The sequence below is a fragment of the Dermacentor silvarum genome, chromosome 1, assembly GCF_013339745.2.
Source record: "Dermacentor silvarum isolate Dsil-2018 chromosome 1, BIME_Dsil_1.4, whole genome shotgun sequence".
Classification (NCBI taxonomy): Eukaryota; Metazoa; Arthropoda; class Arachnida; order Ixodida; family Ixodidae; genus Dermacentor; species Dermacentor silvarum.
In genome coordinates this window covers 315942993-316076023 of record NC_051154.1, presented here as the reverse complement: position 1 = coordinate 316076023, position 133031 = coordinate 315942993, and the positions used below count along the sequence as shown (strand labels likewise).

General features: G+C 46.3%; 2 protein-coding genes across 2 annotated transcripts; both read right to left on the bottom strand.

The window, feature by feature from the left end:
• Window positions 1-20882: 20882 nt before the first annotated feature.
• On the bottom strand, window positions 20883-94038 carry LOC119442469 (acetylcholinesterase-like). Its single transcript, XM_037707368.2, has 3 exons — window positions 94030-94038; window positions 34099-35600; window positions 20883-21306 (listed from the first exon to the last, which is right to left on the bottom strand). The coding sequence occupies exons 1-3, from the start codon at window positions 94036-94038 to the stop codon at window positions 21165-21167; spliced, it is 1653 nt and encodes a 550-aa protein (XP_037563296.1). The 3' UTR covers window positions 20883-21164.
• A 97-nt stretch (window positions 94039-94135) lies between these two features.
• Window positions 94136-123480, bottom strand: LOC119442458 (carboxypeptidase M-like). Its single transcript, XM_049661020.1, has 9 exons — window positions 123323-123480; window positions 117090-117323; window positions 110495-110592; window positions 108424-108603; window positions 104741-104933; window positions 102986-103156; window positions 100704-100856; window positions 96929-97071; window positions 94136-94291 (listed from the first exon to the last, which is right to left on the bottom strand). Exons 2-9 carry the CDS (start codon window positions 117298-117300, stop codon window positions 94136-94138), a joined length of 1305 nt encoding a protein of 434 aa, XP_049516977.1. The 5' UTR covers window positions 117301-117323; window positions 123323-123480.
• Between the last annotated feature and the right edge of the window lie 9551 nt (window positions 123481-133031).

Below are 133031 nucleotides of genomic sequence, written 5' to 3'. Positions count from 1 at the left end.
GAAAGGGTAGATGGCGGTACTGTTCTTATGTAGACCTACAACACGGCGCTACGTCACGAAAATGCGGTGGCGCTGTCGTCGGAATTTAGTTTCGCATGGTAGGCAGTCCGCCGCGGAGCCGCCGCCCGTGTCTCGCCTACCGCAGCAGCCGCTGGGTTTCGCGGGTCGTTGTGCGGCTCCATGTGTGAGGTCTTTATTCTATGATCTTACAATGAAGGAAATGCAGTATGTCGACGTACTGAGTTACGTCGAAATAGGCAAGAGGCTAAAGTTTTTATAGGTTTTCTGTTGATGGAAACCGTCACAAGCAATGAACCGCCACGGTAAAAAGCGAAAGTTGGATTCTCATACCAGATCATTCATTGCGCGCAAAACATTTCGTAACCGTTAAACTTCTCTTATTTTGAGTGGCGTGCATGAGCCCACCTATGATCTTAGGATCGTTATTAGCGCGTCATTACAATTTCTTGCCGCGTTGTGGGAAAGCTAGATTAGGATTGATTAGCCTTGAATGTAGGTTGAGCGAGCAGATGCCCCACAAAGCACGTCACATTCAAATTTATTTTCATCTCAAAGAAGTGCGCCACTTGCAGTCTAGATATCATATCACACATTCACATACGCAGGCAGCACAGTCACAGCTGCGTTAATTGCAGTGTGGATGTCATAAACGCGCCTAAACGTGTCAATTAAATTTCGAGCGCGAAATAAAATCTACAGGGTTAGTGCAGAGTTGGAGCGATCGGACGGCCGCGGCCTACAGGTCAGACTGCGCAGTCCTATATACATAGCCGGCGTCGCCGTCGGGACGGTACCTCGCCGGTCCCATCACCGAGGCGATTGCTTTTGTCGCCACTCAAGGTGACGTAGAAACGGCTACAGCCTGTTTTTAACATAAAATAGTTCTTAATAGAAAAAATGTCTTTAATTTGCGCGTGTTTCGTAAAGCAGCGCCCTGTACTAAACCACTGGCGCGATCGGGAGCAACGATCCCACGACATTTTGTCTCACGGACGGAAACCCAAGCACCGGCCGTCTCAGCGAGGCGGCACGGCTGGCTTGCAAGTATACTACGTTTCGTTTTTTAATCGCACCAAAGAGACCGTTTGCTATTCGCACCGATTCATTTAAGCGCATGTTAATCGTGTTGTCAAACATAATCCCACTATGATGAGCTGCAGATCGCAAGCGCTGTCCGCCGTCACTGCGGCGGAGGTCAGCGAGCTAGGCCTACCGTCTCGTTCGGCCGTATTCCGATGGGGGCGAAATGAAAGAAGGTTTCCCTAGGTGCACGTTAAAGAACCTCACGTGGTCAAAATTAATCCAGCGCCCCCACTAACGTGTACTTCCTAATGAAATGTGCTTTTGGCACCCTCCACCCCAATCCCATTAAAACAAAAACGCCATCCTCGCGTGCAAGCGGGGGCGGCGAAAGTGGGCAGAGCTTACGCGACGTCGCTACAGGGGATAAAATATATCGACGGTGCCTACCGTTGTTTACAAACATGGTGTAGGTAATAGGGACTTTAGAAAAAACTGTGTAGGAGAGAGGCGGTCCTAACCAACCGAAGCTACACTGTACCGAAGCAGCAGAGGCGCGCATAGGTCAAGCCAAAAAAAAAAAAAAAAGGTCGGGTCTGTCGGTCTTTTTCTCGTTGCTACAGTTGCCATAGCAACGGCGCCCGCCTGCCGGCCCGTTTGGTCGTCTGCTCCGCTCATGCCCGCATAGCGCGCCTAGCTGGCATAGCTCTTGTGGTTCACGGAGTGACGTTAACAGGAGAAACAAGTCATGTATCATTTTATTGCATTTATTTTATACAGGCCAAATGCAGGGCATTTGTCCGGTGGGCAACATGGAACTATACAAGGCACAGGCAGGCAGGCAGGCAGGCAGGCAACGAACTTTATTTTAGGTCAGGGACACGGCAGGGACGATTGAGCCCCTACTTAGCTTCTGTCCCGTCTACTTCTAAGAGAGAGCTTCTTGGTCCACGTCATCTCGATGCCTAGGCCTTCCGGTGGTTTCGGCGTCCCAATGGCTGTTCCCCGCTGGTGTAATTATCCGCTATAGCTTCTCTTCAAGGCGAAATTAGGTCCGCTTAACTAAAAAGTGGCAGTTTCACCCGATAGTAAATTCGTTGAGAGCTATACGAAGCAAGGGTAGTAGTTTATTGGGCCGTATACAACTATAAATATTCGGTTGCAGAATATGGTTGCAGAATTTTTTGGGGGCGCCGTTGTCTCTTTTGTGAATGTTTTGCACCCAACGTTCGCTTGTGCATTTAGTTTTGTCTTGCGCGAGCTCAGTCGCCACCCTTTTTTTTTCTCAGTATGTTTTCGATCTAAGGGGCACCTCTTCTTCGTGTAATCCCAACTTTTTGGCATCTCGATGAGCCCTAGATGCATCTTTGCGGTCTTCTAGAGCTTGATTTATTTCCTTGTTCCACCACTTACGTGGTTTCCTCTTTCCAATCCAACAATTGTTTTGCCGTGTCTGACATATCCTGCTGCACAACCCTATTGAAAAATTTGTGCGATAATTGTGCGAGAAATGTGCGAGATGTATGCATATTGCACAGATTTGACGAGAAGTGAACGATGTGCTACGCATATTCAACAAGATATCGTAGAAAATGTGGGAGATCTGCACGCATGAGCTGCGTAGACTTTACGAAGTGTACGAGATCAATGCGATGTGCTATGAGAATGCATGTGCGAGATGTACGCATGTGCGAGATGTGTGCGATGTGCTGTGCAAACCTAACGAGATTATGTACGAGGTGTGCGAGATAGCGTGTGATGTGTACGCACTGTAGTCATATGAGCAACGAGATCTGTGACGACGACGACGAATTGCATACAAAGTGCATGCACCTAAGTCGTAGTGCATACAAAAGCTCGTGAATGACAGAGACTTTATGATGAGTCGTTTGTAGCACATGCAAGGACATAATCAATGTGCTGTATGACGACGTCGAACCATTGTGCCACATATACCAGCATAAATTGCAGAGTGAATAAGAGCTCCAGTGTTTAATTTCTGCAACTTCATACAATGGACACACACATCCCCATAAAAGCTCATTTTAGTCCTTATGATACTATGATTTTCACTTGGGGACATATTCTCGGATAATCACTTACGGCAATGCTATTGCCTTCGTGTGACGCATTGCTCAACCAGCCAATAAGCGCACACTGACAGTGATATTGCCGAAAGCTGTTGTCCGAGAGCATGTCCCTTGTTCAGAGTAGATCCCCCGAAGCTTTTAATACAATATAAGGTTGGGTACCTTCACCGTTTCGGAAAAATTGCTATAGGTTAGTTTTTATGCAGAATAAAAGAACCTGGCAACGTGATTATAGCTCATTGAAAACACATCCAACAAAGATGAGTTGGCAAATGATTTGATTGCCTGCAGTTTGATCAGTAACAAAATATGCACGCACTTTGTCACATCCTAATCATATTGCTTGCGTCAGAGATGTCAGTCAGAGGTAGCAACGCACAAATTTCAAGCTGCAAGTTTTCCAAGCAGCTAAGTGTGCCTCCCACAAGACGAGTAATTAACGAAGAAAGTTGGGTTAGTTGGTATTGATGCAGTTGCTGTGACATAGTTACTAGTGCGAACAATGGAAGAAAAGGTGGGACAGGACAGACTCTGTCCTATCCCACCTTTTTTCCGTTAGTCTTGTTCGCATTATTATGTCACAGCCCCCTCAAGACTATCAAATCTGCTAGACAATTTTTATTGCCCATATTTTAAGAGGATGTTAGTGCCTGTTTATGTCAAACTGTAGCAGGCAGGCATGAACTGGCCATGCATGCCCACTTGCAAAAAATAAAAAAGAATGATAAACATTGTAAAAAATTGGAGAATAAACAGACAAAATAGCAGCCAAAATCTATGGCACTATGACAGAAAAAAATTAAAAATAACGAAATTACATAACCATCAATAACTAAAACTGTCATACGATCAGCACAATTGCTGCTTGAAAAATTATTTGCACTAAGTCTTTCACAACTTGTGCACTGTATACTGACAGAGCTTGACGTAGTAAAAAAACCTCATATATGCTCTACGCTTGAAAGCATCGGTAGTGTCACAGTGGGGCCTCGAGATACTTCGGCCAGCTTGGAAGAAATTACTGGCAGCAAGAGTTCAAGAATGCTGACATAAAATCAAGAGCTTGGAAACTCGAGCATTCTTCGTAAGGTGTGAACTAGAGCAGACCATTATTTGGGTCTTTTGGGACATACAGCTAAATGTCAACTTCACAGCGAGACTAATGGACCACCTGTGCGGGCAGTCACCAGAAAGCTTGAAGTATTATAACCAAAACAGCCTATGCAAACCAGGAAGTTATCTTGAGCTTGTCTTCCTACAAGCCCAATAAACCTGAAACTGCCATTCTGTGCAAAAGACTGAACTTCAACACTGGCACTTCACCCAACCCTGACGAAAGTAACCTGCATCGTGTAACGTGCCAGCAGTAAGCTCTTTCTGAAGCAGGAGAAAGGCCCACGAGCTTACCTTCCATGGTGTAATCCAGGAACCTGTCTCGGCTCCAGAAAAGAAGCTTTCTTGACTTGGATTGGGTCAATGAGCATAAAATTATCATTACCTAGCAGAATGCATTAACAGTTGCAGACTCAGGTTAATGCCTTTATCTGCTTGATTTTGTGGACAAAAACTCACGAAAGGTGCCCAATATGACTAGTTATCCTGTCCAGGAGTCCGTGATTTCAAGTTTGACAATCATTTCATTGGATAACAATCGCAAAGCAAACTTGTGCTGTCATTTTAAACAATACCATGCACTTTAAGGAGTGGTGCCAATTTTTTTAGGTGTGGTGAGCACCTGCACTGCATATATAATTTTTGTTAAAAAGAAAGTAAGGCAGAATGGGCCATATAAAATTAGTGGCAATAATTTTGGCATAAGTAGATTTTTGCTCAAACCATCTGAAAGTTTTTTTTTGTTTTAGAAAGTATTAAATTTTGTTAAAGGTAGCTGCTATCAGATGATTCTATATAAGTATTTGGCCTTATGCCATACTATTTGCTTTAAATAATATTTTGGGGGTTTATTTGTCAAACCCACAATATGATTGCTGAATGACCTATTATAGGGTAAAGCCTGTCCTTGTCGTGCGAGATTTCATGATGGGAAGATCCTGGGCAGAAATAAAGATAAAATCGCATGTGAGCTATTGAAAGCGTTTTACATAAAAAGGAGTGCTTGTGTAAGTCAGACATCTGTTGTTTTGTACGACGCGGAACTTGCTTTCTATAGATCGTAAAAATGATAGTGTTAGCCCTGATACTCGCCCTCTGTGGTCTGCCCGATGCGCCTGCGCGTTGTGAAGCGTAGATATACTGTATCTCAGTGTGCTTCAAATAAAGTTGCTAGTAGCGCCTGTTACGTGTGTCTGTGTATCTTCTGTGTATTTGTGCCTTTGCGCTACAGTATCTTGCTCAGCAAACACCAACTTGCCTAACACCAAGTCCTTCTGCACAATATGATTATGAGGGACACTGTAGTGGGGAACTTTGGATTACCTTGAACACACGGGGTATGTGCCCAATGCACTTTATGGGGGTGTTTTCGCACTTTGCTGCCATTGAAATGTGGCCGTTGTGCATGGGATTTTATCCTGCGCCATTCGGCGCCACTATGCCACCGCGATTTTTACTTTGCTGGCAGAATAGCAGTTTCCAAGTAATTTAATTAGCTCGACCTATTGATGCTGATTTCTAAAAGTAGATTTTATGCATGATATGTTGCTTGAGTACTAGTAATTATTGTTACTCAAATGTCATTTTTTTCCGGTGATAACACTTGTTTCAGTGAACTCCTAATGTGACAGGTTATTCTACCACACTAATGCACGTTTCCTTAGGAGTCATAAGCATTGCAGGAAACCACTTATATTTAATCAATTTTGTTCAGTATCGCATGTTCTGAATGCTGAAGCATTCTTACCTGTGTAAATGTAAGCCAAACTTATTTTGCCTGTGTGTTATCTTATTGCATGTGTGAAAAAAAAACTGTTGGCTTTTGTTTACTTTTTCAGGTGTGTTGGAAGCTGTCACTCAAGCAATACATTCCAGTGGTGTTCTGTCAACAGAATCGGTTATTGAAGTACCATTACAAGGTCTAATAAAGAATGCTTGCGAGATGTACGACGTGCTCTTCCTTAAAATCGGAGGACTTCACTATTAATGTAAGCTTGGATAGGTGTGCTGAAAAACGTGTGTAAAGTGTGCTTGTTTATTAAAAAGTACAAACCAATAGCTCACCTGACATTCTTTTCACCTCAACATAACTATTTACTGTAGATTTCTGAACAAGCCATTACCTCAACACAACACTGCAGTAAGGTCAGTACAAGTGTTCGTGCATGAACACTTGTATTTACAGAAATTGTATTTGCATTATTATACTAAATATGAATATGAAGTGCCGATCTTTTTCAGGGTGCATACTCTCGCAGGTCGTACAAGCTCGTCATCTTGTACGCACTCAGCTCGTAGAAACAAACTCGTTTATAGTGTACGAGAATCTCGTTCAGTGACAAGAACGAGATCTCGTACACTAGTGTAAGAGTTCTCGTAGAGTCAACGAGTTCTCGTACAGTCTACGGAGCAATAATCGTGTACAACTATTTCTCGTAAATTCTCGTTCACATTTTTTTTCAATAGGGAACGTCCACCAGTTCCGTATATTCACAGACTGCTGTATGAAAAGCCTCAATTTTCTTCTCTATGTTTCTTGCGGTCTGTGTTATTTGCTCTTCATTCATTTAAAAAAATTTTGAGGGTATTGGTTCGTGCTCTGCGTTGGTATATCTCCCAAAATTTAATGTTAAACGTCTATGATTGCCACCCAGGCAATTTTTTTCCATTTTATTATTTGGTCTAGTTGCTCGTAGACCATTTCTGAAACTAAGGCATAGTCGATACATGACTGCTTGTTTCTGCACTGCCACGTTACCTGTTCGTGACACTTATTATCCCTGTTAACTACAATAAGGTTGTGTTCATCACACAGATCCAGCACAAGAGAGCCGTGGTAATCAGTACATCCGTCTAAATCTTGCATGTGCGCGTTCATATCTCTCACTAGTATCACCTGGCCCGATTTACTACACTCATTATTATCGCTTCGAATGCAATCTACCAATTCCTTATTTTTTTCTTTGCTATCACTACCTGTCCATAGGTAAGCTACTCCCAGTCACGTCTTTTTGCCTTGCCATGTGCCGCTAATCCATAAATGCTCTTTACATGTCAATTTTACCCTTTTCCACTTCAGACCTCACCTAATTAGTATGCCAACGCCACCGCCTTTCCTTGACCCGGTCATTCTGTTGCACCCTTCGCATAGAAAATTGTCAATAACAGTCGGCTGCTCCAAATCTCGTAGATGCGTTTCGGTCAAGGCGTACTCACTAATCGCTTCATCATTCAGCGGCGTTTGAATTTCGAGCCATTTTTGCTGCTTCCGACCATCCTCCATGTTAATGTAGCAAATTTTACCTTCTCTATTTTGATCCTTTACGCGTGTTTTCGTAACTCCTGGTGGTCTACTTTTGCCCTTTACTGGTGTTTCGTTAGGTTCAATACTTGATCCAGCTTCCTGATTGCCTGGGGCCCGCCTAAAAAAGCTGCAGCTCACGCCGCGAATCGACGTCGAATCGGTGTTGCTACACTTTCGCTAAAATGTATCCCGTCATGCACAAAAGCGCCTTCGCGGCCTGTTCGGGACACTTCTTGGTTGATGTCAATGACCGTAAAATTCATTGCTTTAGCTAGAGTCCAAATATCCCGGTTTACTGCAAGAACTGCCCTTTCAATTTCATATCCCTGCCTTTCAACCTCTGGCACCGGGCACAGCGCGATTTGTACTTCCTTTAAAACATTCCGCAGGTCAGTGACCCCTTTGGCTATTTGCTTTGTGATCCCTGCCCCTCGTCCGTGCAGAGCTCGCTGTGAGAACGCCAGAGTGTTGTTGTTGTTGTTGTTGTTAGAACGTTTATTAAAATAATCATTAAAAAGTTTCCGCCTCCAGGAAGTGGATCCATCAGGGCGGGGGGAGGGATAATGGAGGAGGTTAGTTCAAATATTATTAATCATTTTTGACTCCTGCAGAAATTGAAGTAACGACTAGAATATGAGGCGCCGTCTCTCGGGGGGACCAATGGAAAGGCGCCAGGTGTCCAAATCCTGAGGCCTCAGAGTACGAGGGAGTGGTTGAGTGAGTGAGTGAAATAACTTTATTTCGGTTCAGAGAAGGCGCAGGGAGACCCCGCGCCACCCGGCTAATCCCACGTAGGGACCGCCAAGCCGAGCTTGACGGCCCGATCGCGGGCACTCTGGACGGCCAGGGTGTGGTCGTTGAGTTCGGGGCTGCCCAATAGCGCAGCCCACCTATCTTCGCTGAAGGCGGAGCCGATGGTTTCACACTCCCACAACACATGGTCCAATGTTGCAATTAGTTCACAGGCAGGGCAGTCCGAACTGGGATACCTTTCAGGGTATATAGCGTGAAGAACCGCGAGGTTAGGATACGCAGGGGCTTGTAAAAGTCGAAGGGTCACCGCCCGCGCCTTGCGCAAGGCAGGATGCGGGAAGGGGTATGCCCGTCTTGACAGATAGTAATGTTTGGTGGTCTCATTAGACGTGAGCAAGGGTTCCACATGAGCATTGCACGTGAGCAAGGGGGACTGCGGAGGCGGCGCGGTCAGTGAGTCCTCGCGCGGCCTAGTGCGCGCTCTCGTTAGGGTTAGAGGGAGAGCCCTCAGTCGATCCCAAGTGAGCGGGTAACCAAATGAGAGAATGGGGAGAGATACTTTTGACGCTTTGGCGAATGCGAAGGGCCTTAGGGGAGACCATCGCGATTTGGTAGGCATTAATGGCCGCCTTGGAATCGCTATATATTGCCTCTTGCGACCATCGAGCACAGCCAACGCGATTGCAACCTGTTCGGCTACCAAGGGCTTCGAAGTGCGTACCTTAGCGCAGCAAGTGATCCTGGAATTAAAGCCGACAATGGAGACGGCGAACGCCTCTTGTTGAACATATGCCGAGGCATCCACGAAGCTTGCCTCAATGTGGTTGTTACGGACATTCTCGAGTATAGAGCTCTACCCCTGGCCCGACGTCTACCGACGTTGTGTGCGGGGTGCATTTTGCTGGGAATGGGCGCGATTTGCACTTGAGATATGATGTCGCTGGGAATCCGCATGGCGTCGCGGCACTGGTCAACAGGGTAGAGGCCCATCTCGTGGAGTATCTTGCAGCCCGCCGGGGTGCCGGATAGCCTGAGCAGCTGTGAGCGCCCTTACGCCTCGATTATTTCTTCGAGCGTGTTGTGCACTCCGAGCTTCAACTGGTTTTCGGTGTGAGTGCTTACACGTAAGCCGAGGGCGAGCTTGAAGACCTTTCTGATGAGGGAACTGAGCTTGTTCCTGTCTGCAACATGCCAATTATGCATGGCTGCCGAGTATGAAAGGTGACAGAGCTCAAAAGCAAGTATAATGGGGATGAGATTGTCTTCCTTAATTCCGCGGTGCCAGTTGGCGATCCTCCGGATGAGGCCGAGCGCACTCTCCGTCTTGGCGATGATCTTTCTCAGTGCGGTGCCATTGGCACCGTTAGACTCGATACACATCCCCAATATTCGGAGCGAGTCCACGCTGGGCATCGGAGACCAGTCACCAGTGAAAAACCGTATTTTGATTTTGGACGCCAGTTTACAATAGCGATGGCCACCACCTCTGGGTCTTTCCTTGTAGAGAAGTAGTTCAGACTTCAATGGAGAACATCTGAGCTCAGTGTGGCGGAGGAAGCGCTCAGTCGCATGGATGGCGCTCTGCATGGCGTCCTCAACTTGGCCGTCGCTCCCACCGGCGCACCAGATGGTGATGTCATCTGCGTAGATGGTATGGTTGATTCCTTGAATCTTGGCGAGCTTCTTGGAAAGCCCGATCATTGCAATGTTTAATAGTGTTGGCGAGATGGCTGAGCGCTGAGGTGTGCGCGTGAACCGAGGGTGATCTCTTGCGAGAGGTATCATTAGATCTTGAGCTTGGCAGTTCTCTGGCTATGGAAGGATCGGACGAAGTGGTGGAGCCTCTTCCCAAGCCCGAGGCCGGCAATAGACTGGACAATGCTTTATCAGCTTCATCGCATCCTGTGTCGAGAAGCCGGCTCTGAAACCAATGATATTGAGGGTGTATATGTCATTGGTCTCGAGGTACAAAGTGAGCTGGCTGAGCAGGGCATGCTCTGCCACTTTACCGACACAGGACGTCAAAGAAATTTATCTTAGATTGTCGATTCCTGATGCTTTACCGGGTTTGGGGATGAGTACGTGCAGGCCGTCTTCCACTTTGTGGGGACATGTCCACTGCGCCAAACTTCATTAAACCTTTCGGTGAGGAAGTCGATCGACTCATCATCGAGATTCTTGAGCATCTTGTTAGTAACGCCATCTGGGCCAGGAGTGGATTTGCTGTTGAGGGAGAACAGTACCTGTAGGATCGAAACCACAGTAAAGTCCTTGCCCAACTCCGGCACCTCACACCCCGCGTAGTCCGGGAACTGGGTGGGGGCAGAACTATCCGCGATTGGCAGGTACTTGTTTGTCGATAATCAACTCATCCGGGGTAGAGTCAGAAACAAGGTGGATGGCTCGCGCGTGGGATCGTCTCTAACTGGGGCTGGTGCTGCCCTAATAGAGATTTTATTTGAACAGACCCCAGCTCTTGCCGGATCTCAGCTGGGCCTCGACGGATTCGCAGAGCTCCTCCCATTGCTGTTTACAGAGGATCTTTCAGTGCGCTTCGGTCTCCCTGTTAACCTCGGAAACCTTCTTGCGTAGCCTCCTGTTATGCTTCAGCCCCTTCCATCTCGTAAGGAGGGCTTGTTTGGCTTCCAGCAGTTGGGCCAACCTGCTATCCATCTTGTCAACTTCGAGGTCAGTGACGACCTCCTTGGTCGCCGCCGCGGCATCATCCCTGATCCCTTTGGACCTACTTTCAAAATCTGACTCAGCCGTCGGTGCGCGATCGGCTCTGATCTTGAGTAAAACGTCCCAGTCGATCTTCTTAAATTTTCTCACCCTACAGCGGGCAATCGTGAGGGAGACCTCGATGACGTAGTTGTCACTTCCGAGGTCCAGATCCGTGTTGACTCACTTGACCTCCCCGGCGTTCTTGACAAAAGAAAGGTCTGCGGTAGTGTCCCGGCATGTAGAGTTGCCTCTCCTAGTGGGGAAATCCTTATTGGTGATAAGGGTCAAGTCCGCTTCCATCGCAGTCTGCCACAGCTCGCGTCCCTTGGGCGTGTCATTGGTGTATCCCCACACCGTGTGTGGGGCGTTGAAATCCCCGACGACGACAAGGAGGTGCCCACCGGCCAGGCTGACGGCCCTCTTGAGAAGAAAGCCCGCTCTCGCTCTGCGGTAGCTGGGACTGCAGTATACGTTAAGGATAAAGAGCCTGTTTCTTCTGAGTACCCTTTTGAGTGGGTCCATGAGGATTTTTGTCATGACGTACTCGATGCCATCACCAACTGCACCAAGGTCGCGCGAGAAGCAAATGAACCTTTTGTTTACGAGGGTAGCAACTCCCCTACCTCCTGAATGTGATGATAATACCAGTTAACCCGTGAGTTTGATGGGTGTACTCGATGCAACTTCCTCAATAGCGATGATTTGGGGTTTAGCTGCGAGGGTTCCTAAATATTGCTGCAGAAGTGGCTTCTTGTTGGGAAACCCTCCGCAGTTTCATTGCCAGATGCTAAAGTTCTCGTCCGCACTATCCATGTATAGGCTGAGGGGAGTGTTGAGCAGATAAAGAGGCCCTCAGAATCGCGCCTTCCGTTGGTGGTGCTAGTACATTGCGTTGTTCTGCGACGTGCGAAGGAGCCGGCCTCGGTCCTCCAATTTGCTGATGCGCTCACTGAGTGCACCTAATCCCATTTTGGGTGCGCTATAGCTGCCTAGACTTTTACTACGCTAGCCTGCATGTTGGCGACGGCATTATCGAGTTCCGAGAGTAATTTTATAGTCTCGTCTTCCTGTATCTTCTTTACCGCTCGATGCTCGGGCGCGCTAGGCGGTTTGCGCCGGGGAGGGTGAAAGCGCGAGCTTCCTAATCTCCCCCATCTCCGCAGCTAGCCTGATCATTTCTTGCTTAACCCGCGTTTCTTTCCTCTACTGCTCGTTCACTCGGCGCAACTTCTCGAGCTCGTTCGTGAGGTGCGAATCGCGAAGTAGGTCGTCGCCTCGGGGGGCCTCACGTCGCCCTCGGGCCATGTCGGCCCAGGAGAGCATCGGCTTCTTGCTTCTACGGGCGGTGGGCGTGCGGGAGCGGGACCTGATCCAACCCGACGTGTCGTGCCCTGGCTTGGAGCTGGAGCAAGGCCGAGAACCGGAGCGTCCCCGGGAACAGACCCATCCCCTGGACTTGGAGCGGGAGCCAGAACGTCCCCTGGAGGCGGAGCGGCCCCCAAATCCGGAACGGCCTTTCGAGCGGCTCCTGGAATGGGAGCGTCCTCTCCGCTGAGCACTCAGGGTGAACGAAGCCTGGAACTCGTCCGCGGTGGCGGCACCGGCCATCTCGGCGCGCTCACTGCGACGACAACGCACGATGTATGGGATCTTGAACCTTTGAACACATTTCTTATGAACCGTGAGATGTTGGCCACCACTTGGGGGTACATTGATGTTGCTCATCGGGGCTAGGGGCACCACAGCCACGTCAAATCGCGTCACCGAGAGTGAGGCACACGTCGGCGCGACGGCCGAGGCGGCCGCGCGTATAGCACACGTCGATTTGCTTGCGGCAGAGCGAGCACTGCATGACCAATGGTCCATATCTGACAAAGTTCGGTACACGATGCCCGTCGAACGCGACGATGATCGTGCCGGTTTGGGCTCTTGGCTGCTAAGGCGAGTGGATTATTGGCGTTGAAAATCTTGGCATCGATGACGTCAGGCCCGTCTTGAAGGGGGATGTTACAGATCACCCCCTTGCACGTGGAGTGCGGGGCCGTTTCGCAGGCACTGAGCTCATGTACCTTTTCCGAGATGAGTATCTGCCTCATCCGGACGTAGCGGCTCGCATTCTCGTGCTAGGGAGTATTGGCAACCATAATATTTTTCTGTACATTCGGGCATAGAGTGTCTTGGCATATATCTTCCTGGCTATTGCCAGCGGCGGCGAGCATTGCGTCAGCCACCGTAACCGCGCCAATCTTGGAGATATCCAGTCCACCTCGCAGCCTAATCGCAATCTTGATATCATCTCAGGGAAGTGAGGGCATCCTTCACGCTCGTAGCACCTTGAATTTTAACGCAGCACTGCCTGATTCGCTGCGGCGCGCTCTCGGCTGTGGCGATGCTGCATTAGAGTCAGCCGTGCGCGTTTTGGCGCCAACTCTTCTGACCCCGGCGGACCGCCAACCTTGATCTAGAGTAACCTCTTCCGGGGAGATATCCTCCCCATCCACGTGATACAGTATCTTGAGTAAGAAATTAAGTGTACCGGGCCTCCAAAGGGCCGGCCGCAGGCAAAAGTAAGCCTAGCGTAAGCGCGGTCTCCCGAGCCGTTCGCTTTGGTTAGCGAGAGCACGGCCCCTCAGGAGAAGTAAATCACCATAAATTGGCGGGAAATCACTCACTGTGGTCAAATATGGTATCGATAGAATCCTGATGTTTTCCCTGATCCGAAGCGAACAACAGTTCGTGAGCACTCACTGAAAAAACACTAGCAAAATTGGCGCAAAGCGAGAGCCGATGCGAGCGGGACCATGGCTCGAGCGTCGTCTTCGTCTTTTCCCTAGTAGGGGGAGGGTGGCTATCGCTCTTCTCCGGTGCTCGGCTTTCGCCGAGCAACCTCAGAGTATATGATGCTTATCCAGCAACTGATTCCCTGGGCAGGAGCGCCAAGTGGCTGATTGCCAGGTCTGGAGGCGCACCATGGCGCGGCGGGCTGCAGGTGTCACTGCTGTCTCTGTGACGATGCGTCGCAGGCGTGTGGCTTCAGCATGATTAAACTTCCCCGGCAGAGGCGTATGATTTTCGGGGACGATGTTCCGGAGCGGGGACGATGTTCGGGGACGAAGCCACCTTCGCCTCTGCCAGGATTGTGTCCGGGTCGATGGGTATGGCATTGTGCATAACTTACAAACGCTAGAGTGAGAAAGCGCGCCAGCAGCAGCGGGCAAATTGACCTACGCGCTATCTTTCGTCTCGCTTCAACGCGAACTAAACGACGAAAGCAGAGCGCAATACAAAGCTGCGGGCACTCTGCGCATGCACTTTGTCCCCATCGCCGATCGCTTTGAAGATGAGGCCTGCGCGGGCGCGCACTTCGCCCACGTCGCAGATCGCTTTCAAAATACGGCGGTCGCAAAGTGAGCAGCAGCCGACATTGCAGAACGCACCCCCACCCCCTCCCTCTCCATCGCCTCGCCAGTTGCCTCGACATACGGAAGAAGACCTCGCGCCTCCGGCCTGCCTTCCTCCTTCGCGTGCGCTACATTGAGCCGCGATTGCCCGCTCAGCCTTGTAGCGCTTTCACTTGCACACACAGCGTATAGGGCGCGCGGCGACAATTTTTTCGCCGTTGGACTTTATACGGAACCTCACAGCGACGGCGATGGCAGAAATGCGCATGGAGTGTCCATATAATTGCTATCGCAATAAAATGGCGTGTAAATTGCACACTTTATGAACACTGGTGATCTTTGTCAAACGGTTAGCACCCCCAAACACTGCCATGCAAGTTCCTCTGTAGGGCACGGCGAATCGGCTCGGGCGTGCTCGCATCGCAGCTGACGGCGTCACGAATATCAGCCTATTTTCTTCGTAGTGCCAAATTATTGCGAAGGGAGGGCAAAGCATCAACAACGACAACAAAATATTGCACCTTGCGAGCGTAGGCGGTTCTGTCTGAAGCCCTACAGCGTCGAAGCGCACCAGAATAAGCCTAGCGACGCTATCGGCGAGTAGCGATCAGCGGCGCCGAGGCTGCCGGTGAAGCCACAGCATAGCCATGGCAACCACTGCAGCTCATTGGCCGTATCGTTATGCAGCTGCCGCAAAAATTGCTCCCGTGGTGAGAAGTTGATAAGCGCTCATGAGTGATCACAGAGCATAAGTGCTGACAGTGGCACGCATCCTAATTAACTAAATGAATTGTGGGGTTTTACGTGCCAAAACCACGGTCTGATTATGTGTCGATCACGGTGTAGTGTGGGACTCCGGAATAATTTTGACCACCTGAGTTTGTTTAACGTGCACCCAATGCGCAGTGCACGGGCATTTCTGCTTTCGCCCCATGGAAATGCCGACGCCGCAGCCGGGATTCGATCGCGCGACCCCGGGATTAGCTGCCCCCACAACGCTCTTGCCACTAAGCAACCACGGCGGCTGGCCCTCATCCTCTGTGCTCTGTTGTGCCACACCTTTTTCGAGCCTTCATCGCGGCGTCGTGCGCTTACCACCACGTTCATCTGAGCTACTGCCTCACGTGGGGCGATATGAGGGGCCCGGCGGGTGCCGAGCGCTAACCATCGAGGACTTTATTGTTCCTCCACGAGAAGGAATGCGACTTGAGTTACGTCACCGGTCGCCTCGCCTTGTACCGCATGACGTTCGACAAGCCTGGCTGCGCCATAAAGGGCATTTATGGCCTGGCCGGTCCATTGTTAGAAGACAGAATCACCACCAGCCGACCCCAATTGTCTTGTTGGGCTCTCCACTCCCCGCATATCGCTTGGAGTGGCGTTTAAGAACCCTTACTCCTATCTTATCGGAATGGCCGATAGCCCGGCCGGCGACTTTTGTGGGTGCAAGAAAATCATTGAGAACCTGTTGTCTGTCTGACCTCGCTACGACATCCAGCGCCTCTCTCGCTGGACATCTTAAAACCGGAAGCACTCGAAATTTTTACGAAATATATTAGGAACGTGGCCACATCCGTCGCTGCTGCGAAAGGCTATACGTGCACGGTTGCAGTTCTTGAAATGCACCACCTTGATAATCGTTTATGGTTTTCTTGTGCAGAGTGGCGTCGCCAGGAAGTTTTTTCGGGGGGGGGGGGGGGGGGTAGGGGGGAGGTTTGGCAACGTAGGAGCACGTGCCCGGTGAGCACCCTCGGCTTCGCCACTACCTGTGCATGCTCCCGCATATACGTAGTGTTCACTTCCTCCCTCTTTTCTCCTTCTCTTTCCATTTTCCGCTATCCCCAGTGAAGGGTGGCAAACCGGACGCTCGTCTGGTGGATCTACGTCCCTTTGCTCTGTTACTTTCTCTCTCGCACTCTGTTTGCTATAATATTTCTGATTTTTGTACACATTGTATAGTCTTCTTTGTTTCTTCGCCTACTCCAAGTATCTAGTCTATCGTCTCCCCAAGTCGCAACAGCGGCAGGGAGATGTCCCTGTTCGTGAGGCTACTGCGATTGGCCGACCGACGGCATGCGAACGGCAAACAGCGTGATGTGAGTTGCCGTACCACGAACGTGGGCGCGCCTTAAAGGTAAATTTGCCTAATGCTGGCATCGAATTCCGAGCCCCAGCACAACAACCCGATGCTCTAACGATTACGCCGCACTCGCACTCTTACGTACTTGGTGGGTGTAAGCCGACAACTATTCTCTAGTGCACTCGGATGAGTCCGTCGTCAAGGAATAATACCATACACCAATCTCTGGCTGTGCATTAACCACCACAGCAGGTCTGTCTTGCTCAAGTTACGCATCCAGTGCGTTCATGAAGTACATCGTTTTCAAGGAGGACGTGCGCTGAGCCACATAGCCTCGAGCTCGGCTTGTAAACACGACAGAGAACACTTGAACAGTTGCTGTTAGATTGCCTTACTTGCACCAGTTGTCGCTCCGTGTTGCTGAGCAAGTTTCCGCAACGCAATCTTTCTCCAACGGCTCTCAGTGATCTATTGTTTCCGAAAGATCGTGTTTCAACTCGATACAATGCTCACAAAGCTCTACTAGAATTGTCAACCACGCGACAAGAATAGTCTGTAATGTGGAACTCTTCGAGTGATGTGGGGTGCCTTCCTCATCTTTTTTTCCTTTAATTATGTCCTTCTGCTATTTCTCTTTTTTCACTCTCCTATTCAAGCAGATAGGCATGCTCGTTTCTCTAAGCTGTGTTTGTAGGCATCATATTTACGTTTATAATAATAATATAATAATGAAACCTAAACACCCCCGTTTTAAGGTGCTCTCCAATACAGTGCACGCATTTTTTTACATGCTTAGGAAAGCTACCTTCAAAATTAGGTGCTTCACGATCAAGACATGCCCTTCGTAGTGAGCAGCAAGTCACCGGGTTGATTACCAGCCAAGGTGGTCGCATTCCAATGGGAGCGGAATCAAGAGGGAAAAAAACGCTGGTTCATTTAGAGCACTGAGTGCTCTAAATGCTCTTACATTTAGATTTACGTTCATTGTGATGGACGCGGTCAAGTGGAAATTAAACCGGAGTACCCTCACTACGGCGTCTCTCACAGCCCATTTGTTGGTTTGATAGGTTCAAATCCACGATATTTTATTTCATTTTCTCGTGTAAAAATGCCTAATTAAGGATTCTGAAGTTGGAACTTGAAGGCTCTGCTTTTTGCGCTGTTGCCACATCATGCGTATACAGGGATTCACTTGCAGTGAATAAAAGTTCATCTAAAATTTTTATTGAATAACAACAATACAATTGAAGCAGCTGTTACTCCTTTGCCGAAATCAAAAAATCGCTCATTGGAGGAAGGGGTGGCTGCTTTCATCAATGTGAATGATCAACACATCATTGGTAGGACACTACACAAAAGTGGAGTGCGGCACACGCATCATGACACCTGCGGTAAATTGTCTTTTCTTTCAATATCATTTCCCTTTCTCCAAATCAGAATATGACGATTATCGAAAGCTAAATAATGATGCAAATTTCATTCAACAGTTCAGCACTAAGCAGTTGGCTTCAATCTCTGCTGCCTGCTAATAGGTTTTACTAGAAATCATCCTCCGCTGCTTTTTTTACGATTCCTGAACATCAGGTCGACCCTCAGTACATGTGTTATGGAAGTCACCTATACGGGGTGTTTTATTTTATAGTTAATATAATTTTTCGAAATGGCCTGTGACATTGTAGCAAAATTCTACTTCTTGAGCGAGATTATATTCTCAAACGCACACATTATTTGAATAAAAATGAGAGTGAAAATTTCACTGATTACCATAGTGTTGCTAATTAACTTGTATACTAAGTACTGCATGCCACATATTGCAATTTACGAATGGTAGCCGGTGACTTATAACGCCATGTCCACTATAGAACAAGTTCTCAGGATGCCACCAGTTTCGAGATATGCGTTCGCAATGTGTGCGACGAAATGCATGGGTGCTCCAGTAACTTTTGAGCTTCAATGCATAAAAATGCATCTTGGTAAAAAAGTAAATGATACAAAAGGCCATGTTTACGGCAAGTTTGACTGCGCTTATCTCAATATTGATGCTAGTTGCAATATCTGCGCTAAAGTACTAAGTTCCAAAGTTATTAGGTAAATTTTTTATTTAGCTAATTATGCGTATTGATCTCCAGTGTAAGTAATGTATACCTATTCGTGTATTGCAGCTCAATAGGGAAATATATTATGGTTTTCAAAAAATACGTTACCGTTAAGCTAAAACACCCGGTAAAATCCATTTACTCTTTTTAAGGCGACGTAAAAAGCAGCCTAAAATCACCATGTCGCCAGGTCATATTTCTTATAGGGTTGTAGGTGTATAGAAGTCTCCAATATGGGGAATCGTAGCCAATATATACTAGCATACTTTGTGGAGTACGAGCAGGACAGATCTCCAGCTATATATGCATGGGCGGATTGATATGCACTCTTAATCTCGCAACCATTAATAGAGGTCATATATTCAAGTTGTTGTGTACTTTAGAATAAAGGTGAACACGTCACCTTTACTTATTGTAACTTTTAGTAAAGGTTGAAGTGACTAGGCTTCTTGGTTGGGTTCGCTAGTGGTCCTCACCAAGTTCAGGCACTAGCAGGAGTCATTGAAGGAAAAAAAAACGAATATTGATGAGCACCTCAACCTTTCAAGAACACTAACTTCGTGATGTTATACAAGCTCCTCGAGAGTCTTTCAAACGAAATCGGGGAAGCGGCAGTTTCACTCAAGCACCGGACTACGACCCCGGCAGGGCATACGGCGCACACACGCGCCATGCTGGCCCGCAGCAGGTGATCCCCGGATCGTGACATCCGTCCACTTATGAATGCTTGGTGACGCATGCGTCAGGGAGCGCTGTGGCCAGTTCACCACCATCATAGCCGTAGTGTCATGAAGCGGTGGATGCTTATCGATTGTTGTGGCGAACAATCGACGGATCCCGTCAATTTCCACACTTTCCCCACTTCCCCCCAAAAATGGGCTTGTAGCTGACTTCCTCTGACTTGCCATGGAGACGGAAGTCCATCTACCTGGTTACAGTGAAGCCTGGTTGCCATATCAGCTTGAATCCAGCACCGTTTTCTTGATGGCCGGCGGTTTACATCTGAGAGGCTGCGTGCTTGTCGCTTCCATCGTTGTGTGCACACTAGGTAGCACCAGAATACGGTGGTTAGCACACCAGACAGCAGCAAACAACTCTAGTGTGCACACCAGGTAGCAATAAATCGCTGTTGTGTGCGTACACGACAGCACCAGATAACTCTGGTGTGCACACCAGGTAGCACCAGAGAGTTGGTGTTTACACAAGAAAATACCAGAATACACCAAACCGGCCTGGTGGGTTTTTCAACTGGATGCATCGATAAACAATGATACACACAAATGTTTCGTCCGGTTGGCCGAAATATTAAATGTATAGCCTAAAAATTCGACAATAAACTTCTTGCATAATCTGCAACTTATATATAAAACACTCCGGCAGAACCTATCTCACGATCAATGTTGACGTTTATGCGATTAGCATTGAAGAAATGTAGCGGCAGACCATACTGTCAACGCCGAAACGTGTATGCAGCCGGTACCCTATCTCGCGCTTCCCTCTCCCACGCTGCGCCATCTAGCATGCGGTGCCGCCTTGAAGCTTGTGCGTGGCCTGCGTTCGATCCCGCTGTGCACCGGATAAATTTTAAGGTATATTTCTGTCACTCAAGAGTGGCATATACGCAGTGGCACATACCTATTACTCAAGTTGACGTCGAAGATGTTCGTTGAATTGCGGCATATACCAAGTGCCAGATACGCATGTGCTACCTAGCCAGGGAACCAGTTTGACGGGGAAGCAGCTAATTGGTAAATTACCATAAGAATGCTAATTGTATAAAGAAATGCTTTCAGCCCAAGCGAAGTGAAATCTGTAATGCTCCACGTGAGGTCGTGTTCTAAAACGATGATGTTGCTTCCGATATGGGGCCGTAAGGCACACAGAAAACATTCGTGACCTTAAAATGTCATCTGCGGCCCGATCTGTCACGCTCTCATTTTAATGGTATGCGTATTCTCTGCCGATCGTTTTCGGCGGTTACACACCCCGGTAGTTTAGTCCCTAAGGCGTGGCGCTGCTGAGCTCGAGGTTGCGGGTTTGATCCCGGCAGCTGCGCGCGAATTTTCATGCCGGCGCAATTCAGAAACGTTCGGGGACCTGCATTAAATATGACTGAAAAAACAGTGCTTAAAATTATTCCGGACTCCCTCCCTACGGCATAACTCGTAATCATATTATAGCGTTCCACGTGAAACCCCAAATTTCTCTTTTTTTAGGCGGTACCTACGCTTCATCGGGGGGGGGGGGGGTGTAGTGGGGCGATATCAGTACGCAACGACCTTTTCTCAACATCAAACTTAGTCACGTTTTCTACCGTAGCCTAAGCAAACTACAAACACCGACAGTGTGACACACCCTTAAGTGCTTCAGCGATGACACGACTCCAGTGTCCTCCACTGTTGCAGTCGATGGTGGCCAGCAGTCTGCATTGTCTACTGTGGCAAGAAGTCTGTACTTCCGCTTAGCATTATTATGTGCACTCAGTAAAGGACACTGCACTAACGCCGCAACGGCCTCCCTCTCTGCGCACTCAATCTAGACGCAGTGCATATCGTCTTCAGCTCAGAGGTACTTCCTCCAGTAATCACATTCCCCGCCACGGTACTCCCATATGTCCGAATAGTTGCCAGGTGCGAGCACCACCGAAATTGGTTGGTCCTCGCTGTACTTGGGCCACTCTTCTGCACTGGGAAGCTCGGGAGTCCTGAAAATGAAAAGAAACGAGCATTTGAGACAGCCAGTGTAACGGGAGCATTTCACTTTTGCCGAAACTGCGTTAACAATTATGCTTTCTGATTTAAACAGCCTCAATTATGACTAGGGCACTAAGGAAATTCAATACACACGGCGCAGATTTCGAAAACATTTTTCGAATTCAGCACTTATGCGGGTGCTCATTTCACTTAGCTGTATAACTACGCGTGCACTTATATTTCAAAAAGAGCGAATGGTACAATGGAAACGATCACAATGAGTACAATGGAAGCACTTGTGAATGAACCGCGCAAGAATTCAATATGTTTTATGAATGTTTCCGACAAACATATGACCTGATTCCAACGAGCGCTAGTACATCCTGAGCCCAAATGCGCAAGCGCAGCACCATGTTGGTGACAACAGGCGAGTGAAATTTCTAATGCACATTGCACAACTTGAAAAAGAAAGAAAAAAAAGAAATATTGGGCCCACCAAATGTCTCATATTTCGTTTTATGGAGGCTCTGATAGTAGTTTATTTTATCGTAGCGCTAGATTTGCTCATTGTTTATACTAAGGAAAATAGCAACATTATTTTAAAGTCTACTAGAACTTCTGGTATGTGCTCGAATGCCTAGCGCTACAGTAAAATAAAATACTAGCAGAGCCTCCTTAAAACGAAATATGAGACATTTGGTACGCCCAATATTTCTTGTTTTTTCTTTATCAAGTTGTGCAACACGCATTTGAAGTTGCACTCGGCTGTTGTCACCTACACGGTGCTGCCCATGCGCATTTGGGCTCATGATATATATATATATATATATATATATATAGGAAAATCAGAAGCACAACTTCGCGGTTATCTTAGGTTTAATATTTTCCCAACAGTTTCGGTCGGTGGGCCGACCTTTTTCAAGGGATACAGGAAAATCCTGTATCCCTTGAAAAAGGTCGGCCCACCGACCGAAACTGTTGGGAAAATATTAAACCTAAGATAACCGCGAAGTTGTGCTTCTGATTTTCCTAACTACGCTTGGCCCATTGAAAAATCCAGTTACTACTAATATATATATATATATATATATATATATATATATATATATATTGTTACAAGCGTGAAAGTATAGTGTTATTTGGATGCGTTTCATTGGCTGTAGTAGGACACAGATAAGGGGGTCGAAGAAGAGGACGTTTTGCCAAGCGATCACGGAACCTAGGCTGGCGCTCACTACCATCGGTTACGTCGTGTCCCAATAAACCCTCTCTTAACAGAATAACCCGTAACAGAGTGGTGGAGGTGATGGGTACGCAGCCGGCGGTTGAACTGTGTGGTACATTAATTCATTGTGTCCCCGCAGTCCTTCGCGTACTATTTCCTGGATAGTAGAGGCAAGGTCGCTGGACGGGCTCGTGTCGACGCTGGCGACAGTAGTGACGTTTACCAGTCGTCCAAATTTCGGTGCGATACGACGGGTCCTCAACGTCTCAAATGTGCGGCAATGACGCAAAACATCTGAGACAGAGGTGAGGTCTTCTCTACATATCAGGAAATTGTAGTCGTCTTCTGCGAAACCCTTCAAAAGATGTCCAACTCGGTCTTCTTCAGAAATCCGCGGGTTTACGATCTTGCACAGCTTGAGCACCTCTTCTATATAAGTAGTACATGTCTCTCCATGACTTTGTGCTTTTTGGGCAAGCGTTCGCTCCGCACGTTTCTTTTTTGCATCAGAGTCGCCAAAACATTTTCCATTTCCTCAACAAGCCGTTCCCATGTTGTTAAAGACTCTTCATGGTTCTCGAACCACATCAGTGCGGTTTCTCTCATAAATAGGACGACGTTGTCAAGCCTGGTGACCGAGTTCCAGTTTTTATATCGGCTCAGCCGATTGTAGTGTGTAAGCCACTCGTCCACGTCTTCTCCCGCTCTTCCCGCGATCGAGCGTGGTTCCATGTAATGTCGTGTGGGTGCAGCTGCCGTTGACCCTTGCGCGATTGAAACTGGCGCTAGAGCTGGTCCTCCGTGTTGTGGCATGATGACAGTTGTTGTCGAGAGACCGGCAAGGCGGCGGCTCCGCCGAAATTCAAGCACTTGGGACTCCGTAGTACGTCGACGTCGTGTACCCCGCACCACCACCACTTTGTTACGGGTTATTCTGTTAAGAGAGGGTTTATTGAGACACGACGTAACCGATGGTCTTGAGCGCCAGCCTAGGTTCCGTGATCGCTTGGCAAAACGTCCTCTTCTTCGACCCCCTTATCTGTGTCCCACTACAGCCAATGGCACGCACTCAAATAACACTATACTTTCACGCTTGTAACAATATATATTGTTACGGTGAGGAGAACAGACAATGTCGACGAAGGAGAAGAGGACGACGTGGCAACAGCCTCTCTGTGTTCTCAGCTGCTGTCTATCTCCTGTAAATACATTCTGTAAATAGCTTATACCCGTGACATTTTGGTGGAGGTGACATCCGTCGGGCCAACCGGTTCCACATCACCCGACATCGTACACGTCTCTCGGCTTAAGCCCTATTATGCCCTTCCCGATGGCCCCATCTGCAGCACCGGGACGGTGCTTTTTCCGCCGGGGGTTGTGTTACGGTGAGAACAGACAATGTCGACGAAGGAGAAGAGGACGAAGTGGCAACAGCCTCTCTGTGTTCTCAGCTGCTGTCTATCTCTTGTAAATACATTCTGTAAATAGCTTATACCCGTGACAATATATATAAATATATATATACATATGTATATATATGTATATCCCGAAATGGCCATTCAATGTTAACTATAAACCGTTGAATGAGTTGCTCATAGCCTGCACATCCATTGATCCCATGTGTACATATGTCACACTGTGTAAAGCAATGATGCAATAGTACTACCTAACCCTTAACGCCGTTCTATACAGTTTTCTTTTATTTCTTTTCCTCCTATCGTAATCTGACTTGAACACTACTTGGAGAAGAAAAGTGTTTTAGGTTCAAAGGCAGCCCGCGTGAAGGGCTTTTGTACGATGAAGAGACTCTTTACTCAGACAAACGCCAGAGTGCCTGTGCGGGGCCACGCCTGAACCTCTGCTCTCCCCTACCACAAAACATGAGTCTTAAAACCAAATATTTGTAGAAAGGCTGTCACCAAAGCCATCACCATGTCATAGTCACCACTGGCATGACCAGACACGCGGCCATAGGCATATCACGGACATAAAACATTACGAAACGCACAGACAGGCTCACGGGCACATTCCGTCTCACTCTTCATCTACTGTCGACTGCATGTCTTGGCCATGACGTTCTTTGGTTCAGGGGCTGGGACTCAAATACACACGTGTGACAGTAATTTATCAGCGACGTTACCGTTTGTGTGTTCGCATGCATGAGAGGCGACCATACATCTCCGGTAAAAAGTGGCCACGCAAGCCGCGGGTATGTTCCGAGAGGCCACGTCTACTAGGCCGGTCCGGTGAACAGTAGATAGCCCTCCCGCAAGCGCTAAGAGAACTTACGCGTGGCCCTGGAATACGCCGTTCTGATTCCGCTAACAATCAGTAAGGGTCGCTGATGGCGAACGCATGCAAAGGCACACAGCGGTGGCGGGAAAATTGGGCATAAGCGACAACTGAGGAGCCTCGAAAGCGCGCCAGTGGGAAGCGCCGACACTAAAACCGGGGGTGGTCGTCTATCGCGTCACCCAAATTCCGTGAACAATAGGAACGGCTGTTCAGTGGGGAAGGCCTGCAAAGGCACGACGGCTGCGGCCGAGAAAGTGAACCTAACCCCATCTGCAGCGCCCTGGGGCATCCCAGGACGGCGCGCGGACGCTATAACACATCGAACGCAAATGCAAGTATTCCATTCAAGACGAAACATCTTTCCTTTCGTTCCGAGGTACAGCGTGTATCGCAGCCGCTGTTCTGCTGTAGCCAAATGGGGCGCCTTTCCCCTCAGCGGGACAAGTTACTTGCATCCCCCTTCCCAACACAAAAGCATGTGCTACACATATGAGAAGGTCATACGCTTAGAGCCGCTTCCAAAAACTCGCCTAAGTAGCTGCGTGATGATAACGAACTTGTCAGTACTCATCTGCTTAGTAAATGGATTCCACCACTCAAACAATTTAGTACACATTAAACTGAGTCATACCGTAATGCAGTACCTACTGGATTAAACCTGGTCCGACATTTCTTGACTGCTCTGAACAATAATACCTCATAGCTAAGGGGAACGGGAATCTCATCACAACGACCAATCTCTGGTGAGAAGAGAGGAACTAGTACTTATCTCGGTGTTTAACACGAATATATGCATGAATTATTTAATGCATTATTTATTTGCATGCAACATTCTTCAAGCCAGTGTCATTATGTAAAATTTGTCAAGCCATTTATTTTCTTAGACATGGGACATATTCACCGTGATATTCCTAGAAAATGTTTTTCGTTTGCCTTCGATAACATTATCCGCATTATTATGACCTGTCGGCGTCTGCTCTTTCGAGCTGCTGTAGCATACGATCTTGTCTGTAAGCACAAGGGCATATGACACCTTCGATCGAGTGATTACCTCTTTGCAGCACAAGTTGCTTCATCGTACGCATGATAAAAGCCTTGCAGGCCGACGTGTGTGTGGGTGGGCGTATGTGGTTGCGTGCATGCACGCGTGTGCGAAACCGGCATAGCGAAAGCAGAATTTGCTTCTACAATATGTGCGACTTTGGAAGAAAATCTCTTGCCATTCTCTAAAAAAAAAGTCGGGGGTTTGACTTGCCCAGAACTACGATCTCATTGTGAGACACGCTGTAATGGGGGACTCAGGATTTGTTTTGACCACATGGTGTTCTTTAACGTGCAGGCATATGCAAGTACACAGGCGTTCTTGCATTTCGTCCCCATCGAACCCGTGACCTCAAGCTCTGCAGCGGAACTCTGTTTTTTATGATACCCTTGGGGTGCTCTGGGATACCATAACGAACTATATCTTTATGTTCGTCTAAAACTACAGATACGTGCGCTTATTTTGATGCCTATCATGCACGTCTGTTCTAAATTTATGGTACCGGTAATACGAACTTTATAAACGTACCTCGTACACCAAGGATAGAAGGAGAAACATGCATGCGTTGTTGAACAGTCGCTGCTGTGCAAAATCCACAGCCAACCACTAGTAAAAAGTTTTCGTATCCTTTTTCGATCTCACTTAATTCTGTAATGTGATCTTGCAGCAAGCGGTAACACGAGCTCTTAATACGCTGGCATCCATGCCCGGGTCGAGTCTGTTGGATTCGTCGATCAACTGTTCCCGCTCATACCGCGGCAGACGCCGCATGCCATCCCTTGACAGTCATGCACCCATTGCCTCTGCTCATGCCTCCGCACTCTGAACCAGTGGACAGTCAGAAAGAAATTCTTCAGCGCACCACGCTAGCTATCATACTTCTGTGTGGTTCTGACCTCCCGGGTGGCGTCGCCCGTCAAGAGGAGGTATCGCTCAGAAGAGTACGCGTGAGTGCGGCTGTCACACCGTCTAGCCGCGCGCAGTGGTGATATACCGACGCCTCTTTTAGATTACCCTACCGTCTTGCGCCAGTACGGGAGGCAGACCTACCGCACTTGCTATGGAACGTGCCCTGGTCTGCAATCAGCTTGTCGACGTCATCTGAACCGTGTGGGTCTCCACCCTAATCGGCCGCCAGATCTACATAAGGGGATCTTTGGCCCTCATCAGCGCTCCTTTTTAGACTTTATGCAAGAGATAGAACTTCGCAATTATGTGTAACACTTCCTTGTGATGCAGTAAGGCAAACTAACGCAATAAAAAATACGCTTGCACACTCGCTTCTTTATCCTACGAGAAAGCAGACAAGACAGATAATGTGCCCTGCTAGCTTGGTACTTAGGATGTCAGTCCGATTCTCAGAAAAGTTTGCACGCTTTGGGACTTATCTTGTCTCCAACCAATAACCGTTATCTATCCGGCGCGCCTTTCCATGCTTTAACGCTGCAGGCCCTGTACGTCTAGCTAACGAACGCCCTGCGCGTTGTCAGTGTGACATAGCATTATTCACAGGAAAACAGCTAACACAGTTTTCAAGCAAGACGAAAGAGAGAGAGAGAGGGTAGTGAAGGAAAGGCAGGGAATCTAGGAAGCACGCAAGACGGATGACGATAAATGGTTCGGGGACAAGATAGACTCCAAATGCCGTAATCTTTGCAGAATGTACTTTTGGTAAACGGACTGTTCCTCCAAAGGCCCTCTAAATGTTCTTTTGCTCATCGTAACTACCCTTCATATTTGATCGACAATAGTTACCCCTTGCATTTTTTCATGCATGCCTTTAATATTTTCTCTGTGATATATATATCTATATATATATATATACAGAGGTGTATTTCGCTTCAAAAAGCAATCTCCGGCTCTACAGCCCTGTCAATAGATAGTTTTAGTTTAGCGTGGTTACCGGAATAGCTGGCGGACCGGAATAGCGGGATCGAACGCTAAACGACCCATACCTTTTACCGTGCGCACGCTATTTCTCCGAGTTAACGTTACCGTGTTAGCGTGTTTGCGTAGTTCACGTAAAACATGGCGGCGGTCCCGGTCGCCCGCTTCGAACTGAATTTGGCGTGGTTTTTGTAGAATTCACTTCGTTCATAGCAAATGACTGCGTAAACGGCTTTTGCGTAGTCTCATGCCGCTTCGCCGAGAGAGTGTTATGGCTAATCTTGAGGAATTTTCGAGATCGCTTCTCGTTTCGAACGCGCCTAAGCCTAACGAGAGAAATTTTCTCCGAGATGCGAGCGCCACCTGTCGGTAAAGTCGGGAGAAAGGCGTGGCGACGGCATATGGCCTCTGAGATCGGAACATTTTGGAGGCTATGGTAGACAGCTTGTACTGCTTGTCTGTTTCGCTGCAGATCGGCGGACATGGCAAGTAAAAATACAACGCGCTCCTGGCTTCCATTGCGCTGCCTCTCGCACTTTCCGGACGCACACACACATATCTTAGGTGCCCTGTGTATGCGAAATTCAAAGCGCAATGGAATAGCGTCCCGCACGTAAACTACGCTATCACGTTATACTAAAACTCTCTTTCTGCAAAGTTCGTTTGCGGAATGGTAACGCTATTTCCCTTAACCCCGCTATTACGCTAACGTTAAACTAAAGCTGTCTAATTTTTCGCAAACGCCAACCACGCTAGAATAAATATTATTATTTTGAGTTTATTAGAAATTCCTTATATAATGACATTTTATAATTATATGTATCATTTTCTTGCCCTTGTACCTTGAACTCTGATATAATATACCAGTGTGGGTGTAGCTGTTCACTATTGGTTGCATCTCGTATTGCAAACAAAATGGTGCAGAAGGCTGTGCTATGAACACTCAATGAAGCCGTATTCTCTTTTACTGCCAACTTCTAAGGGAGCGCTGGCTGCGAGACGGCGAAGGGCCTAAAAAAGTGGCAAACACAGCCGCATTCCCATATTCAAGAACCTGCAATATACTACGTGCCAGCAAATTATTTCCTTACCGTATGTGCCATGCCGAATTGGAGGTAAAGTTTGAACGAGAAACAACCTACCAAAACAAACACGTAGGCCGCTATTTTGTAGCGATGCCTTTTCGATTCTAATGCCTTTTCGCGCTTTTCGAACTCAGTTAGTGGTCAGAGTGACGGTCCGCTCACGTTATCAACGGGATCAGCCAGCCGTGAGCGGTGGGTAATAAGACTACTATAGAATAAAGCATAACGCATAGATAGAAAATCGCGGCCCTAAACATCTTCATGGTGCGCCACATTTGAAGGAAACCACTGTCGACATGCAAGACACTCTTCGGGATATTTATAACGCATTTTGTCGACTCCTAAAATATGGAGAAGACATTTCGCCTTTTTTTAGTGCGACGCATTTTTCGCCGACTTGAGTGTATGTATTCTCTTACGCTCATCCAGTGGATCCAGCGACCAAAGTTGTCTACTAGCTTGCAGCACTAGGCATGCGCTCATGGTCGTGATACCTTGGTGGTTGTCTTTAACCTGGATATAAGTTGGTGGACCATTAGAGTTTATGAACTGGTGCCAGAGAAGGGAAGCGCAGTCGAGCACGGCAGAAAATTAGGTAGGGTGATGAAATGAGGAAATTTGCTGGCGCTAGTTGAAATCAACTAGCGCATGACAGGGGTAATTGTAGATCGCTGAGGGAGGCCTTCGTCTTGCAGTGGAGATAAAAATAGGCTGATTTGATGGCAGGATATGCATGACATGACGCATGCATTCGTGACATGCATGATATGACATGATAGTTGGGCCAATAGGTATTTCCTTGTGGTCGGGATGTCACCAGGGTCAGTTCTTTAACTGGCTATATGGCCGAATATGCATGACATGAAAATGCATGCCATAACATGACATATGTTGAAGATTATTATGCAGAAATCAAATATGATGTTCAACAGCCTGGCAAGAGTACAACACTGCACGGGCTGATTTTTTCAGCCCGGGCCCAGCCCGGACCCGTTTTTACGTTGGCCTGCGTGCCCGAGCCCCACCAAAACTTTTATGGCGACACCCGGGCTCGGCCTAGGCCCGGAAATAATCTACGTTACACGCCCGGCCTGGCCCGCCACCCCTTTATTTTAAGCCCGAGCCCGGCCCGAGCTCGGCTCGAAACCGGCCCGAACCCGGCCAGAGAAAGATCACCGAGCGGCATTAAAAATAATAAAATAAAGAAGAGAATGAAAGGAATTTATTCTTAAAGGGACACTAAAGAGAAACAGGAAGTTCAGCTGGAATAAAAGAGGGACCTATCGACTTAAGGAATGTATGCAGTTTTGTTGGGTGCAAAAATATGAGTTATTAGCGGAGAAATTCGTAAACAAAGACCAAATATCTCTTCGTCAATTTCTTTCACCCTAGATTTGTGCTGAAGCAGTGTCGTCACGGATTTCATTGCTCTCAGCGAATCAGAGGGCACCATGATACGTGACCACTTGCATTAACGGCGTTAACGCCACCGCTTGCGTTAACACCATGGGTGCGACTGTTTTCACAACAAATCCGTGCAGGGGCGGGGCCTCTCCTAGATGACGTATCAGCATTTTCCTTTTTTCCTCTCTGTTTGACAACGCAGTCGGTTGTCCCCCGGTGCCGCGGCGGAAGCCGCGGTGCCGGGCGCCGACGCGAAGCGGCGGTCAATGGGGTGTTGCGGAGCACAGCGTAGCATCACCGCAAATAAAAAATGCTGCTCCGGTCAGGTAGACTGCTGCCTCCCAGAGAGTGCGATTATATTTGGGTCATCAAAACGGTGATGCGTTTGTTTAGGAATACCATCGATCCCTTAACAGCAGCCACAGTTGTGCCTTATCACCGCCAGCCCAGCGTGTTCTCCGTTCCAACGGATTTGCCGCCAAACAGAGAGGAAGAAAAAAAAGAAAATGGTGATACGTCATCGAGGCGAGGCCCCGCCCCTGCACGGATTAGTTGTGAAAACAGCCGCACCCTCGCTCCATCATAGGCTGCATGGCCGCTGCGTTTGCATTCGCTGCGACTTTTGCTAAGATGTTTTGTGGCTGCGATGGATACCGTTGCTGACGTTGAACCTTCCGACGAAGAGCTCGCCAGGGAAGCAGGACTGCACTTGAGCGACTTCAGTGAAACGGAGCACGAAATGAGCCTCCGTGCTCGTGCGGTAGGTGTTTCCGCGTACGATGGCGGTGAGCAGCCGGCCGCGCTGACGGAAAGCGAAGCCTAGTTTTCGTCGACGGAAGGCGAGGCGGCTGGTCTTCCAGGCGACGATGTTCCCGACACAAAAAAAGCGTAGAAAGTTGCGCCCGCACTCGGTATGGGTTTTTTCGTGGTTTTTAATGCCATTCAGCACTCAACGAGCCGCCAGTTTGCTGCTGCAGGGGAATCAGTAGGGGATTTACTGAAGGCGACATTGATGGGACAGCTGCTCGGGAAAGGACTGGCCTCTGGGGCACACCAAGATACTTTCCGAGGGCGAGAAATGTAGAGAGCACATCATCGGTTTCTCTGGCTCTTTTGCCGTTTTATCATCGGCAGAGGACTGAGCCATTGCGAACACCGGGGCTCATCGCGCGGCACCACATGAAAGGATACAATCGGGTCAACACTGCCGCTGCCCCTGAGCAAGCGCCTTGCGCCGTTGATACAACAGCCCTCAACACTACACACACGAGGCATTTTTCTCGCTGTTTCCTGCGAAGTCAACGTTTTTAGAGCCACGCAACACACAACCAAACACTGCAACACGGTAGAGCGGAACAGGCGCGCGCGATGATGCATAGAGCAAAAACAAAACTACGAAACTATCACGACCGCATGTAGCGCCACGCCACCATTTCTTCTTACTTATTTAATTTGGCGCTAAACTTGTACGTCCTCGCTTGATATGGCTTAAAAAGTTTGCAAATGCTGTTTATGTACGTTCAAGGCGTATTTCATTTTGCGTTTTATTGACAGCGATAAATCACTATCGAACAATCGCGGCCGGACTGCGTTTGTGATCTCCGACGTCACGAACGGGTAGTGCGCGAAATTCACCTAACCTTCAGTTTTTCGCTATTAAACCTCTCTTCGCAGTAAGAATGGTATGTCTGTGATCGTGATAGGACAATCTACCGTCAAGGTTGAACTTCCGGTTTCTCTTTAGTGTCCCTTTAAGGCATAAATACATGTCACATGACATTATGAAAACCATTTGAGTGGTCTGAACGCAAATACCAGCGCGCGAAGTACTTCGAACGACCATGCTAAGCAGTATATATAACTGCGCGACCTTGATACGGCCCAATCCACTTCTATCGCAGCGCCGCTACAGAATTTTTCCGCGTCGGACGCCTCACTGCAAAGCATGCGCCACCCCAGCCGCTCGTCCCACTCAACCGTATTCTAGTACACTATAGCCGAAGCGCAGCCACTACCGGTCGTCAGCGCAGCGCACGGATGGAGTAAATGGAGAGAGAAAGCTTCTCGTTCCTCCATGATGCAGCGTAATGCGCTGCTGCTAGGCGTCCGGTTTAGAACATGCGTGCAACCATGGATGGACGCAGAGCCATATTTCAGCCGCGTGACGAATTATCGTATCTTAACAGCCATCGTTTTACCAATTCGCCTTTGAAGAATCAGCAAGTCGGGAACGCACTTGCACCGTCCTGAAAACATTAATTACATTCATTTAGGTAAGGAATACAATGGCATCCCTTGGTTTCAGGCTACTTCGGTCTTTCTAGACTTTTACATTCTGTTCAAACAGCACAAAATACGACGGAAGAAGAAAAGGGAAGTACACAGGTGTAGCACTGCTAGCTTCCGGGGCAACAGGTTTTTCAGGGTCGAGACGCGCCAGGATAACTCGCTACACGTTACATGCACACCACCACAAAGTCCGAACCCGGCCGGGGCCCGCGTCAAAATAGCCGAGCACGGCCAGGGCACGGGTCAAAAAGCACATGCCATGCCCGAGCCTATCCCGAGCCCATGAAAAAACTGCCCGAGCCCGTGCAGTGCTCTAGGCAAGAGAACACGAATTCCGGATCGCCGGTCAGCCTCTAGAGTCTGTAAAGGAGTACATTTATCTGGGTCAATTACTCACGGGGGACCCTGATCATGAGAAGGAAATTTACAGAAGAATAAAATGGATTGGAGTGCATACGGCAGGCATTGCCAAATCCTGATTGAGAGCTTACCAGTATCGTTGAAAACAAAAGTGTACAATCATTGCATCTTACCGGTGCTAAAGTACGGGGCCGAAACTTGGAGGCTATTAGAAGCTCGATAACAAGTTAAGGACCGCACAAAGAGCGATGGAACGAGAACTGCTATGTTGGGAGACAGGAAGAGAGAGGTGTGGATCAGAGAGGAAACGGGGATAGCCGATATTCTATTTGACATTAAGAGCAAAAAATGGAGCTGGGCAGGCCATGTAATGCCTAGGGTAGATAACCAATGGACCATTATAGTTACGAAATGGGTGTCAAGAGAAGGGAAGCGCAGTCGAGGACGGCTGAAAACTAGGTGGGGTGATGAAATTAGGAAATTTGTAAGTGGAAAGTCGAATCACCTAGCGCAAGACAAGGGTAATTGGAGATCGCAGGGAGAGGCTTTCATTCTACCGTAGACATAAAAATAGACTGATGACGATGATGAACATAACATATGCGATATGACATAAATGGCATGAATGACATGACATGGTCATGGCCTTGAGACCATCACGGTCGTTTTTAAAAATTATGTACATATACAAAAATGCGTGACGTACATTACATATGCATTCATTACACGCATGACATCAATATCATAATATGCGTGTCATGACATGACGTGCAGACATACATGACATAAAAAGAGTGACATGCATTTATGACATAAGTGCCATGATATGAGTGACACCTGGCAACGCTTCACGGAACCCTAAACGATGCTGAATAGCCCTACATTCAAAATGCTTCGCATAACATTGATTCCCACAGTGCGTGAGATCTGAATATTTTTTTTTCATTGTGGGACATTGCTTGCATATAAATAACGTAAGTATATAGGTAATGTATCATCATCAGCCCATATTATATGTCCAATGCAGGACGAAGGCCTCTCCCTGTGATCTCCAATTACCCCTGTCTTGCGCTAGCTGATTCTAATTTGCGCCTGCAAATTTCCTAACTTCATCACACAGGTAATGTGTAGGATCCGCCAACTCGAGATTCTATTCCAGTTAGACAATATTGCTCCCACCACTTTCGATAAATAGTCGGCAGACAATTTTGCTCACCCGGATTCGGCAAACGATGCAAGAATCTTGATAAGTGCTTCACTCATGGCACGATGTTCGTCAATGACGCCGTGAATGTCTGTTAGAGGGAAGCCGAAAAGGAAGGCCAGCTCGGCACCATGGGGCGCACCGATCCAGGAGGGCAAGTCAGATGAAACATAATTGTAGTCGTACACGTACGAGAACACATTGTTGCCCATGGCGGCGTGCTTTTGCGCCACGTATAGCACAGGACAGTTAAGCATCCTGTCCGACATGTACTGTATGTATGCCCTCGTGAGTGCAATGTTGCTCGCATCTCTCGTCTTTGCCACGTAATGTTCCTCATCTCCCGGCATGTGAGACTTCAAGCAGGCGCCGATGGCACCTTCAAAAAAACCCGTAATTTTGTCGCTTTTGATGCCGTCTAGTCTCTCTTGCAGGAATTCCTTGACAGGAGGGTAAATGAGGACAGATGACAACTCATCTGACGTGGTCCCGATGATGAGGTCCACTTGACTAGCAAAACCAGCGTCGACGGCTTTTCTGGGTTCCTTGGGCAGGAAATCGTTGTGATAAGTTGTGAGGAATGTAAAAGCGTTTGACGCGCCAGCTTCGTGAGTGGCCAAGACGAGTTCATCGACTGGATTCTCCCTGAGACACTTCAGAACTTCGTTCGCGTGCGTAGTAAGATTTCTCTCGCCATCCGCGCAACCTGTAAGCATGGCCAGTCGCTCTCCCATGCGTAGGCTGTACGATGGAGAGTTGTAAGAGTCGATGGTATACAATGCGCCACTGAGCATGACGGCTCTCGTGAAGAGGCCTTTGCTCATGGGAGACAACATGTGACCGTGAACGCTCAGTGCTCCAGCACTCTGACCAAAAAGGGTGACTTTAGAGGAATCACCACCGAAAAATTCAGCATTGTCCCTGATCCAGCGAAGCGCCAGGTTTTGGTCCATGAGCCCCATGTTGCCTGGAGCTTCCGGCGAGTTCGCGTCAAGGAAGCCCAGCGCCCCCAAACGGTAGTTCATGGAGATCACCACAAGGCCCGTTTTTGCAGCCAAGGTTGCACCCGTGTAATTATCGTAGGAGGCACTGCCGTACGAAAAGCCACCTCCGTGGATCCAGACTAGGATGGGTGACAGGTCTTTGTTCAGGCATCGCTGCGAAAGCGACGTCCAGACATTGAGACGGAGGCAATCCTCGGTGTAGACAACGTCACCCGCCATAAGGCCCGGAAGGAGTCCCTGCGGACAAGCGGTTCGTTGCGTCGTGGCATCGAATGTGTCCGTCCATTGCCTCGAAGGAAGCGGAGGACGAAAGCGCAGTTCTCCCAACGGAGGCTCTGCATAAGGGATTCCGATGTACTCTTCGACGATGGTGTTCAGCAAGTTCAACTTTCTTCCAGATACTGTGCCGAGAGATGTCACTCGCTCTACATCGCCGCCATGCGCGCTCGTGCACCAAAGGAGAAGCAGAACACACCGGCATAGCTTTGCACCTGATATTTGGAACCGTTCCTGCAGAAAAATAAAAGAGAGAGAGAGAGGGAGAGAGAGAGAAAAGCAAGGAAAAAAACACATAATCAATGAAACGACACACACAAGATGCTTTTCTTCATACCAGCTTGACTGTGCATAAGTTAAAAGCCGCCATAGCTGTGCTGCTTATGCATAAGAACGCAATCGTTTCAGCGAAATAATTTGAACACTTTTCACCTGAATACCAAAACGAATGGGGGTGGTTTCACAGGTGTGAGCAGTATCCAAGCTTTGCTGACTCTTACATATGCTACAAACTTCATCTTAGTATTTCATCAAGCGGTCGCTTGAGTGCAATGGCAACAATGAGCTTCATAGTGCTATTACTTATGACATAATCTGGGTGTTATGCAAATACCTTCCCTTGTGACCGACACTGGCGGTTGCTATCATCCTGACTGCTTGCCCAACAAACTTTCCCCAGTTGTGAAATGAAGTGTTAAACCATATTTACTGCCCCTTATTTGTAATAAGATGCAATCAACGAAATTGGGAAATTCTGTCACCTCGAACGCAGTGATTCACATAATATTTAACAGTAATTACTGGCCTAAATGCAAGAAATATAACAAGGTCCCAGCCCAACTACAATACCTGAAGTTGCCTAAGGTTGCCCAAGGTTGCCCAAGCAGTAAACTGAAAATGCAAGGCCGCCGTAGAGCTGATAAACGCCGCAGCCCCAAGGGAGCCGAAATCGTAGACAACCTTCTACGCTGTACCTGCGATGCTCAAAGTGCAGATGTGACACAACCGTCACGCATATAAACACCGCCGCGGCGCTGAAGATGTGGCGATCGCGGTGGCCATTGACACATATCCGTGGCAGCAATCAGGTCCTTCTGCTCACCGACTCACAAGCGCCTTGCAGAAATTACGCTACAGGTAGAATCTTACAAGTAGTCCTTTCTATCCCGTGAAAGACTATCCTGCTGAAAACGGCCACGATCATTCTGACCCCCGGTCACGAATCTCTCGCTGGGAATCTGAAGGGTCATGTCTCGGCTCGAGCGCTCGTTCACCGAGCCTCTCAACGAGATGATCGTGAATGAGATAGACAAAAACCCATCCCCATGCAGTTTAACGCCATCCTCCCAACACTTCCGACTTCGAATACGGAAATGCCCCCCCCCCCCCTCCTCCGCTGTATGTTTCGTACAAAGTCCAAACGCGATAACATCGTCGCCGCGCGCCGTGCGCTATATGAGCCAGTGAAAGCTTGCGAGTCTCAGCCAACGATGGTATTGAAGCAGCAGTGCCTCGAGCGGCCAGGCGCGCGGCAATTTTGCGTGTATTCGAGGGCTTCTTTCACGTTTGAAAAAAACACTTACATTTATGTAGCACATATTGAGCAATAGAAAGCTGCATCGGGAGTTTTTCGTGTTGCTCTACAATTTTGTCATTGACACATTTAATCTAATTATAATAATTGAGAATTTGTTTAATTAATTAAGACTAATGACTTTAATCAGGCAGAATAAAAAAATATTCAGAGTATCTCCAAGCGACGACAAACAACATTACCTTGGCTATGTCCAGCTACGTGGCATTTGCATATATTTAAACCTTGGGGCATGATAGTTCGGACACCATGTATATGTCTACGCATGTGGCTTCCAATAAAATTCAGTTGCCAGTTAACGCCTGTCCCTTGCCCGTCTCATTGTTCCTTCTAAAGTTCTAGCTTGTTATTCGACGCAAATAACGATAATCACGTATTGAATTAAATGTAATCGCAGGAGCGTTCAAAAAATAGCATTTTTTTTCATGGCAAGTAAAGAGTTAACTGAATCACGAGAAATGCCAAATTGACTTAAAGGGGTGCAGACTCCGTATTCTTGGGTGGAAATTTCTTTTTTTGCTTTTTGGGTAATACACAGTACCTAGGGGACCATAATAACGGCCGACATATGCACGATGATGTCCACAGTAATTAAATATCATACGATTTCCATAACGCAGTTCGAGTTTTCAAGATTCCCGCCAGCAGTGGTGGATATACTTCGAGTGACGTAAATCAGCAGCCTCCGACGTCTCTGAGTTCACGCGAAACACCAACGTGTCGACCACAACGAATTCATCTGCCGTGTGCTCGATTTCACACGTGCGCCCATGTTTGCCGAAGCCTCAGCTAGGTGGGAAACGCGCACTTGCGTCTCCCAGCCCTGTTTCAGCAAACGTCCGAGTACTCGTTGTGAATGCTGTCGCCGTCGCCGTCTTTAATGTCAAACTGTTTTGCCCGTAAGAATGACGTTTCCGTGAGGGCTATCACAATGTATGTGGAGAATTGAGGCAAGCTTCAATTCTCACTACTAAAATTGAATGAAATACTTTTTTAGCCATCTGTTGTCAGTCGTACATCGGGATAGCGTTCCTCGTAAGCAATGAAAAGCTTTTGCTGTAGTCAATTTAGCCTGTAAAATTGGTGAGAACACTCCTTTAAGCTCCGTCATAAATTCTGAGAGAAAATTGGTCGGGTACTTAAAGCCATGAAACGTGTCTGCGTTTCATCCTTCTTTTTATTAAATCACAACAATTATCATGGTCCCAAGCGACTAACAAGGTCCGTGCCCGATTTCAAGGCTTCTGGCGTCCTCGCGATCTTGATGCGCCATCTAGTACGTGGTTAATAGGAGTGAACTTTCTTTTTCTGAATATTTTTCTTTTCGTACTGAGGCAGTGATTTACAACGAGGGCGTGAAGGTGCGCACCTTGTCATCGTAGAAACGGTGGGTGCTCCTGAAGCTGTCTGTGCCTTGGCGTGAATGGCTTTGGTCTCGCCATTTTGTTGCACCTTCAAATGATTGTTCGGAAGCTACCATAAAGCATTAATGCCACTTAAGATGACGTCAAATCATGGGATTTAAATTTAGATAAAGGAGACCCGCAAAACAAGTCCAGCAATCTGGGACATCGACTACTGCGGCAAAGCCGACCCTGGGACGATGCGGTTGGCGTAACTCTAAGGGAAGCATTTTTTTTAATTTATTACTGAGCAATGGCTCGTTTTTCGCAATTTGCACTTAAGGCGTTAAATCCCGACAACGTTCTCACAGTATGTGTCGAGTGTAGTCTAATTCCACCGGCTGGATTTTTTTCCTGAGGCACATTTGTAGACCCATTGAAAATGCACGGGGTGATTTTTTAAATGTAATTTGCAGCACAGTAAAAACTCATCCGCTAATTGCACTCTAGTGGCACATACTTTAGGTCTCTCTATATATGTAGGTCCAGTTTGGTTTTAATCCGCTTGCAGATTTTTTTTCCTGGGGCGCTTTTGTTTGGCTACTATGCGGCAAAGCATCTCTACAGGGGCAAAAGATTCGTCCGCCGTGCAATTGATGGGAAAGAGCTTGCGGACCATGTTAAAAATGGACACGAATGTGAAGCTGTGATGCATATTTGCGCCATGACGTATAAGGAAAGATGATGGTGTTAGATTCTGCAAGAAGGAGCGGGCCAAATGGCTGTATGGAGTGGCATCGAAGCGCGAAGCCTGGTTGCGAGCCCCCCTTTTTCTCAAATTTCGGTGCATCGTAAAGTGTTTCATTTGGTATTTAGAAAGATAAGGTGCTTAGACAGATTTAGTATTAGGCAAATTTTTGACACAAAAGGACATCGCCAAATAGAGCACTTGTTACGTGTGTTTACGTGTTACTTGTTAGTTGTTTACTTGTTACGTGTGTTACGTGTGTTTAATGCAATGTGCCGACAATGCGAAGGTTTGAATATTATCAGTCTAAAAACAAATTGAAAGGAAAAACTCATGATCTATAGAACGCGTGACGGAACGAAATAAAGAGGAAAAGATAGTCCCCGTGTTACAGCGAAAATCAGCAGCTTCGTCTCGTTTAATAAACCACCCCGTTTTAGTTTTAAATGCATAAGCATTTCTATGCCTACCAAATGAGAAATTTGTCCGTCCGTCACGTAAGACGAATTCAATGGCTCATAACCACGTAAGGCAGAGGCTACAAGCGCTCAGCGAAGTGAAGCGAACAGCGCACACATTCATTGAGATCACCCATACAATACACAGAACAGCACACGTTTCAATAAAGAACAAGTTCAAAACAAGCATCCGAACCATGAATAAAGCATTGCATGCTCCCTCAGCAATTGTAGTGGTGGTTTTGTAACAGCTTAGCTGGACATCCAGGTTGATAAGGACCGATAATAGTTCATAAGGGTCGTATCGTGTTCGATAAGGTTGATAACGACCGATGAGGGTTTATAAGGGTTTATGCTGGTCGAATCACGTTTCATAACATTGATGATGACACCGGGCAGCGTGCGGATTAGCAAGCCGCACAATGCTTGTGCATACTTAGGCAACTCCCAGAGGAGTTTCTGCGTGATTTCTTTTATCAGTTCGGCAGTATAACTAAAATCATGCGTGCCTGTTCAGTGTACGCAAATCTCGCACGTTATACGCGAAGGTAAGGTTGTGAAGGTTTGAGAAAGTGGAGCCGCAACCGCTGAACTACACCGGGTCAATTGTTGTAGGGCGTGCTGTGAGCCACACGATTGCTTAGCTGAGCAAACTGGTAATCGCTTGAGAATACTTCTCGGAGCCCCGCTTTGTCGGGAATATTTCATCTCGTAAGGTGACTCTTACAATGTGCTCGTAGCGCAACAAAACACTGGTCTGACGGTCGTTCGGACATGACTAACCTGATTCCTGGCTTTTAAATGCAGTCGCACCAAATCGCTTGGAAATACGAAGAAAACATACAACACGTTTGTTTCTCCACAAACTCGGTCGTACTGTGGGGAAACAAGCTTCTAGTTTTTGGCAGCGGTATTTCCCGTACACAACTTTTTTTTATTGCGATAGCAATTATATGGACACTTCTACCGGATTTCTGCCGTCGCCGTCATCGTCGCCGTCGCCGTCGCCGTGAGGTTCCCTATAGATAAAATCTTCGCCGCTCGCAGTATGCCCGAGCGGAAGCGTGCGGGGACGCGCGCTATCACGGAGAGCGAACGCACTCAATCACCCACGCGCAAGCAAGGAAGCGGGAAGCCAGCGCCGGAGGGAGCGTGGGGGGGGGGGGGGGGGCGCACTTCTACGCTGCCAACAACCGCGCTCGTCGCTCGTCCGCAGCGTCTCTTATCTCCACACGGCTCTGACCTTTATGCGCCGTGCGTACGCCGCTCAGTTTCCGTTGAAGCGATAGACCGCACGTACCTTCGCCCGCTGCGGCGTATATACGCTCGCTACCAGCGTTTTGACAGTCGTTGTCTGCAGTCGTTCAGTGTGATCTATTCCTGTTTGTTTGTGCGCGCTCACACCACGCTTGTTCATTCAGTTAGTAATAGTCGGGCCACATTTTCCAACGCGCGCTACACATGCAATGCTGCCCGGATCGGCAGTGCAGCACTACAGGTGTGTCCCTTCGCACGCGCTGCACACGGGACGCGCTTCTCATCAACACCACGGTTTCACACGCGCCTTCTCGTGGTCATCGAGTCTCTCTTCATGTCGGTCTACTTACGCCGCAGCACACCTGCTTACTTAATCAGCTCATGTTTACTACAATTCATATTGCTACCAAAGCCGCTCACCTTACTTCGTATGACATTGCTGTGTTGCTATGGACGACGAAGTGATTCTTGTACAGATCAGTGTTCCTTCGCGCTGCAGTATTTTTGGTTATTACCCGTGGTTTAATGGGAGACGCCGCTCCCATTGCTACGGCAATGGAAGTGGAGTCAACAGAACGCCGACGGGACGTTACTACCACGTCAGGAACCGGCCCGAGGAAGAGAAACTGCCCTCCAAGTCAAGCCGGCAGTGAGGACACTGTGTTGTACTCCTGCTCAAGCGATGACGCCTCAGATGATGAAGGCTTCGAGAGAGTGGTACACCGGAAGGCCAAGAGAAGAAACATCAGCGAACGGTCTTCGTCAAGTAAGTCAACTGTCCTGCCACAGCGAAGGCCGTCGGCGCACACACTTCTCTTTATGCCTGACAGGCCTGTGGACAACCTCAACCGCCTTAATCGACAAGCGGTTTCCGTTACTCTGGAGGCTCTTGTCCCAGGAGAGATTAAAGATATCAGGATTAATAATCGAAAGAATGTCCTGGCTATTGATGTTCGCAACCGAAGCGCAATCAATGCTTTGATGGCCGTAAAGCTCCTGGGCAACATTAATGTCCACTACCTCGTGCCGCAGGACTACGAAACCACGGCTGGTGTGGTTTACGATATTGATACATCGATTAGCGACAGCGACCTGCCAATTTTAATCAAACCTGCGACAGATGGTATTGCCTTACTGCAAGCTCGGCGCCTTGGCAACTCGAGCTGTGTAAAGCTCGACTTTAAAGGTGACTGCCTACCATCGCACGTAAAGGTCGGACACTTTCGTCATGTGGTACGGCCTTTCGTACCAAAACCACTTCAGTGCAGAAGATGTCAAAGACTTGGACACGTGAGTGCTGTCTGCCGAAATTCAACGGTATGCCCACGATGTTCCGAACAACACGACGCTGACACCTGCCGTGCAACGGAGCTCAAGTGCACAAATTGTCAAGGATCGCACGCTGCATCCTCAAAAGACTGTCCACGTCTAAAGAAAGAGCAGAAAATCTTGAGGAAAATGGCCAGAGACGGATCATCACACAGAGATGCTTCTGCTGCAATAAGGCGACATCGCTCCCGAAAAGGAAAGTCCACGAAATCCTCTTCAGGTTCGAGGGAGATGACTCGTCCTGCAGTGCCGCCTCCTGCTCCATCTGTCTCCAATAAGAGCACGAATGTCAGCGAAAAAAGCAACCATGGTGTTGACACCTCTTCAAGTGAGGAGTGGCCAGCGCTGCCGAAGACATGCCAAACACCAGAGCCACAGCATATGACTCGCCACTTGCAGTCCAACGTCGCTGCAGTTGACCACATACGAGACAAGGATTTGCAAGTGATTGCTATGCTGAAGTCGCTCACGAATGTCATGCGTCTACTACTGACAAACATGGATACTCCGGCTGCTCGTAGCGCTCTGCAAGTACTGGACACGTTGACTCCAGTGCTTGAAAGCTTCGTATAGCACTATGGCCCGCTCCTCGCTGCCATTCCACAAGGAAGTCAAGAAAGCCTCTCTGTTGCAGTGGAATGCCCGGGGCCTCAAATCAAGAATTTCAGATTTTAGACACTTTGTCTTCGAAAACCGTTTTCCCATCCTCGTAATTTGTGAACCGAACGTTCAAAATGCCATCCGCATTTCTGGATATGAAGCATTCATGTCCTCTACCTGTGGTGATGTGAGCAAGGTGATTGTATATATAAGATGTGAACTGACGTACGTGTTGCACCTAATCCCACCTCACGACACCAACCAGTACGTTTGTTTAATCGTAAAGACGAAGAAACTTACGTTCACTCTCGTCGCTGCCTACATTGCTCCTTCAAGTCGCTTCGACTCTAAACGACTGCACGACGTGTTATCCACGACACCCGGCCCTACGATCCTCACTGGAGATTTTAATGCTCACCATCCGCTTTGGGGGAGTTTGAAGATGGACTCTAGGGGAAAGAGGCTTGTATCTTTTGCAACACAGCACGACCTTTATTGCCTCAACGATGGTAGTCCAACATATTTACGAGGGATTACATACAGCAGCTGCCTAGATTTGACCCTGGTCTCTCGGCGTCTTGAACGAAAAGTGCAATGGTTCTCAGATATCGAATCACATGGCAGCGACCATATTCCCACGTATCTGAAGATCAAGGGACTATTGAAATACTCCTCCACGACTCTCCAACGAATTGACTGGCCAGCGTTTCGGTCACACATGGAGGAAGTATGTCAGGAAGGAAACCATTCTAGTCTGGAACACGAAATTCAAACAGCCATGAAAGAGACCACGCGCGGTTTTCAGCCGTTCCCGAAATATGAAGAATTTGAAGCCGAATTGCAGCGACTACGAGCGATTCGCCGGCGGGCGGAAAGAAGATACAGGAGAACAAAATCCATCCACGATCTCAGAGAGGCAAGGCGAATACAAAAGAAGATTCAGCGGCGCATCGATGCGCTCCAATCTCAAAAATGGAAACGATTTTATGAGTCGTTGGATCCACGTCAGCGCTTATCTCAGATATGGAGGACCGTGCGTGGACTTCGCGTATCACCGCAACAGCGTGTTCCTTTCAAATCTCTCGCTTTGCACCAAGGTTGCAGAGAGATTCAGATTGCTGAAGAATTTTGTTCAAGACTTGCTGGCTTGCAGCCCCAATGTGCACTTACACCATGTGTCACTCCTGCGTCCCGGGACTCCCGTATGGATGTCATGTTTTCGATGGAGGAGCTTGATGCGGCCCTGGCGACTTGCAGGCGCTCTTCGTCACCTGGGCCAGATGGCGTTACCTATACTGCGCTCGGCAATCTTGGCCAGAAGGCGCAACTCGTGCTGCTAAACCATTACAACGAGTCTTGGCGCAATGGTGTGGTTCCACGTGAATGGAAATGCAGCCGCTTGGTACCACTTCTCAAACCAGGTAAATCACCGTTAGATTTGTCATCGTACCGCCCCATCGCTCTGGCCAGCTGCATCGGAAAAATAATGGAAAGAATGGTTTTGACGCGCCTGGAATGGTACCTGGAGAAATACAATGTGTACCCAGATGCTATGGCTGGCTTCCGGCGTGGGCGCTCATCCATAGACAATGTCATCGATTTGGTCACATTTGTTCAACATCAAAAACGTCTGAAACGACTCACTGCGGCATTGTTCCTTGACATAAAAGGCGCCTACGATAACGTAGCACATTATGCCATTATAGAGGCTCTGATTGCAGCCGGAATTGGTGGCCGCACTTTTCAGTGGCTATGCAGCTATCTGACCGACAGACATTTCTTCGTGATGACCGAGGATGGCGCCACGACTCACTACCAAACATTCCGTGGAGTACCACAAGGTGGGGTGTTGAGCCCGACACTATTCAACTTAGTGCTCGTTGGCCTAGTCAGATGCTTGCCCAACACCGTTGAAATATCAATCTATGCTGACGATATCTGCATCTGGGCGTCTGCTGTAACACGACTGCAGGTACGAGCAAGGCTACAAAAGGCAGCTACGTTAACATCACTGTACTTACGAAAACAGAACTTGGAGCTGTCTTCAGAGAAATGCTGCCTTGTTACATTCACTCGGAAGGCAATGAGGCCTTACTCTGTAAGTGTCAATGGGCAAACAATTGCAAACGCACGGAAACACCGCTTTTTAGGGGTAATTATCGACCGCGACCTTTCATGGAGCCCGCACGTTTCATACCTAAAGAAGAGGTTAACGACCATAACACACCTCCTTAAATTCCTCGGTGGAAAATCATGGGGCACATCGGTGCGGTCAATGCTGCAGCTTTATTGTGCCTTATTCCTCGGTTTCGCAAGATACAGCCTCCCGGTGCTAGGCAACACCTGCAAAACAAACCTGCGTGTACTCCAGGGACTACAAGCTCAAGCCCTAAGGACGTGTCTCGGTCTCCCGAAGTGTGCGTCTACGGCGGCAACGATTGTCATTGCGCGAGACCACCCAATAACAACGTACTTAGCCACCGACGCCCTCAGGGCGCATATTCGGCACGTTGCCCGACTACCTTCCCACCATCTTGCATCTTTACTTACAGAAAGGCCACACACAACTTTCAGTCGTATAATTGCAGCCAATCATACCTCGTTGCCATCGAACTACATGCCTGCAGCAAGACCATCCTCACCGTTATGGTGCCTGCACAAACCTGACATACGCCTCACCATCCCAGGAATCACAAAGAAAGCTCACATGCCGTCATCTGCCCTGAAACAGGCCACGTTAGGACTTTTACATGAGGTTCACAGTGCCCGCGTACATGTTTATGTCGATGGCTCAGTCACACCTACAAGTTCAGCTGCCGCAGTGGTGATTCCAGCAAGATCCGTCAAGATGCAGCTAAAGACGTCACATGTCTCATCAACAACAGCTGCTGAACTGGTAGCCCTCCGTGCGGCTCTTCATTTCATTCTGGAGGAACCACCCCATCCATGGTCAATCTTCTGTGACTCCAAGGCAGCCCTACAGAGTTTACTCTCAGTACTGCGCCATGGATCACATGAGCAGCTCGTCGCAGAGATAAGACAAGTACACCATCGCATAATTGATGAAGGGCACAATATAATATATCAGTGGTTGCCTAGTCACTGTGGCATACATGGCAATGATCGAGCGGACGCAGCGTCCCGATCTGCTCATGACGCTGTCAACTGCGTTGCCATTCCTCTTTCGAGAGCCGACGCAGCGAAAAAACTTTCCGCGCTTGCGCGTGAACTAACATTGATGCAATGGAATTCCTCCGATTTCACAAGTGCACGCCTTCATGCCCTGGACCCTAATTTACAGCTTCGTATTCCATTCGACCTTCCACGACGGGACTGCACACTTCTAATCCGTCTATGGCTTGGAGTAGCATTTTCAAATGCGTACTCCTTTCGTATCGGAATGGCCAATAGCCCACTTTGTGAATCCTGCGGGTGTAACGAAACAATCGCACACCTTCTTTGTGAGTGCCCTCGTTTCAACCCGCAGAGAGCAGCTCTCTCAGCGACAATAGATCAACTGGGCAAACGCCCAATAACAGAAAAGAACATCCTTGGAAACTGGCCTACACAAACAACGGCGCGAGCCGCCCTGAAGGCACTGCTGCGTTACTTGAAAGACACCGGACTCAATGACAAATTGTGACTCTGCATTGTGTTACTTAGGACGGAACGTTCAGACAATGCAACACGCGAACGCCTTCGCGGACTTCATGACAGTGCCCACAGAAACAGTTCTGTTTTGTGTGCGTGTGTGATTTTCTTGTTTCCTTCCTTTTTGTTTATTCTTTATTTTCACTTATTTTTCTCTCTCTCTCCTTTCGCATCCCTTTACCCCTCCCCCGGTACAGGGTAGCCAACCGGAGATAACCTCTGGTTAACCTCCCTGTCTTTCCTTTACCTTTTTCTCTCTCTCTCTCTCTCTGTGTTGCTATCGCATTCATTGCTTCGCTCTTAGGACGAAACTGTGACATTTTTTTTATTATTGTGAAAGCAGTTATATGTACACTCCAGGCGCATTTACGCCGACGTCATCCGCGTCGCCTTCGCTGTCGCCACGATGTTCCGTGTGAAGTCCGAGTGCGATAACATCGCGGCCGGATGCCGTATGTTGCCGGTGCGAGTGGAAGCGTGCCAGATTCATCTGAGAAGCCTGGTGGCTCAATCTTGAAGGTTATGAAAAACGGCACACAACAATGCCTCAAGCAAGCACGTCTCGCTGTGTATTGCGTGTATTACACGGACAAACAGGTACACGCAGAACATCAACTCACCACTCTCGCATTGCACTAAATGCTGAAGAAATTAAACATTCACTGTTAAGATCACCGCGTACTACTGTCAGTCAAAGCAAACAGCAGAGAAAGCTTCGCTTACTCTGCTTCCCACACTGAGTCGGATCTACATAATTTTATTGCGATTGGAAATATATGGACACTCCAGGCACATTTCCGCCGTCGTCGTCGACGTGATGTTTCGTATAATGTCCAAGTGGGATAACATCGTGGCCGCGCGCCGTATGGTGTGGGTAAAGTGAAAACGTGAGAGGGTGAGCAAAGAATGGTTGCTCAGTCTCGCGTGCGCAAGGGAGGAAGGTGGGAAAAAACCGCTCAGTCTTCCATCGCGCACAAGGCCGCAGGGAAAGTGGGGGACGTTTTACTCCCGTGGCGGCTACGTATGACGCGGCTGAGCACGGCCGCCCGGCCCAGATCTAGAAAGCGATCTGCGCTGGGTACAAAGTCTAGGCGGGCCGATGGCTGGGACCCTATAACGTAAAAGTATTCCAATCTGTTTTCCTTCTAATCTCCTGATGTCCAATTTACGTAACCGCCAACGCAAGCATCGGGCGGTGACTCGCAGCGTTGTTTCAGAAGGCTATTGAAATGCTCTCCTATTTTATAGGAGGTCACTGTTGTTTGCTTTCAAAAGGAATAGCATTGCCTAATTTAACAGATATTTCTTAGCTGATTGGCTGACCAAGGGCGATGAGCACGCAGAAGTGGAGGCGGTAACATGGGGCCGGGCTAGCACAGTGAAAGTAGATAACCTGATGAGCAGGGTGTAGCCGGCGTCTGCGTTTGGCCTGCTTCTTCTTACTTAGATTTCGGTGTCTGCTAGAAAATCACGTCGGCGTGCCACGGAAACGTAACAATGCAGCTAAAACTTTTACATAGCGATGTCGTTTTCGTGCTGAAAGGACTCGACAACCATATAATGTCACGCTAAATTTTTAATATAGGCAAATAAATCCATTCTCCACGGCAGCTCCGACTAGCCAGTGCCTGAGCGATCGGCGGGTACCCACCTTCTATTGATGTCGGAACGGGGCAGTGTCCGGCTATTAAAAAGAAAATTAAGTTTTGATCAGCGTAATAATGCATCTTTAATGCGTACACGCCACTTTGACGCAGTGAGTTTTCACGGTTTTCGGACGTCAAGTGACAGACAGGCGAAGTGGACGCAGCCCGAAAACTTTTGACCAATTGCGGATGGCTGATGGTAAAAAGGTATAGAATCGAAAAATAATATTTTTCTGTTGTTCGGTCTCACATGCATAATTAGTGTGCACACGTCATATAAGAGTGAGTAGCTCTCGCGGTTTTTTAACAGCAGAGCTGTTTAAGTCGAGCGTTAGTCCGTAACCTGCGGACAGAAATTGTGGGCCGATCCTGGCGGTAGTGCAGAAAGGGTCCAAGCGCAATGACACACACCTCTGTGAACTGGCAAAGCTGAGCCTGGTTAAGTCCAGTAAGCATGTTTGGGACTCCTTAAGCTTAGTCTCTCATCGATCGACAATCGATAGTTAACCAGCAGCTAATCGATGATCGATAAATGATCAATAAATTCCGGAAAATGCTGGGGATGACTCGGTAGTGCTTAGCCTAGCCCAAAAGCCATGCCAAGCTAGGTGCCCATCAGCTCCGCTTTCTCTGTAGCATTGCGCCTCCCGTGCAAGCTACGCTAATATTTTCCTTTACGTTGCATGAAAGACAAGTGAAGTTGGGCAATCGTGGAGGCCTGATTGCAAAAATAGAATAGAAGCAGTTTGGAATAGCTTTTCGTTAAAGCGCCCTGATGCCTTCGTGTGCGGTGTATTCTCGGCACAATTAGCGTTGAAGCTAGAAGTATCACGATGAACAATTCGCTCGCTGTTGCTGCCACTCTCCCCCACGCCATCGTTTTGACAGCGAGTGTCCGCGCTTATCGAGAGAGATGTGCTCGTGTGTGATTGTGCGCGCGTGACAGCGTGCAGGTTAATTTAGTTAGTGAGTGAATGTTTACAGCAGTTTATGCAGCTGATAAAACGACTAACCTTAGTTTGCACAGGTGTCTAATAAATTTCTGTCGCAATCAGTGATTCGCCTGTCGGGCGAAATTGACCTTATTGTTAATATTATTGTAGTTAATATTATTATTACTTATTACGCTCAAGCCAGGCGCAATACACATACAAGTTTCGAATACAGGCGCACTTCTGTCTTCTTGCGACTGAGTGCCGATCATTTTTTTCGAGCAATTGGGGCACAGCGTCTCGTTTACAAAAAGCAGCTTGGTGTCTGCCACTGCGGATACGGTGGCATAGAGATGTTGTAAATCCGCTTTTCTATTGGATGGCGCACATCAGCACGCAGAAAGAGAATTTCGGGTGGTGGGTCGATTCCTTGTTGGAAAAATGGATATATTCTCTCGCGCAAGCCGTTGCTTTAAAAGTGAATCCAAAGTACAAGTGCCCAAAAATGGTGATATTAGGTAGTGTGCGCTCTTTCCCGTCTCTTGTTGTTTTCTTCCTGTTTGTTTTGGGCATCGTCTCAATATATTAACATAACGTCACTGTCTCGTTCGACGGAACCACCTAAACATTTTTGCAGTAGGTAGAGTCATCTGCGTTCGGCGTTCTGGGAAGTAGTCCCCTTCCGAGGTGATCAAAAAGCACAGTGCTACTTCATCTTTCTTTTCCTTTTATTAAACGTGCGACATTTAACGGTAGTGCGCGAAGGTGAGTATTACAAGCTTTTGCGCTGTAGTCGTTTTTTGTTGAAATTTGCACACGTCGCTCCACTCTCGTGCGGCCGAGACGTGGACTTTTAGGGTATGGTCATTTATCGGACAATGTCAGGGCTACTACTTTTGTTTTCTCGCCAAAAAACCGTCCCACCCCCCTAGTCGGTCAACTAACAGTCACAACCTTACCACAAACAAGGCAAATTGGCTTTGTGCTTTTGAAAGCGGATAGTGACCGTCTATCAACTCTTTGTCTTTGGATCTTAGCACTTGCTTTCTTTCAAGCCCATGCTGCCCTAGAAAAAAATCGGCAGAATTTGTTTTTTCTGGTTACAATAAGCATTCTCAATAGGAAGTTAACATTTTCGACAGTATTCGTCTTCTCCCGCAGTGCGACGTGTGTGGCGGCGTCGTGTAGAGATTCGGGAAAAAAACGGTCAAATACAATATTCAGCAGCTGATTGATGCACTCTCGTTAAATGCTAAGCGCTTTTTGAGTGGCATGACACCATTTACACACCCTTACGTTGTCATTTTCTTGGCACATGAAAAATTTGTGCTCTTCAAATGAATGTTCAATGGTGTAAGTGCTGCATTGTTTTGCTTCTTTTATTTAATGTACTAAGCTTGAAAATGCCGCTAGTCAGACATAATAGAGCACAGAGAAAAGGCCCAACTGCACGTGGCATGGTCTTATCCTTACAATAAATTCGCTAACGAGACAGATGATGAATCCAACTACAAAATGATATCTCGCACCAAAAGAATGTGAGAAAAACCACTAGGACACACTAAGTTCGACAATCTTATTGTTAACAGGTGATTCAAGGGTGACGCAAGGCGACAACTGTTGCATATGACGGCGTGCATACGACTAGACCATCAATAGAATAATATGACTTTAGTGAACCAAGAACCAATATGCAGGCCATGCGGTAAAACTTTATTATAGGAACACATTTTCAGCATTGTTCGTACAACTCAACGCTTGAAGCCTGTGTATATTTTCGGCGGTACGTATATGTTTTATTGCAGCATGGCCCACTTTGGTTATTAGCCTGCGTAACACCGTGACTAAATTTCGCCTCATCGCACGCACATTTAAGCCTTCTTGAAAACAGAACCAGGACAATTCAGTCACTGGAACAGCCTTCCATTTATTTATAACACAGTCCCATATTCGCTCGAGGAGGATTATAGCGGGGAGGATGTATACACGCATTAAAACTTTTTTCAAGGTAACATTATAAGAAGTGATACCCAAACGAAACAAGATCTAAAACAGAGAAACAAAGCACCAGGGGCCGAATTCACAAAGCTTTTCGATCGTAAGTGCTGCACCACGATTGGCTGACAGCTGCTTCTGCGAACAGTTTTAGCGTGAGAACGTTTTTGTGAATCCGGCCCCAGTATGTAGCATACAGTAGTTACAATGAGCCTAAAAAAAGATATTGAAATTAAAGGCGTGTAAAATTGTTATACATTACCAGGAATTTGGGACATCGCCGAACAGCGCCTCTAGCGGCCGCCTCTGAAAACATACGCGTTTTCTATGGGAGAGCGTCGTTTTTTTCCGAATAACTAATCATAGAAGCCATCTTTTAAAATATTCCCGTGGAAATAGGCTCTAGGCGCTTAGCTCGAAATATCATGCAAGTGGTACCATTACTTACGGCAGAAAACTCGTTCCAAATTGCGGGCGAAGTTTCAATTATGGGAGTCTATTGAAAAGCCAAAATATTGGAGGCTTTTTTGGCCAGTAAAAGGCAATTAGCGATGAACCTATTGCATTGACTGATGTATTCCTGGGGATTTATCAACTTCAATGAATCAGCTTTCAGCTAGTTGCAGCAGCAGCTCTTGAAATTGCAAAGAAGTCGTTCCAAAATCGCAGTTTTCATAACAAGGTCGCGGAATTTATTGTGGTACATATATAAACCTAATTTTCGCCAACAGCAGCCCTTCGAAGCGGTAGCCGAGCGTGTTGAGCGACCACAGATCAAGATCACTGATAACCCCGGTCGTGAGTTCGCAGGTTCAAAGCCAGCTGTGCCGCGCTTCTTCTTATCACTTTGTCGCTGCCTAGTTTGGCAGTTTTCCACCCGATGGCATATTACGAAGTGCAGGACATTTGGTTACGGTTCTTGTTTGGTTTCTTTCTACTGTACCACCGTCTTCCTAAAAAATAGCTGGCTGGTTTCGAGAACATGCGAACGTGCTTCCAAACATCTTTTGCACTTTAGGTATGTTGTATTTTGGAGAATAAACCCAGGTAACGTGTTTTGAAAGTACATTTCTTTCTTAAGGTGAATATTTATGAAGACATAACTAAGAAATATCTTGCCTATTCAGCTACGTCTTGAGAAAGGCGTGTTTGTGCAACTCTTGTGCGGCTTGAAACGTACCACAAAAATAAATAGCGTCCAGTGTGTGCAATTAAAAGACACAGAAGTAGAAAAGTCGGCTGCAGCCCCAGATAGTATTTTTACAAAGGAATACAGTTGAAGCAATTTGACTGAGTATATTTGCATTACTTGAAAGCATAATTTTTGCGTATACCTGACCTTCAGTGCAAATGAAGGCTATCCGAATTAATGCACAAGCTTGTTTGCTTAGTACAAACCAGTACCTCGAAACATAAACATTCTACCCTCAGTATGCAGCGCACGTGTCCTATCATTTGAACCATTCCCATATACCTTCACAAAATTCTAGAAATACTAATGTCTTCATATCCTTTTACCCTTTTACCACAACTTACGCAGAGGAGTATTGAAAATTATGCGAAAAGACACTGGGACGTGTTAATGTAGCCTGTCGTGTAAAAATAGAGAACGACTCCAATCACAGACCACACTCTTTTTGAATTATGCCCACAAAGTTGTGCAAGAAGACACTGTTTTCGGCTACAATTACCGAAGTTGCCATATAGCATTCTGCTGTTCTGTTCTTGACTAACTCTATTCCTGAATCAGGTCACATCACCATGATATAATTACTGGTGCAATTCTTTAGTAATTCTGTGCGAATATTCTCCTACCCTAAATTTAACATGTTTCAATAATTGAAGAAACATAGAAAGGACCGTGACGGTTTGCAGAAATGTTCCTTTATTAGAATCGTTTGTGACCCATATCGGTACGGTCGTTTTGTCATGATCACGCCAGCGTGCACTGAGCATCATTAATCATTTTGTCTACTGCCTATAAATAAAATACAAAAGTGTCGTTCGTTGTGTGTGAGTAGCACAATGGCAGCTGAACCTTTCACATGGTCCTACTAAGCCAAACCTTGCCTTTTCTGCTATGGTGCCACAGGACATGTCAATTTCACACTTGATTTTCGCCCTTTCAGTTTCCTAGAAAGCATAGGGAGGTAAAAAAGACGAACAAGCGAAATTTTGAAGTAATCCTGAGATTTCAGTAAAATTTCATAGTCAATGTTATTATCTTTTATTTGTTTACAAATTTATTACACCTCATTGGTGATAATAATGACGTATACATAGTAGTTCAGTTCTTACACTTAATACATCATGTCTGAGATGGCTGTCCTGAAAATTAACCAGGTGTAAGCATTGCATGACGTTGGCTGGAAGGCCATTCATTAAAAATGTGTGCAGAATAAAGAAAATACAGGTGTTCAATGGCACAGTCACCTTCAAAAGTTTACGCGGCCGAGATTCTGCGAATAAGTTCATTTTCAACGCAGCTACGCCCACAGCCAGTAAAAGTATGCAAAACTTTTGTTTACTCTAGACCAGTATGCGCTGTAAATCCGAATGCCACGATGCGTGCCTCAGGCGTAGAAATATAATATTTTTTCAGCTTGAGGCGTGTGAAAGCTTTGGACGCTGACTATACGTTCTGAAGGCCAGGCTGCTTCTTAGCTTATACGTGATGACAAGCGCCGAGCTTTTGATGATGAAATATTCGAGCGTAGAATTGTAGAACTTGTGCAAGGTCAGGTGACTTCACGACGCAAACCTAGTGATAGAAGCTCAGCAAGCTTTTGGTTTATTAACACTGATGATAAATGAATAGTCAGAGTAAATTAATGTTACTTCCCGTTTCTGGACAGACTCGAGTGTAATGCATACGCTCTATATCACTGAAGGTAACATGCTAATTCCATACAGGGCATTCATATTCGAATTTTGGCCTGTCTTACGCCTACCGAATCTTTAGCAATGATCAGAGGTAGGAAATTGCTTCTTGGGATGTAGCCGAGGCCATGGTAGATGTGATTAGTAATGCGGTATATGTGAGTAGGCTGACTGCGATTATTACATGAAGTACGCCAACGTACCTAGGTTAGGTCACGGTGGAAATTACAGAGCCCTTTATTGTATATATGTTGAAGTCCTGTGAGAGTGTCTCTGCTAAAAAGTTATAAGTTTAATAATATCACGACTGAGTAGCCTTCTGTTAAGCTGTTGGTAAAAATACTGTGTACGAAGTTCTATTGTGGTTTAAACTGCAACGTTATCAGCGTTTCCAAAAGAAAGCGACTACAAGTCCATCTTTCTCGGGCGTTCATTTAACCTAGGTACCACTGCCTGACTCGTGACCGTTATATTTTTAAATCTGCCCCGATGACGTTTGTTACGTTGCGGAAAAAATAAATACCCTTTCTAAAGAATGAACCATCACAGCTTCCCGACAAAGCGCGGTACGTTGGCGCAAGTCGTCATGTGTGATCACGATAAGAACGACCACACGTCGTTAAAAATGACTTGTCACTCCCCGGTTTTCTTTTTTTTGTCAAGGACGCGACTAAACCGTAGAAGGGTAATCCCGACCTTTTCATGATGCTTGCGACTTTTTTGGTTCCGGACGAGCGCGTTCTTTGTGTTTAATTCAGGCGCCTGGCATCGAAAGGCTTAAGCCTTTAAACAGGGAAAGGTTTTCACTGTCACTTCGGTAGCTCCACGGAAAGCGCAGAAAATCAGTCCACTTTCAGCATAAGCGCTCTGACCCAAGACACATATTTGCGAGAAAGGAGCTTCTATATTACCCATAACTAGAAATGTATCCACAAATTACACCTCATTATACCGATGTGTTTATGAGCCGTACTCTGGTGCCTGTATTCCGTATTATGACAAAAAACATAGTTTGTGCAGTGCCAGTAGCCTAAACGTAAAACAGGAAATTGAAGTCATCACAAAGACTGTCATATATCATAAATTGCAAGAAAAAAAAACTAAAAATGCACTTCATTATACTCGCAATGCAAACTTTGATGCATGTGATTCATTTCAATTTCCTATCTGTTCCGACCCGCCGTGGTTTCTGAGTGGCTATGGTGTTGGGTTGCTGAGCACGAGGTAGCGGGATCGAATCCCGGCCACGGCGGCCGCATTTCGATGGGATCGAAATGTGAAAACACCCGTGTACTTAGATTTGGGTGCACGGTAAAGAACCCCAGGTGGTCCAAATTATTCCGGAGTCCATAAGTACGGCGTGCCTCATAATCAGATCGTGGTTTTGGCACGTAAAAGCCGATAATTCAATTAAATTTTTAAAACCTAGATGTTGCTAATCGTAGTGTTTAAGGGGAAATAAACATGCACTCTTAGCGCGCGCAGAAGTTAGGCCGGTTTCTAGCGAGGGGAGCTTCGCGCCGTGACGCAGCAGACGCCTTCAAGCATTGACAGTGCAGCATGCTGCCGGCCGAAATATACCGGCGGTGGGGTGAAACTCGGATGCGGCAGGGGCTGCCGTTGCAACGCGAGGATAATTGGATGTGACGGACGTTCGCGCCGAAGATTAAAAAGATTGTTGATATTACAGCGACAGCTGTACACTATGACGTATCCAAACATGGTGGGTTTTATTGGTGGATCATGAATGCTATCACAGAGAAGGTTTACTGCAAAGCGTTATATGGCGGGAAGAGGCGCGGTGGGGTTTAAAGCGATAGCCCTGTGGCGGCCCATATGCGCAAAAAATTGTACCTTAAGTATCCTTACGTGATTTGAATGCGAAAGCATTATGACTTCTCTTAGTCATTACCAATAAACACTTCTTAAGTATTACAACCTGTTTGCGATCCTTCCTTCGCTTTCTTTTCTCTGCGTTCATTAGTCACCCGACCACAACCATTCAGAACTCATCGCCAAGTAGCTACGAGTTCATATGGTGATCCAGTTTAATCCACCTAAACCAAGTTTAATTCATTGTAATTTAGTTTACTTCACTTTAATTCACTTGACTTCACCTTAAGTCACCCTACTGTAACTTGTTGTAACTTTAATTCACTTCACTGTAATTCACCTTAATTCACAATAACTACCCATAATTACTACTAATTAACGTTGTCATACCATTTACTATCTTCTCTATTACTACTGATTTCATTCAAGACGCTGATGAAGTCACATTGACTTTTCATACCACTCGTTGTGGATGATGCCGGATTTTCTGCCTCATGGCTCATGTAATGCTTTCGCATTAAGGACTACTGTAGACGACAACGGTCCGTCTGTACGGCGCAGAGTAAACAGCTTTCCCACTTTCATTGCGATTTGCGCAGCCCCGGTGCGCAGCGCCCCGTCATGCTCAGAGTTGCTGCAGATAGTTCTTGCGCGGCGACGAGGTGGAGCGTGTATACTGCTCGAGTGCACGCGATAGGAGTGAGACCGCTGCTCCGGCCTAAGCGGCCAGATGTGCTTCCTGACACCGTGGTGGGAACGCGCCTTTGCCGATACGGATGGCACAAGAGCTGAAGCAAGTGGTATAGCGGCGTTGTTTCCGCCATTTTCTCTGTTCTGTGCCGAGTAGAACGACTTATATCACTTGTCACGGCGTGACGACGCTCGGCCAACGGCGGTGCTGGTGGCGCGAGGAAAAAAGAGGCCCTGCGTATACAGGGGCACTATCCATCACCAGTACACGGGAGCCCAAGCCCAGTGTCCACTAAAGTTTGTTTAAGAGATTTAATAGTGGAGAAGTGGTTTATGGTAAATGAAAAAACAATAATCACGATAAGTAAGCCAGATAATGTTGATTCCACTGTCAATCTGCATCAAATCGGCAAATTTAACACATGAAAACTTTTCTATAATCGCAATGGAATATTCGCATCAATTATGCTAAAACACTGCGTTGGATCTCACGTAAACCTTTCATTGTTGTTGTACTTCCTCTATAATAATTATTTAATGATAAGGGAATAGTAGTAGCAGTAGGGGTAGTTACTAGTAGCAGTAGTAGGACTGATGGGACTTCAGACCCCCCCCCCCCCCCCCGAAATTATTTCGTGCTGGCATGCACCACCGACCAAAACAACCACCGGCGCCGGGAATAATTCTGGATTTTGTCCGCAATGTCTTTTTCACACTCCACAACACATTTCGGAATGCATATTGCGAACTCGGGCTCGATTTCGTCGCAACGCCCTTGGCACCTGGACGCGCATAACGCAAGGAGCCCCATCCGAGCACTAACTTTCAAGGGTTTTTCGATAGCGAGCGGGCGCGTTGCGTCATCTCGCAGCGGCCGCGGAATCTACGGAGCAGGCAGTTAAATTACACATTTTCGTACTGATTTCTGTGTTATTCCTCTATTATCTACCCATATGGTGCTGTCGCGACCGCCGCATGGCCCAAGTACATATCACGAGTTACTTTCAGAAATAGCGCAAAAAAGTACACACAACACACACGAAGACACGACAGACGCGGACGAGCGCTACTACCAACCGTTTACTTCGGTCAACAAACCGTCCGATTTATAAGGTGAACCACGTACACCAGTGTCATGCCCCTTTCCCATTCGAGGTGATAAAAAGAAATCTAAAAAAGTTAACAGTACTATGTCCCTCAGGCAACAGAGTTCAAATAGTTCCGTTCGGCGCTGTGCAAAGGAATTGACGCTTCGCTTATACAAATATCTGAGTTCTTGTGGATGTAGAATGTTTCTAGAGCCACTCTAGCCGTGTAGTTTGTTGATTTGCCTAAGATAGTTGTCTCATAAAATCGTGCCTCGCAACCACACGTAATGATGTGGGCAACCAAATGTGCATACTTGTCCTTTTTTTCTTAATTTTTAGCGCATGCTCCCTGGGCCGGTCGTTTATGCACCGTTCGGTTTGGCCGATGTACACCTTCCCGCACAACAAGGGGACGGAGTATACCACTCCTGTCGCACACCCCACGAAGCGGCTATCTTGGCTTGTTTGACAACCTTCTTTTCTGTCACCGCAAATTCGAGGGCAGAGCCTGGATAGCTTATTAGGAGCCGTGAAGACCACAGGAATACGATGCCTGTTCGCGACCTTCTTCAGGTTGTGCGAGACCTGATGCATATAAGGCATGGCTACGGGTCTCGCCATCCATCGCTGGGTCGCAGCCCTTTCCGCTCCAGCTCTCTTCTTTACCCTCTGCAGGATAGACTCGGCCACCGCAACAACAAGCAATTCAGGGAATCCCGCTGCTAAAAGGCGACCAATCTGATTGTGAAAGCTATGCTGCATTGAATGCGGGTATGACTTACGGAGCGCAGCATCCAGACATTGTAATGCGATGCCCCTTTTTACTGTTTTAGAGTGGGCAGACTCAAAAGGCAGGGGATACTTCTTAACCCGTGGGAGGTACTCTCAGCAAACATGCCCTATACTAAATTTTAGCCTGAGATCCAGTAATTGTAACCCCTCAGTTCCAAGCAATTCGTGAGTGAAACTCAAACCCTGCCCAGCTTGAATAAAAACATCTAAAACACTCCCAAGGGCGGTGAAACCGTCCTCTTTCTTTGAAAGAATTAAAAAGTCATTGATGTACCGAAGCACTTTGATTACCTTCCCCCCCCCCCATTAAAAGCCAAATCAAGCGCACTGTCAATATCAGCTAAAAATATGTCGCATAGAATCGGAGCCACGCAAGACCTAATACACATTCCTCTACGTTGCAGAAAAGGCTGCTCGTTAAAAACAATAAATGTTACACTAAGATAAAATTCTAAAAGCGTTAAATTATGAACCGACAAGCAAGCGGAGTTTTGGAAATCGCATTCGCCACTCTGTTCAATGCACTTCCCAAATGCAACTAAAAGCTTATCTTGAGGTACTGAATAAAACAAGTCCTCAACGTCTACAGACAAGCCATAATCTATACTCTCGTTGGGCTTCACATATTCAGTGACTTCTTCAGATTTCCTCACGCGGAAAGGATCAACAACCGTGAGTCACTTAAGGCTCTTCAGTAAAAACTGACTAACATTCTTTTGCCAAGCCCCCCCTTCGCTCACAATGGTTCTGAAAGGGACATCTACCTGATGTGTTTTTGCAGAAAAGGAAACCTTCAGACTGTTCCCCTTACTATTTCTAATAGCACTAGCAAGATCATTCAATTCCAAGTCCTTAAAAAATTTGATGAACTTAGTCTTAACCCTCACTGCACTTTTCTAAACAGCCACAAAGTTCTTGTCCACTGCCGCTTGGGCTTTTTAATTGAACATGCCTTTCGGCATCACAACAAATCCACCTTCCTTGTCAGCTTCTAGGAGAACCAAACTGTTCTGCCAAACTGAAAGTAACTATGTTAGACCAACTAGCCCAACAGGCGGTCCTTCTGGAACATATCACGATTTCTGCGATCATAGTTTGGTTCTTGCCTGGATTGTCTGTCTTTCTATGCGTAAAGCTACTACTATGTGTGACTGCGCAACATGTCTATTTGTCTTGTTTGACGCAATACATACAGTGACGTTTGCTTAAATACGTGGATTTATTGGATAGATATACATATATTTAAACATCATGTAGCGAGGCTTTGTGCATACAAACAGTGCATTTTGTTACCAGTGACACTTTTGTGCCCTTTATCAACTTGTATCTTCGCACTTGTATATTCATTCTATTTTCGCATTTCTAATCTACATCTTGCAGAACTCCTGCTTCTTATATGTACTCACTGCTGCGACTATATTATCGGTGTAATTACAATACACGACCGGTAACAACTGCTCAGGCGCAATCTACTGCAACGAAGGACAACGTCATTGAGGTTTTTCCCTGGCCGTTGCATATGTACAGTCACGAGCAAATGTTTGTGGACCAAAAGTAGGGTATGATGGTATGATAAAGCTTTATTACGGTCCCTCGGAACGCGCGTCAGCACGTAGCGGGCCGCTCCCACGTCGGTACAGAAAGGCCGAGCCTCTCTGCTGCCAAGTTTTTTTTTTTCCTTCGCAGCCTGGGCATTGCGGTTGAAATGAAGAGCGCAAGCCTACGTGCGCGTGATGGACCAATACAACGTATTAAGCCAATTCGGGGCCGTGCAGCTGCGCTTGAATATATTCAAACTTTTTGCTGATGCCATGGTCTCCAAACTTCTGCTCGCGACTGTACAAAAAAGTAAACAAAGTTATTTAATGACAAAGATTTATCAAAATATTTGTGGTCAACTTGTTCTTTTCATGGCTTTTACGTTTTTCGCACCAGCTGTATGCACTGCTTTGCTGGTTTGGAACTGATATTCTATGATATTCTGATGTTCTAAAGTTCGCGTGACATTTTCTTTACTAATTAAATAGACAAAAAAAACGCGGAAGCATTGATATCAGTTATTTCTGCCACAATTTTTGGGACATACGAATATATTCTTTTATGAAAAAATACATATTTTTGGTGACAGTGGGTAGCACTCTGTAGATTATTTGCAGCCTCTAATATACAATGACATTGGCAATGGAAATGCAGTTATTATTGATGTATTTGATCCCTCGACCAATTCTATAAGGAGGAGGCCGCGCTGCAACGTGAGCTCCCCCTCTCCGAACAAAATTTCTGGCTATGCCACTGTGCAGTGAAGCAGGTCTTCGAACACTGACCAGTTACAGATGATTTTCTGCATTTACACCCGTCGCTTACCAAGAGCTTAGAAAAGGTGTTCGGCTGAAATGTAGCAAATTTTCTTTACAAAGCTACTAATTTACTTTGTTCACAGGAACCTCCCTGAGAAAACTGACGTCAATCCGAGCTTTTGTTGACGTGATTTTACTCTTTGCGGCGTCGGCCATTTTCGTTATGGCGCGGTTTCGCCAAGGTCACTGCCAATAGCACCGAAAATATAGCCATGCACCTAAGGCTTTCGCCTTCGAAAAACAGAAATTCCGTGGCAGTGAACATAACTCGATCAGGCACCTGCACGCAAATGCGGAAATGGACTCGTAAACTGAGGCCAACCGAGATTAAGGGTGTCAATCATGCGACTGCATATCCTGAAACATGCGCCCATCGCGACCATTTAGCAAGCTTACATTATTATTTTAGAATCAGCTTTCGAGAAATGAAGCGACAAAAGGGCATTTTTGCTTTTTTGATTCGATCGGACAAAAAGTTGGGCGAGGAAAAGATGGACGGAAGGGGGGGGGGGGGGGGGCGGAGGCCGCTCTTTCAAGGTTCTGCACCCGCTTTCTCGAAGCGGGGCTGAGCCTCTAAACGACTATCAATAGCAGCAAAACTGCTGATTCACAGTAGACTAGCTGGCTGCTCGTCTTATACGCGCGGCCGTTATCAGATCAATTATTCCTGTTTCGCGCTCGTCCATGCTCGACAGTGAAAGCTGTTAGCGTGGTCCGTTTTTTTCTTTTTCTTTTATTGTTAAAACGTGTATTCTGTTATCGTCCAGTACACTTCGTGCGTCATCGCGCGAATTTCGAATCTTAAAGGTCCGTACGCCACGTGGTGTAAAAGCTGTGAACTAAAGGCGATGTCCGGAATTGCTGGGGTTGCGCGCCCAGACAGCCGTCAGCTGTTCGGCAACGAGTTTAGTTTTATGTCTCTTGACGGGTGACTAATTTCTTATGTCACTCGAGATGTTTTAGCAACGTTGAGAATATCTGGTATCTACAGCATCCGTACAACATATAGTGATTTCCTTCCCCAAGTCCATTAAAGTAGGACGTTTCGCCCAATATTTATGGCACCTACTCAAAAGGCAAAGCTTCTGCTAGGAAGAAAACCTTTCTCTGTTGTACACGTCGCTTTCTGCTAAAACATTAAAATTGTCATGGGCTGTAGTAAACGGACATACAGATATTTGGAAATTTCAGAATATATTTCGACTATGCTTCTTTATGTTATCAGCACAAAAAATGTTAGATGATTCCTCTGCGATTCATTAAAGTACCTTTTTCCCCAGGTGTCCGTATATTACATATTACATGTTAACACGACTTGCTATAACTTATTGTGAGAAAATACATTTATTTAGCTCAGTATTGATCTATAGCATGGATTGTAACCTTATAATGGTATATTCTATAAGACGTCCTTAGTAAAGCCCTTAAAGACAGCCATTTCTTCAATGGTAAGGAAAGAGTTACTATTAAAAATAAGAATAAATGGTAAAATTGTACATGTCGCCGCACGTAGAAAAAACATTACGTGGACAGCCGTGTCTACTACCACTATGCTTCCAGTAACACAAACATAGAAGTAAATGAAGATAATGAATGCATATAAAGCAGTCACTTCTAGCATACCTTGTTTGCGTTCTCGTGTTCTGTGAGACAAATTTTCATGCTAAAATAATAAAGAAAAAAAGGCCACTAATTTGCACATTAAGCGGAAGGCGAATGATGCCCAATGCGTGGATTTGCCTGTAGTTCCTCCTGCTTGTCTCACAGAGCCTCGCAGTTTGTTACATTTACGTTTCTTAAGCTTGTCTTTATCGTCAGACAGGTGTATGGCAAGAACTGACATCATTAAGCCTGTAATGCTTACAATTATACGACTTGTATATCAATGCAAACCTTAACCATTCAGCATCTAATTGTTATTTGCACATGGTAAGTACTACTACCAATAATCATATAAGTTTAAAAGCACGCACACTGAAAGGTGTCGCGGATCATTTATGCGCTGAATATTGCGCGATTTGATGAACTTACTGTGTTTGAACTGGTATAAGCTTAGCACCTCGCTAAGTTAAATGAAAAAGAACAATAAGAGAAGCTCTGGCGTTGTCAACGAATTCATGCCCGAACCATTAAAAACGCTATGTCCATATATCTGTACATATACGAAATTGTGTGAAACTAAATGCCCACTAGTTGCTAGTAACAATGGGTGAGCTTGTATACCGTACAACCAGAACAACGATTAGTACGCACTTCCTTAGAGAGTTTACGTGGGAAACAATGGTTCATTATTCATTTAATATGTAAGTCCAATTTTGAATGTATTAATCTAATCTTGTTCCCCGTATTTCCGAGCCACCTATCTACCAAAGTAATACTCTCCTGCACTATATTCCATGCTATATATTTCCTTAAATCTTTCCATTACGAAAACGCAGAGAATACAAAAGGACTGCCTCGAACGGACCCACCTGTTTGGATCCGGGAACCGCAATGTGCGAGGGGTGCCGTCTGTCGCTGTACTCGCTTCTCGGACACTGTTGACGGTGCATTGCAGCAATGTCAGTGTCAGCGCCTATTTGTGTGACGCCAACGAGGACTGAAACGTTCGCATGAATCTGCGCACCCGCTCTGCGGCGGTTACCTTGCGCAAGTACGCGTGACGACGCGCACGCGCCGCGCTCTCTCGCAACCTTCCTGACACAGCGACCTCGACGAAGGAGCGATTCAAATGTAATTACGTGCACTGCTATCAATAGCCTGCACGTGATGACAAAGCCTGGTGACTGTAGAGACTAATATTGTACGCCTAGTTTACTTCCGAAACATAATTATTACTGTAGAAACCAACAATGAGGAAAACTATTTAAAGGATCTTTCGGGTCTTTCTTGACTCGGCCGTTTTCTGTGTTTCTGCTTTGCGAAGAAAAATAAAAGAGAGATCACGTGCGCGTAGTTCCGTAAAAGGAGGCTTTCGGCGACTTCTGATGCGGTGACTGAGCATCCGCTCAGTACTGTCTGCGCCGATCACTTTCAACTCGATTAAGCAGCGCCTTTCACGGCAATGCAAAAAATTGACCCCGCAGTTCAGAGAACCGCCACGGACGACTGCGCTTAATACGTCCACGTGTGGCGCTACGCTGTGCTGCTAAATGATGCGCTTGAGCACCTCGGAAAATCAGCAGCGGCTCTGATATCGTCTCCAGTAATGACAGGCGTACCTATTTCACGCTTTGCAATTAAGTTGAAGCGTTTCTAATCAACTGATGTGAACTGCAGAAATATTTATTTCTATGGGAAACAGCCGCACAACTCCGAGTTCAATGCGATGCAATTGAAAGAAATGATAAAGTGACTGTTGGGAAAAGGTATTGGTTTGACGCTCCAACTTGCCTAGAAGAGTTGACCAAAACGGAAAAAAAAAGTTATAAAACTCTACAACATAAACTTAACTCCGTAACACAACAACAAAGCACAGATTCATGTTATGAGAACCAGAGTTCATCCATCCCTTAGTATACGGATAAAACTAACGTGCCAGTTAAAAGGTTACTTCGCAAAGTTGTTACTTGGATACAGTAAGTTTTGCTAAAGTACGATTCAAAATATTGCAATATGGTATACAGAGCAAAAATCATAATTGCATATATTTTCAACGCAACGCATTTTTTTTTTGCCGCGTTCAAGGCGCCTAGTGGTAGGTAGGTATGTTCCTTTCTCGCATCGTTTCTGGAATATTCAATAAAATAAAATTTGCGTGATGCTCGCATCGCACCCCGGCCGCCCAGCGGAACACCTCGATACTCTAACCCTTCGGATATACACACGCTGGCAGTCTTCTCTCATGGCTCAAAACAGCATGCACCCTCGAATAAACCGGAATGAACGTGTCTCCAAGAGATAATCAGTCGCACACCAATCTCTGGCTGTGCTTTAATCCCTTGCAGTAGGTCTGTCTTGTTAAGTTACGCATCAAGTGCATCAAGGAAGGACATCGCTTTCAAAAAGGACGTGATCTGAGCCCTGGCTTCGTGCCCCGCTTGTGAACACGGCGGGTGAGTGGAGCGGCGTTTATAGGGAATGTTTACATGAATAATAATAATAATAATAATAATAATAATAATAATAATAATAATAATAATAATAATAATAATGAAACCTAAACACCACAAATTCAACGTGCTCTCCAATACGGTGCACATGTTTTTCTACATGATTCGAAAAACTAGTTGCGATTTGAACTACTTGAGTTTCGGGAGCACGATGTTGAGGCCAAATATTAGCGTCGTATTGCCCTACAGGAATCCGACAACGGTAGTGCACGCCTCAGTAACGCTAGCGCCAACTTCCCCTGTGCGACGGCCAGGTTTCAACGCGATTTTCTCAACCGGAACTTCAGAGCCAGCTGCAGTGTGTGTGACCGGTTGTGGTTCAAGCACAGCGTGGTACTCGTCAGTGCAATTCGTTCGGAGGAACACCGAATAAACACACAAGCTTCGCTTACCCCCATTTCCTCGACAGGGGAGGGGCTACTGATTTTTTGTACTGTTTTCACACCGTACGTATGCACTGTTTCACTTTGTGTGTGTAAAAGTTCGTCGAAATTTAAATGGGTACAGCACACTCCAATCGAAATAGCTTTTCCTACTACGTCGAAGGCAAGGAATTGGTCATATGAGGTAGGTGTGCTTTTTGCCATCAACGTGAATTTTGAAAACTTTATTGGTAGGGCACCACGCACAAGTACAGTGCGACGTGCGCATTATGATTTTGGGGTTGTGGGTCAGGCTATATCACCGGCGGCACATTTTATTTCCATCCAATCTTATTTCTCTGTCTTCTGATAACATTCTGCAGATTATTCCATACTAAATCGTTATGAATCATTCATCCCACAGCTAGTTACTAAGCAGTTGGATTCAATTTATGCTGCCTTCTCTTCGTTGTTACTAGAAGTGTGGCTCCCCCGCTTTATTTATATTTCCCGCCCGTCAGGTGGACACTCATGGCTCGCGTTCCGAAAGTCAACTATGTAACTATTTTTGAAGAAAACTATAAAGCTGCCCAAAATCCACAATGAAGCCAACTCGCATTTCTTAAAGGGCCATAGATGTATATAAGTATGCAATATGGCAAACGGTATAGCCGATACACGCCTAGCTCGCCTGTGGCTACCGGAATACCGGACACGCTCAGCGTTGCGACAGAATGCTCGCCACGCACGCTGTTGGATAGCTCTCGCTGGGGATCGACGACCAGGCGGCTAGCGGAGAGGTTGGAGAGGCTTCGCGCCCTGGCTCCAAGACAACCAGAAGTATAGACGACACGACGTCACATCATGGCGCAGCGCCAGTGAAGGCGGAGCTCAGCCCCGATCACTCGGCGAAGGAGTTGATCAGAAAAAGCATGGCTATGGAGTAGAGTAACTTGTAACCATCCGTAGCTCTCTTAATACGAAACGCTGCACTTAAATTGTGGCGTGAATGTTTTATTGTAGCTGTACCCTACGCGTCTACCAAATTTGTCCGAACCGTTTCAGGGACTCTTTAAGGTTGTGGATAAGTTCCCTCACGTTACACTGTAATATTTGTGCGTCCAAATTAATAAAGGTGCTTATGCTGTTTGTTTAAGAGATAGAGGTTAACGTAGCTTAGTTTACAGGGCCTTCTTGGGTCCCGTTGTGCGGATTTTGTCCTTCATGCCACAGCCCTGAGACCCGCGGCGATCCTTCGGCGCTAGCAGCACCGTCTGACTAGGAGTAAAGATAAGAATCAGATACTTTGTGGGAATGTCCTTGTCATCGCGTTTGATCCTTGTTCTCTGGACGTGGACAACATTTTGGTCCTTCCATCTCTCTAGTCTATGTAAGCGAAGCTTTCTCAGTTTTGGACATTGGTGTATACCCAGGGTATATGCAATGTACAGATTTATTTATGCAATTTGCGGTTACGACGTGCCCAAGGTTTAAAGTAGTTTGTGTTGTTCCGCAGCTTGCATAGGTCATACCAGGGAGCACCATTCACAACTGAGAGAAAAGATTTTCTGCAGTCTCTTTTATAAAGCTCCTTAAAGAGCTTGTCAACTAGCATTCGAATGGGGTGGGCGCCATGGTAGCACTGCATTTGCCGTGAGATACGGGTTTTAAATGTGTATATTGTTTGAAATACTATTGCTCGGTTTGACACGTATTCACGTCTGATAACGTTGATTGCCTCTTTCTGATTGGTTCGTTCTTCAGAGTACCTTTTTTCCAGCTATTTATGAAACGCGTGTGCTTTTGCTACGGCCGAAAGATCCCGCGCTGACGATATCCATGAGTTTGAGTAGCTAGCTACTATGCGCTTGCGTCATAAATCACGCGAGCCAACTAGGAACACATGTAGCACAACACCTTTAAACACTACAGTCGACCGGCACTGATTAGATATTCATTAGGAGTTAAGGGAGCGGGAGACGTTCAGAATTGGTAATATGAATTAGGCTCATATAAGCCGATGCAAGGCTATATGACGTCAGTGGCACCTACGCAGTCGGTAGAGGTTAGAAGAAACGGACACGAAAGTATGATGATAATAAGAAAGCTTCGGGTCCATCTAACGAAGAAGCTAAGCTAACTAAGAAGTTGCCTATCCAGAAAGGGGTCAGGCAAGGAGACACAATCTCTCCAATGCTTTTCACTGCATGCTTAGAAGAAGTATTCAAGCTCTTAGACTGGGAAGAATTAAGAGTGAGGATCAACGGCGAATATCTCAGCAAGCTTCGGTTTGCAGATGACATTGTCCTATTCAGCAACAATGGAGACGAATTACAGCAAATGATTGAGGACCTTAATTGAGAAAGTGTAAGAATTGGGTTGAAGATGAATATGCAGAAGACAAAGATAATGTTCAATTGCCTGGCAAGGAAACAAAAATTCAGGATGGCCAGTCAGCCTCTAGAGTCTGTAAAGGAGTACGTTTATCTCGGTCAATTACTCACAGGGGACCCTGATCACGAGAAAGAAATTCACAGAAGAATAAAATTGGGTTGGAGTGCATACGGCCGGCATTGCCAAATCCTGACTGGGAGCTTACCACAGTCGTTGAAAAGAAAAGTGTACAATCATTGCATTCTACCGGTGCTAACATATGGGGCAGAAACTTGGAGGTCAACAAAGAAGCTCGAGAACAAGTTAAGGACCGCACAAAGAGCACTGGAACGAAAAATCTTAGGACTAACGTTAACAGACCGGAAGAGAGCGGTGTGGATCAGAGAACAAACGGGGATAGCCGATATTCTAGTTGACATTTAGCGGAAGAAATGGAGCTGGGCAGGACATGTAATGCGTAGGATGGATAATCGATGGACCATTACGGTTAAAGAATGGATACCAAGAGAAGGTAAGCGCTGTCGAGGTCGGCAGAAAACCAGATGGGGTGATGATAGGAAATCTGCAGGCGCAAGTTGGAATACGCTAGCGCAAGACAGGGGTAATTGGAGATCGCAGGGAAAGGCCTTCGTCCTGCAGTGGACATAAAATATCGGCTGATGATGAAGAAAGCTTCGAAACAGTCACTACTCAATCACTAGTGACAAGGTCCCTGAAGTAACATCTCTTATAGTCCCTTGCACTCATGGAATAATCTGAATGTACTGGACACGGTAATATACAGGGTGTTTCAGCGAACACTTTCAAAAATTCTTAAAGGTTGCCTGGGGCATATAACACAATTCTAGTTCATGAGCTGGTTGGTCTACTCGAAGAGGTGGACATTACTTGCACAAGAAATTGAAATACATAATCGAATAATTAACAGAAAATCAGGAATTAGGTTTTTAACTAATTACCTGATGGCCCATATTGCAATTTATAAATTGTAGTGGTGGAGTTCGCAAGGCGGATCCACTTGGAACGAATTCTCGGGATGACACCAGTTTCGAGATATTAATTCTCGAACTTTGCGAAGAAATGCATTGGCGTTCCAGTTAGGTTCTTAACAAAACGTCGCTTTATGCTATGAAGCACGAAATTAACTAGAACGCCAATGCATTTCTCCGCAAAGTTCAGGGATTAATATCTTGAAACTGGCGTCATCCCAAAAATTAATTTCAAGTGGAGCCACCTTGCGAACTCCAAGAATACAATTCGTAAATTGCAATATGGGCCATCAAGTAATTAGTTAAAACTTAATTAGGGAATTTTTGTGGATTAGTCGAATATGCACTTCAATTTTTTGTGCAAGCAATGTCCGCCTTTTCGAGTAGACCAGCTCATTAACTAGAATTGGGCTATCTGACACAGGCAACCCTAAATAAATTTTGAAAGTGTTCGCTGAAACACCCTGTATATATATATATATATATTAGGGTGGTATAGTTTACCACCATAATGTAGTCATGAGGGCTCTGAGAGATTCCATAGTGTAGAGCCTTAGTTTATTTTGGCCACGTGGCTTTCCTTAATGTATGGCGAAAGGTCGTTGCGCGGGTGTTTTTTAAGCTAATATCATTCATTGGCTCCTTCCCTTATTTTCGTGGTTAGTGATTGTCGGTAGGAGCTAGCTGGTCGGAGATAGGAACAAAGGCTCTCACGTTAAAGGACGCGCGCGCTCCCATGGCCGGGCGCGTTAATTGCCGAATGCCAACTGTCATAGCTGTTTGAGACGTACAGAGATTAGCAGCCTTGTCAAGAACGCGCCGCCGTGGTGCGTATTTTGCTTTCCGCGGATGATTCCACACGTGAGAGAGAAAAAAAGGAGGATGAGGAGGATGGCACGACCTTTTTTTCGACGAAGACGACGACGCTCGAACGCAATCATGTGGTTCGCATCAATGCATGCTCCGGATGAGTGGCTGTATGACCTAGTGGTTACGACGCTCGCTCTGCAATTGGGGGTACGCGGGTTTGAATCCCCCCTCGGCAAGGAAGGTTCTTTCTTCGTATCACCATTTTCTTTTTTTCCTCTCTGTTTGGCGGCGTGGTCGGTTGTTCCCCGGTGCCGCGGCGGAAGCCGCGGTCCTGGGCGCCGACGCGAAGCGGTGCTCGTTGGGGTATTGCTACGCTGGGCTCCGCAACACTCCAAATAAAAAATACTGCTCCAGTCAGGTAGACGGCTCCCTCCCTGATACTGTCATTATATTGCGATCATCTAAAGAGTGATGCGTTTATTTAGGAATACTATCGAGCCCTTAACACCAGCCACAGTTGTGCCTACTCACCACCAGCCCAGCGTGTTCTCCGTTCCAACGCCGGCGTTGGAACGCAGCCAAACAGAGAGGAAGAAAAAAGAAAAAGAAAATGTTAATACGTCATCGATGCGAGGCGCCGCCCTTGCACAGATTTGTTGTGAAAACAGTCGCACTCGGCGCGACCTGTGCCATCCTCCTCGCCCTCTTTTTTTCTCTCTCGCGTGTGGAATCATCCGCGGAAAGCAAAATACGCCGCCGGGGCTCTGCGGAGCAAGGCAGAGCCGGCTAAGGTTAGCCGCTGGGTTCGAGATAGGTGTCCACTGCGCATGCGCGGTAAATAGAGCCGGGTTCCTGCTTATCGCTTCCTTGTTCCAGTATAGAGCACTGCACGGGCCTGATTTTTCGGCCCGAGCCCGGCCCGGGCCCGCTTTACGAGGCCCGAGCCCAGCACGGGCCCGTAATACAAAGCCCGAGCCCGGCCCGGGCGTACAGGACCGAGACCAGCCCGGGCCCGTGGTTCCAAGCCCGAGCCCGACCCGGGCCCGGGCGTTCATTACAAAGCTTAGCTAGGGCCCGCGTGTGCATGACCAGGCCCACCCTGTAAGAAAAAAATTTTTTTTGCTTGCACATTGTACGGTATCTGTCAGCCTCACCTTCTCGAGGTTTAATCAGCTGCAGTATATAAGCAATAAAAGGCCGAAATCTTTGTTTCTCCCACGGGCACATCAGTAATCCGGCCCATTGCCTGTGCTACTATTTTTCTGGTGGTGCGCATGCACTTACCTTGATTTGTACGATATGGTTTTATGATGTCATTCAGCATGTAAATATACAGGGCGTTTCACTTTAGCTGAACCAATTTTTTAAAGATTGCCTGTGGCAGATAGCACAGTTATAATCCTTGATCTAAACTACTCAATGAGGCGGCCATTACTTCCACGATAAATCAAAACGCCTAATTGAATAATTACCATAATTACGCTAATTAACGTTTTAAATAATTATTCTATGAAACATCTTTCAATCTACGACTTATAGCCGCCGAGTTCGAAAGGCATATCCACTTGGAAAGAATTCTCAGGACTAAACCAGTTTGGAGATAATTTTCAAAGTGTCCGACGAAATCAATCAAATCAAATCAATTTATTGTCCAGCTTACATGCTGGACCGTCATTTTGGACTAAGAGCTACATATGTAGCTTGACGTGACCTGTAAGACCAGGCAAGGCAATAGTACAGCAAACAGTGTGCACACATGCACAATAATTCACATATATTTCCAGCTGTCGCTGGAATTCCTCATAGACGAAATAGCTATGAACGGAAAGACAAAGAATATTTGCGTCACGGCAAGTTAACAGAATTGGAAAAAGTTTTAACAGAATGCATTTTAAACAACACTACAATAACAATACTAGCTATACAAGACAACGAAACACCAGCTATACAAGATAGCATGAGACTGAATTTTACAAGATCAACATTTGCTAAGAAAACGAAACAGTATTTCAATATACACTCAGAACCATACACAAAGGCAGAATAATAATCACATCAGATACATTACAAGCGACCAAAGTGTCAGCTGAGTTCTTTCTTACTGAAATTACCGCCATTTTTGTATCTGTTCAAAGTGAATCGTAGGTAATGTATTAACGACTGATGCTTATAGAGTGTTCTGAAGTATGGAATTGACCATATCTCAGGATTTCTTGTGTTCGCATTAATGCCACGACGCTCTAAGGAGGCTAATTGTTTTATGTAGTTCCAAGCTAATTCTGACACGGATGGCCTAATGGATGGTCAAAACGCCTAATTGAATATTTAACATAATTACGCAAATTAACTTTTTAATTAATTATTGTACGGCACATCTTTCAATCTACGAATCATAGCCGCTTAGTTCGCAAGGCGTTCCACTTGGAGCGAATTCTCAGGACTGAACCAGTTTCGAGATATTAATTTTCAAATTGTCCGACGAAATGCATGGGCGTTCCAGTTAACTTTTTGAGGGAAACGCTGTTTTATGCATTGAAGCACAAAAGTAACTGGCCTTAACGCTAAAATAATGGCATAGTATCGACACTGGTAATAGTGCGATCGCGAAAGCGGTAGCATGGAAATGGTTTGAGGAGTAGTTCTTTGTATAATTTATTTTTCCTTACGCGGAAACAATGTTCGTTTTTGCGGAAAAAAAATTTGCGTAGCTTGCACTGGCGGCGCAATGCTAAAGAGACAGCGGAGATGATGGGCACCTAGCTAGTCCTGGCTTTTGGGCTAGGCTAAGCACTACCAAGTCATCCCCAGCATTTCCCAGAATGTATTTATTATTCATTGATTATCCATTAGCTCTTGATTGGCTATCGATTGTCTATTGCAAGATATTGGCCAGGTATTTGGGATAGGCTAAGCACTAACAAGTTATCTGAATTTATTGATTATTGATTCATTATCGATTAGCTATTGGTTGGCTGTCGATTGGCTATCGTAAGGTATTGGCCACGTATTTGGGCTAAGCTAAGCACTACCAAGTCATCCCCAGCATTTTCGGGAATTTATTGATTATTGATAGATTATCGACTAGCTATTGATTGGCTATCAATTGCCTATCGATAGGCAATTAGTCCCCACCATTCTTAGCTAGACTTATCCAGGCTCAGCTTCGCTAGTTCACAGGTTTATGTGCCATTGCGCTTGGACCCTTTCTGCACTGCATGCCAGGATCAGCCCACATTTTTGGATTCAGCGGACACATTAGGCCCGGCTGAAACAGCTCCGCTGTTAAAAATGAGAACTTCATCTGTTTTACTATTTTCTTTGATAAGATATAGTCATGTGATACGATATACAATCAAGAAAGTGGTGTGGATCTTAGAACAAGCGGGGATAACCGATATTCTAGTTGACATTAAGCGGCAAAAATGGAGCTGGGCCGGCCATGTAATGCGTAGGATGGATAACCGATAGACCACTAGAGCTACAGAATGGATACCAAGAGAAGAGAAGCGCAGTCCAGGACGGCAGAAAACTAGGTGGGGTGATAAAGTTAGGAAATTCGCAGGTGCAAGTTGGAATCAGCTAGCGCAAGACAGGGTTAATTGGAGATCGCAGGGAGAGGCCTTCGTCCTGCAGTGGACATAAAGATAGGCTGATGATGATGATGAGAGTCATCTTGCACGTGCCACTTCAGCTTGGCACAGAATGCACTGAATCATGCAATGCATAACGGTCGCGTGTGCTCGAAGGCCTATTTAGGCCCTTCAATCAGCGGGCCCGTGGCTTCAAGCCCGAGCCCGTGGCTTTAAGCCCGGGCCCGGCCCGAGCCCGCCGACAAACACTTCGGACGGCCCGGCCCGGCCCGCGGGCCGGGTCGGGCCCGGGCTTTCGGGCCGGCCCGGGCCCGTGCAGTGCTCTATTCCAGTTCCCACTTTGTGCGTTCGCTTCCTGCCGCCAGGGCCGCGCTACATGCCTATGTGGCTTTAATATGACGTTGCCACTGTGGCAAGTGCAGCGACGTCATGAGGCCGTGTTTTACGCGTCGGCCAGGCAAGCAAGAGCGAGTGATGACAGATGAGCACGCGTTTTACAGCGTAAGCTGTTATGGGCTCATTCCAATAGCCGTTTTGGTTCGCGATGATGCCGCCGGCGCTGTTTAGCCCGTAACCGCTATCGCTGGAAATGCGAAATAAGTACGCGTTTCTTGCGGGATCGAACCTGCGCCCGCTGCGTGGGAGTCAGATACTCTACCAGTGAGCCACGCACTCTACCAGTGAGCCATCTAGTTAATGTGCCTGGAAACATGGCGTGCCCGACATGTAAGTTGCATTTGTAAGGCTTGATCGGGCTCAGCAGACTGCTGTGCAGATTGCCTTACAAGCCGCAGCTCGCCGTCGACGCCGGGCGGAAAGTTCAGCTCGTTCTCGTCAAAAAGAGGCGAACAGACTGCCGCGAAGACCCTGTTGTGAGTGGTGCCAAAATTGGAGCTACTCTTGAGCCGCTCCACCAGCTTACGCTGTCACTGTGCTGCGTGTGCCCCACGCAGGCCTGTGGCTTTTTATTGCGATAGCAATTATATGGACACTCAAAAGCAGATTTCTGCCGTCGCCGTCGCCGGGAGGTTCCGTATGACGTCAATGGACATGAAATCGTCGCCGCGCGCCGAACGCTGTATGTGCGAGTGAAAGGGTGCGAGGGACGCGCGCTTTCACGGGGAGTGAACGCACGGCGGAGAACAAACGCGCGTTCTGCGTTGTGCTCCCTTAAGGGCTGCAGAAGTAGGCGTCTCTTTCCTCCTTTACAATCACCATATATGTACAGCAAACGCGCCTTCTTCCGACGCGCGAGAGGCCGTGGGAGAGGCGGGAGGGGGAGGGCAGGGAGGCGACGTTTAGCTGCGGTACCAAGTGCCTATTTATATCACAGGCTCCGGCAACAGTCACCAAAGCCGCACGCATTTTGAGCGAACGCGGGCAAAACGCCGACGGCGTCGACAACAGTTCTGCGTGTTGCCGGTGCTGCTGCATGTCCAAGTTTATACAGCTGATAAAGCTGCTATCATTACTCCGTATAGCTCCCTACAAATTTGCTATCGCAATTGATGCTTCGCCTTTCAGGTGAAACTGCGACAACTTTTTTTGTATACGCCCCACGCTCTCCGGCTGTGTAATCTGTTCGCCTGTCTTTGCGCTGCGTGTTCAGCAACGGTGGATTACGCATTTTGTATCCGTACATAATGGCGAACTTGGCAATCTCTGCAAAAACGTGTGGTCACCTGCCATCACTCGTGCTTGCTTGCCTGGCCGCCTCGTTACACGTGTATAACACGACGGCCCAACGCTGCACTGGCCGCCGTGGCAATGTCATATTAAAGCCATACAGGCATGCAGCGTGGCCCTGGCGGCGAGAAGCGAACGCACGACGTGGGAACTGGAACAAGAGGCTCCATTCTCGACACGAATGGCGGCTTTATCCGCCTTGTTGACTCTCACATTGGCTGTCGAGAGGTCACGTGTTTTGAAATTTGTGACGGGAAACGGAAGTTCTGCAAAATGCAATTTTGCGTTTTCATCAGAATGACGAAACGTGACGTGGAGCAGCAAATTTTATCGACTAATACTTTTCTGTGGTCCTTGGCAACTATACTGCGACTTTAGCGCTTTAAAAAGAAAGTGGACGGTAGCGTGCCGAAACCCGTGCAATGCATCTGCAATTTCGCGAATATGTGGTGGCGTTCCAAGATAGCCGGCATGTCAGCTTGTTGAATGGCTGAAGGAATATCCCGTGAAGAGCGTCACAGGAAGAGCTACTTCGTAAACGTCAATTTGACGTTGCGTGACGTTGCGTTGGGCCGCCATTGCAGAGATTTTCCACCATAATTTGTGGTGCGACGAGCCGTGCGAATTACGGTAATCAGCGGCCATATGCAATAGCGGTCGAGAGGCATGCGTATCGCCACATTTTCCCTGTCATTCGGGGCCATGGAAATCGGGCTCACAACGCGTGCTCATAGCATTTGCACCGCTCTGGGTCGTGTTGGCATTTGTGTTTTGAACCATCATTTTTACTGAGAACACGTTTATTTGAAATAATATTGGTTGAAACTAACAAACTTCGTGCAACTGGGGGAAGCTATTCAGCGAATTGGCCATTAGAGCAATTACAATACATGTTTTTTACATCTGCGTACATGAAACACCATCCGCGTTTTGTTGCATTCTAAGTATAGTGTGTTGCACTGTCTGCTTCAATTCTGGTTTTCGCAAACGAACACAATAAAGTGAGTCCAAAGAACTGTTGTGTTGTAAGTGAAATTCTTTTTAAAAATATAATTTGGGCACATGCTTGCGTGATCGTAATAATGAACGGAATTGCGTGCATGAAAACGCAAAAAGAACCCACTGCGCACAAGAATGAATGCACGGTGTAACGCCGGTCACGGCCGGACTAAAGTCCCAATATAAGAAAAGTACCGTCATCCTTTGATAAACGCCGCTTCTCTCTCTCCTGTATCTCCGATTGGACGATGATAGCGCGCGCTTTTCATTTCTTTATATTTTCTTTCTTTCCGCCTCAGAGCCATGTTGAAAGTCCTCTGCGCAGCCGCAGTCGCCGGCGGCGGCGGCGGCGCGCGCCCGGCCTGAAAGCTTCAACCTGGACTTTCTAGGTGCGCCACCATCGACTTGCTTTCGCAAGCAAAAAGTAAAGAAAAAAGCAAGAGCTTTAGGAGAGGAGGTGGCGGAGGAAAGAGTAGATGGCGCTACTTTACTTATATAGGGATTTTAGGCCTTACAGGAGAGGAGCGCGCGTTTCGGTTTGATGGTGCATCTGATAATGCCCGCGACAAAGAAAAAAAATCGCGCCGCGGACAGCTAATGAAATAAAAAAAAATCACTGTGCGAATCATGAGGGAGGGGAGGGGAGGCGAGATATGCGAGGAGGGATAGGAAAGTCATGAGGGGAAGGGGAAGCAAGTGGAGCAACGTTATCATAAAAAAGGAAGAAACAACGTGCTATAGCGAAACAAGAGTAAAAAGAAACAAATTGCGCCGCTTTTCTTTTTTTTTTTTCGCCACCGTAGTACAATCATCTGTCCGCTAGGGCCTAAATAAAGTGCTCCTTGGCGCTAGCGTCGACTGAGCGTCTGCTATACGAGAACCAATGGGAGGTATAGAAAGATTCACCCCCCTGCTTGTACTATCATGCACTGCAGATGAGCCGTGAAGCTGGATTCACACGACGGACGAAATTTCCCAGACGAGCATGACGCGGCTGACGCTCAACCAATTGCGCTGCCAGCAACTTCTCTGCTTCGTCCTTGTGTGCGGCAGAAAGGGACGGCACTGAACCACGTGATGCTCCTCTGCGGGATGGACCTTTTTCATGAGGAGTCTCTGCGCATGCGCGCGCAATACGGCCGCCATGTTTTATGGTAGGCCGCCAGTAGAGCCAGTGCGTTCCTGCGGCTGGTTCCCTCGCCCGTTCCTTCGTTGCTGCGTAGTCGTCGGGTATACTGTGCTTTTGCCGTGTAAGCTGAAATCGCCGGCGAGATGCCTCAGCAATGCGCCGCCGTGGGATGCTTCAAATTCAGTGAAAAGCCAGGAAATATAAGATTTTTCAGATTCCCTGCGGCATCGCTGCATGCAGCCAAAAGGGCAAAGTGGGTGCAGACAATGTGCCGTGTGAATGTTGACGGGTCTGCGTGGCAGCCGACAGCCAACTCGCGCGTTTGCAGGGACCACTTTGTGACAGATAGGGCTTCTTTTTTTCTGCTTTACTGCATTCACTTTTCTGTGAAGCTATAGAGCGTGAAGCGCCGGCTGCCATACTGCGTGGTCCGTGCGCACTGTACCAGAAATGGACGGGTTTATCGACTACGAAGGGGGACGCCATCAGCACTGTAAAGTTTGCCTGTCATCACGAAGTGCTGCGACCTGTCTGTAATGACCGGGCTTCATCGAGCAAAGGCAGATGCTTCTAAGAATTTGTAGCTCCCACCCGCACGAGTGCTGATGAACGCAGCATTCAATGCGCCGAATGTACTTCTCTTCCTTGAATGCCCGTCCTTTGTGCCGTGGCCGATTCGATGCGCCGAAGTGCAAGTCAATCACACTGTCGCTAACCGGCGGCACAGAAGTTAGGCCGTTAGTCCACTGCTTGGCCGTGTCGAAATATCACATAAAGTCCGCCGGGGAAAACATTAACATCACGGACAGAAAATATTCGCAACACAGAAGAAAAAAACGCACACTAAAATAATATATTCAGCTTTCGGAGAAGCAGTAAAGTATCCGTAGACAGTTTTAGCAGAGCATCGCTTACGCTTCGCCGCTACGCTCTGAGATACTGCAGGGAACTGCGAAGATTTCGCATTTGATAAGCGCGTCTTGCCGAGAGGGACTTTAGCCGAGACGCGAGCGACACGCTATCAACTCGGCTGCAAAACGACGAAGAGGCCAAGTAGACACGCTGTCAGCCTCCGCTCAGTCGGCTTTGTAGCAGAGCGAGGGATGCGATCTTCGTTCCGCTCACCGTATGAGTGTTGTGTGCAAGCGCACTAGCGTTCCCGTTGAGCGGTTGTGTGGCATTTGCTAGCATATGCCGGTCTGAGTGGAGCGGACAGCAAGCGCTCAGCTAAAACACTCTAGTAACACCTGCCCACCGACGGAGCACCGAACCAGCCGACCCACCAGATGTGATTTCGGCAACCGCCGCTAGGGGCGCCCTTCAAGCGTGAAAAGTCATGAAACATGAAAGGGCGACTATTTGTCGCCGCCCCGTTTCAAAGGGTATGCCAATAAATCATCATCAAATAGGGTGCCTCGATGCCAGCGCCGCCGTTCAGGGTGGAGACAACCCCGCTGTCACCGCCATAGTGAATCCCACGAGCTCAGACACAGCTACGCTTGCGTTCATAAATGGTGTTTCTCGCGGCGCACTTCCAAGTGCTTTGCCTTGATGAGGATTTTTTTATCAGTATCGCATCTGTACATCTTTATAACCAATAGCCGTTAACTCGTCAAAGGTCCAAGACGTAAATGTATGGTGCCGGGAACATGCCCCAAGTTGCCTAATTCAATCACATTTAATATTGTTATAGCGTGACGTCGCATATCAGTGCGCACCCAGTGCGCGCATTCCTTGTGTTACGGATCAGGTGATCCGTGTCTATATAAGTGCACTGTGAAAAAAAACGGTCATCCTTTTGCTTGTTGGAATGCTGCCTGTTCGCTCTATAGCAAATATGCCGTGTGTATGTTTAAAATACGCACTATTTTTTTGCGCTTCGATGCTTGGTATATAAGGTTTGCGACCCCCTGTGTGTGGAAGTTTTTCTTTTTCGTTGTTGTATTTTGGTTTACACGTCACGCCTCCTTTACCGTAGCCAGCCACTCGCGCACGGCGGTTAGTTTCCCTTGCGTTGCGCGTGCTCTTCGCGTTCGTTGCAATTATTTGACGATATCTACGCGCCATTTTGTTTTTTTTTTGCCCATAAAACTGTGTGCTGACAGGATTAAGCTGTTGTAAAAATAACTGCGATGTGAAAATAAGGTTTAGTTTGTGCTGTAGAGAAAAATGTAACGTAACTTGTCTGTGTCAATCTTGCGTAGTGCACACAAGAAACCAAACGATGCACAAAATACATTTACTTAGTAATTTCTAATACAGTCAATCATGAAATAGTCAATCATGAAACATGAAAACTACATGTACTGTGTGGCGCCTGAAGGTTATGTTGAAAGACGAGATAAACAAAAATTCGCAAGGTAGGCTCGACACACACAATTCGGGATAGGGAGTTTTTTTTTATTTATTCATTACATGGGGGGAGGGGGGTTTCAAGTGAGTACATCAAACTTTTTACACACAATATAAACTGAAAACAAGAATACAAACAAGAAAAGGCAACCGCGGGTAATATTAATCAAGATATCCAGCCAGAATACATCAGCTACCATCGAATACGTCGCATCAGCCAAACACATCGATGGCGAGTACAGAACATTCTATAAATAACCATTAGAAAACTGACAACTACATTGAAAACATAAACAACACTGCATACATATCGCGTACAAAAACCTTAAATGAAACTAAGACAGTCAAATACAGATTAGCAATGTTTTTCACTTCGAAAATATAGTCCATGATGATGTAGGGCTGTTGACTTTAACAGACGGCGCCCATCCTGTCGATTTCCCTCGTACTGGTCCTCTTCAAAGTGTTTCTAAGTACAAGTAAAACAACAAAAGTGATTATTGATATGAAAAGTTGCCTTGTAAATACAGAGAACCCATTACAGTGCTTAAAAATAAATTTTCGCAGAAGTAATGCTGTATTACCTCGCTTCACACGTTTCGAAGAAATGCACAGGCTACAACAGACACCATGCCAGAAAGCGCCGAAACATTTTGGTCCCATGATGCCCCTTAACTCTACTACACCTGGGGATACCATGCACAGGCCTTTAATGACCGTTACAGTACCCACTACGATCGGTAATGAGCACGAATGACCAACTACTTACGAGCACCACGCTACAAATATATTCGTCTAAAAAATCAGCTATATAACGTAACAACCTGAGATCCGCAAGATCATCATCAGCCTATATTTATGTCCACTGCAGGACGAAGGCCTCTCCCTGCGATCTCCAATTACCCCTGTCTTGCGCTAGCGTATTCCAACTTGCGCCTGCGAATTTCCTAACCTCATCATCCCACCTGACTTTCTGCCGTCCTCGACTGCGCTTCCCTTCTCTTGGTATCCATTCTGTAACCCTAATGGTCCACCGGTTATCCATCCTACGTATTACATGGCCTGCCCAGCTCCATTTCTTCCGCTTAATGTCAACTAGAATATCGTCTACCCCCGTTTGTTCTCTGATCCACACCGCTCTCTTCCTGTCTCTTAACGTTACTCCTAAGATTTTTCGTTCCATTGCTCTTTGTGCGGTCCTTAACTTGTTCTCGAGCTTCTTTGTTAACCTCCAAGTTTCTGCCCCGTATGTTAGCACCGGTAGAATGCAATGATTGTACACTTTTCTTTTCAACGACAGTGGTAAGCTTCCAGTCAGGATTTGGCAATGCCTACCGTATGCACTCCAACCCAATTTTATTCTTCTGTAAATTTCTTTCTCATGATCAGGGTCCTCTGTGAGTAATTGACCTAAATAAACATATTCCTTTACAGATTCTAGAGGCTGACGGGCGATCCTGAATTCTTGTTCCCTTGCCAGGCTATTGAACATTATCTTTGTCTTCTGCATATTCATCTTCAACCCAATTCTTGCACTTTCTCGATGAAGGTCCTCAATCATTTGTTGTAATTCCTCTCCATTGTTGCTCAATAGGACAATGTCATCTGCAAACCGAAGGTTGCTGAGATATTCGCCATCGATCCTCACTCCTAATCCTTCCCAGTCTAAGAGCTTGAATACTTCTTCTAAGCATGCAGTGAATAGCATTGGAGAGATTGTGTCTCCTTGCCTGACCCCTTTCTTGATAGGTATCTTTCTACTTTTCTTGTGGAGAACCAAGGTAGCTGTGGAATCCTTGTAGATATTTGCCAAGATATTCACGTATGCCTCCTCCACTCCTTGATTACGCAATGCCTCTATGACTGCTGATATCTCTACTGAATCGAATGCCTTTTCATAATCTATGAAAGCCATATAGAGAGGTTGATTGTACTCCGCAGATTTCTCGATTACCTGATTGATGGCATGGATATGGTCCATCGTAGAATACCCCTTCCTGAAGCCAGCCTGTTCTCTTGGTTGACTGAAGTCAAGTGTTGTCCTGATTCTATTGGAAATTATCTTGGTGAATATTTTATACAATACTGAAAGCAAGCTAATGGGTCTGTAATTCTTCAATTCTTTAACGTCTCCCTTCTTATGGATAAGTATAATGTTGGCGTTCTTCCAGCTCTCTGGTACACTTGAAGTGGTGAGGCATTGCGTATAAAGGGCCGCAAGCTTTTCAAGCATGATATCTCCTCCATCTTTGATTAAATCTACTGTTATTCCATCTTCTCCAGGCGCTTTTCCCCTGGTCATATCTTTCAAGGCCCTTCTAACTTCATCGCTAGTTATAGAAGGAGCTTCTGTATCCGGTTCATCACTATTTCGAATGGAAGAAGCTTGGCTGTTTTGGCTACTGTACAGGTCAGTATAGAATTCTTCTGCTGCTTTTACTATGTCATCGAAATTGCTGATGATATTACCATGCTTATCTTTCAGTGCATACATCTTGCCTTGTCCTATGCCTAGTTTTCTTCTTACTGATTTCATGCTGCGTCCATATTTTACGGCTTACTCAATTTTCCCCACGTTATAATTTCGAATATCCCTTACTTTCTTCTTGTTGATCAGTTTTGACAGTTCAGCGAATTCTATCTGATCTCTTGAGTTGATATCCGCAAGATATCTGCTGAGAAATCACAGAAAATCACAATGCTTCGCTTACCACGTACACAACAGCCGCTCTCCCCAGAAGAAGCCCTGCGTTCTTTAGTCCCAAATAACCAGTAGCGAAAAAAGAAACTGAGAAAAAAAAAAGAAACAAGCGACACACGATGTGTGCTTCCCGTGAAAAAGTAAAATAGGTGGTTTACATGACGATTTGTAGCTAATGTAAGACTATTTCGCAGCGGAGCATTTTCGTCAGTCCTTAAAATAAGGGTACTACTCGCATAGACTGCGCCGATCAAAATGGCAAAAGCCTATGCGACGCGCGCTCGCTCAGACAGCATCGGTGCAGTGCTTAGTTCGTGAGCAAACGTAGGTACGTGAGCGAGGATCAGAGAATACTTTCTTATTTAAATGAAAAACACGGTGCGATAGTCTAAACTTTCTTGACACTTACCTCGCAAATGTAGGAGTTATCCGTTGCCTTCCAGTGATACCGCTTTACTTGGGCACGGCCGCTCGATGAAACGCACGAGGTGCGGCCTGCCACGTCGCCCGAAACCGGTGTGAGGCGCCTAGTTCTCCGCGCCACCGCAGCGGCGCCACTGCTCCGGGACAAGCGCGCGGGTGGGAGCGTTTCTTTGGCGCCGTCCACATGCTTCGCGCAACTGCCGTGCTTCGTGTTTACATTTTATTGACGCGAGAGTTATGCTTTTTTTTCCAAAATATAAAATAAAATATCAACGCTGCCTGCAAGGATATCAATATACCCTGGTGTCGGTATTTGGCTACTAATAGGGTCACATAGGCCAGGACGGCGCACTTCTGCCGGTGGTTTCGAGCCTTATGACCATCGTTGAAGAGAATTGGCGAGTTATTTATCGAGAGGCAGTACTGCTGATACATGTGGGCGCATTTGTTGAGTGTGCTTATTTACTTACCTCGCTTGACGTGCTTGTTTGCTGGTTAAACAAAAAAAAAAAAGAAAAGAAAACGTTAAATGAAACTTCTTACAAATGCCCGCATAATGACATAGGTTTGTATAACTATCTATGCTAGATTTCCTTAGTTTTACCTTTCTAGAAAAAGGTAAAACTAAGGAAATCTAAAACTAAAGTAAAAAAAGTAGCAGTTTATAACGGATCGTGCGTACATTCAGCCACATTGCCGGCGTGTGGCATATTTATGTAAAGACGACGCAGTGAAAAATAGTTGTTCAGCGTGAATAGAACACTTGCAATGGTAAGAAAAAAATGAAAAAAGAACCCTGTAATATGAAACTTCTTTCAAATGCGCGCACAATGACATAGGTTTCCATAACTGTTTTCTGCTATATTTCGTTAGTTTCACGTACCTTTTGAGAAAAGTGGGGTAGATGACAGTTTATAATAGATTGTACATTCAGCCACATTGCCGACGTGTAGCATAATTATGTAAAGACGATGCAGTGAAAAAAAGTTGTTCAGCCTGAATAGAGCAATCGCAATGGTGAAAAAAAATCCAGGGAGGCTGTGGCAATTGTTATTTTCTTTACACGATGGGAAGCCACGGAAAAGTGCCTCGTTCAACAGCTTTAAAATCGTACTACCTTCCATGACGGAGGCTTGTAGGCGAGTTTTAACCGCTCCACAGTTGCATTCAGCTCCCCGGTCCAGTTCGCCAGTAGCGGCTGTAACAGTTTGCTTAGAAACACCTTACACAGTTGCTCGGTGTGGCCGTCGGTGAAGTGAAGTGAACACACGAATTAAAAACGTGTCACTGGGCTCCCAAATGCTTCCTTTGCGACTTGTCCCTGTCGCGAAATGTATTTCAGCCATGCTTTACGGCGTTCTACGTCGCTCGGAAACTCGGAGTACCGGATTAATGGTTCTTGCGTTAGTAACACACAGCGGCACGCAACAGTTGCGCGGGATAGTGCCACATGCAACACGACAAGGACCTCGACACATTTATACTACCGCTTGTGCGGACAAAAGGCGTGCAAGAAAGACGCGAAATCTCTCCCACGGCGCCTTCCCGGAGGGAGAGCAGTCCCGCAGTAGTAGCGCCACCCCTAAAAAAGCGGCGGCAAATGTCAACTTCCGCTTCACAGCTCCGCCCATACTGCGCCGCGCGACTTGGCAGGCCGCACCTCGTGCGTTTCATCCAGCGGCCGTGACTTGGGCTTCCCATCTCTTCCTTCGCTCGGGGTCCCGGGGGAAGCGTAAACAACGAAGCCCTTTACGCGTCGATCCGGTGCACTTGGGAACACAACAGCCCGTCATGTCGACTTGATGCACTTGACAAGCTTGTCATTCATGCGGCTGAACACTGTACAGCAAGTAGAAGCGTCAGCCAAGCATCCGCGCGCACTGTGTCGCGAACTAAGCACCGGCACCAAGCAATCGCAACCGCTCGCTGTGATTCAGGATGGCGTCGCAGCGAGAAAGCGGTGGCGCGGGGGCGGTCAAAGGATGGCACCACCCTGAACGACGGCGCTGGCATCGAGGCACCCTAGTGAAAAAGGCGCCCTTCAAGCGTGACTCTGACGAGCGAAGCCGACGGGAGCGGACGTGTCGAGTTCGTGTGCCGTTTCAGCGCAGCAGGAGCAGCGTGGCAAACAGATAAATTTTCTTATTTTATATTTCCTCTTTGTTTTTTAGGAGGCTTAGCCTAGCCAAGCAATCTTTATAAATTATTTTCATGCTTTTTCACTTTCTTGGTCTTCTCGCTTAGGTAAAAGTAGGTAACAAATTGTTTTTTTTTTTGTCACATCCACGCCTTGTTCGTACGAGATGATGGCTGATACACTCTAAGAACAGTTGCACCCTTTGGGGTGCATTTTTGCCACACAACAATAATCGTCATCTGTCTTGCTTGCGTTTCCTATCTGGAAAACTCTGCACTTGCTACTTTCCTGTGGAGAACGCTGTGTCACGCTGATAACGCTCTTGCTGTTCGTGACCGAGAAGTGCCGGGCGCACAGCGTTAAAGAAAGGAAAGCCACGCAAGTGAGATGACGATTATTGTTCTGTGGCAAAAATACGCCCCAAAGGGTGCAACTGTTTTTAGAGTGTACTACCCGTCTCCACGTGGGAGCGGCCCGCAGCTCTGCCCTAGGGCAGGGCTTCTCAGGACCTATTTAATAAAGTTCTTTGTCTGTCTGTAGGGGAAACCCACGCGTGCGTTGTTCTGAGTGCGAGCGTTCTTACGTGTTGGAAGAAACGCGGTTTAAGTCTGCACGCGAAGCGAACGTTGCAGATTTTATCTGTAGGATGTGTGTGCTAGGGTCGCGGCTAGACCGTCTCGAGCAAGAGAGAGATAAGCTAGCTAAGCGGGTTGGAAAGCTAGAAAAGGAACTTAAAAGCGAGCAGAAGCAGAAGAAGGAGGTAGAAGAAAAGTTAGTTAACGTAGAGATGCAGCTGAGGGCCACCATTCAGCAAAGCAATGGTGAACCCATCGAGGCGAGCACCTCCGATGCGAGTGCAGAGACAGCTGAATCCGCCACGAACCGTCAGTGATAGTCACGAGGGGGATACCACTGACGCCGCCGCGGAAGAGAGCAAAGCCAAGGGCAAGATTAAGACAAGAGGGGAGGGCAATGTTACCTCGGGGGCAGCTTTCGGCGGTGAGGGGGAAGAAAAGCGTCGAGTAGTCTTTGTTGGGGATTCCGACATGCGTAGAGTAGAACCGGCGATAACAGAGAGGGTAGGTGCAGGCGAACGAGTCCAGGTTAGCGCGCTTCCGGGAAAGCCGATTAGAGAGGTGATAGCGAAGGCCAATGAACGCATGTAGATGATGATGATGATGATTTATTGGCATCCCCTTTGAAACAGGGCGGCGACAAATAGTTACCTAGCCTGCTTGATTTAATCAGGTATACTATACATGTTCTTTATCTAGCATTTTTGTATACCTCTCATTATTATTTTCTTTTTCAAAAATTTACCTTGTACCACTGCCTATGATTGTAAGAGATCAGGTCGTATCCATCTTTTCCCTGCTTTTTTTCCACCAATACTCTAATCGTCTCTTGCTGATCTCTATGGCTGATCTGTTTGTTTCCTTCCACTTCCCAAGCGCTTCTGGGAGTTGCACGTTAGCTACGGTTCTCGCTGGGTGGATCCCGTCGCATTCCATCAGGATGTGCTGAGTGGTTTCTGGATCTTTACTGCAGCATACACATGTCTCATCTAGTTCCGAATATTTGTTACGATATGTTTTCGTCCTTAGACAACCGGCTCGAGCCTAAAAAAGCAAGGCACTGCCCTTTGTGTTATAGTACAGATTTTCCCTTCTAATTTCTTTCTTCTCATTCTTGTAAATCTCCACTGTCCTTTTTGTTTCCATTCTCGACAAAATGGAGGAGAGACACCTAGTGGTGATAATGGGCGGAGTGATTGACGTACTGCACGGACGAGGAGCAGGGATCACAAAGCAAATAGCCAAAGGGGTCACCGACCTGCGTAATGTGCCAGAGGTTGAAAGGCAGGGCTATGAAATTGAAAGGGCAATTCTTGCAGTAAACAGGGAAATTTGGACTCTAGCTAAACAATGAATTATACGGTCATTGACATCAACCGAGAAGTGCACCGAGCAGGCCGCGAAGGCGCTTTTGTGCGTGACGGGATACATTTTAGCGAAAAGGTAGCAACACCGGTCGGACGTCGATTCGCAGCGCGAGCTGTAGCTTTTTTAGGCGGGCCCCAGGCAATTAGGAGGCAGGAATAAATATTGAACGTAGCGAAACACCAGTAAAGGGCAGAGTTAAACAACCAGGAGTCAGGAAAAGACGCAGAAAGGATAAGAATATAGAAGGTAAAATTTGCTACATTAACATGCAGGGTGGTCGCAAGCAGGAAAAATGGCTGTAAATTCAAATGCAGCTGAATGATGAAGCGATTAGCTTGTACGCCTTGACCGAAACGCATCTAAGATTTGGAGCAGCCGCCTGTTATTGACAATTTTGTATGGGAAGGGTGCAACAGAATGACCGGGTCAAGGAAAGGCGTAGGCGTACTAATTAGGCGAGGTCTGAAGTGGCAAATGGTAAACGAGACATGTAAAGAGCATTTATGGATTAGCGGCATATAGCAAGGTAAGAAGACGTGGCTGGGAGTAGCTTACCTATGGACAGGTAGTGATAGCAGAGAAAAAATAAGGAATTGGTTGATTGCATTAGAAGCGATATTAATGAGTTCAGTAAATCGGGCCAGGTGATATTAGTGGGAGATATGAACGCACACATAGACGATTTACACGGATATACTGATTACAACGGCTCTCTAGTGCTGGATCTGTGTGATGAACATAACCTAATAGTAGTTAACAGGGAGAATAAGTGTCATGGACAGGTAACGTTCCAATGCGGAAACAGGCAGTCATGTATCGACTACGCCTTAGTCTCGGAAATGGTCTACGAACAACTAGACCAAATGATAATAGACGAAAATGGAAAAAATTGCCTGGGAAGCAATCATAGACGTTTAGCATTAAAGTTTGGGCGAGATACTAGCGCAGAACATGAACCAATAGCCTCAGAGTTTTTAAAAATAAATGACGAGCAAATAACAGAGATCGCAAACAACACAGAGAAGAAAATTGAGGATTTTTCTACAGCAGTCTGGGAATATAAGGAACTGGTGGACTTTATGCAGCATGAAATAAGGCGGACACGGCAAAACAATTGTTGGATTGGCAAGCGGAAACCACGTAAGTGGTGGAACAAGGAAATAAAACAAGCTATAGAAGAGCGTAAAGAGGCATCTAGGGCTGATCGAGAAGCCAAAAAGTTGGGATTACAAGAAGAGGTGCTCCTTAGATGGAATACATACCTAGAAAAGAAAAGGGTTGCGAGTGAGCTTGCGCAAGAGAAAATTAAATGCGCAAGTGAATGTTGGGTGCATAACATTCACAAAAGAGACAAAGGCGCTCGAAAAAGATTCTGGAACCATATAAAAGCACTCGGAGCTCCTACTAAAAACTCGCAAACGGCTATAAGGGATGAAGACGGTAACATCTACGAAGGAGATGATGCGATGCGGTACATCACAGACGTTATTAGGGATAACTTCGGCACGAGAAAAAGCGTAGTTCAGACAACAGGTCCAGCAACAGCAGAAAGGGCAGAGAGATCAAAATTTAGCATAGAAAGCTTTTATTGGAAAAAGGCAGCAGAAAATGTCCTATAACAACACGGCAGCAGGACCCGATGAAATCCCAATAGAGCTAATCAAAAATCTCGGTCCAAACAGCAAGGCACTGCTGACTAATAACATAGAGCAAGTGATTAGAACCAAAAAAATTCCCGTTGGATGGCGTGAAAGCAAGATGAATCTCATCTACAAAGGCAAAGGAGACAAGGATAAGACGAGCTCGTACAGGCCAGTTACGGTAACGTCGGTGATATATAGAATGGCAATGCAAGCCATAAAATTAGAACTGTCGAAGTGGGTGGACAAAAACGATCTATTGGGGGAACTACAAAATGGGTTCAGGCAAGGGAGACGCTTAGAAGACAATATGTTTGTACTAACTCAGTGCATAGAGATTTCAGTAGCTCAGAAAAGACCTTTATGGATAGCATTTCTAGATATTAAAGGAGCTTATGACAACGTAGACAGGGAATTGTTGTGGGATATTCTTCAATACGAAGGCATAGATGACGATTTCGTGGAGCTGCTGAGAGATATATATAGAGACAACCAAGTACAAGTGGTATGGGAAGGTAGAAAAGGAGACGAAATGGTGGGAATTCACCAAGGATTGAAGCAAGTATGCCCTCCGTCACCATTGTTGTTCAGGCTTTACGTCAAGGGTATAGAAAGACGACTGGAAAACAGCGAATTAGGTTTTGATTTATCCTACATGCGTAATGGACAAACGGTGCAACAGAAGGTTCCTGGACTTATGTACGCAGACGACATTGTGCTACTAGCGGACAATAAAAAAGATTTACAGATACTTGCAAATATCTGTGGGAATGCAGCGACAAATCTAGGCCTTACCCTATTGCAAAAACCAGCGCCTTCCAGGGCCTTCCAGTGTGAAATCAGCGCGTTTTTTGACACTGGGTGGCACTGGGGACGCTGGCGCACGCTGGGAGGCACTGGGAGTCACTGCGACACTGGCAAGATCGCTGGAGAAATGCGGGGTCACACTGGACGAGACGCTGGTTTCACTGCTATGACGCTTGGGCGCACTGGTGTGCGCTGTACACGCGCTGGTTGGCGCTGGAGTTCGCTGGCTCGTACTGGAGACTGCGCTGGTTTCGTTTGTGCCGCACTGCCGGAGTATAGGCGCTGTTGATTATTAAATGCTTGATACAATTTTATGGGCATACCCTGTCCAAAAAAAACAGACTCCTGTCCTAAATAGTGCTATAAGCTGGAATCATAAATGTGTTTCGTGTCGGCGGTGTTGCAGCTTGGAATAAAGGTGCGTGAGCTGCCCATGCATATGCGACACTTCAGATCACTTTCGCTTTATACATTTCCCTTTTGACTGTTCGGATAGCTATATTCGTGAACGAAATTACGCAAACGCAGATAACGCCTCGTTTTCTAGCAGTTTGTACGCAATCGATGACTGCGAGTTGTCGCAGTGTTGTACAGTCGACACGAAACCGAGCAGCCGTTTAGACGCGTTCGAACGGACCTCAGAAAGCCTGCCGTTGATTGATATTATCGCACCGACAACAAAGCTGCGGTGATTCCTGCGCTTCCACTTTCCCTGCTGTACTAAAAATAATAGTTAAACGGTTCTCAAGCTCAAATACAAACATTTTCGCATTCGCCAGGTACCCACACCGAGATCGTCCGCTTCAACAGAAGGTTAAGCCTACCGTACCCGCCGAGTTCGTCTACACTCTATCGGCACGTCTGGGCTGAGGAACCAACAAGTCTAACGAGGATAAATCACTCTGTAGTTCACCTTTCACATCGTTGTTTTTAAACAGACCATTCTTTCGTGTGTACAGTGTCAGCACAACAAGCGATGAGCGCCGATATGACGTGTTATAAACATACCTATAGGTGCTGTCGCCGAAGGCTGTCAGCCGCATTAGTCGACCGCTTCTCTTACGGAGATATGTGACTAAACATACGTGTTGATCGAAAAGCATTGTCGAGCTATGAAAATGTTACATTACGTTTGCGCAAAGAATAAGAAACGGCTGTCAAAATCGGCAGTAACAGCCCGTACAACATTCCGGGTCGGCGGTTCATTTAAGGCTTTTTTCGTAGTTATTATACCAATCGCAAAAGCAAATCAGAGTGGCAGCACTTCCAGGCATACTATGCAATACGGACAATAACTTTTTCGTTCTGATAGAGGGGTAAGTTTTAGCTGAATGCGATATCACATCTACCATGTCTGTGCGAGACATCTGTGCAAAGCTACAACTGTGTCTACGCGTTGACATGGCAAAATATGAATCGGCAATCACGCATCGGCGTGGCGTACGGGCGATATGTATGTTGGTCTGAACATACATATCGCCCGTACGCGCCCGTACTCTCCTTGAGTACTGTTACGGTTCCACTGAGCAGCTTGCAATGCTCCAAGTAGACCTTGCTAAAGCTTTTGATCGAGTCAGTCATTCCTATTTATTTTCTCTTCTGGAACACGCCAATGTTGGCTCCATTGTGCTTAAAGGCGTTAGGTTTTGCTACACCCATTGTTCTACTCGTTTAATTATTATTGGCCATCTCTCAAAACCCGTTGCTATCTGCTCTTCGGTAAAACAAGGATGCCCGATGTCCCCACTACTCTTCGCCCTTTACCTGGAACCACTATGCTTAAGCGTAATTCAGTCAAGTTCCATCCATGGCTTCAACATACTGGGTAATGAGGTTAAAGTGTTAGCTTACGCAGATGATCTAGCGTTTTTCTGCACAGATAAGCCCAGTGTTGAAAAGGTTGTAGCTACAATAGAGAAATTTGGCAGCGTATCAGGAACACGAATGAACTCCTCGAAAAGCTTAGGCTTATGGTTCGGCTCCTGGTGTTATAAGCCAGAACAGTTTGCAGGCATTAAGTTGACTGATGTTCCCCCAACGTATCTTGGCGTGCCGCTGGACGCATATAAATTAAGCGCGCACTATTGGAAAGAACGGGTTTCAGCCTTGCAAAGTTACGCTCAGACATTCGTTCCATACCGACTTTCTATTTTCGGAAGGGCTGAAGCCTACAATAAGTTTTTAGCAACTAAAATTTACTACGTATTGCAAGTTATTCACTGTGCCAGGCTCTACATCCAACGCTTTCACCGAATTTTTGCAACTTTCATATTGTCTTCCACTTTCGAGCCCATGAGGCGAGACAAAGTTTTTAGACCAGTTAGTGAGGGTGGGCTCGGCTTAGTGCATCTTTACGTGCGGCAAATGGTGTCCCGTTTCTTCTTTTTTCGCGATCCTTCACATCCTATAATTCGGTCATTCATGCAAGTCACACTTGTTGATGCTCTACCTGATTTATTTTGTTTCTTCAAATTTTTCTTCGCCTTTATGCTTGTTGGGGTTCATGCAGGAGGTTTATTTGGCGGTTCGTGTCCTGACAGTTCGGTCTTCTACTGAATACTTGTACTCCGTGTCGCGTAAAAAGTTATACAAAGATTTACTGTCCATGCTTTTTCCGCCTCCATTTTACCGATCACTATACATTGAATGGCCAGGCCACGATGTACTAAAGCGAGTTCGTAAAATGTATATTTCCCCATGCTGCAAAACATTCTTTTACAAACTTCATAGTGAAACTTTACCGGTAAAAACATGGCTACAGAAAAAGGGTATATTTGTGACTTCTGTTAATTGTCGTCTTTGTGATGTGCCAGAGACAATTGAACACTGTTTTATTGGCTGCAAAGATGCCATTCTATTTTGGGACATCCTCCAACGGACTCTAAAGAAAGACCTTCAAATCAACCCCCATACAGTGCGATATCTGCTGCCGACCCCTGATGACAGTGTACCTTTCGACGTGTTCTTTCTCATGGGAATGCACAGTCTGTGGAAGACGCGAATGATGGACCGCAACGCCGAACCAGTTGTACCCACAAGAGTAAATTTTATCCAGATGGCTGTGCACCTAAATAATGTTTATGATGGACTTGATGTTCAACCGGACTGGTACCCCATTTTGGTGAGGTGCTTAGCCTTACCACCCTTTTAAAGCGGAACAGTGCTTCTTCTGTTTTTCTGTGTGTGCCTCATTGTACCCACCATTCTATGACTATGCACAATTAGTGAATGTTTTATTGGATGACATGTTAATGTATTAAATACCATGAAAGAAAAAAAAAGCATCGGCGTGGCTTAGTGGTATAATACTGGGGTTGGGATCTGTAGGTCGGAGGTTCGAATCCTCTTAAATACTTTTTTGTTTTATTTTCTTTTTTTTCTTTTTTTATTGCATTACAACGTTCTCTGTTTCTTTCTGTATTCGAAAAAATATATAAGATAGCCAGGCACCACGTATTTCTCGCTCTAGAGCTGCATTTCGCACCAGTACCCCGCACCCAGTGCCTCCCAGTATGCCGCGCCTTGCCAGCGTCCCAGCATCCAGCGCGCGACACTGGGCCCATAATCAGGCATGGCACTGGGTACTGGATACTGGGCTTTGCAATAGGGTAAGTTTAGCACAGAGAAATCAGGAATTATGATCTTTAATGAACACACGAGAAACTTCGTGGTGTCAATTCAACAGCAAGTAATACCCATAGTGAAGCAATATAAGTGCCTCGGCGTACACATAAACGAAGGAAAGAATTACTCAAGCAACCACCAAGATAACCTGAAAATAAAGGGGAAGCGGAATGCAGAAATAATGAAACACAGAGCACTCTGGGGCCACAATAACTATGAGGTGGTGCGTGGAATCTGGAAAGGAGTAATGGTGCCAGCGCTAACATTCGCAAATGCCATTATATGCTTAAAATCGGATATATTGGCGAGTTTGGAAGTTAACCAAAGATCAGTAGGACGGTTGGCTTTGGGAGCCCACGGTAATACCACAAATGAGGCAGTGCAGGGTGACATGGGTTGGGCCTCCTTTGAAGTCAGAGAAGCACAGAGCAAAATTAGTTTTGAAGAAAGGCTCAGGAAGATGGATGACAATAAATGGGCGGCTGAAGTGCACAAGTATCTCTACATTAAAAGTGTGGATACAGAATGCAGGAAGAGGTCAAGGGAGTTGACAACCAAGTACAGGATAATCGAAACTGTAAATAGACAACCAGGAGTCATAAGAAAGAAAGTGAGAGAAATAGAGACCGTGAATTGGATGCAAAGAATGGAAACAAAAAGGGGAATGGATATTTACAAGAATAAGAAGAAAGAAATTAGAAGGGAAAATCTGTACGATAACACAAAGGGCAGTGCCTTGCTATTTGAGGCTCGAGCCTGTTGCCTAAGGACGAAAACATATCGGAACAAATATTCGGAACTAGATGAGACATGTGCATGCTGCAGTAAAGATCCAGAAACCACTCAGCACATCCTGATGGAATGCGACGGAATCCACCCAGCGAGAACCGAAGGTAACGTGCAACTCCCAGAAGCGCTTGGGTTCAAAGTGGAAGGAAACATCAACAGATCAGTCGTAGAGATAAGCAAGAGATGATTAGAGTACTGGTGGAAAAAAAGCAGAGCAAAGATGGATATGACCTGATCTCTTAAAATCATAGGCAGCGGCACAAGGTAAATTTTTGAAAAAGAAAAATAATAATGAGAGGTATACAAAAATGATGGATAAAGAACATGTATAATATACCTGATTAAATCAAGCAGGCTAGGTGACTATTTGTCGCCGCCCCGTTTCAAAGGGGATGCCAATAAATCATCATCATCATCAAAGGTCCATTAAGTCTGTCATTTGAATCTAGCCTCAACGGCTCTGTTCGCTACGGAATGACGCAATAAAACAACAAACGCGACCTATAATGTATTTCACAAGTCGTTTGCACCACTTCTGAAAGTACGAGGTGTACACGGGCAATACCCTTGCGTAGCGGAATACATTTCATACGTAACGGTCTGATTATTGGCGGGATTAGAGAGTATTATTCTTGCTGGGTACATGATACATTGCAGCGATACGTGACATGTTAGGACCTTTGCGCATGTGCTATGTCGTATACCGTGAGTTCAGCAACCGCTGAGCAGGCGACGCCGCACGGATTAACACATCTCGTGGGGCATTCGGCCTTCCTACTTGCTAAGGAGTCTTGCAGCTTCCACATTTCTGCAAACGACTTGTGAAATGGAGCATAATTATCCTCACTGCGACAAATATATTCGCTTACACTGACAATCATCGTCGATGATTTCTGTACATTTTTTTTTAAGTTCAACCCCAATTGGAATTCTGCCACAGCGAGTGGGAAATCAACGCATGTCCTCGTACTCAGCTACTTCACCTTCTGCATGTTGCCACGGACGTACAACTGCCGCGGTGCGTGCTATACGATGTAACTGCTTCCTGAAGCATATTGTATCAAAAGTTTATTTTGCTGGCTGATTCTTTTAACCTATAGACTTGTTCCGCTGTGGGTCACGCTGTGATTGCTGAGTCTTCCCTGCTTGCCCGTCTAGTGACTTCAGGGTAACGTTGAGAACTGTCACTTGCTCCTCAAGCACGGTGAAGTCCTCCTCAACCTTCTGCAGACCAGGTGCAGAGACCTGAAACAGCAGTGAGAAAATTAGAGAAACAAGTCAATTAGAACTTCATTGCTGGTTTAAGCAGCATTTCTGCAATGACATATCATAATCATTTCTGTGGATAGAGTTGCGCTATAGAAAAATTGCGGCTTGAAAGAACACGTTGCTGCTTATATATGAGCGCGGCACAAGCCTTATAGGGAACCAAGGTCACCGTCAACGGAAAGTACAGATTATAGAATCAAATCAGCACATTTGAGCCACCCTCCAAGCTCGCTTACTGAGGGCAATAGTTGCTTTATTCAAACTTTTTAATCCTGTATAAGCTAACCAAACTATGCAATAGCGGCAGCACGTCGACAACGGTGAAGATGGCGACATGACGATGCCAGCAGTAGTAGTGACAATTGCACTATAAACCCAAGGTGACAACGACTAGTACAGCTGAAGGAGAAATACGACGTGGCGACAACAACAACGACGATGACGAGGGCACTTCGCTCAAGAGGCTGAAGAGTCGTGTTTGTGAGAGAAGCGCTGAGAGTGGCTGCTGCGCTCAAACCGCGCTACGGACGACTGCTTTAGCGCGCACGAATTATACATATTTGCTACATGATCGTATCGCGTGCGGTTGCCTAAGAAAGGCTTGCACAGACGCCACCATGCACTCTCTAAGTCCGCCTTCGTGCACACAAGAAAATCCGCATGAAAGGCCAAGCGTGGCATTTGCGCAATACCACTGTAGTAGGTGCGTGCGGGCTCCAAGAGCGCATTAGCACAGCGTCCTGCTCGATCTCCAGTGGCGATTGCGGGCGAAGTTTAGTTTTTCTCTGCCATATAGCGAGGTCAAGGCTGAAGGTGATGACGTGGTATAACCACGAAGGCACTGATGTGACTGAATGATTAATCTGCTGTGAACAACTAAAATTCGTAATATACAAGGTATTTCAAGTAACTTGTAAACAAGAACTTTAAAAAAGTGGTTAACCGCAGCTGGGTGAAATCAAAGACATATGGTTCGTCGCCGTGTGGCTCTCCTTGAAATATTTTTTTATATTCCGCTTATTTAGTTAAGAAACTGAGATCAATTATACAAAAATTTTAATATTCACTTTAGGGCACAATGCATTTCGTTACGTTCTAGAGGGGGTTCCGGAAATGACCGATTCTATTTTTTGTGGCAACATACTCCGGCCCATGCAGAATAGCGCAGACTGAACGCGATCTGTTACCGTGGTGCTTTTTTTTTCGGCGTTTAAAGAAAGCCCGGGAAATGTGAAATAAAAGCACGTTAATGTGCTCATGCGCTATCGTGTTGCAGCGCTGTTAACTGTGCTTCGAGCAAAATAACCGCGAGTGCTCTGAGCCTGTGGCTTATCAGAGATGATGGCGCTTCCTTTCCGTGTGCCACCGTCAAAGATTGTGACGCCCTGCGAAGCCGATGCCAAGAGCCGCGGCTGCTCACTTTAGCACGGTCCGCGCGCAGTTCATTCGCTCGAAGTACGGTTGACCGCGCTGCAATACGATAGCGCATGACCGCAGTCACGTGGTTTTATTTCACATTTCGCGGGATTTTTTTAAACGCCGGAAAAAAAAGCACCACGCAGCACGTACGTTGCCACAAAAAGTAGGATCGGTGGCTTTCGGAATCCCCTCTAAAGCGTAACGAAACGCACCTGACCTAAAGGGAGATGTGCTTTATTAAGAGATGTGCTTTATTTATCTTTTCATTAAAATTAAGCGGAATGTAAACAAAATATTTCAAGGAGCGCCACATCACCGCAAACCATATGTCTTTGGTTTCATTCAGGTGCGGTTAAGTCCTTTTTTTATCCTTGGTTAAAGTTACGTGAAACACCCTGTATATTGATGCTACAGAGTCGTATACTCCCCTGCTGCTGTTGTTCGTAACCATGCTATAGCATGACGTGACAACCGGCCGGTTTCGGTATAGACGATCCTGCAATGCCGGCATACATTACGGTAATCACAATAGAAGCCGATCAAAATACTGATAAGCTTTCTACGTTTTAGCGACTTAGTTCTACAACAGTCCCGTGCTCTATTTTGTGGATGTGCTTTCTTTCTCCGCTTGCATTTCCACCTTTCTGTGTCCGTAAACCCCACCACCAGTGCAGTGCAGCAAATGTGGAGAATGGTAACGGCAGCGTAGTAGAGAGAAATACAGTGTGTGTGCACAGTACAAGTGCGCACACACGTAAACAATATATATATATATATATATATATATATATATATATTGTTTACGTGTGTGCACACTTGTAGTGTAGAAGTAGTAAACGGTGGACAAAGTTGTGTAATCTCTGAGACACAAAAGAAGGGGAAAGAACAAAGTTCGTGCAGTGAAAGAAACCTGGAAGCATCATTCAACTTCCAATTAGCGAGCTGCTAAAGAATTTCACGTTAATGATCACTGTGCGTAAAACACTACGTGCATATCTGCTGGATTTAGGATTACAAGCAGGTTTTCTGTTATTAGTGATAGATGGGAGAGCAGAACATTCAGAATATACACTAGAGATCCACAAGTAAAAGTCAATCTTTCCTCGACATTTCTCATTTTGTTCAAATCAGGTATGTTAAGGTTCTTTCAAGCATAAATAGAGGTTACTGAGGTGTTTTATCAAGAGAGCGAACCTCAAGTGTGTAGCGGCCGGGCCTGAGTATCCTCCAGTATTCGCCTCTGGCCGATGTCTTGAAGTTATGTCTGCGGTTAGAGATCCGTAGAGACGCGTTGGCGACGGGTGTACCTTGGTCATCCTGGACGATGCCCCGTACTCCTGTTCAGGGAAATAAAAACTAGTATTGCGCATTGCCCGAATGATTGAGATAGTCCACGTCACGTACGTTGCTACATGGAGACAACATTCAAGATACACAAACGATATTTGGGATGACTTTCTAACCAGGAATATGGTAGCGCGAAATACGAGTACATGCAATGCCCGGAAACACAGAACTGCATTCATGCTTATCTGTTGTCTGTTTCCGTCCCAGTTCTTGCCCTACAATATACTCAAAGTTGGAATTAAGCTTCACCGTGGCGTTTAACGTCCCGAAATAACGCAAGGCGACAGAGCCCGGCTTAGCAGAGGGCTCCGAATTACGTCACAGCCCGAGATCGATTCATTACCGGGCGCCTAAATGCGCCCGCCATGGCCGGGAGTCAATCCCGTGACCTCGCCCGTAGCCGCCGAATCCTACTCAGCTACTGAGAGAACGCGGCGCTTTCCTTGTTAGAGGGCGCCGATGCCATCTTTATTTAAGGAGGGATGAGAAGTATATCGCCAGGAAAGCAATGGAGCGTGTAGTTATACATAGGCACAACTAAATGAGATTGGCCTAATAATATTACGCGGTTGTGCGGCCAAACTTTTTAGCAATAAACTCAATGAGGATTTGGAAACTTGAGAGAATCTTGTCAAAGAAGAGAATCAAGTACTGAAATTGCATAACAAATGAGCCACAACTAATTATATTCAAAAATAATTACATTTGAGAAGGGAAGCCGATGTTGCTACGTCTCGAGACAGTGCGCATTCTTGGGGGCTTCCCACCCGAGGCCCCCTGCCCACCTGCCGACGGGGCCCGACACCGATCATGACAAGCTGACCGTCACAGAGATGCCATGGGTTGATTCGAGGGGCCAACTTCGTGGAATTACTACCGTCGGAATGGCGTCAACTTCGGTTTCACGGACTGCCACGTGCTGGCCTCGTATGCCGGGGCGATCCGCAACATTGAAGTTGGTGCGACGTCATGGGCGGGATATTGCGATCATAGACATAGCGATCAGATTCCCTAGTCAGGTCCCCTAGGGAAGACGACCGCTTTATACGCGGACACATTTGGTGCAGTACATTTATCCTGACGTGATCTGTATGGTCTGAGGCATGTGGTGAGTTCAGACATTTAAAGTGCTCCTACATGGAGTGGGCGTCCATATCGGGAGCCAGTGGAAACACTGTAAAATAAAACTCTTTTCTCTCGCTCTTACTCCCTGAACATACTCATCCCTATCACTGAGAGATCCCCGGCTTAAACGCTATACACCTCGAGTCGCAACAATGTCCAGGAGCTGAATTCAGAAAGATTTTTGTTCATAGCTTTGGCGCTGGTCGACTATATACCTTCACTGATAATTTGCCTAGTATTACGATTGCCTTGCAACTGCTTTCACGAACAGCTTAGTAGAGGAAAGGTTTTGCTAATACATGCTTATATGTATACGTATAACTTGCACGTTGTCAAAGGCTGTATGCCTTTGACAACATGCAACGTAACTCTCAACGTTTCGATAGCCTATGATTATGTATTCGATTTCACAAAGCACTTATCGTAAAAAAAAGGTGGCCGATACGCTGCTTAACACTTATGTTGATGAATGAAATATTTTTACTGTAGGTATTCATTTCATAGTTATGTTAATATGAGAGCTGCTCTATATTTCAGTGGTGGCCTCAACAATGGATAAAGATTGGAGAGGGGGTGTTAGGTATCTTTCATGCTACTTCTGTAGCTTTTTTTCCTTATTGTCCTACCGCCTTAATTTTTATGAAGACAAAGTAATAATTAATTATTACGGGGTTTTACGTGCAAAAACCACGACCTGATTATGAGGCACGCCGTAGTGGGAGACTCCGGGAAATTTGGACCACCTGGGGTTCTTTAACATGCAACTAAATCTAAGTGCACGGGTGTTTTCGCATTTCGCCCCCATCGAAATGCGGCCGCCACGATCGGGATTGGCGACAAAGTTTCTTTTTTCTATGGAGACAAAGTAAAGGTAGAAAAAAAAAAGAAATGTACAGTTTCCGGCCCTTTCTTTTGAACTCCGACATTGAGCTTATCTAAGACGCCGAAATACCCGCAGCGGTGGCTCAGTGGCTAAGGCGTTGCGCTGCTCAACATGAGGTAGTGGGATCAAATCCCGGCCACGGCGGCCGCGTTTCGATGGAGGCGAAATGCAAGAACGCCCGTGTGCTTACGTTCTAGTGCACGCTAAAGAACCCTAGGTGGTCAAAATTATGCCGGAGCCCTCCATTACGGCGTGCCTCATAATTAGATCTAGTTTTGTCACTAAAACCCCAGAAACAAAAAGTAAGACGCCAAAATGCTTTCTTGATGCTTATGCTGTAGTACCCTATACAACATACAGAGATTCCAAGTATACCTCACAGTATGATTGGTAATGAGGGTGAGGGCGGGCTCTTACTGTTTGACCGGCACGTCAGAGCCACCGATTTTGATCTAAAAACGTTGGTGGTTTTCATTGCAACACTAACCAGTATTTTCAATAATCTATGGTAACAGATCGCGTTCAGTCTGCGCTATTCTGCATGAGCCGTAGCATGTAAACATAAACTAAACTTGGACAGCCTCGCTACAATTTCGCTTGAAATACCCTCGGTTTATCGGGTCAGAAGACAGGTTCACTCGTCTTCTCGTTTGTGTGCAAGAGCGCATGCGTGTATCGTTCTATAGCGCTAGACATGCATTGTTATAATGCCTACAAAGCACATGTGTGCAGCCTATCGCAAAAAAGTAAATGCCCGGCCGCCGTTGTCAGCAACGGGCGGCTGGCGCTGAGTTTTTGCGATAAATTGTTCCCAACTGTAAGGGTTCTATTATCATTTTCTTCACTTTCTGTCTTTCCTTTTTCCTGTCCATCTCGATTCCCTTTAGGAGGAGTGACGTACTGGTACAACGCTCTTCCAGAGGAGTTTACCGAATTTCGCCGATCAAAGCTTTTTATTGCGATAGCAATTATATGGACACTCAAAAGCAGATTTCTGCCGTCGCCGTCGCCGTGAGGTTCCGTATGACGTCAATGGAGATTAAATCGTCGCCGCGCGCCGAACGCGGTGTGTGCGAGTGAAAGGGCGCCAGGGGCGCGCGCTTTCACGGGGAGTGAACGCACGGAGGAGAACAAACGCGCGTTCTGCGCCGTGCTCCCTTAAGGGCTGCAGAAGTAGGCGTCTCTTTCATCCTTTACAATCACCATATATGTAGAGCAAACGCGCCTTCTTCCGATGCGCGAGAGGCCGTGGCGGAGGGGGGGGGGGAGGGAAGGGAGGCGACGTTTAGCTGCGGCACCAAGTGCCTATTTATATCACAGGCTCCGGCAACAGTCACCAACGCCGCACGCATTTTGAGCGAACGCGGGCAAAACGCCGACGGCGTCGACAACAGTTCTGCGTGTTGCCGGTGCTGCGGCATGTCCAAGTTTATACAGTTGATAAAACTACTATCCTTACTCCGTATAGCTCTCTACAAATTTGCTATCGCAATTGATGCGTCGCCTTTCAGGTGAAACTGCGACAACTTTTTTCTCTTACTCTCAGTTTCTCTCCCTCACAAGTGCGATACAAGTAGCATAGATATAAGCAACAGATAAAGTAGAATAACTCACCTTTGTGAACTTCACCCAAGTAAGCGAGCAGGGATTGCCTGTTCTCCTCCCAGAAGCGGGCGAGTTCACGGCGGTGTGGGAACTTGCAGCAGGACACCTCCAGCGTCGCGTCCATGCAGCCTTCATACATGTAGTTGTAGTCCCCCATAGCACCTGGGCGACGTCAGCCATGGGTTCATCTTATTAACACGTCACCATTACTACCACCTTGTATATGGTCTCTCTAGGCAAATTTCTGTCGTCGGCGTACCCGTGGGGTTCATATAAACTCCAAGGACGATGTTGTATGTTCGAGGGTGAGCCGGCGATCGAGGCTCAATCTCGCACAGGCAAGGGAGGGACGCGTGAAGGAAGCGCGCCGTCTTCCATCGCGCGCAACGCTCCAGGGGCGCGTGTTCTAACCCGGGCGGCCGCGCTCGCCCGCCCGGGCTGCTGTATCTTGAAAGCCACCTGCGTCGGGGGCACAGTCTGCCGTGCGCTGTATTTTCGTGGCTTACATCACGTTGATGCGAGGCTCAGCACGAAGGTCAATTCGCTCACTGCTGCCGCCGCGCTTCCTCACTCCAGCGTTATGACAGCGAGTTTCCGTGGTCATCGAGTGAGATGTCTCAAAGTTTGGTTGTGCGCTCGTGACGCCATGCTTGTTCATTTAGTTTGCATGCCTATGTTTACAACTTTATACGGCCGATAAAACCTCTATCCTTACTTCGTGTAGGTATCCCCTAATTCGCTATCGCAATTAATGCGTCGCGTTTCGGACGAAACTGCGACTTTTTTTCACTCATTACGACGCCACGACTTTTCGCTCTTTACTCATTAGAGAGTTTTATTTAGCTTGTCCGTAAACTTCTTAATGTTTGTAGATTACCGCGTTAACAGAACTGTAGATGGCAATAGCAAAGGTGGTAGCGACATCTGGGGACAATTTGTGCAACTACAGTGGGTTTCAAACATTTTTGTGTCACGTGAGTGTTCTCGTCGAAGCAAAAGCTTAAAAGCACTGCATGTTGAAGATTACGGCGCCATCAATACTTTACGCCAACACTTGGATAGAATATGATAGATTACTGCAGCATTATCTTTCTGTACCACCTCGTTAAACTCTGCGTCGCAAGGTGTCGCTACCAGCGTTATAGCTGCCGTACACCTCTCCGGTTACAGGATGTTCTGCAAACAGTAACATGTTTACGTAATTGCTAGAGCTCTCTATGGGCACGTGTAAGCAAACTCAGTGGCATAACCGTATACATCTACCAACCGGTCTAAAATTTGAAAATATTTACTTTGTCTCAGTGATAAGTACTTCAATTAAAAGGAAGATTTTAAAAAGGCCGCGCAAGATACAATAATAAAACCTACCGTGTTCGGTCCACAAAGCTGTGGTAACCGAACACCGTAGGTCTTACGATCGTACCTTGCACCATGCGTTTTAAATAATTTTTTATTTTTGGTATTGAACCACTTGTCTAACGTTAGCTGCGACGCCTTATATGAAATGAATGTAATCGGTGAAGGAACATTATTGTCCCCATGAGTGTCACTTATCGTTTATTCAAAATAACTCTTAAGGTAATAGTAAACTCTCGAATCATGTTGCCTGCTTCACGCTGAATCTATGATGTGAATCCTTTCCGGATGGCTCGCAATCTTGAAGTTAAAATCAGTATGATTGGGCATAATGGCATATCAATGACTTTGTGTCGCTGCCGTTTCATATATGTGTTGGGCTGAAACCTATTCCTGGCGGTTGCTGAAAGGGCATTAATAAAAGGAACAGTTGCTTCGGAAATGCGTCTTACAATTTGTAATGTACCTTCGACAAATATAGATTGACCTCTGTCCCTTCATCCTTTTTCTGTGACTTGCTCACTGCCCCTTTGGAATCCTGTGCTTCCTCCTGGGACTTGTCTTCATCCTTTTCTGACAATTCTTACGCTCGGAAAACATTCGCACACGACAATTCTGGCTTTTTCGTTAAGAAACGAAAAAAAAAGAATAGCAACTGCAATTCGAAAGTCTGAACAATAAAAACTGCGCGAGGGAGTCATATTGGTTTGTAGTCCTGCGCCGTCGAAGCCCTCAGCCACCCCGTGTAGCAGAAAAACGCGCACTGTGCTTGAGTAGGTAAGCACAGTGCTCATGGTGCGAGCTTTGCTTTAGCACTCGTGCTGCTGTTTCGTGTAGTTTGTGTCTCTTCTGCGGTAAGGCAGTGGCTACTGAGTATCGACTATAGCCCGAACGCGTGAGTCGCTTGCGCTGTGCCACCTGTGCACACTTCGTACCTGAGAAGGCGTACCAGGCAGCACCGTTCGTTGTGCCATTGGGAACGACCCCTTCCTTTCCGTCTGGGGAACATGCTACGCCTAGGTGCATGTTGGCGTGGTTGAACGAGTAGACGCCGGAGATGTGCCGGAACACGTCGTCGTCGGGCGTCAGGGATGGCTGGTGATCCTCTTCATAGCATGGGAGAGAGAGATGTTGCAGTGTTGTCAAGCAATTAAGTGCACCCCTTAAGTAGTTGCCGAACAGGAGAAAACGCGGTTCAATCGTGCATGTGGTATATCGGCCTGAATGTGGCCTAGTATGGTTTGTAATGCATTTGTTAAATCGATGGTGCATTTAACCGCGCTTGTGAATGGCGGGCTGTTCCTTCACGTTGCTCACCAGTTAGCTGCAGGTTCTCGCCCCCGCGGCCCGCGTTGTATTAAACAACCAACACTTGATCTGGTCTCACCTAAGCAGAGATAATTTGAGCATGCAAGCGTATGACGCGGGACGAGTGTCCGTGTACGCCGCACAATCAGGCCTCAAACGAATGAACGCAGGTGGGTGACCCCTGTGAGTTAGGGCCCCCGTGAAGAAATTTCCAATAAGTGTTGTCACACATATGTGGTGGCGCTTCTGTGATTGCTGATGCAGGGGTAAGAGTTCGAGGCCGTGGGTTCGAATAGCGGCCGCGGAGTCCGCATTTCTGTAGGGGTAAATTAATGCGGCGAGATGCAATAACGCCTGTGTCGCGTGCATGCATTGGGGGCATGTTAAAGATCCCCTGGCGGTCAAACTTATTCCCGAGTCCCCCACTACGGCGTGCTTCCTAATAAAATCGTGGTTTTGACACGTAAAACCCCAGAATTCATTCTACAGCACATTTCGTTCCGCTTATCATCTGAACGCAATGATTCATTTCTTTTCAGTGATAGGCACGGAAGTGGGACACGCTGATCCACTTGAGGTGTTTTTTATGCAAAATAAAAGAAAGCCAGTGAGCTTTGTTGCGACTTGAAATTATAAAAAACAAATGTGGCGCAAGAAAATGGCTGCATTATACCATCAGCCATCATAGGCCAGGCGACCTTACCCTGTCACAACATCTACATGCACGCGATATTCTTTCAATGTATCTTCTAATTAAATAACTTGGTCTGGTAAAGTATTTTTAGACTGGCTTCCTATTTATTTACCATAATAAATTCTGTTAGTAGAAACATTTGAATCTAAGGAAATTTTGCGCCGGAGCGACATGCGGCGGCAAGTCATTGTGACGCTATACAAATTTGAAAGTCTACTTTCGCGAGGTTTGGTCGTTCTGGCAACGAACAATTTCTCAAAACCTGCTAAAGTGAGCCGTTGTTTTCAAATCTCATGTACTCCTTTACCGATAAACAACTAACCAGATAAGAGTGGACGCTGTTTAAAATCATTGACGTCAAGGCGAGCAGGTCCATAATTTCAACGCAGCGTTGCTACCCGTATTCGGCCTTTTGCGTCTTCCCTTGCTGATCTTACTTCCTGTCAAGTTAAGAGAGGCCGTTTTACTGCTCATGGAGCGTAATGTGCTAATCAAGCTTAGCCTAATATTCTTCTTCAGTGTCCGGGTAAAGTTTTTTTTCTGCCCTCACGTCTGCAATATGTATTCGAAAGGGCAGTGACGCAGCCCCCTTAACTCCACACGATGTCACGCGAGCCTTACCAGCAGAAATATGCTTGTGAAGAGCACATTACGTTCCATTTGTAAATGCACCACACGTACTACCTACCAAGAAACGCATTGGGACTGGCGTAGTCGAAAGGGTAGTTAACAAGGAGCGAGCCACCGTGAAGGTTGGCGGCGAGCACGAAGGGGATCTCGCGCGACCAACGTCGAACGGCCGTGGTCTCCGGCTGCTCTTCCTCCATCTGCGTGTTATAGCGGGTCGGGAAGTTCCGGTTCAGGTCCACGCCACGAGCGTTCTCCCTGCGAATCCGTGAAAACACACTCGCGTTCGCCCAGGCATGTTCAGCGTTATACACTAGCGTCACTGCATTGTTGTTCCCTCTTGCTCTGGCCCTGTAGCTAAGCGCTGTTTTATTGCCCGATAGCAGTTACATTGAAACCACTTTCACGTGCCGAGATCACCTTAATAAAACTAAATCCCGTTCATTGCAGAACATTTCAGAACCTTGCAGTGTCATTTATTTGACGCAGGATAAGTAAATGCAATAGTCTGCCGCCATACATCGCCACTTAGCCTACAAGACTACAAGAAGTAATTGATACCTACGTTGAACGAACTTTGTTTATTATTAGCTCAAATAATATTCATTTTTTTGTTTTTAAGTGACGCTTCGCATTTTTCCATCGCATGTATAACTGAGTTATTGCATATAATAAATGCCCTGGTTCTCACTCGGCATTTCTCGGTATTATTTGACGTTTACATTCATTCTGTTACAGACACTATTGATTGTCGATTTTCCAAGCCACAGTGTATCACAATCATCACTTTTTTTATTGCTATAGAAACTATATATGAACATTCCAAGCAAATTTCCGCCGTTGTGGTCGGCGTCGCCATGAGATCCGGTATAAAGAACAAGTGCGATAACGTCCTATCAAACCACGCACGCCGTATGCTGTGCATCGCGGTCAATGCGTTGGTTGGGAGGTGAGCGCGTGTCTCCAGCCTAGCCGTGCACGGCCCTAACTTGGGGGTAATCTCCGGCGGGTGCACAGATTGGGCGATCCTCGACGGGTGGCGGCGGCATATACGCTGTCCTTCCGCGCGCCTAGTGCTGCCGCACTGGTAAACTCCAGTTTCGGGGACACGATAAAGGGAGAGGTAGCAAGAAGCGCACTTCATTACGCCAGCGTTGTGACAGCTAGTGTTCGCGGTCATCGAGTAGGATCTGTCCATATTTGCCTGTGCGTGCGTGACACCATGCTTGCTAATTTCATTAGTGAGCGAATGCTTACTGCAAATTATGTGACCGATAAAACTCTGAACCTAACTTCGTGTAGTTGTCTAATACTTGGCTATCGCTATCAATGAATGTAACTGCGATATATATATATTTTTACTGTTTGGTGTATATAGAGCGCAAATATATCTTGAAGTTCTACCTCATTGCTGGTTATTCTTAATTACTGCATACACTTTGTAATACATATTTTAATGTACATGTATTTTGATTATGGTATGTGCCATAATGCAAATAATTGCATAATTCTGCATTTTATTTTGAAGCTTGTATCAAGTTTCCCCCACCCCTTCCAATGTAATGCCGTTATCTGAGCGCTTCAATTGGTATCCTTACATAAATAAGTAAATAAATAAATAACATCGTGTTAACAAGCAGATGGGCTTATAACCTCGTGTGGGCGCCAAGGCATTGGGAAATGTAATGATTTCAGATCCGTCTACAATGCGAAACTTCAGAGCACTAATGAGAAAAGATACCCACTGGGTATACTGCTTAGCTATAGGAGGGCCCAATGGCCAAGTTGGGGGACGTTATCGGCCAGGCGAGGGAAAGAGCACCAGTAGAACAGAAAAGAACGCGAGCGCTATTTCTAACACTATCTACTTTTGTAGCGAGAGCTACATTACGCCAGGTTTTCGCCTCTTCGCCGTCGCCGCACTTTGAGCCGTGGCCGCACTGTGACGTCACACCACGGGCCTCAATTCTACGGCGACTCGGCTCGTCGCGGTCGCCGTGCGGCCACTGCTCCTACATGCGCGTGTCCGCCGTTACCTGGCAACCGGCACAACTCGCGCGCTCGCCACGTCCTCTGTGTGACGTCACACCATGGGCCTCGATTCTCCAGAAACTCGCCTCGTCGCTGTCACCGTTCCTGCCGTTGGTAAAGTCCCTCAAAATTATCAAGGGACGTTAACCGTTGGACGCTCGCGGCGCCCTCTGTATGACGTCACACCCCGCGCTCCGCAGCTGTGATAACCGGGAGCATAGGAGGGGAGAGCTCGCGTCACCGCAGCCATAGTTGAAGGCGCAGTATGGATGGTGAGAAGTCGGCCAGCCTGAAGGAGGCCAGGGATCGCCGTAGGAATGAAGAGGCAGCGCGCTGAAGAGACTCAAGAGGAGCGTGCCGAACGGTTGGCCAAACGCCGTGAAAGCGATGCCGCTAGACGCCGAAGCGCAGCCGGGGGTCTGGCTATCGCTACTCGACTAGGTTTAACCAGAGCCAAACCACAGCCATTTTTTTTTGCCGCAGAGTTAATTGCAAAAAAACGCACTCATGTCTGCATGCCAATAACCTTGCATATAATTATCAAAACCTCTCTGTTGGCACAAACATGCTTGCTATCATTATGCGCTTTGCTTCTTATGCCACTCAAGTGTGCGAAAGGCTCCATGAATACACGTCATGCTTCAGACACGCGCTGCAACATATCCTTTCGTATGTAAAATAGGACCAGTAAAAGATCACGAATCTGTTGTTTTTTTTTTACTTTACTGGATGGGGGGAACGGCGGGATAATAACGACAAAAGAATACGCAGGCACTTTCAGTATTACAAAGAGTAATGTATGTTTTGACCATGCACAAAAGTAATGGTGGAGAAAAATCGTGCACGTTTCTTAGGGGTGGGCAGCGCTACCCGGACGAAGGACAGAGGAAGAGACGATACGAACGCTGACTGACGACTGATTTATTATTTGACAGCTATTTGAGGCTGACAACTATTTATTAGTTTCTATGTAAAATCGTACGCTGTTGCTGCTTCGTTGTCACATCACTAGCAATGTGATTCCATTTAGACGTTAAGTGAAAGCACCCAAAGTACAACAGTGTGGAGACACCTGTGGGTGCTTCTGCTTCTCACTAGCGCTACTGCTGCCGTTAAATGGAAACAGGAGGCCGCGGTCAGCAAAATGACACAACACGCTAAACTAGCAAGACGGCCAAATAAAAGCTGTACGGCGCGCCCGAAAACGTTTTATGCTCATGCCTTTGAGTTAATTGTGTTACTCTGCTAATGCGCAGTGTTCCAGTGCCGAATTGCGCTTTATATAGCAGGTTACCTATAGTATGCATTAACACGAACCTAACAGTTGAAAATCTCCTGTGCTATAGACATCGCAATTATGTCCTGTCACTTGGGGAACTTGAAGGGGCGGACACTACTTGTAGAGGTAATTCCAAAGTGATGTTGACTAATTATCAAAGTTTCACTCGTGAACTTTGTACATAATCAAACTACAGCACATGTCACAATCGCGGAAATAAAGCGGAGCAGTAATGAAGTAATATTCATTTTAAAAAATTCTCTATACTTGCACCAGTTACTTGAAATACGCCCTCACAATTTGTGGCGAAATGTATTGATGTTTCAGTTAACGCTTATCGACACTCCATTTTCCACAGTGCTGGGTACTCAATGCGCATGGTGGGCAACAGTCGCTAATTAGTGATTGGCAGCCATGCTGCTCATGCATGACACGTACCGTGCTCGCGGTGTGCCATGGCAGTGGCCCTCCCGGGCGATCTCGTAGCCATCGGGGTTCATGCTGGGCATGATGTGAATACGCGTGTCGTCCACCAGGCTGCGCACGTACGGGTCCACGTTGTACTGAGTCAGCAGGTGCGAGATCAGGTACACCATGAGCTGGCGGCCCAACGTCTGCGCAAGTGGGTGCATATGAAAGCAGGTGCGCTTGTCAGTGCAGTAGGTGCAAACGGCATCGTCAATGGGAAATTAAAGCTCCATCTGGCCGCTGAGACATGATCAGATTATCTGTGGCTGTTCTGGAGAAGGATCGCTTTCTCACATATCCGTTTCAACATGCGCTGAATAATTGCTCGCTGCAGAGATAGAGAGAGAGAAAAACGAAGAGGCAAAGGTAGTTAAAGGGACAGACAACTGCTCAGAACATGAATGTAGATAAGCCCGCTGATGGAAAGATTGGCTATCATACTGGTTAAAACGAGCCATGTTTTTCTCACTAGACATGAATTTATATTTTTAATTCTTCACTAAAGGCCGCGAAAATTACCTTTGGCGCCCCACGCGGCAAGAAAAATGAAGGTACATAAGAGGTCTACCACGTGACCTTCTATTAGTGTACGCGGTTCCTGGTCTTTTTATTAGTATTGAAATGCAGTTCACTTTTTCTCTGATAAGTTTTTCGAACTTAAAATGTGCCGATAGGCCTTCGTTTTCAGCGAGTAGGAAAGTGGTGCTGCCTTCGTCTTCGTTTTCGGTGAGTTGGCTTGGCTCGTCTATTCACAGATCGAATAGCAACGACGGGGCCAGCCAGCAATGGCGTAGGCGCGTACTTGGGGAAAAACGCGGTAAAAGTATAACAAAGGTCTCTACGACAACACAAACTTATTGCACCAGCTTCTTATTTTCGAAAGGGGTTCATAAGGTCAACATGCAGGTGGTTAACCACTGTTGCACTCCCTCCTGTGAAAGCAGAACGATGTGTGGCTTGCACAATTTGCGAGGCGGGCTATCGGCATCGCTCTCACTTCTCAGCCTTCTCAGCATTGCTGGAGGAGGTACTCTTACGTTTTTACAGGCTGCTCAGATTGAAAACTTCTGCTTAAAAAATATCCACGTGTTTTTGGAAGTAACCGCTGCAGGTGTAAACGCTACCGAGGGTGAGCTTTTCGTTGCGGCATAAAAAAACTAGGTCCTTGAATATCAGTTGCCAGTCCTTTTAACCAAGGACCTGTCCGGTTGACTACCTTAAACTTGGGGAGGGCGAAATGGGAAGACTAGATACGAAGAAAAGAGAAGAAAACTAATGAATATTCAGTCATTGTAAACACATTCGCCGCGGAATGTGTGCTGTCACAAGCACTCGCACAGTTGTAGACTTCAAAAAGTGCAGAAGGGCTTTTGTGGCCTTTTGTGTGCAAAAATGCATAGGCAATGGTCCCAGGATATTATCCACCGAGAGCGCTCTATTATTTAACAGGCTGAGTCTGGTTTGTAGAGCACGTCGTTGAGCGTCAAAGGATGGTCAGTGACATCGAAGGTGTTCTAGAGTCTCATCGCACCCGCACAAATTGCACGCCAAGCTGTTGGCAGAGGATACGTACGTTACTCAGTGGCTCATGCACAGTGTCTATTATCCCGTGCAATAGTACTTGGGTATTAACCCGACAGCGTTATGTGCCCCGTGTCGCAGAAAATCCGGCGTCGGCTGCGGCTTCGGCGTTAAGCCGAACCACAAATTTGAGTAATTCCCGATGTATGTAATCTACTTGTATGGTTTAAAACCCCGCAACGTAGATTTCTGGAACTCCTGGTTCACTTCTAGGCCCAAAATTTACGCGAAAGAATACAGAACTACAGCAGGTGCTTTTCCACGTAGAGCTTCAGACGCATCTCAGACAAATGCGATGAGGCCAAATGGAAGCCGAATGTGCATGGATACTCGCTGATGTAGTTGCTATTATCCAACCAGTAAAATAGGGAAGCTGGCTGACTGCTATATACAAGGCCCTATAAATCATTCGCTGTGGGACACGCTAGAGATAAGTGTACACAAAGGGATACTGACCTCGTCACCATGCATGTTGGCAACATACTTGACATTCGGCTTGAGCAGCGGCTCCTTGTGGGGATCCTTGGTCACCAGCAGGACCCACAGGTCACGTCCTTTAGTTGAGGCAAAGCACAGAGAATCCAATTATCCAGTTGTTTCGAAAGAACGGTAGAGCCTAAATGTGAATAAAAAAAATTGGCCCCAGCCGTAGTGTTCTTGGATTTTCCACCGTGCAGCCGAAATTATCACAGTTGGCACGAGTTAAGTCGTAGGCTCGGTTTTAGCGGTGAATAAAATTTTATCCGTAAGTGTCAAGTGACCCATTGAGCGCAATGCGGTTCCACTAACGTGAAACCTGGGGAAGTGCGAAGCATGAGAGAGAGAGAGAGAGATAAATGAGATGGGAAAGGCAGGGAGGGTGCGAAGCATGCAGTGATGCACCGCTAATGGGCTCATACTGCCTTAAGCAATGGCTCAGAACCCCGTAAACGCGACCTCCCCATTACGACGACTTAAGGGATGTGAAATCCTACGTTGGAATGATGAGCGGCAACGCAGCCATCTGTGGAAGACGACGACGACGAACGCGGGAGCAGTGGCATGAGCGCGTGCCGAGCGCGACGACGAGCCGCTTGCTTACCGTGTCCACGACGACAGGAGACGCCGAGAGCCCGAGCGCATCAGGTGCTTCACACCTAAAATTACGACTGCTTGAACAGAGAAATTTCTCTCTCGCTTACGGATATTTGGGAAAAGTGACGTTCGAATAGCGGATAGAATGTTACATATTTGATCACTTCCAAACAACGCGAAATGTAAACTTTGTCTGGAGTCGACTTGGTAAAAATATGAGGTTTGAAGGCTTGAAGGGCTTCAATAATGGTTTACATTATTTGATACATGCATGCAATGGCCTCCGCCACTGGAAGACTCTCTAACTGAGAACCTTGTTAATGAGAAACAAGGTCTTTCAGTAATCTGCCACACCATGACAATGAAAGTAATAAAAGAAGGGATCAGCACGTTTCTGTATGCAGGTAGATTCTAGTGTTCGTACTAAACCGTGCAGATGCAGCCGCTTGGCGCCAGCTCCAAACTAATACGTTCCCCAGCCTTGTTCGCCGTCACACTTCTTACCCTACCCAGTACCCCGACAAATGTCCTTTCAGTGGAGGACACCCAAACCTCGACCATTCTACGTGGGAATGCTCAAACCACCCGGACTACCTAGAATACCCAACGCCTCCCCATCCCAGTGGGAAGCCGCTCTTTCCAGCACAGCCTTGGACGACCAGCGATACCTGATCGACCGAGCCAGCCAGATAACAGCAGCAAATGGGGCCTTGGACTGAGGGCTCCACCCTCTGGGACTTCATTACAAAACAATAAACAAAGTTTTCTACTACTACTACTACTACTACTACTACTACTATTACTACTACTACTACTGCTACTACTAGTGTTCGTTGAATGAGAGGAGCATCATACTACTGCACTAGGCATTGTTTTAAGGAGATGTAACTATGGTGAGGCTGGTTAAATAACAAATTGATTTGCCTAAATTCTTAAAATGCGCAAGTTCACATATAGGATGCCTAACAGTGCGGCATTCAGCAAACCTTAGCTGCCCCGTTTGTTTTCTCTGGAACTGGTGCCTCTGTGCAACAAACGCGGCTCTCCTATAGCAAAGTCTTTCGGAGGAGACCTACCTCACATGCATTGATCTCTCTCCCTCGAGACTCCGATAAGCATTCTTGTCCCTCATATAATCGAACGGAAGCGAATATTACACAATTTAGAATTGGAAGGACTGTTCCTTTCGTATTCGAAACTTCGATATATTCTAGACCTCAAATATTCGATCACCCTTATTATAAATGTTAAGTCGCACTCACCACTTCAGGTGGCAATAATTGGAATGAAAAGAAACGGAGGATGAAACAAGAAAAAAATGAGGCATATACAAAGCACACGGCCGCAAAGGATCAGTCGTCCATTAGAAAACAGCAGATATTTGTTGGTTCGGCTGTTGTCGTCTTTTATGTTTCCCGATTAAAGAATTTTAAAAATTTAAACTGTCCTGAATGATGTCTTCCAAAAATTTAACATCTTCTGAAAGCCGCAACGTTCTCATAATTGCGGAGAAGGCGTTCGATATACTCTGGTACTTTACAGTCGGGAAGCAACGGTGAATTCACGTGCCCTGTCTTTCGTAGAAATGTTCGGGCGCAAGCTACGCGCAGTCTTGCTGGGTGAATAATAGTGTGACTTAGAGAATAGGCAAAAAAACATATACAAGATATATACCAAGAAGTCACAGCCAAGATGGCAGAATAACAATAGCCGCTGGCGTGTTTCTGTAATCATCATCTTCGTCATCCTGCTGAGCGCCTTTTTCAGAATGCGGGAATGGCCCGTAACAATACTTCGAGTTCACTCAACCAACACGTCGGATGCGCTAAACGGGTAATTATGATCAGCGCTGCAAAGAAAGACATATTGGAAGCTATGGTACATCCCACGCGCTAACTGCGTGCACCGTCCGAAGAATGCAATGTGCAGGATGGACTTCTTGCTAGTTTTATTGCGATAGCGATTATAAAGACGCTTGAAGCGCACTGTCTCCATCGCCGTAGTTGTGCTGCCTCACCATTGACGGCGCATTCGCCATTCTCACGCGGAGCATTAGAGGGTGTTCAAAGACGCGGAGTGCGTTTGGCTGCAAAAACGACGAAGCGACCTAGACGCACAGTTAAAGCTGTGCTAAATCGGCTCGGTAACGAAACCTGGATATCGTTGTGCCATTCGCTACTGGCATGAGCGTTGCGCGCACGCATGCTATAAGCCCACTGACATACCCGCTGAGCTGGCACATGTATGCACTGGCCCTAGCGGAACGGATGGTAAACGCCAGGGTAACATTATTTAGTATTTTACTTGGTGCTCACTAACGCCGACGGTTTCTCGTCGATCTCATCTCCTGCACCATATATGTGCGACGCCTCCAACGCCACAGGCGGCGCTCCTCAATACCCCAGCGTTGTGGGACGCCTGGTAGCCGCCGTGCAGGGTGCTGTCTCTCCTGCAGAGCAGCAGTTGCCTTGCGACCTGCGTCGCTCCAACATGTCGCTCCCGCGTAAAGTCAGAACACCGTCCGAACGGGTTGAGCGCATTCTAAACATCTCTATCGCTGTCGATGCTCTATCCTTCGGGCGAAACAGCAGAATTTGTTTTCTTTTGTAATTTGATGATATATGATTTGTGATTTGATGTAATATGTTCTGTAGAGAAAGCACCTACTGCAATAGTTCAACCGGTGCATGACACTCGTTGGGACGGCGGACAGAATGTGTAAAGTTGAAAGGAGAGCGAAATGATAATGGAAGCTAGGCGTTCCATACCCGCGACTTCTTCGAAGGCATTTTTATATCTTAAAGTTCCGGGACACATTCGCAGCACTCGTTTTCGTATAATGAGGCCACTCATTCATACAGCCATTTATATTAAAGCCTGTTGCATCAATGCCGAAAGACAAGCACTTATACCACAGTCCGCAGCATTAACTTCTTTGGGTAAGCAAACCTGTTTCTCTCTGCTGTCAGCCTTCTGTGCGCCACGTCACTGTTTAACTAGGGCCTGTAATTTCGTTGTGCAATTGCGCCGAAAGAGCTGTTGTTTCCGCTTGGTTTGATTATTCAAAACTTGTCACAGAAGAACAGGTGTGCTTGTGATCGTAAAATGCGCATCCCCAGTCTTTGATGACGCTATATACAGCTAGAAAATTGCGACATTTTGACTCATTAGGGCAGCATTCTTTTTTCTCGACTTCGTCAATATACTGGGTGTTTTTTGTTGTTTTTGTTTTGTTTTCTTGTTTTAGCTGCACCAAATTAAAAGAAATTGCTTTTTGGAGGTAGCACAATTCTAACCCTTCATCTAAATTGCTCAATGAGGCGACCATTACTTCCATGAAAAATTACTAATAAAACCTACGCTAATTATCTTTTGTATTAATTACATTACGGCACAAATTTCAATCTACGAATTGTAGCAAGTGATTGTAACGATTTATGAGGATGGCACCGGTTTCTAAATATGGGCCATGTAACTTGCGGTAAAAATGCACTGTTGTGACACTCACTTTTTTAAGAAAACGCTGTTTTATATTTGAAGCATGGTGATGATAACGATCATTTATTAGAATCCCCTTTGAAGTGGGGCGGTGACAAATAGTCACCTAGCCTGCTTGAGTTGATCAGGTATGCTATACATGCTTTTCATTCTTACATTTTAGTATAAATCTCTTTCATCTTTCTTCTTTTCCTCAAAATATCTCTAGCACAAAAGTAACTGGAACGCCAACGCATTTCGCAGGATTCTTTGAAAAGTAACATTTCGAAATTGTCGTACCCGTAAAATAATTAACTAAATAATAATTAGTGTAATTATGTTCATCATTCAATTAAGCATTTTTATTTCTCGTAAAAGTAATGGCCGCCTCATCGAGTAATTTAGGTCAAGGCTTAGAAATGTGCTATCTGTCACAGGCAATTTTGAAAAACTTGGTACAGCTAAAAAGAACACCCTGTATGTGCATTATGCTGTTGGCATTTTTTGCCCACAACAAAGAGGTTTCGTTTGACACACGTGCACCGATCTTGAGGGCCCAAATTGCGTCTGGGCCTCTATTCATGTTCTCCCGATTGACGGCGTGTACGGCGAATAATACCCAGTGATACCCAGTGATAACCGTAGGTAACGTACACCTTATGAAGCATTTGGGTTTAACGTGGACGGAAGCGTCAGCCCGTCAGCAGTCAAGATAAGCAAGAGATGTTAAGAGTATTGGTGGGAAAAAAGTTGGCCGCATATCTGCTTGCTTCACTGCAAATGACGTCGGAAGACGATCTTCTACCGACCCTGATACGTAACACCCTCTCTTCTCCCCCCTCGCACCCTTCATGCTCCTCCCCTTCCTCTCACTCCTCCCATGATGGATGCAATGGAGGTTTTGCTGAATTCAATTCAAATTTCCCGCGTTCGCCCTGCTCTCGCGCCATTTGTTGGGACCTTTTATTACTGTTGGCTTTCTAACGCGTTGATTTTTTCATTTGCAGCGTTTCATTTTGTAGCGTTAGCTACACTGGCCTAGCCAAGCCCGTTTCGCGCGGCACCTCAAGAGCCGTGCTGCGCATGCGCAAGGATCAGTGATGTCACACGGCTTCCGCACCGGAGCCACCGGAGCCGGCACTTCTCGCGCACTCCGCCGCCGCCGCGCGCGACTCACCGCCGCCGGTCTGCGCATTCCAGAGGAGTGACGTCGTAGCCGTGGTAGACGCACTGGCGCCGGCGCGCGCTCGCTGTGCAGTCGCCGTCTGACACTGCGCTGGAACCGCTGCGCTTCTGACTGGCGTTTGTGTGTGTCATTGGAGCAGCAGTAAGCATGACAATCAAGCTAATCCTTGACAATCTAGACAACCAGGAAAGCTAAGAATAATCAGCTGAACCTTTGCTAACGCTACGTATATCCTGGCATAGCCGAGCTAAGCCACTGCAACATTTTTTTTTCATTTCGTTCGGTCTCTCTCTTTCTCTGTATCTGTGTTTCTCTTTCTCTCTCTCTCTCTTTCGTTAAATGTCTCTCTCTCTAGCTCTCATTTTTTCTTGCTCTCGCCCATAGCAAGTTCTGTTACAATCGTTGGTGCAACGCAATCATATGGTCCTCATAAATGCATGTTCTACAAGCGTGGGTCTGGCCACTTGAAAGATCTGGCGCACTATCTATTGTTTTGTGTTCATTTGTTGTACTACCCGCCGGGGTGGCTCCGTCAGCTAAGGCGTTGCGCAGCTGAGCACGAGGTGGCGGGATCGTATCCCGGCCGCGGCGGCCGCATTTCGATGGAGGCGGAATGCAAAAACGCCCGTGTGCTTGCGTTGTAGTGCACGTTAAAGAACCCCAGGTGGTCAAAATTAACCCGGAGCCCTCCACTACGGCGTGCCTCATAATCAGAACTGGTTTTGGCACGTAAAACCCCAGAAAGAAGAAGAAGATTTGTTGTACTGCGTCGAAGCCCGGCCACAAAGAAAAAAAATAGCCTAGTCGTTATGACGCTCGGCTTCGGACCGTGCGTACTTGGGTTTGAATCCCACCTTGCCAAGAAGGTTTATTTTATTTATTACTCTCGCTCTCTGTCTGCCTCTCTTTCTCTCTCTGCACCTCGTTTCATCATGCTAGGTTTTGGCCGGGCGGTTGAATCGAGTGACAGACTAAGTTTCTCGCGCTTAGGTAGCCTGATCTCTTACAGTCATAGGTAGCGTACAAAGTACATCTTGAAGGGGAAGAAAAGATTAGAGATGTATACAAAACTACTAGATGAAAAACACCTGTAGCATACCTGATTAAATCAAGCAGGCTAGGTGACTATTTGTCACCACCCCCTTTCAAAGGGGATCTCATTAAATCATCATCATCATCAGGTGGGTGCAGTGTAATGCCTGTGGGCCACGTTTTTGCTGCGCCCCATTGCGGCGATCGCAAAATATTAGTGATTCAGAAAGGTTAAACCCCATCTTTCCCTGAGTGCGCCAACGTGGTGAAGCTCGTACGTACCTTCGACAGACTTTCCAATAGTGTAGAGCTTGGTGAAATCCGGGTAGCGTTCGCTGATTTTCTTCAGGAAGGCTGTCATCTGTTCGTGATTGTAGTAGGTGAGCTCCTCCGGATTGTCTACTCCTGCTGGGAGGGCGGACTGGCAGCACACGGCGCACATGCTGGCAAGCAGCGATGCCAGCGTCGACGCGAACATTCTCTGCATCTTCATTTCAGCGTCCGTTGGTGCTACTCCTAGACAGAATACGGGGAAATATGACATCTTGCGTGATTGAGCGCTACTACTCGTGCTTTTTTTTTATAATGGCCGAAGCGTTCTGCTTCAGAATCACACTTTTCACATATTAACAACGATAACGCTGCTGTAGTTTAGCGCATGTTTGTGGCACACTGCACTTGCATGTGCTCTGTTAACACGACAGAAGCCGACATGGCTTAGCTACTGGTTGCATAGACCTAATAATAATACGTTGTTTGATATTTAAAGTATTCTAAGGAAGTGTGACGCTAGTGCCTGCGTACGACGCCAGTATGGCGTCTGAGCCAGGGCATAAGTCATAATGCATGCGCACTAAGAAAAATAACACCCTCCAGGATGTAATGTTTGTCCAAACAGCGTTCTTGCTCCCATAATTCTACTGAAAATTCCGAAAGTGGGTGTAGTCGCTTGCAGAACGCCCTAATAGTGCACCCTTTCTCTAATTTCAGGCTGCTAGAAGGGTGTTTTCTGCGAAAAATATACCTTAGAGAACTTAAGGCACTCGGGTACATCAACATTTCAAGCAAGTAAAAAGTTATAGGTTCTTTCTTTTTTCAGCGGTTTTCGCTAATTCGTTGTTCTAGCACGTTACATGGTCATTGGAAGAAACACAGCGCAAGAAAGACAGGGACACGAGAGAGCGACACGCGCACAGCTATCTCTCGTGTCCCTGTCTTTTTTGCGCTGTGTTTTTTCCAATGAATCACCAACAAGCCCAAGCTTCCACGCTAAATCGTTACATGGTGATATTAGGTTATGGATGTCATCATTATACTAGATGTATATGGCATCCCTGGTCGTGAAGGGGAGGGACCGAGCTGTTTCTCTTATTTCATAATGTGTCTTTTAATCTTCAACCACTGGCATCGTTTAAATTGCTTCAGCCCGGTGCTTTTTTATAAATCGTTATACCGTAGTAATTATACGGTACTCTAACATTGATCTAATAAAGGAGATGTAGACTAACATTTTGGTATCAGGAGAGGCAAAAAATTTGTTTTAACCAATAAACACTAGAAAACCTTTCCCGGTAGTATGAGAAACGTGTCTTTCCCACCTTATTTCTGAAGTTACAAATATTCCAAGGTACTTGTATTCGTGAACCTTCTTGATCATACTATATTGTAGGTCATATTGATAACTTATGGGCTCTTTCTTTCTAGGTATTGTCATTGAATCTGCCTTTTCTAATTCAGCATCGGTCATGTCTGACAACAGTAAGTTATTTTTCTGAGTGTGTTGTTCAGCGCAATTTGGTCGTCAGGTGTGTTGATAATTTCGTAAATAATGCAATCATCAGTACACATACCTACAGTTGTATCGAAGCCAGTGATAGGGTCATTTATATGGAGAGAAGAAAAAAAGCATAGGGGCTAGAACACAACCTTGCGGAACTCCAGACAACACAGTTGTAGCATCGGAAGGGTATTGGTAGACAAATACATACTGTGATCTTTCGTTAAGGTAATCTTCCAACCTGACCCTGACGCCGTTTTCTCCTAGAATTTTGACAAACTTGTAGATAAGTGTAGTATAGGACACTCGATCGAGTTTTAGACAGATCAAGACAAATTAAATCAATTTGCTTTTGACTGTCTAATGCCGTCACGAAGTCATGTAGAGTTTCGATTAGCTGCGTTTTCATGAACCTACACTTCATCAAGCCGTATTAGTTAGAAACAAGGAGATTATTGGCGTCAACAAAGCAGGTTATGTGTTTGAGAATAGGCGGTATAGCACTTTCCTAGCTGTAGAGGTCATTGATATCGGTGGGAAATAATAAAGATTAGTAGTGTCGCCACCTTTGTGGATGGGGACAATCCGAGTAGGTTTCCAGGATATGGGGACCCATCCTGTATCTTTCAATTTTGTATAAATGAAAAAAAAATATATAATGTAATCCACTCAGCATATATTCCAAGCAAAGCATTTGGCATGTTATCGGCGCCGCAAGCTTTTTTTAGGTCAACGAAGGCGAGACGGGATAAATGTCCAGTTTCTGATAAATATCCTAAAACACCAACAAACAATGTCACTAAGGACAACATAGGGGAAATTACTTGTACTTTTTGTACAATTAATTTCTTGTACTTCCCCTATGTTGTGGTTGGTGGCATTGGTTCTTGGCTTCTTATGATATGATTAATAAAAAAACGGGCCCGTCGGTTCTTTTTCTTCACATTCTGATGAAGTGATTCTTACCGTTTGCCTGGGGTCCGTTTCAGGAAGATTTTTCAAGTAAGGAACAATACCATTGTCAAGAGTCAATGCTGATTTGAAATATCCACTAAACTTTCTCACCGTACAAAGTGCTTCAGTCTCAGGCAAGCTGAGAAGACGATGTGTTTTTGTTTTTAGATATTGCTAAAATTTATATGGTCTTGTTTTAATAAAGCTACAAACAATTACATTCAAGTAATTATTTTTAGCAATTTTAATTGCTTGTTGGAGCGCTTTGCTGCTGAGATTGCTCATTTTTGTAGAATACGATTGTAGTTGAATTTATGCATGCGTTTCCTGTAACGACAAATCCTGCACTTCATATGAATAATTTTCCGTGGTATCCAGGGATTTGCTTTTCTTATGGATTTTCTGTTTTGTGGAAAGTAAGCCGCTAAGGCAGTGCTCAACTATATTTTAAACATTAGCCACAATTCATTTGTAATAGATTTTGGATCATTGAAATGATTTCCGAATTCAGTAAGAGAGTGCTCAAGAAAACAAAGACCTCTGACGTCGTCAGCTCGCGGTCAGTCATAAATACGGGTTGTGATTTTATTCCCAATTGGATTTATTCCGACGGAATAAGCAGACAGTGTAGCGTTGTGGTCTGTTGTGCCTTGTGCTATCTCACATGAAACAAGATCATCTGGAATGCACTGGCTAATGAATGTCAAACCTGAAAGATTGTATGGTCGTAAGGAAACAGCGCGCTATTTGGGATATCAGCAGAGAGCCAGGTGTCAGTAATAGTGAGGACGTGAGGCATTTGCTCCAGACGAAAAGTCTCTATTCAAGCTGTTTTGTTCGCTACACTTCTTCCATCGATGTTCGCAATAACAACGGAACCCACAAATTGGTTGTTGTTCAGCAATTTTTCTTGCCCTGCCCTTTTATTTTCTCATGAGCACTTTATCATTTGTTTCTTCATCCCAGAAATAGGCCTCTAGTCACTCTAGGCGTCTAGTGTAACCTTCTCATCAGTGGCGCACCGACGGGGGGGGGGGGGGATTCGGGTGTTGTAACCCCCTCCCCCCTGAGGCCGACCTAACCCCCCCCTTTTGTTTAACCCCTTTTCTTTCCTTGCGCATTCGGGTACTGCCACTAAGATGTAAGACGCGCAATCGTCTGCACACTCGCAAAAAGCGCATTTTTTGACAATTTCCCGTGAAGAAATCGAAATTAGTGCTGTTTAGATGGTATTGGCAAACTGTCAACCCCCCCCCCCCCCCCTGGCCGAGATCCTGGGTGCGCTACTGCTTCTCATTATTCTCATGGTTTTGTCTGCAATATATTTGTTGACGCTGTTTTCCAAGACGGACCATAAAACTGTTGTAGTAATTTTTATGCATTTCTTTGTTTAGATTATTACGCGCAATTGTCTTGAGTGCACACCTTGTATAGGTGTTTGTCAAATAAGGTTCATTGCGTATGGGTACTGTAATGACCAGGCATGGGCTCTAACATCCGAGCGTTCGCGAAACGCCACTTCTGAGGGCTGATGATCCCTCTCACAGCACATGGGAAGAAAGATTTCAGCAGAAGCCGAAATTCACAAAACGCTTCCTTTCAAAAATTATGAAAGATCCAACGCAAATCTTGGAATGTATGTGAAGCAAAGCGTCCATGAAGCGGTCAATGAAATCCTAGAAATGTGCCCAGTTTATTTCTGTGTCTTTGGTATAAACAAAACTGGCGCTTGCGCATCTAAACTCGCCCACTCGGGCGACACAATGAGATACACGCGGCTATTATTTCAAAAGAATGAATTGGTGTTTGTACGAAAGCTCTTGCGGCTCTGCTCTTGAGGCTGCTTCTCAGAGCCGGAGCTGCTGCGCGGGCGCCTATTTTGAAAGCGATATGCGATGTGGCCAAGGCGTGCGCCCGCGGGGCCTCCTCTTCAAGCGATCTGCGATGGGTCAAAGTGCATTCGCCGAGTGCCGGTAGCTTCATATGCGCTGCGCTTTTGACGTTTAGTTCGCGTCGAAGCGAGAGCCAGCGCGAAGGTCAATTTGCTCGCTGCCGCTGGCGCTCTTTATTACTCCAGCGTTTTGACGAGCTCCCGCGGTCATCGAGCTAGATGTGTTTATGTTAACCTATGCGCGCGTGACACCGTGCTTGTTTATTTAGTTAGTAAGCGTATATTTAGAACTTTATACGGCCGGTAAAACTACTATCCTTATTGCGTATAGCTGTCTACTAATTTGCTATCGCAATCGATGCTTCGCCTTTCGGGCGAAACTGCGACTCTTTTTATAACAATTATCACATGATAGCCATCACCGAGGGGAAGTCCTTGTCCGCGTAAGCGCGGACAAGGAACGCGCTTATAACTCAGGCTTGCGAGAGCAAGGGTGTCGCGGCGATGCCCTCTCCCCTCATGCAACACGTGTCACCCCAGCGCAGCAGAAGGCGTGCCCTTTCGCCTGCGTTGCTTCGTCGAGGTGCGCACGTGACGTCGCGTCGCAGCCAATGGAAATTTAGATGCTGTTTCTCTGCTACAGATGTCGGCTTTTTCTCTCATTGGCCATTTTATGCTTTCGCATCACTATGTCTTTAGCTACAAGAACGTAAGGTGGAGAGTGCATCTAGTAAACAATAACCATTTGTAGAGAAAGCGCTTCATTTACTGGAATTCGAAGAATGAAATGGTCCAGCTTAGCCACTCGAGGAGTGGGAATCGTCCAATGCTTACCATTTCGAGGAGCTCAAAGAAGTGGAATTACCGAGTATTTCTACTTTCCGGAATGGAGTGGGAATGTAATGGAGAGCCCTGCTTTGCAACTTCGGTGCACAGTAAAAAAAATCCCATTCCCCTTTATCGTCAAACAATTGAAAACGTGATCTCATGTTGAACAAGAGAACGCCTATATCCACTGAGCCGCCACCAAGTGTTCGAAATCCTTATACAGGCGTTATAGCCATTTTTTTGCCAGTGGCTTGGGAACAATGGATGTGAGATCGAGTTGACATTTGGAGGAAACAAGTGGGTGGTTGAAGGAGGGTGAATGTAAGAAGTAATGCGCGGCTGAAGATTCCGAGTTAATTACGATATTTAGAGATAGTTTCTGAATACGTGCTTTATCCCTATTTTCTTGCGTAATGCAAATTGTAGAGATTTCCCTCTCGTTAAACGGATTCCATCTATTGCTTATATTTAGTGAAAATATAGAAGGAAGTTTGTAGAGATTAAGGCATGGCTAAAGTTGAAAGTGTGTGGGTTAAATACACGCATTGCAGTAAATTCTGCATGCATCACTTAGAGATAAAAATTTTGCTAGTTGTATTGAAAAAATTGTTTGCCACTGAGTTAAAATTCGGTCCAAATAGGGCGCACGATATGGCTTATGTGTGCGCTAACTGTATAGCGTGTCTCTTATTTGCGGCTTTTGGAATTGCTTACTGAAGTCCTCGGAAGCTTTATAAAACTCTTATCCACCGTGTTCCGCTGTTTTCGAAGACAACAAAATAGACACAACGTTTAAAAGTTCGGGGAAATGGGTTCCATATTATGGGGTCACGAAGCAAGGGGCAATTGAAGCAAGGAGGACGAAGTTTAAGTTAATCCATAGGTTACCTACCATTTTCTATGGGGGTTAATGCTCTGTACAGTCATGGAACGCAGGCATCAGTACCCGATTTCTTTCTCGTATTCTTACTAGGCAGCGGAATACAAGGAAAGGGTTCATTGAAAATAGAGTAAAGAAGTCTGAGAAGAAATATATGCATCTGAAGAAGTATGAGAACGTCTCACCTTGTGTAACCTAAACCCGCCTAATTTTCTTTTGGCAGGCTGTGTTGGCGATAGAGGATGCACGAAATAGCGCCGCTTGAGTCCCTAGAAGTAGGTGGTGGGCAGCTGTGGGCTCGAGAGATTAAGCTTGTTCTATTCTCAGGCGACGACTTCAAATGCCTATGCGTCCTCAGCCACTGCTTCGTCTCTTTGCGAAACCTTGTGCGAGCTCAACGCTTTTATACCTGACTGCAAGTGAGCACGTCATCCATGGGTTATTGCATGATAAGCGCACAAGAACAATGCGCGGTTGCAACAAGATTGTGATTGCCATTCTAGTGCTCTCAAATATCTGCTTTTCTGCAACACCCTCCTCCCTTTTGAAATTATGGGGACCCAAAAAGTTTTTATACCATCCTTAGCAATAAAACATACATAATCTCTTGGAATCTATTTAGAGTGACACCACTGTACTAATAATGCGCCCCCCCCCCCTTTCTACCCCCTTTCTCACAGTAAGGTGCATTCGAAACGAGATATGTTTTCATCAAAGCTTCCACAGAGATGTCAGGTTGGGGTACGTTTCTCAATTTTAAGTCTACGACAATATTTGCGGCTGTTGTACAACAGACTAGGGGCTCAATTTTTAAGTTTGAATAAACTGTAGCGTCAACGTACCTACAAACTCCTTAAAATCTTCGCGCCACTTCGTGAACCACCACTGAACTTACCGTGGGTGGCACCTAGGTAAGAACTCATGTCTACATGCCTGCGAGCAGGTGTGTTCATAAATTGTGCAGTTAACTTTGGTTGGTCTATGGGGCAATATTCGACGTAAACATTACAAGAAAGAAAGATAGGCAGGATAAGCTCATACTAACCAATTTTATTATCTTGACGGTTAGCAGCTAATCGCACGAGGAATCCCTCTTATTTGCTTCAATTGCTGAATTGTTCAGGGTAGAAATCGGTTAGTTTTTGTGCCGCTGTCAATTTTGTGTTCGTGTATAAAATATGCCCCGCGTTGGCTCAGTGACTATGGCGTTTTGCTGTCAGCACGAGGTGGCGGGCTGGATTCTCGGCTGTGCGGGCTGCATTTTAATAAGGGCAAAATGCAGAAAACGCTCTCTTCCGTTACTTTGAGTATACTTTTTAGACTCCCAGGCTGTCAAAATATATCCCGAATAGTTTGCACTGTAAATACAACTTAGAAAATATTGGCATTTTAAGCGGTGCATAGCATAATAAAACTCCCTGCCTCAAAATATCTACCTTAACATTGGGCAACACATTATAGTGTAGCACTTTAAATCGGACACGCCTTGTTCATTACTAGCTGTGGAAGAAGACGACGACGAAGGCTCGAGCAATGGCAGGAGTGTGAGGGACATTATGGGAACGCTGGCATAATGAGCAGAATCGGCGCCAGTTGTAGAAGACGACGATGAACGCACGAGCAGTGGCACGAGCGCGTCTCTGTGACCGCGTGATTTTTGGTACCACTTGAGTTGATGCCGCGTTTTTTTTTCACTGCCATCGCGCAACGAGGCAATACAGGCTTTCTCCTTTATACCACGCTAGAAGATGCCGGGCAGGCCTGTGGTAATTAGGCAAGCCTGAACGTTTCGGACGTCGCGTTGTCTCTCGTGCCTCTTATCGCGTTCAGACTTGCTTTAACACTTTGTACACCAGAAGTGTACGAAGACTTCATCATTTCATGAGTGTTCCTTTCTTGTATTAGCACACCCTACTCTAGCTGCTTCCTGAGGTGTCACTGCGATAAGAGCGCATGATGGCAATAAATTCTTGCATGAGACTACCAAGAAGTTCACACTTAACAGCGATTCTTGTAATGGCAGGGTGGGTTCATTAAGCACAGAATCCAGCATTTTAACGACCGGGTAGTGACAAATACGTGCGTTATTTCCTTCATGTCGGAGGATGCAGTTACTTGCATCAATTAGTGTTTGTCACTACGAACGTGTGTCACCGCGTTAAGCAAAAGAAGTCGCCGTTTCGAATGCAGTGTTCGCTATCTCTACCATATTGGTGGTAGCGTGTTGGCTTGTTGCGGTGGCGTGTTGACCTCACGTAAGCTACTTGCCAAGGCGCGCTCCGCCAGTGAAATATTATCTCCTATGGTTTCAAGATATACTGTCAGTCCTATATCCAGCCGTTATCTTGCGCATCGCAGTGAAAGAGCCGTTGTGGATACCACTGATTAACGACGCATACGACAGACTTTTTGTACCCATTGAACAAATGCACCGGCTTCGTTTTCGCGACTTAGGAGCTGGGTTTTCGGAGGTATCCTATGAACTATAGCACTCCCTTCACGCTGACCATTCCTTTCTTGTTCTTTTTTTAAACTTCAATTTACTGGCGAGCTCTGGCCACTTTCGAACTGATCCAACATCGTGGTCGTTGAGAGAGAGAGAGACACAGAAAGAAAGGCACGGAAGTTAACCAAGGTCATCCCCGGTTGGCTACCCTACACTTGGTTAAGGTGAATTGAGAAAGCGTGATAAGAGAAAATGAAAATAAGAAAGATAATAAAGACGCAGTCAGTGTAATCACACTCGCATGAGAATGTTCGCTGACAGTCACAGGCGTTCTTACAGTCCTGACGCGTTCAAATAGTGCAATGGGGATTTTGTGGCCTAGTGCATGCAAGAGTGCTTAGACTAAGGCTCCTGGGCCTCGACTTTTGAGAGCGGTTCCATTCCAGTGGCTGATATTATAGCCTGCAGAGCACATCGTTTATTGTCAAAGGATGGGCAGTGGCGCAAAAGGTGCTGTATTGTTGTTACATCCTCAAACACTGCATATGGCGCTGTCGGCCATCTTGATGAGGAATGAATAAGGATTTCTAAGTGCGATGCCCAACAATATCCGACACAATAAGCAGAGGTATATTTTATTGAAGAGAAAGGAGGAGAGATCGGCCTGGAGAGCGTACGTGTCTCTAGCCTGCAACTCCTCACTGGGGTAAGGGGAAGAGGGAGATGCAGGGAGAAGTAGGTGGCAGGTGATTATGATATCGTAGAATGAGGTACTATTTACAGACGTTATGCAATACGCGGTTGTGCACTTTTCACACACTACACGCAGGAGTAATCTTGTCCGCGCAAAACGTCATCGCGGAAATCAATTTCGCACTGTCTTCACATCTCAAAAAGCCTGTTTTCATAAGGCATAGAGACGACCGGTCTAACCCCGTCTCACACAGAAAAGTAAAAAGTGATTTTATGGTGCGTTGGGCATGAGCAACTCTTCTCCGCGCGCTGAAACTCATTTATTCCGAAAAGGGGCGGGAGTCCAAGTAGTCAACACTACACTTAGGTGTCCTTCGCTCGGCCGCATATTGAGGACACGCGCAAAGTTGGGGGTCTATTGTTTCGGGAGTGTGACAGACGCTACAATCAGGGTCCCATTCTCGTCCAGTCTTGTGAAGGCATCGGCGAGTGTACGCCACAACTAGCCGAAATCGATGGATGAGTGCTTCCTGGCCTCTCCGCATCCGAAGTGGAAGCCGTAATCGGAAACGAGCTTCAAGTCTATGGAGGCGCTCTGCTCGATGTTCGGGGTTGTCCCATTGTTGCGCCATAGAGGTTTTGATAGAGTTATGGGGCAAGGCGTTGCTGTCATACCAGGAAAAATGAAGTTTTACAATCTTCCCGTCACTGTGTGCCATTTTTGCCTCCCCATCAGCCTGCTCATTCCCAGCTATTCCAGAATGACTAGAAATCCACAGCAGCGCAATGGTATGCCCCGGATTGAGACGCCTCAGCAAGCAGAGGAAAGATGTCGTAAACTAGAGGACTATAGAAGGACCGCCTGTTGGGCTAGTTGGCCTAACATAGTTACTTTCAGATATTGCGCAATTAAGTACACATACACACGAAGAAGTCACGACAGATGCGGATGAGCGCTACTACCAACTGTTTATTACAATCGACACACCCTCCGATTTATAAGGCGAACCACGCACACAAGTGTCACGCCCCCTTCCTCATGCGAGGGGATAAAAACAAATCTAAAAAAGTGAACAATACTACTATCTGCCTCAGACAACAGAGTTCAAGTTGTTCAGTTCGGCACTTTGCAACAGAATAGACGCTTCGCTTATAAAAAGAGCTGAATTCTTGTGGATAAAGAATGCTTCTAGAGCCACTCGAGCCGTATAGTTTGCAGATTTGCCTAAGATGGTGGTCTCATAAAATCTTGTCTCGCAACCACACGTGGTGATATGGGCAACCAAATGGCATGTTCAATGAAAAAGCCCAAGCGGCATTGAACAAGAACTTTGTGCCTGATAAGAAAAGTTCGGTGTTGGTTAAGACTAAGTGCATCAAATTTGGAATTGGAATTGAATGCTATTGCTAATGCTATCAGAAAAAGTAAGGGGAACAGTCTGAAGCTTTTCTTTTCTGCAAAAACACATAAGGTAGATAGATGTCCCTTTCAGAACTATTGTGAGCGAAGGGGGGGGGGGGTGCATGGCAAAAGAACGTTAATTAATTTTTACTAAAGAACCTAAAGTCACTCACGGTTGTTGATCCTTTCCGCGTGAGGAAATCCGAAGACGTCGCTGAATATGTGAGACACGACGAGGTTATAGATTATGGCTTGTCTGTCGACGTTGAGGAGGTTTTACTCAGTACCTCAAGATAAGATTTTAGTTGCTGTTAGGAATCGCATTGAAGAGAGTGGCGAATGCGATTTCCAGAACTCTGCTTGCTTGTCGGTTCATAATTTTTAACGCTTTTAGAATTTAATCTTATTGTAACATTTATTGTCTTTAACGAGCAGCCTTTTCTGAAACGTAGAGGAGTGTCTATTGGGCTTTCGTGGCTCCGATTCTATGTGACATATTTTTAGTTGATATTGACAGGGCGCTTGATTTGGCATTTAATGGTGGGAATGTTCTTAAAGTGTTTAGGTACGTCGATGAATTTTTTTATTCTTTTGAAGAAAGAGGGCGGTTTCACTGCCCCTTGGAGTATTTTAGAAGTTTTTATTCAAGCAGGGCAGGGGTTGAGATTCCCTCATGAATTGCCTGGCACTGAGGGGTTACAGTTCCTGGACCTCAGGCTAAGGTTTAGCATAGGCCATGTTTGCTGGGAGTACCTCACACGGGTCAAGAAGGGCCTCTTGCCTTTTGACTCTGCCCACTCAAAAATAGTAAAAAGGGGCATCGCATTTCAATGCCTGTATGCTGCGCTGCGTAAGTCGTGCCCGCATTCAATGCAGCATAGCTTCGAAAATCAGATTGGTCGCATATAGGCAGCGGGATTCCCTGAGTTGCTTGTTGGTTCGGTGGCCGAATCTCTCCTGGCGAGGGTAAAGAACAGAGCTGGAGCGAAAAGGGCTGAGACCCAGTGACTGATAGCGAGACCCTTAGTCATGCCTTATACGTATAAGGTATCGCACAACCTGAAGAAGGTCGCGAACAGGCATCGTATTCCTGTGGTCTTCACGGCTGATAATTAGCTATCTAGCTCTGCCCTCGAATTTGCGGTGACAGCAAAGGAGGTTGGCAAACCAGCCATGATAGCCGCTTCGTAAGGTGTCCGACAGGAGTGATATCCTCTATTCCCTTGTTGTGCGGGAAGGTGTGCGTCGGTCAAACCGAATGGTGCATTAACGACCGGGTCAGGGAGCATGCGCTAAAAGTTAAAAAAAGATGACAAGTATGCACATTTCGTTGCCCATATCACCACGTGTGGTTGCGAAGCACGATTTTATGAGACTACCATCTTAGGCAAATCTGCAAACTATACGGCTCGATTGACTCTAGCAGCAATCTTTATCCACAAGAATTCGGCTAATTGTATAAGCGAAGCGTCTATTCTGTTGCGCAGTGCCTAACTGCATGAACTACTTGAACTCTGTTGTCTGAGGCTGATAGTAGTATCGCTCCCTTTTTTATATTTGTTTTTATCACCTCTAATGGGGAAGGGGGCGTGACACTTGTGTACGTGTTCACCTTATAAATCGGAGGGCCTGTCGATTGTAACAAACATTTGGCAGTAGCACTCGTCCGCGCCTGCCGTGTCTTCTTCGTGTGTTTGTGTACGTATTTGCGCTGTACCTGAGAGTAACTAGAGGAATATTTTCGCTTCTGTGATTCATATAATCACTTATGAGTTGCAGCTCCGGCTTTGAGTGACAGAACACTGTCCATTCAGCGATGATTTGCTGCAGTATGCAGCGGATTGCTTATCGAACGCCAGTCAACTCAGCTGCTGTAGACGTTGTTTTGTGTCCGATCTTGAACCGTTGTGTGATCCCCACTCCAGGAACCGTGTAAGCTGCCGCGGAAGATCTCTGTTACGGAACCATCTGAAAAATTATGTTCGGTATATCCGTATATGTAAGCAATGTAGGAAAACGCGGAATGCTTGAGACCAGCAAGTGTCATTTTCAACTTTTCGTTATTCCAGGGATTGAGTATCACCGTCGGCTTTGCCATCGCCCAGAGTGGAACTTCCGGTGCGTCATGTGGTGCTAAGTCCGATGGCCGTAGATCATGTTTCGGCAACACGTTGTCTGAGTAGGCGGCATCAAACCATATGCTTGTGACGTTTGTCAGTGGATGATTTCTATGCCTATTCAGTAGCCTTAGATGCACTCGCACTGGTTCCCGTTGCAGGTAAACTCGAGCTGGGCACGCGCGTGCCTCTGCAATAGTACACCATGTAGAAGCACATCGTGGTAAGCCTAGGCAAATTCCTAGTGCGCGAGCCTGAGCTCCTTCAAGTGTGCGCATGGCAGATGTACTAATCCGAGAAAGTACAGGCGGGCTGTAGTGGAGGTATCCAACAAAACGTGCCTGCTAGAGCTGCAGAAGAGATGATTGGGATGGACCACACGATTTTCCAGTCATATGTAGAATGACTTGATCAAAGCTGGCCAGCGTTTTTCTTAATGCACAGATGTGCTTCGACCAAGATAAGTCACGGTCGATGATGACTCCGAGAAACTTATAGTGGGTTACCGAAGGTGTAATCTTGCCATCAATCAGAACAGGGCAGCAGGCCATTGACTTCCGTGTAAATGCCATGGCTACACTCTTTGCGGGTGAGAGCTGTAATCCACGACTATTTAGGTATTGGGAAGTTACTGACACTGCACGCTGTATATTCGTTAATACTTGTAAGCGCATTAAGCTCGTCCTCAATATATAGGTGTCAGCTGCGTACACAGAGACCGAGACTGTACCTATGAGTTTTTTGACGAGTCCAACGAGAACAACATTAAATAAGTTTGGGCTCAGTACACCTCCTTGAGGAGCCCCACGATAGACGCTATGGTTCCTTGTATCACCGTCTGGAGTTGTCATAATTATCGTTCTCTCTTGAAGATAGCTGGCTATCCACTGATGCAGACGGCCATCAATATGCCACATTATTCAAGGTCATTTAAAATTTCATCATGTAGAAAATTGTCAAACTCACCCTTTATATCCAAAAAGACAGCGGCCTTCAATCGACAGTGACGTTGCCGATGTTCAACAGTCATTACTTGGTCAAATACGCTATCGCTATCGATTGACAACCTACCTTTTCCGAAACCCGTCATCGCATCTGGATATATAATACGTTTTTCTAAAAACCATTCTAGGCGCATCAACACCATCCGTGCGATGGTTTTTCCTATACAACTGGCAAGCGCCACAGGTCTGTAGGAAAGCATATCATGGGATGCCTTTCCTGGTTTCAGACTTCGTATAAAAAACAGCTGAACCGCCACCACAAAGAATACCACTTGTTTGATGCTCCAATGAACATTTTTCCTTGTTGCTTTATGCATTTCAGAGCGAACACATAAGCATATATTATGTGGCATGTTATGTACATTTCTGCATCATTAATTACACATTCTTCTCGCCCTTCTGTTATGTTCATGTTTTAAGCGAAGCTTTATATATAGGCTCACGAGTTTCGGCGGTGGTGAAGGTGGTGTCACGCTGGAAAGTGGTCAGATCCTGGCGATTGTGGGAAAGGGTCCAAGCTCATTTGCACATACCAGGGACAAAAAAGAAAGAGAAAAAGAGAAAGAAAGAAAGGGAGGAAGAAAGAGAGAAAGAAAGAGATTGAGATGAAAGAAAGAGAGAGAGAATGAAATAAAGAGAGAGAGAAAGAAAGATAGATAGAGAGAGAGCAAAAGAAAGCGAGAAAGAGAGACGGAGAGAAAGAAAGAGAGATAGAAATAGAGAGAGAAGGGAAGAAAATCACCACGAAGGTCCGAGACACACATGACAAGCTTCGCTTACCCTCATTTTCTCGACAGAATAAGGGCTGGCGATTTTACTTCACTTTGTCATAGAAGTTTTCATTTATCTTTTATTTTATTTTTGATACACATATATATTTTGTACAAAAAAAACAACTTGCCCGCATATACAAAGAATCCCACTTGTGCAAAGACTGCAATAGAACGCAGTTCGTGGAATTCAGAGGTCAGTGGAGGTCAAAGTATAGGTGTCGCATAACCAGGTGTGGATGCACTGACCGTCTGAGTGGTCATACAAGAGTTGCAGCAACCTCCAACAAAAAACAAAAGAAGCACTCTCTGGCTGCTGACGCCCCTCACATACCCTCTGCTACCATTTGACCCTTCTCCCTTCCATTCTATTGGCCGCGTCGTTCCTCCCTTGTGGACACGACCTAATGTGCACCTATTCACGTGTGGGTTACTCACAAATTACCTATCTAACTTCTTTTTTTTTCTCACACCACTGTATGCACGCGCAAGTTTGTACTCCAATTGATATCCCTCTCTCTCTGTATATAGCTCTCTCTCTATCCTATTGCCGTGGAGTTTGCTTCTTCTTTCTGGGGTTTTACGTGCCAAAACCAGTTCAGATTATGAGGCACGCCGTAGTGGAGGGCTCCGTATTAATTTTGACCACCTGGGGTTCTTTACAGGAGTCAATGTACGTGTTGGTATGCATGACGTCACTAGATGTACACGGACGTGTGGTCATAGCGCAAGTACCAGTTTTTTTTTCTGTCTCACCTTTTTGTTTTTTTTTTGTCCCGCAACTGTATGCACGTGCACGTTTGTCGTCACGTTATAGCGCCACTGTATGGACGCCCGAAGTTTGTAATCACGTCGATTTCTCTCTCTCTCTCTCCTATTTCCGTTGAGTTTGACATGAGTCAATGTACGTGTTCGTATGCATGACGTCACTACATGTGCACGTGCTTGTGGTCATAGACCAGGTACCCTGTGTTTTTTTTCTGCTTTGCACACAAACCGTATAAAGTGAGCTCTGTGTGCTTATGCTTGCAAGCGCACTCTGGATGAAGGCCGGACCCCGGCCGAAACCTCGACATTCAATGTTTTTTTTTTGCTTTTCTCTCTCTCTCTCTCCCTCATATATATATATATATATATATATATATATATATATGTATATAAGTTTCGCATGTTTCTGGCTGAAGATGCAGTCCAACGTCTTCAAGTGTTCCAGGTATGATGGCCGAGATCCGCGTAACCCAGCTCCTTTTCGCACTAATCCGGTAGTTCAAGGCTTCAGGGGGCCCTCTTCTTTCCGCTGTCTACATTTCTCTTCCTACTTTTTTGTGATACTTATTGCAAGCTGATAGGCCACGTTATCGCATTTCTCACTAGTGCAGCAACGTTATGCCGCCGTTATTGCCTACTTGTGTGTACAGCAAATCCACTTGTAGCTCCTTTGTTTATCAGCTTGCGCCATCCT

Coding starts and splice junctions, on each gene's coding strand:
- LOC119442469 (XM_037707368.2), bottom strand. Junction 21,307..34,098: donor GCATCGTTTGCCGAATCCGG/GTGAGCAAAATT, acceptor TTTCATTTTCAG/GACTCCCGAGCTTCCCAGTG.
- LOC119442458 (XM_049661020.1), bottom strand. CDS start 117,300: ATGAAGATGCAGAGAATGTTCGCGTCGACGCTGGCATCGCTGCTTGCC. Junction 104,934..108,423: donor GCACACCGCGAGCACGGTAC/GTGTCATGCATG, acceptor ATTCGCAGGGAG/AACGCTCGTGGCGTGGACCT. Junction 103,157..104,740: donor CAGTCCCAATGCGTTTCTTG/GTAGGTAGTACG, acceptor CATGCTATGAAG/AGGATCACCAGCCATCCCTG.